This window comes from Ranitomeya imitator, chromosome 1, assembly GCF_032444005.1.
Source record: "Ranitomeya imitator isolate aRanImi1 chromosome 1, aRanImi1.pri, whole genome shotgun sequence".
Classification (NCBI taxonomy): domain Eukaryota; kingdom Metazoa; phylum Chordata; class Amphibia; order Anura; family Dendrobatidae; genus Ranitomeya; species Ranitomeya imitator.
The window spans coordinates 429,667,347-429,811,525 of record NC_091282.1 but is presented as its reverse complement, the minus strand read 5'-3'; the positions used below and the strand labels follow the sequence as shown (position 1 = coordinate 429,811,525).

The window sequence follows — 144,179 nt, the reverse complement described above, 5'->3', positions numbered from 1 at the left end:
ACTTCTGATTTCTGCCCCTCTAACACCTCTGGTCTGCTGGCCCCTGGAGCTCGTGTGAGAACGATCACGGGCGCTGTGTGCAGGGAATGCCAGAAGCAAACGGTCAACAAGAGTTGATTGTTTTGTTGCTAATATTAGTTCCAAGTTCTCATGTGGCATAATATTTTGCAATTTGCCTTTATAGCGAGGATCAAGGAGGCAGGCCAACCAGTAATCGTCATCGTTCATCATTTTTGTAATGCGTGTGTCCCTTTTGAGGATACGCAAGGCATAATCCGCCATGTGGGCCAAAGTTCCCGTTGTCAAATCTGCGGTTGTGCTTGGTTGAGGGGCAGTTGCAGGCAAATCTACGTCACTTGTGTCCCTCAAAAAACCAGAACCCGGCCTTGCCACGCCACCAATTTCCCGTGCCCCCGGGAAAGCTTCCTCATTAAAAATATACTCATCCCCATCATCCTCCTCATCCTCCACCTCCTCTTCGCCCGGTACCTCGTCATGTACACTGCCCTGACCAGACAATCGCTGACTGTCATCAAGGCTTTCCTCTTCCTCTGGTGCAGACGCCTGATCCTTTATGTGCGTCAAACTTTGCATCAGCAGACGCATTAGGGGGATGCTCATGCTTATTATGGCGTTGTCTGCACTAACCAGCCGTGTGCATTCCTCAAAACACTGAAGGACTTGACACATGTCTTGAATCTTCGACCACTGCACACCTGACAACTCCATGTCTGCCATCCTACTGCCTGCCCGTGTATGTGTATCCTCCCACAAAAACATAACAGCCCGCCTCTGTTCGCACAGTCTCTGAAGCATGTGCAGTGTTGAGTTCCACCTTGTTGCAACGTCTATGATTAGGCGATGCTGGGGAAGGTTCAAAGAACGCTGATAGGTCTGCATACGGCTGGAGTGTACAGGCGAACGGCGGATATGTGCGCAAAGTCCACGCACTTTGAGGAGCAGGTCGGATAACCCCGGATAACTTTTCAGGAAGCACTGCACCACCAGGTTTAAGGTGTGAGCCAGGCAAGGAATGTGTTTCAGTTGGGAAAGGGAGATGGCAGCCATGAAATTCCTTCCGTTATCACTCACTACCTTGCCTGCCTCAAGATCTACAGTGCCCAGCCACGACTGCGTTTCTTGCTGCAAGAACTCGGACAGAACTTCCGCGGTGTGTCTATTGTCGCCCAAACACTTCATAGCCAATACAGCCTGCTGACGTATGCCAGTAGCTGCCCCATAATGGGAGACCTGGTGTGCAACAGTGGCAGGTGCGGATGGAGTGTTTGTGCGACTGCGGTCTGTGGACGAGCTCTTGCTTCTGCAGGAGGACGAGGAGGAGGAGGAGGAGGGGGTGCGAACGGCTACAGACAACTGTTTACTAGACCGTGGGCTAGGCAGAACTGTCCCAAACTTGCTGTCCCCTGTGGACCCTGAATCCACCACATTTACCCAGTGTGCCGTGATGGACACGTAACGTCCCTGGCCATGCCTACTGGTCCATGCATCTGTTGTCAGGTGCACCTTTGTGCTCACAGATTGCCTGAGTGCATGGACGATGCGCTCTTTAACATGCTGGTGGAGGGCTGGGATGGCTTTTCTGGAAAAAAAGTGTCGACTGGGTAGCTCGTAGCGTGGTACAGCGTAGTCCATCAGGTCTTTGAAAGCTTCGCTTTCAACTAACCGGTAGGGCATCATCTCTAACGAGATTAGTCTAGCTATGTGGGCGTTCAAACCCTGTGTACGCGGATGCGAGGCTAAGTATTTCCTTTTTCTAACCATAGTCTCATGTAGGGTGAGCTGGACTGGAGAGCTGGAGATCGTGGAACTAGCGGGGGTGCCGGTGGACATGGCAGACTGAGAGACGGTGGGAGATGGTATTGTTGCCGCCGGTGCCCTAGATGCAGTGTTTCCTACTACGAAACTGGTGATTCCCTGACCCTGACTGCTTTGGCCTGGCAAAGATACCTGCACAGATACAGCAGGTGGTGCGCTAAATGGTGGTCCTACACTGCCGGAAGGGATGTTGCGTTGATGACTAGCTTCATTGGCCGAGGGTGCAACAACCTTAAGGGACGTTTGGTAGTTAGTCCAAGCTTTCAAATGCATGGTGGTTAAATGTCTATGCATGCAACTAGTATTGAGACTTTTCAGATTCTGACCTCTGCTTAAGGAAGTAGAACATTTTTGACAGATGACTTTGCGCTGATCAATTGGATGTTGTTTAAAAAAATGCCAGACTGCACTCTTTCTAGCATCGGATACCTTTTCAGGCATTGCAGACTGAGCTTTAACCGGATGGCCACGCTGTCCTCCACCAGGTTTTGGCTTTGCCACGCGTTTTGGGCAAGATACGGGCCCGGCAGATGGAACCTGTGGCGATGTTGATGCCTGCTGCGGCCCCTCCTCCTCCTCTGCTTCAGAACTGCTGCCGCCTGCACCCTGTTCCCCCAATGGCTGCCAATCGGGGTCAAGAACTGGGTCATCTAATAACTCTTCTTGTACCTCCTGCGCAACTTCGTCTGTGTCACCGTGTCGTTCGGTGGTATAGCGTTCGTGATGGGGCAACATAGTCTCATCAGGGTCTGATTCTTGATCAGCACCCTGCGAGGGCAATGTTGTGGTCTGAGTCAAAGGACCAGCATAGTAGTCTGGCTGTGGCTGTGCGTCAGTGCACTCCATGTCAGATTCAATTTGTAATGGGCATGGACTGTTAACTGCTTCACTTTCTAAGCCAGGGACGGTATGTGTAAAGAGCTCCATGGAGTAACCCGTTGTGTCGCCTGCTGCATTCTTCTCTGTTGTTGTTTTTGCTGAAGAGGACAAGGAAGTGACTTGTCCCTGACCGTGAACATCCACTAACGACGCGCTGCTTTTACTTTTACCAGTTTCACGAGATGAGGCAAAAGAGCTAGAGGCTGAGTCAGCAAGATAAGCCAAAACTTGCTCTTGCTGCTCCGGCTTTAAAAGCGGTTTTCCTAATCCCAGAAAAGGGAGCGTTCGAGGCCTTGTGTAGCCGGACGACGAACCTGGCTCCACAGCTCCAGACTTAGGTGCAATATTTTTTCCCCCACGACCACCTGATGCTCCACCACTACCACTACCCTCATTACCAGCTGACAATGAACGCCCCCGGCCACGACCTCTTCCACTAGACTTCCTCATTGTTTTAAAAACGTAACCAAACTAACGTTATTTGTTGCAGTCACACAACTTACACGGTGAGCTATAACTTCTGTATGATTTAGCTACCCCTTTACAGGTTGGTGAGACCACAGCGAAAATCAGGCCCAATGTTACACACTCTTTTTTTGGTGGCTGCAAATTAGAGAGATGCCCCACACGCAGGACTGTCACTGAAGCACAAATGTTAATATTAATGTCACACTATTATTTTTTTTTTATTTTTATTTTTTTCAGGAACACTTTAGAAACCCCCCAAAAAAAAAAAAATAGATTTTTGCAGGGAGAATTTAGAAAACAAATGTAACAAACTATATGCTTTCTATGGGCCACTGAGTGAGAGATGACGCACACAGGAATCAGGAGTGGCACACAAGCCCAGAGGCCAATATTTTTCTACCAATGATTGATGGAGTTATTTTCTCTGGTAGATTTTGGAACCCAAATCAAGGAAAAAAAATGTAGGCTTTCTATGGACCACAATTGGAGAGAGAGAGAGAGAGAGATGGCACACCCAGGAGTCAAGACTGGCACACAAGCAGAAAGGCCAATATTAATCTCCCACTGTTTTTTTTGGTTGTTTTTTTTTTTTTTTTTTTCAGGGAGACTTTAGAAAAAAAAATAATAAAAAAAATATGATTTTATCAGGAAGAATTTAGAAACCAAATAAAATAAAATGATTTTTTCAGGGAGAATTTAGAAAACAAATAAAACCAAAAATAGGCGTTCTATGGCCCACTGACTGAGAGATGACGCACCCAGGAGTCAAGACTGGCACACAAGCAGAAAGGCCAATATTAATCTCCCACTGTTTTTTTTGGTTGTTTTTTTTTTTTTTTTTTTCAGGGAGACTTTAGAAAAAAAAATAATAAAAAAAATATGATTTTATCAGGAAGAATTTAGAAACCAAATAAAATAAAATGATTTTTTCAGGGAGAATTTAGAAAACAAATAAAACCAAAAATAGGCGTTCTATGGCCCACTGACTGAGAGATGACGCACCCAGGAGTCAAGACTGGCACACAAGCAGAAAGGCCAATATTAATCTCCCACTGTTTTTTTTGGTTGTTTTTTTTTTTTTTTTTTCAGGGAGACTTTAGAAAAAAAAATAATAAAAAAAATATGATTTTATCAGGAAGAATTTAGAAACCAAATAAAATAAAATGATTTTTTCAGGGAGAATTTATAAAACAAATAAAACCAAAAATAGGCGTTCTATGGCCCACTGACTGAGAGATGACGCACCCAGGAGTCAAGACTGGCACACAAGCAGAAAGGCCAATATTAATCTCCCACTGTTTTTTTTTTTTTTTTTCAGGGAGACTTTAGAAAAAAAAATAATAAAAAAAATATGATTTTATCAGGAAGAATTTAGAAACCAAATAAAATAAAATAATTTTTTCAGGGAGAATTTAGAAAACAAATAAAACCAAAAATAGGCGTTCTATGGCCCACTGACTGAGAGATGACGCACACAGGAGTCAGGAGTGGCACACAAACCCAGAGGCCAATATTTTTCTACCAATGATTGATGTAGTTATTTTCTCTGGTAGATTTTAGAACCCAAATCAAGGAAAAAAAATATAGGCTTTCTATGGACCACAATTGGAGAGAGAGAGAGAGAGAGAGAGAGAGAGAGAGAGAGAGAGAGAGATGGCACACCCAGGAGTCAAGACTGGCACACAAGCAGAAAGGCCAATATTAATCTCCCACTGTTTTTTTGGTTGTTTTTTTTTTTTTTTTTTTTCAGGGAGACTTTAGAAATAAAAATAATAAAAAAAATATGATTTTATCAGGAAGAATTTAGAAACCAAATAAAATAAAATGATTTTTTCAGGGAGAATTTAGAAAACAAATAAAACCAAAAATATGCGTTCTATGGCCCACTGACTGAGAGAGAGAGAGAGATGGAACGCTTAGTACTGGCACACAAGCCCAAAGGGCAATATTAATCTCCCTTTTTTTTTCCAGGGAGAATTTCTGAAACCCAAAAAAAAAATAAAATAGGCTTTCTATGGCCCACTATTTGTGAGAGAGATGGGACGCTCAGGACTGGCACAGATGGCACGCTCAGGACTGGCACAGAAGCCCAGAGGCCAATATTAATCTCCCTTTTTTTCTGGGAGAATTTATAAAACCAAAAAAATATTTAAATAGGCTTTCTATGGCCCACTATTTGTGAGAGAGATGGCACGCTCAGGACTGGCACAGATGGCACGCTCACAACTGGCACAGAAGCCCAGAGGCCAATATTAATCTCCCTTTTTTTCTGGGAGAATTTATAAAACCAAAAAAATATTTAAATAGGCTTTCTATGGCCCACTATTTGTGAGAGAGATGGCACGCTCAGGACTGGCACAGATGGCACGCTCACAACTGGCACACAAGCCCAGAGGCCAATATTAATCTCCCTTTTTTCAGGGAAAATTTATAAAACCAAAAAAAAAATTAAATAGGCTTTCTATGGCCCACTATTTGTGAGAGAGATGGCACGCTCAGGACTGGCACAGATGGCACGCTCACAACTGGCACACAAGCCCAGAGGCCAATATTAATCTCCCTTTTTTCAGGGAAAATTTATAAAACCAAAAAAAAAATTAAATAGGCTTTCTATGGCCCACTATTTGTGAGAGAGATGGGACGCTCAGGACTGGCACAGATGGCACGCTCAGGACTGGCACAGAAGCCCAGAGGCCAATATTAATCTCCCTTTTTTTCAGGGAGAATTTATAAAACCCAAAAAAAAATAAAATAGGCTTTCTATGGCCCACTATTTGTGAGAGAGATGGCACACTCAGGACTGGCACACAAGCCCAAAGGCCAATATTAATCTCCCACTGTATTTTTATCAGGGAGAATTTATACACCCCACAAAAAAAAATACAGAAAAATGAAAAGGCTTTCTATGGCCCACTATGTGAGAGAGATGGCACACACAGGGATGGCACTCTAGCAGAAATGCCAAATTGCCAATCTTAATCTCCCACCAAAAAAAAAAAAAAAAAAAAAACAGGGAATGTCCTACAATTACTATCTCCCTGCCTGCAGTAATCTCAGCCAGGTATGGCAGGCAGCTACTATCTCCCTGCCTGCAGTAATCTCAGCCAGGTATGGCAGGCAGCAATAAGGAGTGGACTGATGCACAAATGAAATAAAAAGTGTGGACAAACAAAAAAGATAGCTGTGCAGAAAGGAAGGAACAAGAGGATTTGTGCTTTGAAAAAAGCAGTTGGTTTGCACAGCGGCGTACACACAGCAATGCAGCTATCAGGGAGCCTTCTAGGGCAGCCCAATGAGCTACAGCGCTGAGGGGAAAAAAAAAAAAAAAAAAAATTCCACTGTCCCTGCACACCGAGGGTGGTGTTGGACAGTGCAAATCGCTGCAGCACAAGCGGTTTTGTGGTTAATGGACCCTGCCTAACGCTATCCCTGCTTCTGACAAAGCGGCAGCAACCTCTCCCTAAGCTCAGATCAGCAGCAGTAAGATGGCGGTCGGCGGGAACGCCTCTTTATAGCCCCTGTGACGTCGCAGACAGCAAGCCAATCACTGCAATGCCCTTCTCTAAGATGGTGGGGACCAGGACCTATGTCATCACGCTGCCCACACTCTGCGTTTACCTTCATTGGCTGAGAAATGGCGCTTTTCGCGTCATTGAAACGCGACTTTGGCGCGAAAGTCGCGTACCGCATGGCCGACCCCGCACAGGGGTCGGATCGGGTTTCATGAAACCCCGACTTAGCCAAAAGTCGGCGACTTTTGAAAATGTTCGACCCGTTTCGCTCAACCCTAGACAAGATGATATCCTCCACAGCGTATTGGAGATATCATGAGAACTAGATAATGACATATGAGGCTGGAGTAGAATAACATCAACAGCACCTAACGTCAGACTAGTTACATGAACAAACAATAAAAACCATCACAAGTAGCATATAGGCAGTGCCACTGATGGCTATAGATAACATAAAAAGGAACAATCTCACCGGTTCCAAGACGAGGGCCCAGGAGCGCCGGAAAATTTCTGGTCAGAAGGTAATCCGGAATAGTGACGGAGACGACAGTCCCTATGTCAGTCCCTATGGGGCTATCGATAGACTATCCCCATAGCTCCTGCCCTTACAAGGGCAGTCCACAGCTACCCCTGTCCAAACATGCCCTGCACTCTCCCTGTATAGTCTGTCCCGACGCGTTTCATCCAAGCCAAATCTTCAGGGGACTTGCTTGTGCATGGAGATAGAGTGCCTGTATGCTAAAAAGGAGGGACAAAAAGTCCTGCCACCCTCAATGCTGTCCTGCAGAGGCGGGAATTTCGGAAGAGACTTCAGGGCGAACCATCCCATATATGATATAGCTTGGAATCAGTTAGTTTCCTGAGTTTATAGAGGTGCTTGAGAAAAAATCAGAGCTGGAGCGGTACACGGACCAGGGTCCCCAAATATTCCGGAAGGAGGTGAGAGACTCCTGAGTATTAGCTACTAATTCAGCTGTGTAATACAGTAAATCTATTTTGTCTAGGGTTTGTTTTTTTGCGGGAATGAGAGTAGATTTCCAGAAGGTGGGGATTAGGTATTTTCCGGCCGCTATGATATTACTAGCTAGCTTGGACATTGATGAATCTTTGGGCCAAAGGGGAAAGTTGAGTAGTACAGACTGGGGGTCTAGGTTTGGAGCTCGACCTAGTACTAAAAATATAATGTCTGCTATCAATTGCCAGTAGCGCATAATTTTTGGACAAGTCCACCAGATATGTAGGTAAGAGCCCACATCAGTACAGCATCTCCAGCATGTCTCGGGAGTGGGTGAGTGCCATAGGTGTATCTGAGAGGGGGATCGATACCACCTCGATATCACTTTATAGGAGTTTTCTTGCAACTTCACACATTGGGAAGGTCCGTGTGAATTGTTGTAAATGGAGGTGATTTGGTCTTGAGTGAACGAGATGTTGAGATCCCGCTCCCAGAGTCCTATAAATGCTCTCTTGGCAACTGCTATCTTCTTCCTAAACCCGACATGATATGAGACATGGTTACATACAGTAAACCATCTCATATCCCCATTTTTTTGCATATTCCACACTACTAATGTTAGTAGTGTGTATGTGCAAAATTTGTGCGCTCTAGCTATTAAATTTAAGGGTTAAATGGCGGAAAAAATTGGCATGGGCACCCACGCAATTTTCTCCGCCAGAGTAGTAAAGCCAGTGACTGAGGGCAGATATTAATAGCCTGGAGAGGGTCCACGGTTATTGGCCCCCCTGGCTAAAAACATCTGCCCCCAGCCACCCTAGAAAAGGCACATCTGGAAGATGCGCCTATTCTGGCACTTGGCCACTCTCTTCCCATTCCCGTGTAGCGGTGGGATATGGGGTAATGAAGGGTTAATGTCACCTTGCTATTGTAAGGTGACATTAAGCCAGATCAATAATGGAGAGGCGTCAATTATGACACCTATCCATTATTAATCCAATAGTAGGAAATGGTTAAAAACACAAACACATTATTAAAAAGTATTGTAATGAAATAAACACACAGGTTGTTTTAATATTTTATTGCTCTCTCAATCCACCTGAAGACCCTCGCTCTGTAACAAAGGAAAAATAATAAACCAACAATATACATACCTTCCGATGATCTGTAACGTTCCACGATGTAAATCCATCTGAAGGGGTTAAAATATTTTACAGGCAGGAGCTCTGCTATAATGCAGCTGTGCTCGTGCCTGTAAAACCCCGGGGAATGAAGGTAATGTAGGTCAATGACACATAGTTACCTTCATTCGCAGTGATGCACCCTCTGCTGGTTGTCCTCATATAAACTCGAGCGTGGGAACTTTCCTGGAAAGTCCTCAGTGGTTGATACCTTCTAATGGCTAACTGAAAAGATGGTAACAAATTGCAAGCTTTCGAGGCTACTCAGGTCTCTTCATCAGGCAAAGACTAAAAGAAATTCTGAAGAATCACATATTTATACACAACACAGCACAGGAAAATGCCATAGATAAGACAGGTGGCGTGAAACAGAACTACCATTATGTGAGAGTGATAAACAGTTGTGTCCATAAATATTGGAACAGTTCATAGATAAGGAAGTCTTAATGTTTTATGGTCCTCTGAATGGGTCTTGTACTGTGTTATGATGCCCCCACACGATCTGAGGACATCTATGAGCTGTCAGTATGCAAAACGGGTAGTATACGGACAGTACAAGGACCAATGCAATTGGTAGGTCCCATGATTGTTGTTTTCTTTTTACCCGTGGACTGATGGTTTGGGTCTAAAAAAAAAATCGCATTTTGGATCAAACTCGCCCATTATAAGTCAATGGGTGCGCAAAAAGCTGATCACATATGAGTTACCGTCACTATGTACACAGACCCATTACAATTATCATGCTATGAAACTGTATTTGACCTTTATTATTCATGAAATTGCTCATGTAAAAACTAGATACCACATGCATGTAGAAAATGGACAGACCTAAAAAAACAGCAATTTTTAGTTGGCTCACCAGCCACTTTTTCGAGGTATCTGTATGTTGGCATATTTCTTGCATGCTTTTTTCAAAATGTTTTGTAATTGTTACTAATAAAATTTATGTGTTTTTATTGAACATGTGATTATCAATATTCTGCACATTTGTTTTGTTGGTTTATTATTTTTTCGCTCTGGGCCACATCCCTTTAGTTTTTGGACATAAAAAACAGACATACAGAGGTTTGCTAAAGTATTCATCCCCTTTGCATTTTTCATGTTTTACTAAGTCACAACCTGGAAGTTCACTGTTTTTTTTCTGAGGATTTGCATCAGTTCATGTAAAGAACATGCCTGTGAACATTCTTTTTTGTAAAGCAAACAACAAGTACGACACAATAACTATTCATCCCCTGAAGTCAGCCCTTTGTAGCACCTCCTTTTGTGTCAATTAGCTGCAAGTTACTTTAGATAAGTCTCTATGAGCTTTCCACATCTTGCCACTGGGATATTTGCCCATTCCTTAAACTGCTGCAGCTCTTTCAAGTTAGATGGCTTCATCTGGTGAAAAGCAATGTTCAAGTCTGACCATAGATTCTCAAATGAATTAAGGTCTGGGCTTTGACTAGGCCACTCCAAAACATTTTCATGTTTCCCCTTAAACCACTCGAGTGATGCTTTATCAGTATGGTTTGGGTCATTGTCTTGGAAGGTGAACCTCAGTCCCAATCTCAAATCACTGACAGACTGAAATAGGTTTTGCTCAAGAATATCCCTGTATTTTCCACCATCCATCTTCCCTTTGACTCGGACCATTTTCCCTGTCCCTGCTGCTGAAAAACACACAGCATTATTCTACCACCACCATGTTTCACTCTGAGGATGGTGTCCTTGGGGTGATGAGCTGTTTTGGTTTGGCGTCAGACATAACATTTACCTTGACTGCCAAAAAGTTTAATTTTGGTCTCATCTAACTACAGCATCTTCCTCCATACATTTTTGAGATTCCCACATATCTTTTTGCAAACTCAAAACAAAACTTACAATTTTTGTGTGTAACAAAAGGCTTTTTTCTGCCCACTCTTCCATAAAGGCCACCTCTATAATGTATAACTTATTGTGGTTGTATGGATAGATACTCCAGTCTCTGCTTGGGAACTCTGCAGCTCTTTCATGGTTACCATTGGTCTCTGTGCTGCCTCTCTGATCAATGCCCTCCTTTTTTGTCCTTAGTGTTTTGGTGGACGGCCTTCTCTTGGCAGGTTTGTTGTGGTACCATTTTCTTTCCATTTGATGATAATGGATTTTATGGTGGGGATCATGTGAGATTGGGATATTTTGTTTTATAATCCAACCTGACTTGTACTTCTGAACAACTTTGTTCCTGACTTGTTAGAAGGTCTCCTTGGTCTTCATGTTGGTGTTTGGTTAGTGGTGCCTCTTGCTTAATGGCATTGCAGCCTCGGTGGCCTTTCAGTAACGCTGTGTATATACTGACGGACAGGGCCGCCATCAGGGCATGACGGCCGTGACTGGCGTATGGGGCCCGGTGAGCAGAGGGGGCCCGCATCGGGCCCCGTCTTATCTGCTCACCGGGCCCCTACCGGCAGCCGCAGGCTGAACCGGGCCCTTAGCGCCGACGCTGCAGCTGTTTAAAGCTATTGACGTGCGGGCGCGGGCCCGCACGTCAATAGTTAACAGCCGCGGCGCCGCCAGCCAATCTGAGGCTGGCAGGTGCTGACGTCAGCCGCAGCATGCGTGCATGTCGCCGGCGTCTGACATCATTGTCAGTCGCCGGCGAGTGCATGCACACTGCAGCTGCGTGGAGACTTCGCCCGCCGCAGGAGCGCGGCAGGTAAGATAGAAGAACTTCTTTTTTTTTTTTTCTTGAGAGCGGCGATCCGGGGGCCCAGGGAAGAACGCTGGACACAGGGGCAAAACGCTGGAGAGAGATGGGGCAGAGTGCTGGACAGAGATGGGGCAGAGTGCTGGGAAGAGATGGGGCAGAGTGCTGGGAAGAGATGGGGCAGAGTGCTGGGAAGAGATGGGGCAGAGTGCTGGACAGAGATGGGGCAGAGTGCTGGGAAGAGATGGGGCAGAGTGCTGGGAAGAGATGGGGCAGAGTGCTGGGAAGAGATGGGGCAGAGTGCTGGGCAGAGTGCTGGACAGAGATGGGGCAGAGTGCTGGACAGAGATGGGGCAGAGTGCTGGACAGAGATGGGGCAGAGTGCTGGACAGAGATGGGGCAGAGTGCTGGACAGAGATGGGGCAGAGTGCTGGACAGAGATGGGGCAGAGTGCTGGGAAGAGATGGGGCAGAGTGCTGGACAGAGATGGGGCAGAGTGCTGGACAGAGATGGGGCAGAGTGCTGGACAGAGATGGGGCAGGATTGGACACAGATGGGGCAGAGTGCTGGACACAGATGGGGCAGGATTGGAAACAGATGGGGCAGACTCAGTGCTGGACACAGATGGGGCAGAGTGCTGGACACAGATGGGGCAGAGTGCTGGACACAGATGGGGCAGATATGCTGGACACAGATGGGGCAGATGTGCTGGACACAGATGGGGCAGAGTGCTGGACACAGATGGGGCAGAGTGCTGGACAGAGATGGGGCAGAGTGCTGGACACAGATGGGGCAGAGTGCTGGACACAGATGGGGCAGGATTGGACACAGATGGGGCAGAGTGCTGGACACAGATGGGGCAGGATTGGACACAGATGGGGCAGAGTGCTGGACACAGATGGGGCAGGATTGGACACAGATGGGGCAGAGTGCTGGACACAGATGGGGCAGGATTGGACACAGATGGGGCAGAGTGCTGGACACAGATGGGGCAGAGTGCTGGACACAGATGGGGCAGAGTGCTGGACACAGATGGGGCAGATATGCTGGACACAGATGGGGCAGAGTGCTGGACACAGATGGGGCAGAGTGCTGGACACAGATGGGGCAGGATTGGACACAGATGGGGCAGAGTGCTGGACACAGATGGGGCAGGATTGGACACAGATGGGGCAGAGTGCTGGACACAGATGGGGCAGGATTGGACACAGATGGGGCAGAGTGCTGGACACAGATGGGGCAGAGTGCTGGACACAGATGGGGCAGAGTGCTGGACACAGATGGGGCAGATATGCTGGACACAGATGGGGCAGAGTGCTGGACACAGATGGGGCAGAGTGCTGGACACAGATGCGGCAGGATTGGACACAGATGGGGCAGAGTGCTGGACACAGATGGGGCAGGATTGGACACAGATGGGGCAGAGTGCTGGACACAGATGGGGCAGGATTGGACACAGATGGGGCAGAGTGCTGGACACAGATGGGGCAGAGTGCTGGACACAGATGGGGCAGGATTGGACACAGATGGGGCAGAGTGCTAGACACAGATGGGGCAGGATTGGACACAGATGGGGCAGAGGGCTGGACACAGATGGGGCAGGATTGGACACAGATGGGGCAGAGTGCTGGACACAGATGGGGCAGAGTGCTGGACACAGATGGGGCAGGATTGGAAACAGATGGGGCAGAGTGCTGGACACAGATGGGGCAGAGTGCTGGACACAGATGGGGCAGGATTGGAAACAGATGGGGCAGAATGGAGACAGATGGGGCAGGATTGAAGACAGATGGGGCAGGATGGATACGATGGAGACAGATGGGGCAGGATGGGGAGATCATATGGGGCAGAATGGATACTCATGAGGGCAGGATGGGAGAACATATGGCTGGAGCCTGCAATGAGACACACAGGGGCTAGGATGGCGAATATTACCATAGGGGCTAATTAAGGGATATTATTATTGCAGTGATGTTTTTATTTTATTTTTTGAGTATACTGTTTTAAATGGGGGGAGGTCCTGTTACTGTGCAGAGTGATACTATGTCACCTTCTTTATGTGGTGTAATGTAGAGGCTGTGAAAATTAAGTAATGTGTTCTGCAAGTGGAACTCGAGATAACTGTGTTATTTCCTGCAGAGACGAGTCCTGGCTGGAAGAAATGATGGCGGTCTGTGCTGGATGAAAGATGAAGGACTTCACCTAGAGACGTCACTGGTGAGTCAGTGTTAACTATACACTGACACTATACACTGTATACTATATACAGAGCTCCTGTGTATAATGTCACCGGTGATCACTGTATTACCTGTACACAGACACTGCTTACTAATTACAGATCTCCTGTGTATAATGGCACTGATGGTGATAGTATTGTGGTTTTTTTTTTTTATTACTGATCAGTATTGTAGTATTCAGTCACTATGTGGTGGTAATATGCGGTCTGGTCATGGTGTTGTGGTATTTGTTCCTTGTGTTTGATATTATTCGGTCACTGTGGTGGTAATATGTCATCTGGTCATAGTGCTGTGGTATTTGTTCCTTGTATGTAGTATTATAGGTCATTTTAAAAATTGAAAAATAAATAAAAATATACCTAAATTGTATTGCATATTTTAACAAATATTTAATAGGTTACAGTAGAGTAGGGCCCAGCCAAAAGTGTCAACCGTGTTCTGGTGGCGGCTTAAAAAATCTTTTGGCCAAAACAAAAGCTGCCGGCTATATGTGTGATCTGGTGATGGGAACTGTTAATGTGTGATAGGTGAGAAGTGGAGATTTTCCAAGAGAGAGCGGTGGGACTGTGGACAGTTCGAGGGGTGGAGCCTGGAGGCGGGGCTGGGGTGGAGCCTGGGCGGAGTCTCAAGGGGGCCCCGAAAATTTTGCCAGTATGGGGCCCCGAAATTTCTAGTGGCAGCCCTGCTGACGGACTATGTGACACTTAGATTGTACACAGGTGGACTTGCTTTCTCTAAGCATGTGACTTATGAATGTAATTTCTTGCACCAGAAATTTTTAGGGCTTCATAGCAAAAGGGGTGAATGCATATGTACATGCCAATTTTTAGTTATTTGATCCCATAAATTTAATTTATGCCTATATTTTTCTTACTTCACTTGATTTACTTTCGACTATTTAGTGCTGATGCCTCACACAGAAATCGGATTACAAAAATATATAAATACAGGTTGTAATTGAACAAAATGGGTAAAAAGCCAAGGAGGGAGGGAGTGAATACTTTCGCAAGGCACTGTAGATGCAACACGGATATGAACAATAGTCATTCAAAACACAATATGGATGCAAAACTTCATTTTTTTCAGAACTAAAAAACCTTATAATTTTGCATACAATTGTCTGAACCCAGCCTTAGAGGTACAACTTTAACTGAGCTGAGGGAGGATGGATGAAGAGTATGAGGAAGAGGCGCATGGCAGAGTGACATTAGGAGAGTTTCTTATCATATTATTTTCTGTTCCACTGGTCACTAATTTAATGGATTTAGTTTTATCCACACTGATTGCCTAGCGCAAATAAAACTAGATCTAGCATTGATTACATTTCTTACCTAGGATTTTTCTAAGTATACAATGTGAACTTGGTTTTCTTATAAAACAAACAAAGTGTCAGTCTGGAGATTTAGTTAGTATTGACAAAGGGCAGAGTTAAGGCAACAGAGATGGGGATTGTTTTATGTGCAGCAAATAATGAATACTGTGAACTGTGTCTGGTTCACACCAAGTCTCTGATCTCTGCATACCACAGCTATCTGATGTGCGGCTAATGGACTTATAATGGTGAATGAAATCAGGACATTGATAATCCTCCACAACGTCTATAAAATCATTATTAAAGCTATGTACAGGGAGAGTAATGATGTTTGGAAAGCTGGAGAAATCAGGTGCTTACGCTATGATTCTACACGTAAGTAGGCTCAATGCTTTTACCAATAGTAATCTCTTACATGCAGGATCATGTGTCCTAAGAAGTGGATTCAAAATAAATTTAGTAATCTGGCAACTACCCCAAACACTTCAGACAGTTGGGAGTCTCTTGATGCTTTTAAAGTAGGAGTTCTACATACCTAATTCCTATGTAGAAAAATATTTTGAATTGAGAGTCCTCCGTGGTTGATACCTTTTAATGGCTAACTGAGAAGATGGTAGTCCAGCTGGGGGTCTGTATGTAGACGAGACAGGACAGAAACTGAGACCAAGGATGAACTCTCATCACCACACAATAAGAGAAAAAAGAATGCATCTACCTGTGGCCAAACATTTTGTCTCCCTGATCACAGCACCATGGACAAATTACTTGTATTAAAAGGTAACCTAAAATCTCAGTTAGACAGAAGGTTCTGGGAATGTAAGCTGGTGATGACCTTTGACACACTCAGTGCAGGAATGAATGTGTCACATGGATTTATGTCATTTTACATCAATTAAGGAATTTGCTCCTCAGACCTTATGGGGGCATCAAAGCACAGAACCAGACCCCAATCAGAGGACAATAAAACTTTCACACTCCTTATCTATGAACTGTTCCATTATTTATGGACACAACTGTTTATCCCCCTCTTCCATAATGATAGATCTGCTTCATGTCACTTGTCTTATCCATTGCATTATCTTTCTGCTGTTTTGTGTATAAATATGTAATTCTTCAGATTTTGTATTAGTCTATGCCTGATGAAGAGACCTGAGTAGTCTCAAAACCTTGCAATTTGTTACCATCTTCTCAGTTAGCCATTAAAAGGTATCAACCACTGAGGACTCTCAATCTACTATATAATTGTCTGAGGGTCACTTCTGTTGTGAATTCAGCTTTTGGGCTCCCTCCGGTGCTTGTAGAGGGTAATGCAGTTGTGCCTGGACTGCAGGAGTGGACAGGTGTATCTACTAATTGCAAAACTGACTGGGGTATATAGCTTTGCTGGATCCTTTAGTCAGTGCCAGTTGTCCATTGTTCTTGAAGGATTCACTTCCCTGCTGGTCTCTCCAGGTTGCTGTGTTGTTCTACAAAGATAAGTCCTGGCTTTGTTTTTGCTGTCCACCTGCAGTGGACCTTATAGTTCTGTGCATTTTCATGTTTTTGTCTTGTCCAGCTTGGTCTGTGAAGGATTTTTTGTAGCCTAGCTATTTCTCTGGAGATGCAGATATACCCTCCATGTCTTTAGTCAGATGTGGTGATCCGTATTTTCTGCAGTGGATATTTTCTAGTGTTTTTATACTGACCGCATAGTACTCTGTTCTATTCTTTCTTTTTAGCTAGTATGGCCTCCTATGCTAAAATCTGATTTCATATCTGCGTATGTTATTTCCCTCTCCTCTCACAGTCAATATTTGTGGGGGGCTATCCTTTGGGGATTTTCTCTGAGGCAAGATAGGTTTCCTGTTTCTGTCTTTAGGGGTAGTTAGATCTTAGGCTGTGCCGAGGGGTCTAGGGAGTGTTAGGTACCCCCCACGGCTGCTTCTAGTTGCGCTGCTAGGTTCAGGGTTGCGGTCAGTACAGGGACCACCTGCTCCAAGGCCACCAGATCATAACACACTTCCATCTGTCTGTCTTTCTGTCACAGATATTCATTGGTCGCGGCCTCTGTCTGTCATGGAATCCAAGGCGCTGATTGGTACTGGCAAAACGCCCATGGACGATTGTCATGACCAATCAGCAACGGGCACAGTCCAGAAGAAAATGGCAGCTCCTTTCTCCCCGCAGTCAGTGCCCGCACCGTACTCCCCTCCCGGTCACCGCTCACACAGCGTTAATGCTGGCGGTAATGGACCGCGTTATGCTGCGGGTAACTCACTCCGTTACCGCCGCTATTAACCCTGTTTGTCCCCAACTTTTTACTATTGATGCTGCTTATGCGGCATCAATAGTATAAAGTGTAATGTTAAAAATAATAATAATAAAAAAAAAAACTTGCTATACTCACCCTCCGTTGTCCGCCGAGCCGCTCGCACCGGCCGCCATCTTCCATTCCCAGCGATGCATTGCGAAATTACCCAGAAGACTTAGCGGTCTCGCGAGACCGCTAAGTCATCTGGGTAATTTCGCAATGCATCCTGGGAACGGAAGATGGCGGCAGCCACGCGCATATCACCGGAGCTTCGGTGGATCCCAGGAGGTGAGTATACAACTATTTTTTATTTTAATTATTTTTTTAACAGGGATATGGTGCCCACACTGCTGTATACTACGTGGGCTGTGTTAGATATCGCGTGGCTGCTATATACTACATAGGCAGTGTTATATACTCCGTGGGCTGTGTGATATACTCTGTGGGCTGTGCTATATATTACGTGGCCACTGTATATACTGTGTGGGCAGTGTTATATACTACGTGACTGGGTAATATACTACGTGGCTCTGAGCTGTATACTACGTGACTGGGCAATATACTACGTGGTTGTGCAATATACTACGTGACTGGGCAAAATACTACGTGGCTGGACAATATATTACGTGGCTGGGCAATATACTACGTGGCGGGGCAATATACTATGTGGCTGGGCAATATACTACGTGGCTGGGCAATATACTACGTGGCTGGGCAATATACTACGTGGCTGGGCAATATACTACGTGGCTGGGCAATATACTACGTGACTGGGCAATATACTACGTGGACATGCATATTCTAGAATACCCAATGCGTTAGAATCGGGCCACCATCTAGTTCTAAATATTTTTCTATCTACTGGCTAACACAGTACAAAGATATTTATAGTTCCTATGTATTAATCATTTGGATTTTCTCCTTGTGGACCTTAGTGGCCATTCCCAGACAACATTGTAAAGAGAGATACATGAAGGCTGCCACGGTTTGCGTCTTGCTCTCTATTCCTTATTAGCTAACAAAATGCAAAGAAAGAAAAAAATAACTTTGTTTCTCACTGAAGTTTCACTAGATTGTGGCTGCTAGCAGCATGAAAAAGGAGGATAGTCACATTATGATATTTAGCAGTAGGAAAGACCTATGCCTAAAGGCCTCTTATGCAGCCTAATCCAATTTCTTGCTTAGCACTGATGAGGGGCAAACACACCGAAACGTGTCTACAATTTTAGTGTATGGCTTGGCTTTTATAAGTCGTGACAAGGCTCATTAAAGGGTCAATATTGACTTTTTGGATTGCTACATCCAATAGGTAACACTAGAGCTCAAGTAATTTTCCCATGTGAAGAGACAATTTGCATACACGATAATACAGCCTCTTTATGCCTGTGCACTAAAGAAAAAGGCTGCAGTGCCCCCCTTGTTTAACGCCTTTAGAATGTTGATTCCCCCTCTACCTGAGAGAGTCCTCAGGCCATTCCAGGGCCAGGTTTTTCGAGCGGTCATAAGAGATGGGTGGGAATGAACGCTCACATATCCCAACCCCAGGGGCGTTGTTTGGCTAATAAAATGGAAGCCAAATGTCTCATTCGATGTCTGTGGCTGGAGGTGTGGAGACCTCGATGTGTGTGTGCTAAAGACACTGACCTGAGCGGGCGGACTCGCAGTACTTTATGGACTGTTTATTTTTCTGTTTGCTTTTCGCTTTGTGCTGTTAAAGGCTGTTCGTTTGTTCTGGCTATCCAGAGCGGATTATGCAAGTTTTAATAAACTTGCTTGACCATTTCAACAATACCGCTTCCTGTGCCTACCTCAAGCGTAGCCGAGCGAGTACAGACTCCTACACCATAAAATTAAAACCACTGACGCCAAAGGTCGCATTTATACAACAGTGACTTTTCTCGAGAGTAAAAACACAGTATGTTGTTCATCAGTATTTTGGATACGAGTTTTACTTTCAGTGTTTTATCAGTGATTTTCTCTTATGAAAAAAATTAAAACATTGCAAAGCTTCTCCTATGCATTGCAATGCTATAAATGGACAGCGCATGGATGGCAATATATATTGTTTGCAATTTTTATGGGTGATTTTGATCTATGACTCCGAACCAAAACAGATGTCTTTGTGAATGTTTTGCAGACACATGGTTGGCAGAAACACATAGACATGTCTATGTGTATAGGTACGTGTTCTATCCAAGTAGAATACACGTGGAACACATACGGTATGTGAGAAACTGATGTCTGATTGAAGCCTAAGGGAAAACGAGTTAGATTTGCCTTCCCGAAGGAGGCTTCTTAAATGAATATCATGGTCTTCTGAAAGTATCTAAAGATACCGTCACACTGAACGATATCGCAAGCGATCCGTGACGTTGCAGCGTCCTGGCTAGCGATATCGTTGAGTTTGACACGCAGCAGCGATCAGGATCCTGCTGTGCCATCGCTGGTCAGAGCAGAAAGTCCAGAACTTTATTTCGTCGCTGGACTCCCGCAGACATCGCTGAATCGGCGTGTGTGACACCGATTCAGCGATGTCTTCACTGGTAACCAGGGTAAACATCGAGTTACCAGCGTAAACGTAAAAAAAACAAAAAACACTACATACTTACATTCCGGTGTCTGTCCCCCGGCGCTGTGCTTCTCTGCACTGTGAGCGCCGGCCGGCCGGAAAGCAGAGCACAGCTTTCCGGCTGGCGCTCACAGTCAGTGCAGAGAAGCACAGCGCCGGGGGACAGACACCGGAATGTAAGTATGTAGTGTTTTTTTTTTTTACGTTTACGCTGGTAACCAGGGTAAACATCGGGTTACTAAGCGCGGCCCTGCGCTTAGTAACCCGATGTTTACCCTGGTTACCAGGGGACTTCGCATAGTTGGTCGCTGGAGAGCTGTCTGTGTGACAGCTCTCCAGCGACCACACAGCGACGCTGCAGCGATCGGGATCGTTGTCTAGATCGCCGCAGCGTCGCTAAATGTGACGGTACCTTAAGTGTCTTTACATGTGTATTTATGTCTATGTGTGTTTGGACACTTATGTATATGACTGTATACATACAGTGTATCATAGTTACTAACAGTATTTGTTAAAAATGCCAACTTGTTTAAAAAAAACCCTCTGCCACTTTTTGGTCCGGGAAACTGCGAAATTGTAGTTTCAGAAAAATCGAAATATTCCCAGAAAATCCAGTACATTGGGCATGAATTTTTAATACGTGCATGTCAGCATATGGTTATATATGATTTTAATCAGCGTATGATGACATTTATAATGATATATTTGTGTTATTTCATATATGTAGATGTCAGTATTAATTACATTTTATGGCAGCATTTAAAAGTAAGCTATAGAGTGATATTTTTATGTGTATCTTTTTGTCCGATAGTACTTAAATATACAGTATATGGTTGAATTATATGTACAGTGTATAATGGCTTCATAGCATTATTTGTATACAGTATATAGAGATATTAGAAATGTGTAATGTATATTGTCAGAGTATTTTTATCTGCAGTAAGGATTTTGCTCTTTAGCAGCCAGTAGCTTACACACAGGGATCCAGTTCTGGTGTCAAACAGTGTGCGTTTTTTTACAAAGTCCACAAATGTTCAAAGCGTAAAACTAAAAAAAAAAAAAAACAGCACATACTTACATTCTGGTGTCCGTCAGGTCCCTTGCCGTCTGCTTCCCGCACTCACTGACTGCCGGCCGTAAAGTGAAAGTGAAAGCACAGCCGCTGTGCTCTGCTTTCACTTTACGGCCGGCAGTCACAGTGCGGGAAGCAGACGGCAAGGGACCTGACGGACACCAGAATGTAAGTATGTGCTGTTTGTTTTTTTTTAGTTTTACGCTTGTAACCAGGGTAAACATCGGGTTACTAAGCGCGGCCCTGCGCTTAGTAACCCGATGTTTACCCTGGTTACAAGCGAACGCATCGCTGGATCGCATCGCTAGATCGGTGTCACACACACCGATCTAGCGATGACAGCGGGAGATCCAGCGATGAAACAAAGTTCCAAACGATCTGCTACAACGTACGATTCTCAGCAGGATCCCTGATCGCTGCTGCGTGTCAGACACAGCGATATCGTAACGATATCGCTGGAACGTCACGAATCGTACCGTCGTAGCGATCGAAATGGCAGTGTGTGACGGTACCCTTAAGGTACCTTCACACTGAGCAACTTTACAACAAGAATGACAACGATCCGTGACGTTGCAGCGTCCTGGATAGCGATCTTTTTGTGTTTGACACGCAGCAGCGATCTGGATCCTGCTGTGATATCGCTGGTCGGAGCTAGAAGTCCGGAACTTTATTTGGTCCTCAGGTCGGCGTGATTCGTCATGTTTGACAGCAAAAGCAACGATGCCAGCAATGTTTTTACATGGAGCTAACAACCAGCGAGAACGATAAGTACGTCACTGGATCGCTCTTGCATCGTTCTGCTGTTGCCGTGTTTGATGTCTCCTAGCTACCTAAACAGCGACGCTGCAGCGATCGGCTCGTTGTCTATATCACTGCAGCGTCACTTAATGTGACGGTACCTTTAGTCAGACTCTGGCAGAGACTGACCAGCAGGTCTTTCCACCTCTGCTCACAGACAATGAATAAAGCAGCTGACCTGCCTTAAATAAGCCATTCAAAAACATGAAGCTGGAGTTATGGGAACAGCTAGTCCCACCCAGCTCTAATAGCCTTCCCTATAACCTCAACCCAAAATCCGGGCCCATTAGAAAACCCTCTCAACACTATCTGTGCTGGAACCTGCTTTTCCAGGTTTACATCACTGAGACTAACCACCTCAGTGACACATATCTCCCATCTAGTACCTATCTAGCTGCTTCCTTACAATCACAATGTCACATATATATGTACAGTCATGGTTGAAAGTGTTGGCACACTAGAAATTGTTCCAATTACACATGTTTTGTTATACACATGTTTGTTTCCTTTGTGTGTATTGGATCAACACAAAAAACAGAGAAAAAAAGGCAAATTGGACATAATTTCACACAAAACCTCAAAAATGGTAGGAACAAAATTGCTGTCACCCTCAACTTAATATTTGGTTGCACAACCGTTGGAATAAATAACTGCAATCAATCACTTCCTATAACCATCAACAAGCTTCTTACTGCTCTCGACTGGAATTTTGGGCCACTCTTCTTTTACAATAATTTTCTAGGAGAAATACCTAATTTTCTGGAATAATTTCAAGGTTTCCAACACTTTCAGCCATGACTGTACATGCCTATGTGTTGTTGCCCATGTAATAAGATTTGTGTGAAGCAAGAAACAGAGTTAAAGAGTAACTGATGGGCGAACCAGAGCATTTAAATTTGGGGTCGGTACCGAAAACCTACTGTTTGGGCATGGACCCCAAACACGTACTTCTCCCGGAAGCCCATGTTACTGTTCGGGTTCAGCACCTCAAACATCGGGTGTTTCCCACGCTGTCATCTGCATGACAGCGCAAAAAACACAGGTGGCTCTGATCAGCAGTAAGATTACCACCGGTCAGAGTGCTGCGGTTCCCACGCCATCAGAAGACATCATGAACCAGCAGCTGTGACCGGCGGTAAAAAGTTTACTACCGGTTACAGAGGCATAAGTTGTTGTGAGTACTACTTCCATCAGCCTACAACTGCAGACTGCAACCCTCAGCTGTCAGCTTTATCATGGCTAGTTATCAGGAACAGAGGTGTCCCCATGTGGTTTTTTTAAATTATAAATAAATCATTTAAAAAAACGTTGTGGGGTCCCCTACATTTTTTACAACCATCCAAGCTAAAGCAGACAGCTGGGGGTTGTTATTCTTAGGCTGGTAAGGGGGCCAACTCATTTGTCCATGGATTTCATTACAGATTTGCCTGTCTGATGGGAAGACTGCTATCTGGGTGGTAGTTGATCGATTCAGCAAACAAGCTCATTTTGTTCCTTTGTCAGGATTACAGTAACTAATGCTGAGACACTCTCCAGGTTGTTTATTGCTCATATTGTAAGGGTACCGTCACACAGTGCAATTTTCATCGCTACGACGGCACGATCCGTGACGCTCCAGCATCGTAACAATATCGCTCCAGCGTCGTAGACTGCTGTCACACTTTGCAATCTACGACGCTGGAGCGATAATTTCATGACGTATGTGCGATGTAGAAGCCGTTGGTTACTATGCGCACATCGTATACGATATATGTTACACCATGCGATCATGCCGCCACAGCGGGACACTAGACGACGAAAGAAAGTTTCAAACGATCTGCTACGACGTACGATTCTCAGCGGGGTCCGTGATCGCAGGAGCGTGTCAGACACTGCGATATCGTAACTATATCGCTCGAACGTCACGAATCGTGCCGTTGTAGCGATCAAAATTGCACTGTGTGACGGTACCCTAAGGTTATATAAGATTCATCTGAATGCTACATCTGATAGGGGCTGTTTGCAGTGAACTAGGGATTGACTTGTAATTTTCATCTGTTTATCACCCTGAAACCAATGGTCAAACTGAGAGAACAAATCAGTCTTTGGAACAAATTTTAAGGTGCTTTGTGGCAGCTCGACAGAAGGACTGGTCCTTATTTTTACCTCTTTTGAGTCTGGTTTTAACAGTTGGGTAAATCAATCTTCCGGAACCTCACCATTCTTCTGTAATTATGGTTTTCATCCCCATTTTTGTGAATTTTCAAGGATTAGTTTTGAATGCCCTGGGGTGGAGGTCGCTGTACAGGGACTTGGGGATGTCTGGAAGGAGGTTCAGAATATTGGAACTGTTCAGATTTGCCAAATAGATAGAAGACGTTCAGTGGGTCCTGTTTTTAAAATTAGGGATAAGGTTTGGTTGTCGTCTAGGAACATTAAACTTATAGTGCCGTCGGCGAAGTTGGGTCCAAAGTTTATTGGTCCATATAAGATCTTAAAGGTGGTCAATTTTCTGGCATTTAGATTAAAGCTTCCTCCATCCCTTCGCATCTCTAACATATTCCATAAATTAAAGGAGTATGTCCCTTCTGCATTGTCTCCCTCTGCTTTCAGTAGACGGTGGCCTGGAGTATAAAGTTCAGAGGGTTGTGGATTCTTGGAGGGTCTGTAAAACCCTCCAGTACCACTGGAGGGGATACAGACCAGAGGAGAGATCCTGGGTCCGTGCTCGAGATGTGAAGGCCAATTGGTTAGTCAGGGCCTTCAATCTAAAATTTCCTGGGAGTCTAGTGGCACCCCTAGAAGAGGGGGTACTGTGATGGTTCCACCCCTCAGTGTGTCTGGGATGCAGTTACTGACAGCTCGGCTGTCCAATCTGGTACAGGGTGGTGCTGAAGCTATCAGTACTTTGAATGAGAGCTCGGCCATCCTATCTGATACAGGGGCGTACAGACCTGTCAGTGAGTTGATTGCCATGCTACTTAACTGAGCTGCTTCTCCCAGACCACTGACAGACGTACATTCAGCTTGTGAGGTTTGTTCTCCTGTGCCTTGAGTTCTATATGTTTGATCTTTTTGATGCCTGATGTTTGACTTCGTTCTGACCATCTGACTGTTTAACCCCTTCTGCTCAGATCCGTTATCCTTCTGGTAGTCTGACCTCAGAACGTTACCTAACCACTCTTTTGTCTCTTCCTTCTGCTTATGAAGTGCCCTCCTGACTTTTGACCTAGGACTCCTTCACCATTCTGACTCACGGCTTGGCCCTGAGAAGTAACTAGTGTCACAAGATGGCAGTTTTCAATCACAAATGGTGCATGCCACTGGGAAATCTCATCGTTCGTTGTTCACTCTCCTACACATGGTCTGTAAGACGCAAGCCGAAATGCGTAGGTCCTGCTAATAGTACCTTATTTGCACTATTGGTAATTTATGTCATGAACAAGTTAAATGTTAAGTTTTATATATATATGGAGCACAGCCTTTTTTCACTGAATCACATGTCTCCTACTACTTTGACGTTTTTCCTATGAACCGAATATCTGCTTGAAAAAGAGTCCCAGCATGCACTAGTTTATTCCATACTTTGGATGAGACTCTTCTATTCAAAATTATGAGTAATCAAACAAAATCACATCCCATAAAGATGTATGTATGAATGCCATCAGGATGGCAATACAGATGGCAAACCAAATGAAAATTGGAAGTTTTTTATGGATGAAAATCGGACAATTTTTTTCATATTCTTGTGTGAACTTGTGTCTAATGTTGAAATTTGCTGGGAGTGTGTTAAGAATATCACGTGTTTCAAAGTCCGTGCAGGAGAACTAAAAGGATACCCTAGTGCTATAGCTGATTGGTAAGGTACCAGAAACAGGAGTTCCACAATCGGAGACCAATAATCTGAAAAGAGGCTTTCCTTAAATGATTTTGTAAGTATTTGTGCTCACTGTTTTTTGTTTTTTTCAACAATAAATTTTTATTGAAAATATGCAATTTACATATGAAGTAGTAATAAAGGTGTCATTACAAAGCTGTAAATACAATATGTGTACAAATGCATGTAAACAAGTAGCATGCAATCCTATCAACTAACAACAGTGGGGGATAGGGGGAAGAAGGAGTAAAAAAATGGGGGGAAAAAGAGGGGGAGGGGGGAAAGGGGGCCCGAGGGTGAAATCGCATTGTGTGCGACAACTATGGAAAGTCATTCTGAGTCGGATGGTTCAGGGTTAGTTAGGTAAAGCGTAGGTACGGCAAAGGGAGTGTGATTAGTATATTCCGCCCAGGGGAGCCATATTTTCTCAAATTTACCAACTTTGTCCATAAGAATAGCCAACAGTTTTTCGTTAATCATATACCAGGAGAGGCGTGATTTAACTGCGGAGAAGTCTATGGTTGTTTTTTTCCAAGTCAAAGCTATAGTTTGCTTGGTTGCTAAAAATATGAATAAAATAAGAGCCTGGGTGTGTTTGGGAATGTTGGAGATGCATTTGTTGAGTAAGGCCTCCCAAGGGTTTTTTCTGAGGTTTATATTTGTGACAGAGAAAACTAAATGGTAGATTCTAATCCATAGTATTCTAACAGTTGGGCATAGCCACCAGATATCGAACATATCTCCAATAGAGTTACATCCTCTGAAATAATTTGCGGAGTAGTTGGCCACTGCCTTAGCCACTCTAGCTGGGGTCAGGTACCAACGGGTCAACACTTTATAGTTGGTTTCCAGCATGAGGGTATTTAGTATTCCTCCGGTTGAGGAGGACCAGATTTGGGACCACTCTGAGTCAGTCAGGGTAGACCCAATATCGGACTCCCAACGAAAAGTGTATTTTAAGCAGTTCCTATGTGAGGAGGAGTTGATTTGTGAGTAGAGGAGAGATATAGTACCTGAGGCATGGGGCTTTGATGACATCTTTGTTCAAATGGAGTAAAGGAGTATGGAGGGGTAGAATTTTTCAGTAAAGAGCTGACAAAGTTCTTTAGTTGCAAATATCGAAATATCTCTCTGGGGGGGGGGAACCGTATTTTTCTCTAAGGGCTGGGAATGGGATAATCCCATCCACATTGAAGAGATGGTGAACTCTAGTTATTCCCACTTTAACCCACTTATGGAAGTATCTAAGGGATCCTATACCTGGGGGGAATAGAGTGTTGCCCCAAACTGGAGCGAGGGGCAAAAAGGGTGAAATTAGCTGTGAAGAGTATTTAAGCGAGTCCCAGATTGCAAGAGAGTGTTTTATAATGGGGTTCGAAATATGTTCATGTTGGGTTGGGAGAATCCATAATATTGTATCTAGGGTGTCGGGTTGCAGCTCGGAGGCCTCTAAAGATAGCCATAACGGGGGTTCAGTGTAGGCATGGTATAGGGTCAGTTGGCCCAATTGGGCTGCGCGGTAGTATTTAGAAAGGTTGGGAACTCCCAAACCTCCTGTTAGGCGGTGACGGTAGAGAGTGGCCTTGTTTACTCTGGGGAGACCTCCCCTGCAAACAAAAGCATCTATTGATCTTTGAGCCATTTTAAGGAAGTGTGAAGGGATAGGGATTGGCAGGACACGGAATAAATAAAGTAGCTTGGGAAGAAAAGACATCTTTAGGGCATGCACTTGGCCTAGCCATGAGAGGTGCAATTTCTCCCACGATTGAAGCAAAAGGCGAAGTTTTCGGAGCATGGGCGGATAATTAGCCGTGTAGAGGGAGTCTAGAGTAGCCGTCAGTTTCACTCCTAAATAATCCAAATGTTTAGTAACCCACTGGAACGGAAAATCTTTTTGGAGATGGGCTATAGTTGGTTGCGGGAGGGATACATTCATAGCATAAGATTTGGCAGTATTTATTTGCAGACCGGATATGGATTCAAAATCTTGTAAGGTTTGGAGTAGGACTGGCAGACAGGATTCTAGCTAATATTTTAAGGTCTATGTTAACTAGAGATATTGGTCTATAGTTGTACCAAAATAAGTGGTCTGAGTTGGGTTTAGGTATCATGGATATTGCAGCCATTAATGAGGCTGTGCCTGGTTTGTTACCATCTCTCAAGGAGTTGTAATAATTGGTGAGGTGGGGGGTCAGTGCCGGGGCATATTTCTTATAATAAAGGGCCGTGAATCCGTTGGGGCCTGGTTTTTTATTAGTTTTCAAATTTTTAATGGCTAGCTCAATTTCACTGGGAGTTACAGCTTGGTCAAGGAGTTCGATCATATCAGAGCTAAGGGTCGGAAGGGGAACAGAGTCTAAAAAGTTCTCCAGGGAATCTGTGTTTGTGGCGGTTGAGGCGTTGTACAGCTGTCTTAGTTTTTGCTGAAATACGTGGATAATTTGATGTGGGTTGGTTGTGACACCTGTGGGTGTGCGTAAGCGTATGGGGGGTCTAGGTAGAGGTTGGCATTTTAGGCGGCGAGCGAGGTTAGAATTATTTTTATTGTTAAGGGCATAGAAGCGTTGCTGTGACCAACGTATAGCTCGGTCGGCGTTCTCAGAGAGGTGAAGGTCTAGTTCTGTCCGAGCATGGAGGAGAACTTGGCGGGTAGAGGTGCAGTTTTCATCTGGGACTCCAAAGCTAACACCCTGCTCTCCAATTCAGCTATTTTCGCGTTTCTATCTTTTTTCTTACGAGAGGCCTCTTGGATGCAGAAACCTCTAAGTACTGCTTTGTGTGCTTCCCATAGGGAAATTGGCGAAGAAGCTGATTGTTTGTTCAAAGAGAAATATTCATCGATGTGGTTTTTCAGTTTGTGGGCGATATCAGGATAGGAGAGCAGTGAATTGTTAAGGGTCCAGTTGAATGAGAGGGGCCGTGGGTGGAGTGTTGAGCATGTGATTAGGTTTGGGGAGTGGTCCAACCAAGGAGTAGATTGGATTGAGATGTTTGATACATTTGGAATAAAGGAAGGATGAACTAGGATATGATCAATTCTAGTGTATACTAGGTGGCGTGCGGAGAAAAAAGTGTAGTCTCTTTCGGTGGAGTGAACTTCCCTCCATAGGTCTACCCAGTGGTATTGGGATAGAAGTTTGTTAAGGGCGGTTGAGTCTGTAGAAGGGTATGGTTGCGGAGGAGTAGAAGAATGGGGATTTAAGGACTTGTCTAGGCTAGCTTTAAGTATACAATTGGAGTCTCCGCATAGAATTGTGGTGCCCTGGGCATGTTCTGAAATCAATTCTAATAATTGGGAAAAGAAGGCGGTTTGATGGGTATTAGGGGCATAATAGGAAACAAAGGTCACCAATTCGTCGGTTATTGTGCCCGTCACCATGATATAGCGACCTTCCTTGTCAACTACTGAAGACTTAAAAACAAACGGGACAGATTTCTTAAAACAGATAGCTACGCCTTTGGTTTTATTTGGGGCGTTTGCTGAGTAGAAAAGCGGGTAAGAAGCGGACAAAAATCTAGGACAGGATTTAGTTGAAAAGTGTGTCTCTTGGAGGCATACCACATCTGCTTGTTGGGATCTATAATAACGGAAGGCCTTGGTGCGTTTGTGTGGGGAGTTGAGTCCCCTCACGTTGTGCGATAAGATTGTGAGTGGCATTTTAGGAGGTTGTGAGATTTGCTTGTGGTAATTATTAGTTGTGGTTTACCAGTAGGAGTGGAGGAAGTATTGCAGAATGAACTAAGAAGGTAGTATAAGCCCCGGGCAGGTAGTTGGGTTGGGGGATGTGGTAGATTGGAAGGTATCTGTAGTTTAGCTGGGGTGAGAAAACTTGTTAGGGGGGAAGGGGTAACTGTAATGTTGGCTAAGCACTATGTGCTAAGCAGCAGTGTGCGAGGACACTGTGGGGTCGTAAAGGTCTGCTAGGGGTAGCGCAAAAAAAAAAATGTATGCGATCGTAACGGAATACGGGAATATAATCAAGTGGGTGGTAAAGTCGAACTGGGGATCTGATTCAGCAATCTTGGGGGTATTCAAAGATGGTCTATCCTATCAACCTATTGTAGCGGCTAATATATGGAGGGCATGGATCGTGTTACAAGAAATAACAACTATGCCTAATAATATAACTAACTGAAGCCGTTATGCGACTTTATATTACATTTAGAACATTGTGGCAAGGTAGAATATGTATAACCTGTCGCTAGAACATGACAGTCAATAGATAAAGAAAAAGGAAAAAACACTGTATTAACTTGTGGGTTGAACATATTCACTTGTCTGTAGCGAAGATCAAGTCGATAGGTAAGTTCAATCCAGTCCAGAGTTTCAGTAGAAATGAAAAGCGCAGTAGCTTCCAATGAGGAAATGTTAGAGTTGCGCAGTTCAGGAACATCTGTGAAAATAAACTGAGAAAACATACATACCGTATATACTCGAGTATAAGCCGAGATTTTCAGCCCAAATTTTTGGGCTGAAAGTGCCCCTCTCGGCTTATACTCGAGTCAAGGTGGGTGGCAGGGTCGGCGGGTGAGGGGGAGAGTGCAGAGCACTATATGGGGCACAGCTATAGGGAACAATGAACGGTGCAGAGCACTATATGGGGCACAGCTATAGGGAACAATGAACGGTGCAGAGCACTGTATGGGGCACGGCTATAGGGAAATAATGAATGGTGCAGAGCACTGTATGGGGCACAGCTATAGGGACAATCATGAATGGTGCAGAGCACTATGTGGGGCACAGCTATGGGGCAATAATGAACATGCAGAGCACTATATGGCACAGCTATGGGGCAAGAATGATCTATTTTTATTTTTTGAAATTCACCGGTAAATGCTGCATTTCCACCCTAGGCTTATACTCGAGTCAATAAGTTTTCACAGTTTTTTGTGGCAAAATTAGGGGGGTCGGCTTATACTCGGGTCGGCTTATACTCGAGTATATACGGTAACCATATTGACTAAAAAATGTAGGAGTATCTGATAGGGTAGACTGTAGGGTATCAGAGGCCCAGAGTAAAGCCAGTGGCTGTACCACTCATCATGGAGGATCAGGCGGAGCTTGCGGACTAGATCGGCGGTTCTCAGGCCGAGGCTGAGAGGAAGCAAGTGGGGGCGATGAAGAGGGATCCATGAGCTGTAGTTTAGTTAAGCAACGGCTCGCTCCTTCGGGGTAGAGAACTGTGTGGATCATATCAAGGTGGGAGAATATCAGTTTAAAGGGGAATCCCCAACGATATTTGATGTTGTTGGATCGTAGAATCTCCAGATATGGCTTCATAGCTCGTCATTTGGCGATAGTAGTGGGGGCCAGGTCTGAGAACAGCTCATATGGGTGGCCTTGGAATGTTAGTGGTGCGGATTTTCTTGCCGCCTGCAGGAGCTCTTCCTCAGTTTTGTAAAAGTGCAATTTAAGGATGATGTCTCTCGGTGGACCAACTGACTTGCGTCTGCTCAAGGCTCTATGGATGCGGTCCATTTCCAGGCGCTCAATGGAGATCCCCGGTAGAAGTTCTTGAAACAGGGCTGTCGCGGTGGATTGGAGGTCGGTGACCATTTCGGGTATACCTCTGATCCTAATATTGCTCCTACGGGCTCGGTTTTCAAAATCTTCTAACTTGCTTTGAGGGTGTGGATCTCGTTCTGTAGCATCTCAATATCCTTTTCATGAGTTGCAAGGTTTGCAAGGGTCGAGTCCATTTTATCTTCAAGGTCGGAGGTACGAAAACCAAGTTCTCTGATCTCTTTGGTTAAGTCGTTAGTCAACTTGTCCGACATCTTGAGCAATTCAGAATGTAGGATGGATTGGAACTGCGAAAGTAGAGCCGTTTGTTCCGGGGTAGGGGTGTTTGGGGTTTTGGTTGTAGAAGCCGGAATCATCTCAGAGTCTGCTCCATCAGGTATGGAAGAGTTGGAGGACTCCGACTGAGAAAATGGTCCGGGAGACATGTCGGCATCCAGGTCTGTTAATGCGGCAAACCTGTTGCTAGATTGTTTTGAATTAGCTCTATGCGCTTTAGGCATGAGGGCAATTAGAATATGAATAGAAGTAGATCTCCGTGATATTTATTCTGTATTAAAAAAATGAGGTCTAGGATGGGGCATATTGCGCAATATCCCGTAGCAGGTGTATGAGGAGTAGGTTAGGACATTGCAACAGTTTTAGGGTGTTTTGTAGACTGAGCCTAATTAGGCTGGTGCTACATTAGTGAATAGTCTGAGGTATAATTATGCCAGTGGATAGGAAGATTGACAAGCCAGGAGGCTGGCAGAGTGAAGTGTTTTCTGCGGGAGCCGGGACACCGCAAAGGCGCTAGTCTCTCACAGGCTGTGTGCGTTCAACTGAGGGGGATGACGACTCACCAGCATCCAAAGCATATTCCCTTTGCAGGTAGCTCAAATAGGAGGGATATAGCACAAAACAGTCTCTCACTTGTTGCTAGTTATCGGGAGGCCAGCTGTCTACCGGGGGGGCACTGAGTCTCCTGTAGAAGAGCGGTGGTATTCGGGCCAGCAGCCCCAGGAGTCCGGCGTGCAGCGTCTGTAGGACCACAGTTAGTGGCAGCGCGCCCTCTGCGCACCTCCCAGGCAAACCGGCCGCCAACGCAGGCCACACGCCTCCCAGCGGCAGCAGCAATCACCGCGGGGCCCAGGCGTCGGAAGGGGGCCCGGGGGCGCGCGGGCGGCACAGCTCAGTAGTGGCTCTGGGACAGCCAGCGTGCAGGTAAGCACCGCCAGTGTATCTCTCCAGCAGTGCGAGCCGGGATCCGCGCTGTCACTTCTATGGAGCGGGGGGAGGCCGAGCGAGACGTGGACTCACGGTGCCCGCTGCAACTCACCGCGCGGCGGTCTCTGTTTTCCCCCGGCGGTGTCTGGACCTCGGCGACAAGGGCTCCTCTGCTCCAGGATGGCAGGGACGGGCTCTCCAGTAAGGCGCAGTCCGGGCTGTCTCACGTGAGCGGGGAGGTGCCGAGAGTTTTCCGGCTGGAGATGGGCTGCACCAGTGCCGACAGTAGGCCTACTCCCGGCCCACTCCCCCCACCTGCGTGGCCTGATATTGCTTCTGTGGCCTAGGGGCTATATGCTGCTGCCTTTTGCTGCGTGGATGGGTCTCCAGGGCACCGAAAATCGAGCGGATTATCCCTGCAGCCTAGGGAGCTCAGGGAAGCACGTCTTGCACCTTCGGCCGGTGGCCACGCCCCCCTGTGCTCACTGTTTTGAAGCCAATGGTAAGTTGTCTGTGGTCACTCTCTCCATTCTGAAATAGTTAATACTGTATATCTTGTAGACACATTGATGAGCAATTAGTCATGCATGAATCGATAATGTTCTGGGAATCCTGAGAGCTAAAATGTTATTTGGAGCAGACGTCTAGCTTGAAAACAGACAGTTCGGATAAAGCTGATGATGTCATTGCTGCATTTCCATGGATGACTCACTCAAACCCACAGGCAGAAGAGTGCAAAATATTAGAGGGTCTGCGTACAATGCAAATCTTCTCACAACCAACAATATGACAATAAACAATTCCAAAATCTTTACTTTCCTCACCAGCAAGCCTCATTCAGATTTCAGCAATTTTTCACGTACATAAAACAACGGTCTGAAAGCCATAAGTGCTTTTTACCCGATCGTCAACATTGTTAGTTTTTGCCATCAGTATTTCATTAGTGATTTTCTCACGTGACCAAAATTGTTGTTCCCCTTCTGTTAAAGTAAGAAAAACCCACAATGGTCACTGAAATAGCTTGTAATTTACAAAAGTAATTCTCAATTAAAATTTACTGAATATCAACTAATGAAAACCAGACACGGCTGTTTCATTGTTGTTCAACAGAAAAAAAACAAACAAAAAAAAAACACTAAAAAAAAAACCTAATGAAAATGGCCTCTACAAAAATGATGGTAACATTATACATTAACTTAAGATTTTGTTATAGAACCTTTTGAGGCAATCACTGCACACAAATGATTTCTGTAACTGTCAATGAGACTTCTGCACCTCTCGACAGGTATTTTGGGCCACTCCTCAGGAGCAAACTGCTCCAGCTGTCACAGAAGAGTAGCTTCTCCAGACTGCAAGTTCCAGTTCCATCCACAGATATTCAGTAGGATTTAGGTCAGGGCTCATAAAAGGCTACTTCACAAGAGTCCAATGGTTTGCTCTTAGCCATTCTTGTTTTTTTAGCAGTGTGGGTCATTATCCTGTTGAAGAAGAGGTGGACTTAAGGTACCTTCACACATAACGATATTGTTAACGATATCGTTGCTATTTGTGACGTAGCAACGATATCGTTAATGAAATCGTTATGTGTGACAGCGACTAACGATCAGGCCCCTGCTGGGAGATCGTTGGTCGCTGAAGAAAGTCCAGAACTTTATTTCGTCGCTGGACTCCCTGGAGACATCGCTGGATCGGCGTGTGTGACACCGATCCAGCGATGTCTTCACTGGTAACCAGGGTAAACATCGGGTAACTAAGCGCAGGGCCGCGCTTAGTAACCCGATGTTTACCCTGGTTACCATGCTAAAAGTAAAAAAAAACAAACACTAGATACTTACCTACAGCCGTCCGTCCTCCAGCGCTGTGCTCTGCACTCCTCCTGTAGTGGCTGTGAGCCGGAAAGCAGAGCGGTGACGTCACCGCTCTGCTTTCCGGCTCCCAGACAGTACAGGAGGAGAGCAGAGAAGCAGAGCGCAGCGCTGGAGGACAGACGGCTGTAGGTAAGTATCTAGTGTTTGTTTTTTTTTACTTTTAGGATGGTAACCAGGGTAAACATCGGGTTACTAAGCGCGGCCCTGCGCTTAGTTACCCGATGTTTACCCTGGTTACCGGCATCGTTGGTCGCTGGAGAGCGGTCTGTGTGACAGCTCTCCAGCGACCAAACAGCGACGCTGCAGCGATTCGGATCGTTGTCGGTATCGCTGCAGCGTCGCTAAATGTGAAGGGGCCTTTACCGCCGATGCAGCCGGTCGAAATGCAACAGGGCGTGGAGTTGGAGGGGAGCCCTTGCAGGCAGGGGCATACTGCCCATAGCAGCAGACCACACAGCTGTTATGGGGCTACTCAGTCAAGATTACGGTTAGGAGTAAGAGGGGCTGGTGCTGCTTGACACTCACTCCCGTCTGTAATAATGTGGATACCCAAGGCTAAGGGGGTCATGTCATGCAGACGCTGGCCAATAAATGCTTCCCCACCAGACTAAAGAGAGCGCTCACTGGCTGCTGGCTCTGTCCTTTTGCATGGTGCATCCCAATGGTGAGTGTTCATCTGTAGTCAGGAGGCCCAGGCCACAGGGTACAATAGTGGAGGAAGAGTAGGACTTACAGTGGGTCTTGTGCTCCCTGCACTGTTTCTTCCCAGCAGCATCTCCTCACAGAGGAGAGGTTGGGGGAGAAAAGCTAACGGCAGGGGATAGCACAGGACAGCACGGCAGAAGCAGGGAGCTGATATCAGTCCTCTCTGCTGTGGTCCCATGCCCCACAGTTGTTTCTGTAGCCCTGTCCAGCTGGTTTCTGAACCATGTGGCCAACCTCCTCCACAGCTCATCTGATATCATAGATTAGTACGTGTGTGTTTGTATATATGTGTGTTTCTGTGTGTGTGAATATATATGTACATGTGTGTGTGTGTATCTATGTATGTGTGTGTGTATGTATGTATGTATATGTGAGTATGTGCAGCTCTGGCAAAAATTAAAAGACCACTGCAAAATCTTCAGTTTGTCTGATTTTTCTCTTTATATGTATATTTTTGTGTAAAATGTAAATTGTTCTTTTATTCTATAAACTACTGACATGTCTCCGAATTTCCAAGCAATACATTTTGTATTTTTTTTCTGACAAAGAAAAATGGTCAAAATTTAAAAAAATTCAGTGCTTGCAGACCTCAAATAATGCAATGAAAACAAGTTCATAATCATTTAGAAACAACAATACTAATGTTTTAACTCAGGAAGAGTTCAGAAATCGATATTTTGTGGAATAACCATGATTTTTAATCACAGCTTTCATGCGTCTTGGCATGTTTTCCACCAGTCTTTCACACTGCTTCTGTTGCAAAAATGTAAGCAGTTCTTCTTTGTTTGATGGCTTGTGACTATCCATCATCTTCTTGATTACATTCCAGAGGTTTTCAAAGGGGTTCAGGTCTGGAGATTGGGCTGCACATGACAGGGTTTTGATGTGGTTGTCTCTTAATTTTTGCCAGAGCTGTATATGTGTGCGTGTGTATGTATATATGTATTTATATGTATTTACTATATATGTGTGTGTATGTATGGTATATGTGTGTATGTTATATGTACAGTGGGGCAAAAAAGTATTTAGTCAGTCAGCAATAGTGCAAGTTCCACCACTTAAAAAGATGAGAGGCGTCTGTAATTTACAGAGGTAGGTAGACCTCAACTATGGGAGACAAACTGAGAAAAAAAAATCCAGAAAATCACATTGTCTGTTTTTTTAACATTTTATTTGCATATTATGGTGGAAAATAAGTATTTGGTCAGAAACAAACAATCAAGATTTCTGGCTCTCACAGACCTGTAACTTCTTCTTTAAGAGTCTCCTCTTTCCTCCACTCATTACCTGTAGTAATGGCACCTGTTTAAACTTGTTATCAGTATAAAAAGACACCTGTGCACACCCTCAAACAGTCTGACTCCAAACTCCACTATGGTGAAGACCAAAGAGCTGTCAAAGGACACCAGAAACAAAATTGTAGCCCTGCACCAGGCTGGGAAGACTGAATCTGCAATAGCCAACCAGCTTGGAGTGAAGAAATCAACAGTGGGAGCAATAATTAGAAAATGGAAGACATACAAGACCACTGATAATCTCCCTCGATCTGGGGCTCCACGCAAAATCCCACCCCGTGGGGTCAGAATGATCACAAGAACGGTGAGCAAAAATCCCAGAACCACGCGGGGGGACCTAGTGAATGAACTGCAGAGAGCTGGGACCAATGTAACAAGGCCTACCATAAGTAACACACTACGCCACCATGGACTCAGATCCTGCAGTGCCAGACGTGTCCCACTGCTTAAGCCAGTACATGTCCGGGCCCGTCTGAAGTTTGCTAGAGAGCATTTGGATGATCCAGAGGAGTTTTGGGAGAATGTCCTATGGTCTGATGAAACCAAACAGGAACTGTTTGGTAGAAACACAACTTGTCATGTTTGGAGGAAAAAGAATACTCAGTTGCATCCATCAAACACCATACCTACTGCAAAGCATGGTGGTGGAAACATCATGCTTTGGGGCTGTTTCTCTGCAAAGGGGCCAGGACGACTGATCCGGGTACATGAAAGAATGAATGGGGCCATGTATCGTGAGATTTTGAGTGCAAACCTCCTTCCATCAGCAAGGGCATTGAAGATGAAACGTGGCTGGGTCTTTCAACATGACAATGATCCAAAGCACACCGCCAGGGCAACGAAGGAGTGGCTTCGTAAGAAGCATTTCAAGGTCCTGGAGATGCCTAGCCAGTCTCCAGATCCCAACCCTATAGAAAACCTTTGGAGGGAGTTGAAAGTCCGTGTTGCCAAGCGAAAAGCCAAAAACATTACTGCTCTAGAGGAGATCTGCATGGAGGAATGGGCCAACATACCAACAACAGTGTGTGGCAACCTTGTGAAGACTTACAGAAAGCGTTTGACCTCTGTCATTGCCAACAAAGGATATATTACAAAGTATTGAGATGAAATTTTGTTTCTGACCAAATACTTATTTTCCACCATAATATGCAAATAAAATGATAAAAAAAACAGACAATGTGATTTTCTGGATTTTTTTTTCTCAGTTTGTCTCCCATAGTTGAGGTCTACCTATGATGTAAATTACAGACGCCTCTCATCTTTTTAAGTGGTGGAACTTGCACTATTGCTGACTGACTAAATACTTTTTTGCCCCACTGTATGTACCGTATGTATATGTTTGTGTGTGTATATGTGTGTGTATGAACAGCATACGTGTGTATATGTACAGTATGTTATATATATATATACATATATATATGTATATATATATATATATATATATGTGTGTACTGTATGTATGTACGGTATGTGTGTATATAACTTAATATAATATTTACATGGTCGGGCCCTGCCTGATTCAGTGGTTATCATATAACCACGAGGATGCGTTTCGGACACTTGCTGGCATGTGCCAACTAGAGTGTCAGCCACGTCTTAAAGTGTTCTATTCATTGAAATAGCTGACACTCCATCTCTGTGAAAAAATATGAATATATATATATATATATATATATATATATATATATATATATATATATATATATATATATATTATTTAGAGGTGTGGGGGGCCCAAACAGAACTTTTGCTATTGGGTCCTGTGATTTCTATGTACGCCCTTGCTTGCAGGGCGTTAATAATGAGAGCACCCTGGCCTGTTGCCCGTAGCTAGAGGCTTCAGGGGTCCCATTGCCAGATTGCTTTCATCATAAGCGGTGTGACAGACAGGAGGAGGGCCCAGACATATTTGTTGAACAGGGACCCAAAGCTGTCAGCGTGTGCCCTGTGTTGGAGGACTCATGACCTGCTTTCTGACACCTCTCTCCTTAGCTCTCTTTGGCCAATGTTCTGTCATCACTCGGTTGTCAGATGACCTGGGACCCGTGGCTAGCTCGCCCTATTCCCCAGGTTATTTCTGAAGGTGAAGATGCCAGCAGGGCCAGTTTTAGACAAAGTGGAGCCCTGGGCAAAAATTTAAAGTGGGGCCCCAAATGCTAACATATCGCACCATCAGACAGAAACATTTCTGTTGTATTTACAAGCGCTAAGTTCAGGCCGTTAAACGAGCGTGATCGATAATATTGAATATAATATTCCCAGCCTCTTTAGGGTCTGTGCACACGTTCAGTAATTGGCAGCACTTTAGACGCAGCACATGTCCGCTACGTCCAAAGCGCTGTCGGCTATTGAACGCAGGTGAATCCGCATGTATTGATTGAACCGTGCGGATTTACTGCGTCCAACACATTGAATGTTTCAAATTTATCTTGTGGAAACAAATAAAGATAAATTGACATGCTGAGGTCTGGAAAAACAAGCTGCATGTTCGTCTCCACGGGTGAGCTCCGGGTGTCGGTGCATGCATAGAGAGCATGGGATTTTTTGAAATCCCATCCATCCACTACCCTGTAACATCTGGCTGCTGCACAAGGATGCAATGTCCAACCTGCATCGTTTACTAACCGTGTGTACCTACCCTTACTCTAAGGAAGAATGGTACAGATAGTCCTCGATACAGTACAATGCAGGTCCCATATAGCAAATATATTATAATGCACTCCCCATGGTCCTTCGTAGAGTATACTGCAGCCCCCTCATAGAGTATACTGCAGTCCCGTTCATAGAGTATACTGCAGCCCCCTCAGAGTATACTGCAGCCCCCTCAGAGAATACTGCAGCCCCACACACACAGTATAATGCAGGCCCCACTCCCATAAACATACACAGTATAGTGCAGCACCCTTCACACACAGTGTAGTACAGCCCCCTGCACACACAGTATAATGCAGCCCCCAGAGTATAATGCTGCCCCACACACAGTATAATACAGGCCCCACCACCACACAGTATAATTCAGCCCCCCCAAACACACACAATATAGTGCAGCCCCTACACACAGTATAATGCAGCCCCCCACACATACAGTATAATGCAGCCCCCCAGAGTATAAAGCATCCCACTCAGAGTATAATGCAGCCCTACACATAGTATAATGCAGCTCCCCCAAAAACACACACAGTATAGTGCAGCCCCCACACAGTATAATGCAAGCCCCCACACACAATATAGTGCAGTCACCCACACACAGTTTAGTGCAACCCTTGCACAGTATAATGCAGCTCCCCAAGAGTATAATACAGCCCCCCCACACACAGTATAATGCAGCCCTCCTCCAGAGTATAAATCAGCCCCCTCAGAGTATAATGCAGCCCTACACACAGTATAATGCAGTCCCCCCACAAACCTACCCACAGTATAGTGCAGCCCCCCTCTCACAGTATAGTGCAGTCCTCCCACACACACCATCGTGCAGCAGACACACACATACGCTATAATACAGACACACACACACATACACACTCAATACTTACCTCTTCCTCTTTGTCCCCCTGATGCTCAGGCTTCTGCAGAGTGTCTCACCATCTCACCAGCTCCACTCCTGAAACACGCTGAGTCACAGGCAGAGAAGGAGTGATAGGAGAGGGAGTGTCACATGACTCTCCATCACTGCTTTCAACTTTATCGGCATATAGGATGTCGATAAGTTGAATGAGTGATGCGGGGAGGGGGCAGCGCTGGGCCCCTTTTACTCAGGGGCTCTATAGCGGCCACTGGCTGGGGGCCCCTGGAGGAGCGGGGGGCCCTAGGCAGCTTTCTGGTCTGCCTGCCCCTAACACCAGCCCTGGATGCCAAGGCAACCACCTTTGCCTTATCTCCTGTATCCACCCTCCATCTGTTCCCTTCCACCTCTCAGGGAAGAGGGGAGCAAACGTGCACTGCAGTACACCTACCAGACGAACAAGGCAACACATACAAGGGCAGCTGAAAATACCAGGCATACAAATATTCACTCACATATAACAGAGGAATACATTGGGGAGTGGAGGATGGGGAACAACCAAAGTAGGAGAAGGAAAGGGAATTATCATACTTACAAACCCAAGCAACAGTCACAGATAAATCCACCAAATGCCTTCTCGTATAACCACCAAACAACTTTACTCCAAACTATGCAGCATAAGCTAGCTCTGATTATTATTATTATTTATTATTATGTGATGATGTGTATTAGTAAGGACGCAGAATATATAGGGGATAGGAGTGGCTAACCGTGCTCAGCTGCAAGCTCCCAACATGGCCGATTAACCCCTGCACTGCCAAAAGAAATAAACACCATTTAAAAAAAAGGTGAAGTGCTTCTTTTCAGTGTAGGAGTAGGAGCCATCAGATGGTGATTGTGGGAGGGGGTACAGTAGGGTTATCCTACTGTGCGTTTAGAAGGTAATGTGGAAGAATTCACTGTTGGGGTATCATACTGTGTTTGGGGGCATTTTTTTGCATCATACTTCATTATCTATATTATTCGTAGTTTTTCATGCTTTTATTGTAAGATCTATTAATTAAAATGTACTTTTTTTGTGGGAAAACCCCTTTAAGTTTGTTTCAATATGAAAATCTTCATCATTATATTTGTTGAAAAGGAAAAACTTCCACAAATGTAGAATTTTAGTAAATATCAAGGTTGGCCTGTGACTTTGACCAAGCTTTTAATTTTGGCCCTCTATGTTTGAGTTTGGCATCCCTGGTCTAGATGAAGAAGCTGCCCCCTTGTTATTCGTGCACACCTAAGTGTAAAAAGATCATTATAAAGATCTCTGTACTATTTCCTCATATATTTGCACATCATAATCAGTTCACCTCTAAACCTTCATTTTTCCAAGCAGAATAATTTTAATAACATTTTTTTCACCGAAGATAGATACTGTACTATAAACCAAGGGTCCTCAAAGTATGGCCCGCGGGCCACATGCGGCCCGCCGAGGACATTTATCGGCCCCTGGGCCCAGCTGACATTGAACTTCACTACAGTGGGCAGAACGACGAGGCGGCGAGGAAAGGCGATGCACGGCCCTCCATATGCAGCACACACCACGTGATTGTCATCACGCCACCTGCGCGGCCTGATGATGTCACGCTGCCTGTGCCAGAAGACGGAGTCAAGCGGGTGCCTCTTCAGAGCAGCGGGGGACATAGGTGAGTACTGGTATTTTTTTTATTTTTTTAAAGCCGGGTCCGGTTAATCATGCCAATTGGGGACCTATGCTGCCTATTGGGGACATTTACCTGCCTGCTGGCGGCATTTACCTGCCTATTGGGGACTATGTTGCCAATTGGGGACATTTACCTGCCTATTGGGAACCATGCTGCCTATTGGGGACTATGCTGCCTATTGGGGAATATGCTGCCTATTGGAGACCTATACTGCCTATTGGGGACGTTTACCTGCTTATTGGGGACTGTCTCTTGCACCAGACCAGTCTGAGCCTGAGGTAAAAACAGAGTTCCACCAATATGGGCACTGGTGAGGCTGAAAGGATATTGACTGTCAAGGCTGCATTGATGGGCACTGATCAGGCTGCATTGATGGGCAGTGCAGTCTGTATGTCTCTGTGTGGGAAATTTTATTGCTGGTATATTGCTTTTGTAGCGATGTATATATATATATATATATATATATATTGTGATTTTACTAATAGCAATTTGGAGTCCCTAGGAAACCATGATATCAAGAAAGAGAACAATTGCTTCACTTGTTACGACTGGCAGTGCCAAATATGGAACCGGACATTGACCATCTCATTAGCCAAAAGCAGGCCCATAGTTACCATTGAAATACCAGTAAGTTTGTTGATTTAACTTTACTTGTTCTCCATTTTAAATATTGAATTTGTTCCTGTTTTTTTTTTTTTTTTTACTTCAAAACAAGATGTGCATAGGAATTTGTTTGTAGTTTTTTTTAAACTATATTCCATCGCTCCAATGGTCTGAGGGACCATGAACTGGCCCCGTTTAAGTTTGAGGACCCCTGCTATAAACATTTGCAAATACAGGTCCTTCTCAAAAAATTAGCATATAGTGTTAAATTTCATTATTTACCATAATGTAATGATTACAATTAAACTTTCATATATTATAGATTCATTATCCACCAACTGAAATTTGTCAGGTCTTTTATTGTTTTAATACTGATGATTTTGGCATACAACTCCTGATAACCCAAAAAACCTGTCTCAATAAATTAGCATATCAAGAAAAGGTTCTCTAAACGACCTATTACCCTAATCTTCTGAATCAACTAATTAACTCTAAACACATGCAAAAGATACCTGAGGCTTTTATAAACTCCCTGCCTGGTTCATTACTCAAAACCCCCATCATGGGTAAGACTAGCGACCTGACAGATGTCAAGAAGGCCATCATTGACACCCTCAAGCAAGAGGGTAAGACCCAGAAAGAAATTTCTCAACAAATAGGCTGTTCCCAGAGTGCTGTATCAAGGCACCTCAATGGTAAGTCTGTTGGAAGGAAACAATGTGGCAGAAAACGCTGTACAACGAGAAGAGGAGACCGGACCCTGAGGAAGATTGTGGAGAAGGACCGATTCCAGACCTTGGGGAACCTGAGGAAGCAGTGGACTGAGTCTGGTGTGGAAACATCCAGAGCCACCGTGCACAGGCGTGTGCAGGAAATGGGCTACAGGTCCCGCATTCCCCAGGTAAAGCCACTTTTGAACCATAAACAGCGGCAGAGGCGCCTGACCTGGGCTACAGAGAAGCAGCACTGGACTGTTGCTAAGTGGTCCCAAGTACTTTTTTCTGATGAAAGCAAATTTTGCATGTCATTCGGAAATCAAGGTGCCAGAGTCTGGAGGAAGACTGGGGAGAAGGAAATGCCAAAATGCCTGAAGTCCAGTGTCAAGTACCCACAGTCAGTGATGGTGTGGGGTGCCATGTCAGCTGCTGGTGTTGGTCCACTGTGTTTCATCAAGGGCAGGGTCAATGCAGCTAGCTATCAGGAGATTTTGGAGCACTTCATGCTTCCATCGGCTGAAATGCTTTATGGAGATGAAGATTTCATTTTTCAGCATGACCTGGCACCTGCTCACAGTGCCAAAACCACTGGTAAATGGTTTACTGACCATGGTATTACTGTGCTCAATTGGCCTGCCAACTCTCCTGACCTGAACCCCATAGAGAATCTGTGGGATATTGTGAAGAGAAAGTTGAGAGACGCAAGACCCAACACTCTGGATGAGCTTAAGGCCGCTATTGAAGCATCCTGAGCCTCCATAACATCTCAGCAGTGTCACAGGCTGATTGCCTCCATGCCACGCCGCATTGAAGCAGTCATTTCTGCCAAAGGATTCCCGACCAAGTATTGAGTGCATAACTGAACAATATTATTTGTTGGTTTTTTTGTTTGTTATTAAAAAACACTTTTATTTGATTGGATGGGTGAAATATGCTAATTTATTGAGACAGGTTTTTTGGGTTATCAGGAGTTGTATGCCAAAATCATCAGTATTAAAACAATAAAAGACCTGACAAATTTCAGTTGGTGGATAATGAATCTATAATATATGAAAGTTTAATAGTAATCATTACATTATGGTAAATAATGAAATTTAACACTATATGCTAATTTTTTGAGAAGGACCTGTATAAAGCCATGTGTTTAGATCCCATTTCCAGATATATATTGCCAGCTTTAGAAATAAAGTCTTATGTGCTTTTTTCTCTGCTAAAAGAGACAACAATATGTATTCCCTACCTCCGAAAAGCGCTCCATTTTTGGCACAGATCTCCGGATTAGGAAAGTCTGCAGTGATACAGCGCTCTTATGAATGCGTGCTATTTATTGCCTGTGTAACAAGCCTCTTGCCTTGCAGTGATGAATGCCCTGGTAAAACCTCCATGAAATCGAGCTGCCAACGTACAGGACAGGATGTATGGCATTCGTGTATAATCAGCAGGCCTAGGCTTTTCTATGTCCCAATAAACATGAACCGCTCAATTTTGCTTTTGGCTTCTACAGGTTTGATGCATTATGTCATGCAAGTAAATTGGCTATGAACATACATCATCCCAGAAATGTGAGCAGCATTGCTCATTCATCCATCCTAAGTCCCCTTCTAGGCCAGAGGCAATCCGCGCCTTAACATAATCCAAGTAAACAAATGCTTAGCGCTGTTCTGTTTCAATGACCTAGTATAATATACCTATGTCTAAGCATGTGTAATTAGCATAGACCTTTACATAGGTGTCTCGTTTGGTGTAATTAGTATGCGGATAACGTGAGCTTGGTTAGAACCAGTGTAATGTCAGTGCTATTTCTCTAGAGTAGTTAGGAGGCTACCCTACACATTTTTAAAGATATAAGGTCAGGGATTGATATGTGATCGTCAGATCCAGAGCATACAGATGGCCATATTTTATGGGGCCTCCCCTGAATATATTTGTAAGTTACGCTATATTGATCTTTTCATTTGCGCCTTTTTTAAATTCACTTTTTAATTTTCTTGTCTGTGTTTTTTTATGTTCACCATTCTGTGTGTGTGGGGGGGAAGGGGCTGTGTAAAGGAAAAAAAAATCCAATAATTCGATTTATCCAAGCATAAAATCATTATGAGTTGCATAGGGCACAAAAAACCCTAATTAAACCGACGCGTTTCGAACTTGGCTGGGGTGAAGAATGATCAGGTTCAAAATGCATAAGTTTCATTAGGGATTTCTGAGTCCGAGACAATTTGCAATGATTTTATGCTTGGATAAAATAAAATTGTTGGATTTTTACCTTTCCGAGATGTGAAGCCAGGTCTGTGCAATTTTGAAGAAAAAACGCAAAACAGCAGTTAGTACCACAAAAAAAGGGTCTTAAAAAAGGCTGCAAATAATGAATTAGTTCTTATATGCACAGAGGGCATCTCAGGTACATTAGTCCATGGCGGCCCCATGGTTCAAGCAAAGCAAAGGTAAGCTGCTTGCACTGTCCTAAAGCTCTGTACCCTGCCCCTAAATTGAAAATTAATCTAAAACAAGTTAACCTGAAAAAACATTGGGAAAGAGTTGGGATTAGTGATGAACGAATATACTCGTTACTCGAGATTTTGTTGGTTTTTCTTGTAGTTTTTTTTTTTTTTTAAGGGTGCTACGTGTGTGGGATTATACAGCCTATTGGACTCGATGTCGTGTAGTAATGTGCCCTCCGGACTAGGTACAGTTATCTTAGCGTGTATATTCAACCTAAACACTTTAAATTCCGGAAATTCAATTGAAAAGGCAGTATAACCGGTTTGGAATCTGGGGAGGGATGTGTCTATCTGTCCCATATCTATCTATCTAATCCATATCTATCTATCCCATATCTATCTATCTAATCCATATCTATCTATCCCATATCTATCTATCCCATATCTATCTATCCCATATCTATCTATCCCATATCTATCTATCCCATATCTATCTATCTAATCCATATCTATCTACCCCAGATCTATCTATCTATCTATATACAGTTAGGGCCAGAAATATTTGGACAGTGACACAAGTTTTGTTATTTTAGCTGTTTACAAAAACATGTTCAGAAATACAATTATATATATAATATGGGCTGAAAGTGCACACTCCCAGCTGCAATATGATAGTTTCCACATCCAAGTCGGAGAAAGGGTTTAGGAATCATAGCTCTGTAATGCATAGCGTCCTCTTTTTCAAGGGACCAAAAGTAATTGGACAATGGACTCTAAGGGCTGCAATTAACTCTGAAGGCGTCTCCCTCGTAAACCTGTAATCAATGAAGTAGTTAAAAGGTCAGGGGTGGATTCCAGGTGTGTGGTTTTGCATTTGGAAGCTGTTGCTGTGAGCAGACAACATGCGGTCAAAGGAACTCTCAATTGAGGTGAAGCAGAACATCCTGAGGCTGAAAAAAAAGAAAAAATCCATCAGAGAGATAGCAGACATGCTTGGAGTAGCAAAATCAACAGTTGGGTACATTCTGAGAAAAAAGGAATTGACTGGTGAGCTTGGGAACTCAAAAAGGCCTGGGCGTCCACGGATGACAACAGTGGTGGATGATCGCCGCATACTTAATTTGGTGAAGAAGAACCCGTTCACAACATCAACTGAAGTCCAGAACACTCTCAGTGAAGTAGGTGTATCTGTCTCTAAGTCAACAGTAAAGAGAAGACTCCATGACAGTAAATACAAAGGGTTCACATCTAGATGCAAACCATTCATCAATACCAAAAATAGACAGGCCAGAGTTAAATTTGCAGAAAAACACCTCAAGAAGCCAGCTCAGTTCTGGAAAAGTATTCTATGGACAGATGAGACAAAGATCAACCTGTACCAGAATGATGGGAAGAAAAAAGTTTGGAGAAGAAAGGGAACGGCACATGATCCAAGGCACACCACATCCTCTGTAAAACATGGTGGAGGCAACGTGATGGCATGGGCATGCATGGCTTTCAATGGCACTGGGTCACTTGTGTTTATTGATGACATAAGAGCAGACAAGAGTAGCCGGATGAATTCTGAAGTGTACCGGGATATACTTTCAGCCCAGATTCAGCCAAATGCTGCAAAGTTGATTGGACGGCGCTTCATAGTACAGATGGACAATGACCCCAAGCATACAGCCAAAGCTACCCAGGAGTTCATGAGTGCCAAAAAGTGGAACATTCTGCAATGGCCAAGTCAATCTCCAGATCTAAACCCAATTGAGCATGCATTTCACTTGCTCAAATCCAGACTTAAGACGGAAAGACCCACAAACAAGCAAGACCTGAAGGCTGCGGCTGTAAAGGCCTGGCAAAGCATTAAGAAGAAGGAAACCCAGCGTTTGGTGATGTCCATGGGTTCCAGACTTAAGGCAGTGATTGCCTCCAAAGGATTTGCAACAAAATATTGAAAATAAAAATATTTTGTTTGGGTTATGTTTATTTGTCCAATTACTTTTGACCTCCTAAAATGTGGAGTGTTTGTAAAGAAATGTGTACAATTCCTACATTTTCTATCAGATATTTTTGTTCAACCCTTCAAATTAAATGTTACAATCTGCACTTGAATTCTGTAATTCTGTTGTAGAGGTTTCATTTCAAATCCAATGTGGTGGCATGCAAAGCCCAACACGCGAAAATTGTGTCACTGTCCAAATATTTCTGGCCCTAACTGTATCTACCTATCTATCTATCCCATATCTATATATCTATCTATCTATCCCATATCTATCTATCTATCTATCTATCCCATATCTATCTATCTATCTATCTATCTATCTATCTATCTATCTATCTATCTATCTATCTATCTATCCCATATCTATTTATCTATCTATCCCATATCTATCTATCTATCTATCTATCTATCTATCCCATATCTATCTATCCCATATCTATCTATCTATCTATCTATCTATCTATCTATCTATCTATCTATCTATCCCATATCTATCTATCTACTTATCTATCTATCCCATATCTATCTATCTACTTATCTATCTATCCCATATCTATCTATCTACTTATCTATCTATCCCATATCTATCTATCTACTTATCTATCTATCCCATATCTATCTATCTATCTATCTATCTATCTATCTATCTATCTATCTATCTATCTATCCCATATCTATCTATCTATCTATCTATCTATCTATCTATCCCATATCTATCTATCTATCCCATATCTATCTATCTATCTATCTATCTATCCCATATCTATCTATCTATCCCATATCTATCTATCTCATATCTATCTATCCCATATCTATCTATCTACTTATCTATCTATCTATCTATCTATCCCATATCTATCTATCTATCTATCTATCTATCTATCTATCTATCTATCCCATATCTATCTATCTATCTATCTATCTATCTATCTATCTATCTATCTATCCCATATCTATCTATCTATCCCATATCTATCTATCTATCTATCTATCTATCTATCTATCTATCTATCTATCTATCCCATATCTATCTATCTATCCCATATCTATCTATCTCATATCTATCTATCCCATATCTATCTATCTATCTATCTATCTATCTATCTATCTCATATCTATCTATCTATCTATCTATCCCATATCTATTTATCTATTTATCTATCTATCTATCTATCTATCTATCTATCTATCTATCTATCTATCTATCTATCCCATATCTATCTATCGCATATCTATCTATCTATCTATCTATCTATCTATCTATCTATCTATCTATCTATCCCATATCTATCTATCTATCCATCCCATATCTATCTATCTATCCCATATCTATCTATCTATCTATCTATCTATCTATCTATCCCATATCTATCTATCTATCTATCCCATATCTATTTATCTATCTATCCCATATCTATCTATCTCATATCTATCTATCCCATATCTATCTATCTACTTATCTATCTATCCCATATCTATCTATCTATCTATCTATCTATCTATCTATCTATCCCATATCTATCTATCTATCTATCTATCTATCTATCTATCTATCTATCTATCTATCCCATATCTATCTATCTATCTATCTATCTATCTATCCCATATCTATCTATCTATCTCATATCTATCTATCCCATATCTATCTATCTCATATCTATCTATCTATCTATCTATCTATCTATCCCATATCTATCTATCTATCTATCTATCTCATATCTATCTATCTATCCCATATCTATCTATCTCATATCTATCTATCCCATATCTATCTATCTATCTATCTATCTATCTATCTATCTATCTATCTATCTATCTATCTATCTATCTATCTATCTCTCTATCTATGATATTGGTATTGGGCAGCTCATGTCCTGTCTGGGTCTTGGCAACAGAACATTCATACAGAAGTCCAAAGACAACCCAGCCGGCCATAATTGTTTAGCACAGTGTTCAGCTTACTGTAGTGACAGTTGCTGACGCCCCATGCACAGGTGCTACCTGAATACTCCTCGAAGCCAAACATAACAATAAGAACCTGTCTGTCTCATATAATTGCAGCACCAACCTCTTTCCACACCACAGGCTAAATGGCCCTGATAGATTTTCCATTACTGATTTGGAAACGGCATACAAAGACCATGGCATTGTGTCCCCTACAATAGGCAATAATACAACACATATAGCCAACATAGTAAGTATAGTAACCTGGGGCTCTTCTGTTCCTAATCTTGCTGTACAGAATTTGCTTAGTCAAATATATGATTCTCGCTGCTTTTACTAGAATGAAATAGGACTTGTGACCGACGTTTTCTACTGTAACTGGCAGTGAGCGGATTATAAGAGCCTGGTTCACCAAAGAGGGCGGTGTACATTAGTTTCAGGCAGGTGACATCAATGTCTCCAGGTAGATGTGATATAGAGGGGCTTATAAACTTGCTTTAGAATCCTCAATTTACTGACAACCGCCTGATCCATAATTCCTGTGACATCTGAAGTCATTTCAGTCTCTTCAGACAGGACTTTGTACTCTGCATTATAGAGGTAAAGTATGAAACTTGATCTTTTGAGTGCACTTTTCTGAGTCACCATCTTCTCTTAGATCACTTGAAACCGGTCATGGCTTCAATGCAAAAAACTTGTCCTATCCCTTAAAAAGAACCTGTCGGTCGATTCATGCTGAACGAATCAGAGCCTGGATACATGACTGCAGCTAGGTATAGACATTGAGGATCCGTCTAGCCGCCATAGCCAGAGAAGAGAGTTGCCCAGTTCCGACCCGCCCAGCTTTTCCCAGCACCACTTCAGATAATTGACAGATTACTCACTATGGACTAGACCTGTCAATTACCTGGAAAAGCCGGCCAGGGGCAACGTTGGAATAATTTAATCTATTCTTATGGTCCCCATCCGAATCTTCTAATTATATTTTCTTTGAAATGCCGCAGGGTTTCAGAGAAAACCATAACATGGCTGCAGCCAGGCTCTGATTGTGATTTGAGCAACGTGAATCAAATAACAGGTTCCCTTTAATTATTAAGTTACATGGTTTTCCACCAGGACTTATATTGATGGCCTAGCCTTAGATTTAACTCCGAAAACCCCCTACGATCAGCTGACTGAGTGGGACAAAGTGTTAGGCCCCACCACTGTATGTTATGTCACTTGAACAGGTGCAGGCTTCACTGGCAGACAGTAGCTTCCAGATGTACAAAGGTTTTAAAGAATGAAGGGACCAACAAAGTAGCAGAAAACCCCTTTAACTACTCAAAATGTATCAGCTATCAGACATTTAACTCCTTAATGGTCATTGGTTAAGCGGTTGCATTATTTTTTACGTTGCCTGCCAAGTGGCTCATGCAAGTTATCTTGTCATCATGACCAGCACAGGTCTAAGGCTGCCGTTACACTAGCAGTATTTGGTCAGTATTTTACCTCAGTATTTGTAGCCAAAACCAGGAGTGGGTCAAAAATACAGACTTGGTGACGTGTTTCTATTATAGCTTTCCCCTCTGTTTGTTCCATTCCTGGTTTTGGCTTACAAATTCTGAGGTAAAATACTGACCAAATACTGCTAGTGTGACGGCAGCCTAAGCCACAGTCTACCAGAACACACTTCAGGATCTCAAAAATGTCATCATTCAAACAAGTAAAAGTTTTTGGGAAAAAACACAACAAAGATAAAGCATTCAGTTTTTCCATGAGCTGGTGAGAAGAAATGAAGGCTCCCCTGCTGTTGATTACTGTGACCAATACAGACCTTTTTCTACACAGTTCTGACATATAGGACTACAATCTTTACTACTCAAAGGCGACCTTTCACTGGAGTTTTTCACTTTTGAATCCACTTTAAAGCCCATTACCATCTTTGCATATATTTTTTTTGCTGCATTGGATGTTTTATGAAAAAATAACCCATTTTCTTTGCACGGTTTGTCTTCTGCAGCCTGCTTGTATTACACTACATTGATAGCTGCTGGATGCGATAAGAGAATCATCATCTATCTGAGAAGCGTTCTGTGTATTCGTTTCCAGCCACTCTCTATCCACTCTTGAATGCTCACCCATCCATAATATGTGCAATAAAAATATAATCAATGAGGACATTGCCTATAAGGTTCCATATTTGGTGCTGCACGGCATCTGTATGCTGCCACACCGGCTTTGTGGGAGGCTCTTTGGAAGTAGACATTTTCCCCTACCATCAATGCTTCTAAAGAGGCGTACAGTGCCTCCGTACACATGGCATCTGATGAGTGCATGCCACATATAAGCACATATCATGCACATCTGTGTCACTATAATATCTCCATAATAAACAGAGCTCTTACGTAGCTGTGTGCAGGAGCATTATGGCCAGAAAGTTGATTCTTCACTACAACAGCAGTAGTGTGAGCAAACACTTAATGAATGCCCAAAATGAATAATAATAATAAATGTACTTTAATTACCTTGCACAATCCACAGATGTGTCTTCTAAGAAGGGTGGAAAGCATATGGCAGCACAAGAAAACAGGCTTAATATATTGCTCTTGTCAGGAAGAGCTTTATCTCTGAGATTGTAGGCAGGAAGGCTTTCGGCCTTTATTTTCTATAGCAAAAACAGGAATTGAAGTGGTAATGTCAGCACATTGATATCTTACAAGGATGGGCCAATCATACAGGATGCTGTCTACACCACATTACTTAGGTCAAAAATGGAGGTACATACTCATGTATATCCTGTAACTGTAGGCTCTGGTATTGAACTGTTTCTTAACCATCATTTTAAGTTTTATTTCATAAATCAATAGTATACATAAAAATAATCTACTTTGTAATATATCTTATCAGAGAGATCTGCTTCTTTCTCATCCTGGAGTCTTTTTTCACTCTGAATTCATGAGTAAAATCTGTATTATATGAAGACTGATTTTCCCATTACTGAGATACAAGATGACAGTTGGTGCTTTTAAAACTCTATGGCGTGAGGAGAGGCGAGTATCTAGGGGGAGAAACAGACTCTGCTCCAAGTGCTCCTGAGCTCACAGTTCCACTTCTCCATAGAAGACGGATTTTAACTGAATTGCGAATATTGAGAATGAATGATCAGTCCTGGAGGACAAGGAAGCGGGTTTATCTGATAAGTTCCTCTTTAAGATTTACCTTCATACAAAATTTGATCCCAATATTTCTTTAGGCAGGAATATATTACATGCAATATGGGCAGCAAAACAGGTAATTGCTATATGTACGGTAATTCCCTTGTTTCTTCATTACTTCTAGAATGCCTAATTAGCATGCTCAGATAGTGTATGAAGTGGCCCGTATCTATTAGGGCCCTGTCACACTGTGTTCTTCCCCATGTTCAGTGGTCTCATTGGGGCTTATGTCCGAACCTTCCCGCAAAACGGGATTCTGGTGTAAGCGTTGACGGGGCCATAGACTATGTTGGTAGAGACAGAGTCACCATGTACACTGCTGTGCATCATTTTCGGGTGTATACACCTACTAGAGGCGGACACCGAGACACAGTCTACGGCCAGGGCCACACTTCAAAGTTCATTGCGAACTCGAACAAGTCTCTCTCACCATTACCCGGCACTGCCGCTGGCATTTGGACCGGAGTATGCAGCTGCATGTATTTCTATACAGCTCCACACTCTGGTCCCCAGTGCCGGGTATTGGTGAGAGAGACTTGTGCGAGTTTCTCAAATTGCGTGACCCCGGCCTACTGCTTATTTCTGTTCACCTCCAGTAGATGTATACATCAAAAAATGATGCACCACAGAGCACTCGGTCACACAGTTCTGCACCATTATACTCATCGACCCTGTTGGCCCATACGCCCAAATCCCGTTTTGACCCGATGGGACCACTGAACATGGGGAAGAACACAGTGTGCAAGGGTCCTTATGGTTAATTTAATTGTTCAGGTCTCCATTCAGCTGCTGTACCGTTACTATAACACGCTCCCCATTGGGTTCTGGTCACCAATAATGGTCGGCAATTTATATGATAATTAGGCAATAAAATGTCAACTGATCTGCTGTAATGTCCTCAGTATATAGTGCTGTTAATGTAAATTATTCTGTTATTGTCCAATTAATGCTGCACAGTATTAAGGCCACCATACATGTACACCAATACTGACTATATCCACCGATATCGGCTCGCTATGGTGACAGTCTAATGTGCCTGAGATCCGGGAAGATAAGGATCTGACCTGTCCCATATTGGACTGCTCATCCTTTAGTTGTCTAAAGGTACCATCACACATAACGATATCTTTAACGATATCGTTAACTAAATCGTTATGCGTGACAGAGACCAACGATCAAGCCCCTGCTGGGAGATCGTTGGTCGCTGGGGAAAGTCCAGAACTTTATTTCGTCGCTGGATCTCCCGCAGACATCGTTGAATCGGCGTGTGTGACGCCGATTCAGCGATGTCTTCACTGGTAACTAGGGTAAATATCGGGTTACTAAGCGCAGGGCCGCGCTTAGTAACCCGATGTTTACCCTGATTACCAGTGTAAATGTAAAAAAAAAAAAACACTACATACTTACCTACCGCTGTCTGTCCCCTCGCCGTCAGCTTCCCGCACTGACTATGAGCGCCAGCCGGCCGTAAAGCAGAGCACAGCGGTGACGTCACCGCTCTGCTTTACGGGCAGCCGGCGCTCACAGTCAGTGCAGGAAGCAGAGCAACGGGGGACAGACACCGGAATGTAAGTATGTAGTGTTTGTTTTTTTTACATTTACACTGGTAACCAGGGTAAACATCGGCTTACTAAGCGCGGCCCTGCGCTTAGTAACCCGATGTTTACTCTGGTTACCCAGGGACTTCGACATCGTTGGTCGCTGGAGAGCTGTCTGTGTGACAGCTCTCCAGCGACCACACAGCGACGCTGCAGCGATCGGCATCGTTGTCTAGATCGCTGCAGCATCGCTAAATGAGACGGTACCTTAAGAGAAATATCACAATCAGATGTTTGACGGCAGCTCTCTCATAGGATCCTAGGAGTGCTTGGCCAAGCAAGTAATACGTAATGGACAGTTGGACAAGATCGCTGCCGGACAAACAATCACTATCTAAACTATTGGGAGCTTCCGAGTAACATATTATATTTGAGATCTTTTGATTTTAATTTGTAGATTTTCATAAGTAGAAATCAAAGATTTGATGCTGAGAGATTGATGCTGTGAGAGGGGAAGAGGAGGTGGAGGAATAATGTCTGTACTGTAACCATGGGGAACAGGTAGAAGCAGCAAGGCGAGACATCTGATTGGCTTAGAGCACATAGCAGTTATGACGTCACATCGGGAAGAGGCCACCCACTCTCCACAGTTCTAGAAAGAAAATGAACGTTTACAAGATAATGTAGGTCTCGAGTTCTGGAGGTTACAGCTGTTGCATCTAACATGGAGTGATAAGGAGATTTTACTTGTAATGGTCGGTATTGTTCAGTCTTTATTTTAATTTCCTTTCGTCTGTATTTTTAAACAGCAGGAGAAATGGCATCATCCCCGTAGGATACATTTACTTCTCCATTCATGTGTTATCATCTGGATAGTTCGGGAATACATTTCCAGACAGTAATGACAGGAAATGTAATTGCTTTCATTAAATTTTCATAGGCAGTCCCGGTTAGTGTTGATCAATACATTATCCATGTTTGCGGTTTTGTGTGGTAAGTCAATGACTGCTGTTATTTTTCCAGTCTCTTGTATCTTTGTCTTAAATATTTTTAGTAGTATGGTCGTGGAGTAGAAAGATGGATTTTCCATGTCTAACATGCTACAACGGTAAAAGGGAGAACCTGCAAAAATGTACTTAGGACGATCTTAATTTATCGAATTTTGTGAAGGTAAAAAGAAAAAGCACAATTCCACTATTTTTTACATGTTTAACCCTGATCTGATATAATGCTCACTACAGGTCATTGACCTACATTACCTTCATTCCCCGGGGTTTTACAGGCAGGAGCACAGCTGCATTATAGCAGAGCTCCTGCCTGTAAAATATTTTAACCCCTTCAGATGGATTTACATCGTGGGACGTTACAGATCATCGGAAGGTATGTATATTGTTGGTTTATTATGTTTCCTTTGTTAAAGAGCGAGGGTCTTCAGGTGGATTGAGAGAACAATAAAATATTCAAACAAACTGTGTGTTCATTTCATTAAAATAATTTTTAATAATGTGTGTTTTTTTTAACCATTTCATGCTATTGGATTAATAATGGATAGGTGTCAGAATTGACGCTTCTCCATTATTAATCTGGCTTAATGTCACCTTACAATAGCAAGGTGACATTAACCCTTCATTACCCCATATCCCACTGCTACACGGGAATGGGAAGAGTGGCCAAGTGCCAGAATAGGCGCATCTTCCAGATGTGCCTTTTCTGGGGTGGCTGGGGGCAGATGTTTTTAGCCGGGGGGGGGGGGGGGGGGCAAAAACCATGGACCCTCTCTAGGCTATTAATATCTGCCCTCAGTCACTGGCTTTACTACTCTAGCAGAGAAAATTGCGCGGGAGCCCACACCAATTTTTTCCGCCATTTAACCCTTAAATTTAATAGCTAGAGCGCCCAAATTTTGCACATACACACTACTAACATTAGTAGTGTGGAATATGCAAAAAAATGGGGATATGAGATGGTTTACTATATGTAAACCATGTCTCATATCATGTCGGGTTTAGGAAGGAGATAGCAAAAGCCGGCAATTGAATTACCGGCTTTAAAGCTATCTAGCGCTGTATGAAATATTAATATATATACATATGTGTCTCAATGACATACATATATATATATATATATATATACCCCTATTCTATGTGTACACATTTATTCTACCTATTCTATTGTAAGCTGTCAGTGTGATTTTACTGTACACTGCGCTGAATTGCCGGCTTTTCTCTCTAACACCGCTGCGTATTTCTTGCAAATCACACTGCTGGTCCGTGTGTAATCCGTATTTTTCTGGCCCCCATAGACTTTCATTGGCAGATTTTTTGCGCAATACTTTGACAAAAGCAGCATGCTGCGATTTTCTATGGCCGTAGAAGACCGTATAATACGGATCAGTAAAATACGGCTGATAGGAGCAGGGCATAGAGAAGCATTGTACCGTATATACAATCCGTATTTTCAGCACCCCTCTTACGTCCATAAAAAACGGTAGTGTGACGCCGGCCTAAATCATATCCGTTAATCACCTCCTTCTGCCGGCACTTCGCAATTCCTACCATGTGAGCGCCCATTCTCCTTACCCACATGACTCAGTAGTCAGCACTAGAAGAGCCAAACAAATAACACCAGAGGAAGCTAGTAAAGGATCGGTAAAGAGAGTTGCTGTGGCAAGATAGGTGAAGATAATGCCATGGGTAGAGGAGTATAATCTTTTATTTCACCTTCCCAATTCATGTGTACAATGACTTGATCCACAGCAGAAACTCTAGTGATTACAAATTTTTCAGGAATTTGCAACAAATTTTATTCGTTATATATCAATTCAGTCAAATAAACTTAATTTTGTAAACAACAAAAAATCACAATATTGTTGGAAATTTGTAGTACAACTCATATCTATTGAAATGGTAGACAATGCTTTCAAGCACGCTAAAAAAAAAAAAAATTGTTGTGGCGAGGTCATAATACAATCAGGAAGTTGGTTGTTACACAACCGAGTTATGAGAAGAACCGAAACAAACTGCTGTCACTAGAACAATATCCAGTTGCTGGAGAAGGCCACGTGTAGAGCTGTGTAACAAGGCAGTTATTGTTTTATGACTGCTCTGCTATTAACATTTGTGGTTGTAGGAGCTCACTAGAACATTACAGCTACACAAAACGTATCTAGTGCAGGGCAACTTCTAGGCCATGAAAGATCGGAAAGCAGCGAGAGGCGATGTGGTGCAAGTCTAAAATTTGCCCTTGGTGGTGAAAACAATGTCTTATATATGCCCACGTTGCAGAAATGCTGCGGAAATGTCCGCAGCATTTCCGCAACTCCCTGCCGCAGGAAAAAACGCATGTGTTTTTAGAGATTTGAAGCATAGTGCTCGACAAGTGACCACCTTTTTACTATTGATGCTGCCTATGCAGCATCAATAGTAAAAGATAGAATGTAAAAAAAAAAAATCATATATATATATATATATATATATATACAGTGGGGCAAAAAAGTATTTAGTCAGTCAGCAATAGTGCAAGTTCCACCACTTAAAAAGATGAGAGGCGTCTGTAATTTACATCATAGGTAGACCTCAACTATGGGAGACAAACTGAGAAAAATAATCCAGAAAATCACATTGTCTGTTTTTTTAACATTTTTTTTGCATATTATGGTGGAAAATAAGTATTTGGTCAGAAACAAACAATCAAGATTTCTGGCTCTCACAGACCTGTAACTTCTTCTTTAAGAGTCTCCTCTTTCCTCCACTCATTACCTGTAGTAATGGCACCTGTTTAAACTTGTTATCGGTATAAAAAGACACCTGTGCACACCCTCAAACAGTCTGACTCCAAACTCCACTATGGTGAAGACCAAAGAGCTGTCAAAGGACACCAGAAACAAAATTGTAGCCCTGCACCAGGCTGGGAAGACTGAATCTGCAATAGCCAACCAGCTTGGAGTGAAGAAATCAGCAGTGGGAGCAATAATTAGAAAATGGAAGACATACAAGACCACTGATAATCTCCCTCGATCTGGGGCTCCACGCAAAATCCCACCCCGTGGGGTCAGAATGATCACAAGAACGGTGAGCAAAAATCCCAGAACCACGCGGGGGGACCTAGTGAATGAACTGCAGAGAGCTGGGACCAATGTAACAAGGCCTACCATAAGTAACACACTACGCCACCATGGACTCAGATCCTGCAGTGCCAGACGTGTCCCACTGCTTAAGCCAGTACATGTCCGGGCCTGTCTGAAGTTTGCTAGAGAGCATTTGGATGATCCAGAGGAGTTTTGGGAGAGTGTCCTATGGTCTGATGAAACCAAACTGGAACTGTTTGGTAGAAACACAACTTGTCGTGTTTGGAGGAAAAAGAATACTGAGTTGCATCCATCAAACACCATACCTACTGTAAAGCATGGTGGTGGATTCATCATGCTTTGGGGCTGTTTCTCTGCAAAGGAGCCAGGACGACTGATCCGGGTACATGAAAGAATGAATGGGGCCATGTATCGTGAGATTTTGAGTGCAAACCTCCTTCCATCAGCAAGGGCATTGAAGATGAAACGTGGCTGGGTCTTTCAACATGACAATGATCCAAAGCACACCGCCAGGGCAACGAAGGAGTGGCTTCGTAAGAAGCATTTCAAGGTCCTGGAGTGGCCTAGCCAGTCTCCAGATCTCAACCCTATAGAAAACCTTTGGAGGGAGTTGAAAGTCTGTGTTGCCAAGCGAAAAGCCAAAAACATCACTGCTCTAGAGGAGATCTGCATGGAGGAATGGGCCAACATACCAACAACAGTGTGTGGCAACCTTGTGAAGACTTACAGAAAACGTTTGACCTCTGTCATTGCCAACAAAGGATATATTACAAAGTATTGAGATGAAATTTTGTTTCTGACCAAATACTTATTTTCCACCATAATATGCAAATAAAATGTTAAAAAAACAGACAATGTGATTTTCTGGATTTTTTTTTCTCAGTTTGTCTCCCATAGTTGAGGTCTACCTATGATGTAAATTACAGACGCCTCTCATTTTTTTAAGTGGTGGAACTTGCACTATTGCTGACTGACTAAATACTTTTTTGCCCCACTGTATATATAGTTATTCTCACCTTCCGATGGCCCCCGATCTCCTCAGCAGCGCTCCCGGTACGTTCCGTTCCCAGGGATGCTTTGCGCAAAGGACCTTTGTGATGTCACGGCCGCGTGACCACGATGTCATCTCAGGTAATTCGTGCAATGCATCCTTGGGAACAGAAGCCGCCGCGTGCACCGCCGAGAGCCGGGGGGGCCATCAGAAGGTAAGTATATCTTTATTTTTTATTTTAGTTCCTTTTTTTTTTTTTTACATGAATATGGGTCCCAGGGCTTGAAGGAGAGTCTCCTCTCCTACAGACCTGGGTACCATCCGCACATGAAGCGGTCACTTTTCGCATGGTGGGCATAGCGTAAATGCGATTCCGCAGCGGGAATATCCGCAGCATGGGCACAGCAACTGAGGAATCACATAGAATTGCATGGGAATGCGTTTTTTAAGTGCTTCCACTGCGGCAAAAAAAGCAGCAGAAACGCATAAAAAAATGCAATGTGGGCACACAGCCTTAAGCTTACTGCCGAGCATACATCACTACCAACTTCCCCAATCATAAGTATCCCTGGCTCTCCTAAGCATTCACATGTGCTCAATAGAGAGGAAGTTGCAAGACACTTCTGAGGTCTCCAATGAGAACAAAGGGTAAGACAGGGTGATATCCAACATACTTGATTCTGCTCTATTGACATCTTCCATCAGGAAAAGATGATCATGGTTCATTACCATATTTATCTTCTTGATCTTTATATACACAGCATTGAACAAGCACTCACAGTGCCCCCGGAAGAAGGTACTATTGCCAAAACGCGAGTTGGGGTGGGTGTCTCCACCTTTTTATAATAATAATAATAATAATCTTTATTTTTATATAGCGCTAACATATTCCGCAGCGCTTTACATTTTTTGCACACATTTTACAGGTAACCCCCTTTTTGGCTGCTTATGTACTTTACAATAATGACTTCAGGTCTTGCACTTATTTCTTTAGATTGCTGCTAGCCTCTATGTACTTTGTGCACAATGAGTGTCTCACCACTTATGGTATTTACATTGTTATTGCACAATGATACACATTATAGCACAATGCATTTGCACTTTATGACCTGTTTTTCAAGATGATTTGGCCTGGGTTTCTTTGCAACTTGCTAGCCTGTTTTACTACCATGGTTTTATCTTTCAGCTTACCATTGTCGTTTTCCCTGTATAATTTTCAATACGTATGATTATAAATTGCTGTGTAATAATAAAATTTCATATTTTTAGTATTTTTGGTTCAGTTAGTGCTTTCTCGGTATGATTTTCATGGCTCTGCACTGAACCATTTCCTACACATCCTTGCACCCTTCGATATTTCTCCATCTTTTGCACTATGGTTTTTGGATACTGGCCTGGTATGTAGGTTATTATACCTCTGGTGAGCACATGGAGGGCTGTGCGGCCACTGCCAAACAGGTCATGCTGAAGGATGTTGCAGGCAGCAGATCGCTCTCCACACACTGTCACGTCTGTCACATGTGCTCAGTGTGAACCTGCTTTCATCTGTGAAGAACACAGGGCGCCAGTGGCGAATTTGCCAATCCTGGTGTGCTGTGGCAAATGCCAAACATCCTGCACGGTGTTGGGATGTGAGCACAACCTCCATCTGTGGACGTCGGGCACTCAGACTATCCTCATGGAATCAGTTTCTAACCGGTTGTTCAAACACATGCACCTTTGTGGCCTGCTGGAGGTAATTTTGCAGGGCTTTGGCAGTGCTTCTCCTTGCACAAAGGCTGAGGTAGCGGTCCTGCTGCTGGGTTGTTGCCCTCCTACGGCCCCTCCACGTCTCCTGGTGTACTGGCCTGTCTCCTGGTAGTGCCTCCAGCTTCTGGGCACAATGCTGACAGACACAACAAACCTTCTTGCCACAGCTCGCATTGATGTGCCATCCTGGATGAGCTGCACTGCCTGAGCCACTTGTGTGGGTTGTAGAGTCTGTCTCATGCTACCATGAGTGTGAAAGGACAACCAACATTCAAAACTGACCAAAACATCAGCCAGAAAGCATTGGTACTGAGATGTGGTCTGTGGTCCCCACCTGCAGAACCACTCCTTTATTGAGTGTGTCTTGATAATTGCCAATAATTTCCATCTGTTGTCTATTCCATTTGCACAACAGCATGTGAAATTGATTGTCAAACAGTGTTGCTTCCTACGTGAACAGTTTGATTTCACAAAAGTTTGATTTACTTGGAGTTATATTCTGTTGTTTAAGTGTTCCCTTTATTTTTTTTGAGCAGTGTATTACTATGAGGCAGTCATACTCGAGTTGGGAGACCCAGGGCCAATCTGTACATTGCGGTCTGTGATCGGACCGAGATGTAGGTGCATATTTATGCGCCCTTATCTGTCTTTTTCTGAGCTACTCGCAGCTGACTTATGACCAAAGACTAAATCAAATTTCAATGTGCAGGAATCATAGAGCCCATTAAAAAACAAAAGATATCTAATTTTTACTGCAGAAATAATTAGAAGATGCCCGGTATAGAACTTTTTCCAGCTGGTCTACTATTGGAAGAGAACTGAAAGATTACCACCACCAACCCAGCATTCAGGTCAGTAGGTTTTGCGTTTTTCTTATCTAGGGAGGTGGTTATGATTTTCTGGATATTGCATGACTTTCTTACCATGATCTCATGGGTTTTATTTGTATCAAAAACAGTTTTTATTTCAACTATCCATTTTATTCTTGAGAAGCCGCTTCCATTTCTAGATGGTTTAGTAATTCTTATTGCAGGAGAGCACTTCAAGGTTTTCAAGTCAAATATCCCCCTACTCAAATAAAATGCTATGGATATATACTGTACATTAGAGTAGTTTTACAGCTAATATAAATCATTGTAGAAAAACCGCAGACAGCTTTTAAAGAAATAAAAGCCGAAACAATAAGAGAACTGATACTGAGCCTTCCTGCTTCTAGGTCACATCATTTTCACACCAAAAATAGGTCAACGGTCATGTCAAGAAGAGGACGTATGCTATATGTGCATATCAATCTTATTTTTTTTTTGGAACATATAAATACATTTTTCAAATTGCAGGGTGCCTACAGTAAAACATGATGGTGGCAGTGTCATTATGTGGGGCAGCATGAGTGCTGCTGGTGTCAGGGAGCTACATTTTATTGATGGCATCGTGAATTCACAGATGTACTGCTTTATATTGAAAGAAAATGCTACCATCATTCCTTGCCCTTGGAAGACATGTACTTTTATAGTGATGAGCGAATAGACTCGTTAATCGAGATTTCTCGAGCACGCTCGTGGGTCCTCAGAGTATTTTTTAGTGCTTGGAAATTTAGTTTTCTTCACCACAGCTGAATGATTTGCATCTGTTAGCCAGCATAAGTACATGTGGGGATTCCCTAGCAACTAGGCAATCCCCACATGTACTTATGCTGGCTAACAGATGCAAATCATTCAGCTGCGGCAAAGAAAACAATCTCCAAGCAGCAAGCACTAAAAAAACTCAGAGGACACCCGAGCGTGCACGAGAAATCTCGAGTAACAAGTGTATTCGCTCATCACTAGTACTTTTCCAACAGGACAACAATCCAAAACACACATCTAAGGTCACAGTTGCATTTCTGAAGACCAAGGTAAAAGTGATTCAGTAGCCAAATATGTCTGCTGATCTGAACCCAACCAAACACCTGTGTGGAATTCTGGAGAACTCTTAACCATCACTCTTCATGTAGCTTCCAGGCTCTAAAAGGTTGTTCTTCAAGAATGGTAAAAGGTAGAGGTTGAAGTTTGCAACCACCTTGTTCCTTCTGTACCTAGAAGACTTGGTGCTGTCATTAAAAATCATAGCAGCCATACAAAATACTAGATTGAGTAGTGTTTGATATGGGGTGCATTCATTTTTTCTTTTTGCGTCATCTGATTTAAAGGGAATAGTGCACTAGAAATAATGCTATTAACCTGCAACTCTTGATCAGTGGATTCAATATGAGGGTTTGGGTAAAGCTTAACGTGCAACTATGCAGGAAGAGGGGAAAAAAAAAAAAAGGGGGGGGGAAGAAAAAAAAAACATTGGACACACTTGAAATTTACGCTGTTCGCTAAAAAATTAAATTCTTACCTTGTAATGTGTTGCAGCTGTTTGGTGAAAATTCACCCTTTGCCCAAGCTCACATGCTGTAGATTTGGTGAAGAATTTTTTTTTTAATGCTTATATAGTACTACACAAGTCCATACATTTTTTTTTTTGTTTTAACTGCCTTGCAATAATGCTTCCAAAATTCCAAGAACATTCCGAAAACCTTTTTCATACCTGTGGAGCAGATTTTTTGCAGTGGCCACATACCTTTTTCACTTTGAACAAAAGTGAAAATCTTCCAAATGCTTCATGGCATAAATTGAAGAAGGTGGTGGAGATATTCGTACATTTCTAGTCGATGTTGACACTGTTGTATGTGTATAGTGAAAATTTTCCCAGCCGATCCCCATAAGCGTTCTTAAAATCAGTTGATCACACAGCCAAAAAAATATTCTCTAGCCCCAGATCACACTGGGCTCTGCCTGTGGACCAGGAAATAGGCTTGTCCCATTAAAAAATAAAGTTATGTACATTTGTTTTATCAGGACCTGATCTATAGCAAGAGTGCTTTTTTTTCTGGTATACCTTTATTATTTCACATGAGAAATCATAATTAACCTTATGTAATGTTTTTTAATTTTTAGAGGCTATAGGTATTATGACCAATTCTATGAGACACAGGTGCTAAGGTTAGGATATACCTCCCCAAAGGAAAACTAGCTCTTCAATATTACAGCAGACCCCAAGAGCTAGTGTGGCAGACCAAAACACCATGCCCTAGTGATGAGCGAGCATGCGCGAGTGCTAATCATCCCCACCGATGTGTGTCGCTGGTGTGCAGCAGTCACAACACGTGCAGAGAGGCCTTGTTCGAAGCAATCCCTACCTGTGTACAGGTCCTTCTCAAAAAATTAGCATATAGTGTTAAATTTCATTATTTACCATAATGTAATGATTACAATTAAACTTTCATATATTATAGATTCATTATCCACCAACTGAAATTTGTCAGGTCTTTTATTGTTTTAATACTGATGATTTTGGCATACAACTCCTGATAACCCAAAAAACCTGTCTCAATAAATTAGCATATCAAGAAAAGGTTCTCTAAACGACCTATTACCCTAATCTTCTGAATCAACTAATTAACTCTAAACACATGCAAAAGATACCTGAGGCTTTTATAAACTCCCTGCCTGGTTCATTACTCAAAACCCCCATCATGGGTAAGACTAGCGACCTGACAGATGTCAAGAAGGCCATCATTGACACCCTCAAGCAAGAGGGTAAAGGTACCGTCACACTTTAGCGATGCTGCAGCGATACCGACAACGATCCGGATCGCTGCAGCGTCGCTGTTTGGTCGCTGGAGAGCTGTCACACAGACCGCTCTCCAGCGACCAACGATGCCGAGGTCCCCGGTAACCAGGGTAAACATCGGGTAACTAAGCGCAGGGCCGCGCTTAGTAACCCGATGTTTACCCTGGTTACCAGCGTAAAAAAACAAACAGTACATACTTACATTCAGCTGTCTGTCCCTTGCCGTCTGCTCCTGCACTGACTGCTGGCCGTAAAGTGAAAGCAGAGCACAGCCACAGCGGTGAGTCACCGCTGTGTGACTCACCGCTGTGCTGTGCTGTGCTTTCACTTTCACTTTACGGCCAGCAGTCAGTGCAGGAGCAGACGGCAAGGGACAGACAGCTGAATGTAAGTACGTACTGTTTGTTTTTTTACGCTGGTAACCAGGGTAAACATCGGGTTACTAAGCGCGGCACTGCGCTTAGTTACCCGATGTTTACCCTGGTTACCAGCGAAGACATCGCTGAATCGGCGTCACACACGCCGATTCAGCGATGTCAGCGGGACCTCAACGATCAAAAAATGGCCCAGGCCATTCCGACACGACCAGCGATCTCACAGCAGGGGCCTGATCGCTGGTACGTGTCACACATAGCGAGATCGCTACTGAGATCGCTGTTGCGTCACAAAACTTGTGACTCAGCAGCGATCTCGCTAGCGATCTCGCTATGTGAGACGGGGGCTTAAGACCCAGAAAGAATTTCTCAACAAATAGGCTGTTCCCAGAGTGCTGTATCAAGGCACCTCAATGGTAAGTCTGTTGGAAGGAAACAATGTGGCAGAAAACGCTGTACAACGAGAAGAGGAGACCGGACCCTGAGGAAGATTGTGGAGAAGGACCGATTCCAGACCTTGGGGAACCTGAGGAAGCAGTGGACTGAGTCTGGTGTGGAAACATCCAGAGCCACCGTGCACAGGCGTGTGCAGGAAATGGGCTACAGGTGCCGCATTCCCCAGGTAAAGCCACTTTTGAACCATAAACAGCGGCAGAGGCGCCTGACCTGGGCTACAGAGAAGCAGCACTGGACTGTTGCTAAGTGGTCCCAAGTACTTTTTTCTGATGAAAGCAAATTTTGCATGTCATTCGGAAATCAAGGTGCCAGAGTCTGGAGGAAGACTGGGGAGAAGGAAATGCCAAAATGCCTGAAGTCCAGTGTCAAGTACCCACAGTCAGTGATGGTGTGGGGTGCCATGTCAGCTGCTGGTGTTGGTCCACTGTGTTTCATCAAGGGCAGGGTCAATGCAGCTAGCTATCAGGAGATTTTGGAGCACTTCATGCTTCCATCGGCTGAAATGCTTTATGGAGATGAAGATTTCATTTTTCAGCACGACCTGGCACCTGCTCACAGTACCAAAACCACTGGTAAATGGTTTACTGACCATGGTATTACTGTGCTCAATTGGCCTGCCAACTCTCCTGACCTGAACCCCATAGAGAAGCTGTGGGATATTGTGAAGAGAAAGTTGAGAGACGCAAGACCCAACACTCTGGATGAGCTTAAGGCCGCTATTGAAGCATCCTGGGCCTCCATAACATCTCAGCAGTGTCACAGGCTGATTGCCTCCATGCCACGCTGCATTGAAGCAGTCATTTCTGCCAAAGGATTCCCGACCAAGTATTGAGTGCATAACTGAACATTATTATTTGTTGTTTTTTTTGTTTGTTATTAAAAAACACTTATTTGATTGGATGGGTGAAATATGCTAATTTATTGAGACAGGTTTTTTGGGTTTTCAGGAGTTGTATGCCAAAATCATCAGTATTAAAACAATAAAAGACCTGACAAATTTCAGTTGGTGGATAATGAATCTATAATATATGAAAGTTTAATTGTAATCATAACATTATGGTAAATAATGAAATTTAACACTATATGCTAATTTTTTGAGAAGGACCTGTAGTCGTCGTACAGCCACGAGAACTGTAGCCACAGGGACGTGACATTATCGTTGGTGCGCTCTAATACTCTCTATTAGCCCAAGCACTCTCAGACAGCACCTTATCCACGCACGCTCCCTCATCACTACATCTGGCTATTAATCAGAGTGTTGACAAACTCATCAATGAATCTATGGGCCTAAGGGGTGAGGTGGGAGAGAGGACGACAGATGTCCATTTTTCATGAACAGTTTGATTGAAGCTTGAGAAACATCTCATTCATGCAAAACTGATGATAAACTGTTGCCAACACAGATCAAACTGACTTTTTGCGTACGAGGAATCCCGAACATCTAAAATGAGCATGGACGATTAATATGGATCACTATGGACCTTTGACTCATGGTTTGTACTAATCTGGTATCTTTGTCTATGGCGCCAGTTTACAATCTTAAATGTGTTTTCCCCATGACTAAGATTTTAATTGATATTATTCCAAGAAATTCCACAATTAGATATGTTCCTGTGCTGAGAATCTTATAAATGTGCCCGTACTGTGTAATGACTGTCTGACCATTCAGGAACATGGTCTGATCACACCACAGCTCCTGGGCAGGGGCGGAAGCAAAAGGGTTTACATACATTACAGCAAGGGATCGCAAATAATTATTTCTTTGTTTTAAAAATTAAAAAAGAAATTGCCTCAGGCAGGGAAATGCTTTACGTAAAAAAAAAATATATATCAGCTGTGATCCCCTGCTTTAATGTCTGTATACTCTCTTCTTGCTTCCTGCCCAGGAGCTGTGATATGATCAGACCATGTTCCTGCATGGTCAGACACAGCCATTACACAGTACACAGCAGGGGCACATGTATAAGATTATCTCAGCACAGGAACATTTTATTTACCATCCAATTATGGAAGTTATTATTCCAGGATCTATTAATTAAAATATACTTTAAAATTAAACTTTGTTTATGGGAAATCCCCTTAAGGCTAGTTTCTGGACATTCTATCCATTTACCCATATGGATTGCTTACTAAAGTACTTTTTACAACTCTTTATCACCACCTAGGCTGCACCAAGGCAATTAGGACTGTGGCTTTCCGACTACTGGAGACCTCATACACAAGATAAGAGGCAGATGGTAAGGCAGCCCTGTTGGATTGGCTGAAATGTATGAGACCCATCCATAATAATGCCTGAGGGGAGAGTCGGGCCATTGGAATGGCAACGATCAAGCCTTTGTCAGGTGAGAAGCCCCTGCCAGAGTTGTCCAGCAGCAGCTTTCTCCCGTCTCCCTGTTGACAAACACTTGTGTTGGAGTTTTAAGCCATGTTCACATGAGTATATTAAAATAATCCAATTTTCAGCCAGAAAATCTAGAGTCCAATTTCCTGTAATAGTTTATCAGCAGTGATTTTATAGGCCAAATACAGTTAAGAATTACAATATGTTTGTTAAAAATCACGTGTTCTCCACCTGATCTGATGGGAATCCCACAAAAATATGGGAGAATACAGCATGCTGAAAAATTTTTTTTTTTTTTTTTTCCATACGTGCATGTGAAAACTCATCTGAACAGCCTGATTGTTGCACAATTGACCACAGACACCAATAGGGACTGAAGAGTCACGTGAACCTGACCTTACGTGTATGGCCCGGTGACCTGCTCTACTAACCAAGAGAATAGGGTTCTCCTGTGTGCATGGAGCAGTAGTGTGTATTCGGGAGCATTAACGATGGCCTTGCCAATTAAGATCTATGAGGAGCCCGTTTTTTGGTTTATAGCAAGCGGCCCATTTGCAGTCTGAACACCGCAATGCTTAGAAATACAACTGAAGCAGAGTCATTATAGATTTTACTGGGTAACATCTAAACCAATGCATTTCTGTATAATATATGATTAAACTGTATACAATCCCAGAGAGCCACAACAATTACTACACTAAATAAGGCCTTTATATGTATCCACAGTGTATTATCCATTCACAAACTGTACTACATATCATTACATTGTACTTTAGTTGCATTCATCATCAATACTTTAAGCAAACTCAAATTGAAGGACAGGCAACTTAATGGAAAAAAAAAAAATACAACAAAACATTTTTCTGTCAATAGAAAAAGTCAAAACATTGCTTTGTAAAGTGATATGAAAAAAAAAAAAAAGAGTTTATAAACATCGCTCATCATTTATTGAATAATGCAGTCACTTTGCAAAAATCTATTACAAAGTCTTGTTAGAATGGTCAGTGATGTCTACAAAAGGAGCTCTTGCGCTTCAAGAGTGATCTACCTGAACGGATCTCCAGCATTGCCTGGATAATGGTCAGTGGTATCAGAAATGGTGACATTTGCCACCCCAGCATTTGCTAGACATGCAGCAGCTTCCCATTGCGTTGGTTCGCAGTGCAAAAAGGTTTCAACCCAAGTCTGCAACGACTGCAGCAACACCAACCATGGCAGAGTTTTACAGTTGTGTTCGTTGAGGTCAACTTTTGTCAAAGTACAAGGGACAAAAACAATCTGCTTTACGAGTGTTCACAAGCAGGGAGAGGAGGAAAGAATATGTAATAATTGAAGAAAAAAGAAAAACAAAGGGCCATTTTAGCATTTGTGGATTCCAGCCCAAAAGGAAACACCAGAAACCCCTGACTGAATTTGGAGATCTTGGCCAAGCGAGTCTACAGAAGAGAGACTACTGTATATCACTTGATCCACGGAGTGTTCTGCCATTACAGGGACCAAATCTTAAAACAAGACCTTCTACTTCGTCTAAGGCCTGTAGAACAGAAAATAAGGGACTTTACCAGGGATATTATCAATGTAATGAAGAGTAGATAGGTTTGGGTTACTTCATCTGTACATCCTGCTTAAAAGTGCAATCAGGCCATTGTAAATGGATGCTCCCTCATCCAGCAGTCATACCCTCTCAAGTAAGTTTGGACATTAGTGGTAATTGACTCCATGCATGAAGTGTGTCATCTGTAACTAAGCAGGCTGTTGGGACAGTTCATCCTGGCACTCCGAGATATCACAGATCAGTGCAGAACAGACCAGCAGATACAAGTTTGCATTGCTTAATCACGCTGGAAAGGGCAAAAAAGAAAATTAAATGGCAGCAATATTCTACTCGTGCAATATGCCCAGAATTTCAACAGACCTTTAAAATAATAGGTTTAAATGCCCACCAAATATTTGTCAGGAGCGGACCCTGTGCACATGATGCAGGAAAATGCAATAACGATTAGTCCAACAGTACATAATGGCGTGCCTTTCGTTACCAGGAGCAGATTATTCGAGGAATTCTCGGTGACGCAGAAGAGCGCACATCTTGAAGTTGTAGATATAAAAATGGCCTATTAAAGTACAGAAGCCTGACTGCACATTTTAATACTGGTATAAAAATCTTCATTACTGGTATTAAAGGGGATGCCCAGTCAGGGTTATTCACCTCAATGATGAGAGTTTTGTCCACTGGTTAATTCTGTATCCTCAATAGCCAGAGAAAAAAAGGGGGCACAAAGGCTTCTATCAAATGGTAGTGTGGAATCTGAGACTGGGGCAGTTACAACATTGGAGAAAACGTCCCCAAGGGAACATCCCCTTCATCACATTACCTGTACATCTGTTAAGGCAACCAACATAATTTGCAAACAGACCTTCAGGTTAAAAAAACAAACAAAAAAAAAAAAAAAAAAAAACTTATGGCTCACAGTCCAGCAAAGAAAAATCGAAACATGGTCGGTGAAACCCTTTGGTGGCCCAGGAGAGCTGCAAAGCATTGTCGTGAAACTTGATGCAAACTTTCCATTGCCGTAGGGAGAATACGCTCTCTTACAAAGAAAGTAGTTACAAATTTACTAGCTCTTGTGTGACGAACTGTTTTAATCGCTCAAGGTATTGCCCATAGAGTTCCACATCGTTGTGTCCAGCTCCTTCCACCCATAGCGGTTCCACCGGCCTCTGGCAACGCTCAAACAGGGCCAGGCCATGTGAAAAGTCAATGACTTCATCTTCCGTGCCGTGGATTATCAGTACTGGGGAAGTGATTTTGGAAATTTTGTCAATGCTGCAAGAAAGAAAAAAAAAAAAAAAAGAAAAAAGAAAAAACACAATATAGTTTAAGGAATACAAAATTAATATGACTGACCTGATGCAATGTGACTAAATGCTTTTGTACAATATCCTACAAAAGCTCAAATGTGATTATCAGAAAAGGTGCAACTTCACATAGAAAGAATCCCTCGTCAAGAGCCAGACAAGGATCATCACAGACTACTTCTAAATGGGTGAACAATAGCAAACAGCCCCTCAGTAAACAAGACCCCAAAGTGAGGGTTGGCAGCACGCAAATAAAATCATGAGTTGGGACATGAAAGGAAACATATGGGGTATGGTCTGGCAGTCCTCATTACTAAGGTTTTATATAGTCAAAAGGGACTAATTGGGCAAATTTACTAAGGTTACTCCACCTGTCTTGAGGTTGTATCAGAATTTAGAAGCATTTGTGTTTAGGAATGTCAGGCTATGCGACCCATGGACCGACCGGTGGCACGATGCAACAGCTAATTGGTAAACTTACCTATGGGCTGTTTGGTCTGCCTGTGTAAGCAGGCATTTAAAGTAAAGGATGCACACTGAGCGAAGTATACTAGAATAGGCAGCCGCTGTTCTCAGCAGTGTGAGACCCAGAACAATGCATCGCCGAGAACAATGAGCTTTTATGCTGTACAGAAGATCATTTCACCCAAAGAACTAGCAATTTGCTTGTTGAGCGGTTGATCAGCAGCCCGTTTACATGGCAAGATAATGATCAAACGAGTGTCTTTAACGTTTGTTCACCATTTTGCAGCGTAACTGCAGTTTAGCTTGAAAACTGCAAAAAAAAAAAAAAAAAAAAAAAAAAAAAAAATACACAACCATTTACCACGGTTTGTTTTTGCCACCAGTTTTAGACACTGATGCACCAAGTTTAATAAGACCCCATATGCCATAATCAAGATGAGCAAATCCTAGAATACGAAAAGAGTAAAGGTACCGTCACATTTAGCGACGCTGCAGCGATCCAGACAACGATCCCGATTGCTGCAGCGTCGCTGTGTGGTCGCTGGAGAGCTGTCACACAGACAGCTCTCCAGCGACCAACGATGCTGGTCCCCTGGTAACCAGGGTAAACATCGGGTTACTAAGCGCAGGGCCGCGCTTTGTAACCCGATGTTTACCCTGGTTACCAGCGTAAACTTAAAAAAAAAAACAACCAAACACTACATACTTGCCTTCCGCTGTCTGTCCCTCGGCGCTGTGCTTCTCTGCACTGACTGAGCGCCGGCCGGAAAGCACAGCGGTGACGTCACCGCTGTGCTCTGCTTTCCGGCTGGCCGGCGCTCACAGTGCAGAGAAGCACAGCGCTGAGGGACAGACAGCGGAAGGCAAGTATGTAGTGTTTGTTTTTTTTTTTACGTTCACGCTGGTAACCAGGGTAAACATCGGGTTATTAAGCGCTGCCCTGCGCTTGGTAACCCGATGTTTACCCTGGTTACCAGTGAAGACATCGCTGAATCGGCGTCACACACGCTGATTCAGCGATGTCTGCAGGGAGTTCAGCGACGAAATAAAGTTCTGGACTTTCTGCACCGACCAACGATGGCACAGCAGGATCCTGATCGCTACTGCCTGTCAAACTGAACGATATCGATAGCCAGGACGCTGCAACGTCACGGATCGCAAGCGATATCGTTCAGTGTGAAGGTACCTTTAAGCAATCGTACATCTGGCCCATTGCTCTGCATAATAAAAGCATGCACACCAGCCTAGGTAGCATTTTGATACAACTGTCCCACCAGGTAACAAACCATTCAAGTCTCAAGATGGACCTATTCTATGTATTTCAGCTCTAGGGTGGATTCACACTGCAGATATCTCTGCAGCTGCCCCATTGATCGGGCTGGAACTTACAGAAAAGAACATACTTGCTGCCAAAGTCATAATTCAGATACCATATATACTCAAGTGTAAACCGAGATTTTTCAGACCACTTTTTTGGGCTGAAAGTGCCCCTCGGCTTATACTTGAGTTGTTGTGGGGGAGGGGGAGCGGCGGCTGTCACATACTTACCTGCTCCTGGCGCGGTCCCTACATGTCAGATGGCCTCCGGGCAGCTCTGTGTTCAGCGGTCACGTGGTACCGCTCATTAAAGTAATGAATATGGACACATTCATTACTTTAATGAGCAGTACGTGACCGCTGAACACAGGAAGATGCCGCCGGCTCCCTGAGACCATTTGACAGTAAGACTGCCAGGGACCGCGCTGGGAGCAGGTGAGTATATCGGGGGAGTGTAAGCACTGCGCGATATTCACCTCTCCCCGATCCACCACTGAGCGCCGCTCTGTCTTCTGTCCTCTGGCTGTGACTGTTCAGGTCAGAGGGCGTGATGACGTAGTTAGTGTGCGTGCCACCCTCTGCCTGAACAGTCACTGCAGAGGATGGAAAAAGCAGCGTGCAGCTCCACTGAATGGGGAAGGTGAATATCGCAAGTGCCGGGGAACCTGAGCGAAGAGAGGAGTATGTGATTTTTTTTTATTTTAAAATCGCAGAACAGAATATGGGGCATAATGTGTGGAGCATCTTATGGGACATAATCTGTGGAGCATCTTATGAGGCCATTATTAACCTTTGTGCAGCATTACAAGGGGCATATTTTAATATGGAGCATCTTATGGGGTGTATTTTGTATGGAGCATTATATGGGGCTCCTGATTCAATACGGATATTCAAAAACACTTAACCTACTGATGTCTCAATTAATTTTACTTTTATTGGTATCTTTATATTTGACATTTACCAGTAGCTGCTGCATTTTCCACCCTAGGCTTATACTAGAGTCATTAAGTATTCCCATTTTTTTGGGGCAAAATTAGGGGGGCTTATACTTGAGTATATACGGTAAATGGAAAACATTTTTCAGTTGCAGGAGCCACCTTGTGGGACATCTGCAGCAGAAGTCTCCTCAGTGGCTTGCACATGTTTCTTTGAGGAACTGCAGGAGATTTGCTGCAGCTTTCACCCTTTGCATTATGTAGGATTAAATGGAGTTTACATTTCTTCTATATTCTGGGAAAAGACTACCAAGATGCATGAGCTTCGCAACCTTGAGAGCCAATTTGTCTGACGTTACTGGGTGCTCACCAATGGTTGCCCACAAATTGCCGTAATTGTTCCGACCACTGTTGGTCACACAAACCAGAGAGCGCAAGTATAGGCAAAATAGTAAAAGCACAAGATTACTTACTTGGGGAATGCATCAAAACAATAGGTTTTCTTTGTGTCTGGGAAGGCAACCCTCATCCCAGAGGTCAACGGAGAGTGAAGAATCACAGCAGCACTTTCGTATCGAGCAGCAAGATCCACAGATGGGACAGTTCCTATACTCTGGCCGTATATGATGACATGTTCAGGACGTATGCCATACCTTAGGATTAAGAAAAAAAAAAAATAGAGACTTTATACAGAACAGATCTCCCAGTACCACTATGGAGAAGCAACTAGAGATCAACATTCATCCATTCTGCAAATTATCTGGGAGGAAGACATTCTGTATCTAGACGTTAAATAAAAGGGGGAAGCACACACATTTAGTGGAGTTTAAAGTCCAAACATAAGGGAACCTGGCAGCTGATACATGCAGTCTGTGGATTGGGCAGTATGCATCAGGCACTGGCTGTATGATGTCCACCACCTAGGATTCAAACACTGCAGAATTTCAGAAAAACTTTAAAATAGCTGTAGGAGACTATACTGTAGACTATTTGAGCAGGCAAATGTCCAGCAGCTCCTCATTGCCTGCCCCCCTGGAATGACAGGTCAATGCTTACGTGCGCCTATAGCAGGAGACCAGTCAGACCTGGCAGCAGGCGGGAGAAAAAGTTGGGGATCCACCTCCGACTTAAGCACAGCACACTACTGCTGTTGCTAAAGGAAAGCACAGTTCTCTGAAACAGCAATTCAGTGAAAGATACCTGCTGCCCGTGGATTAGTAAGCACCAGCTGTCAGGTACACATTAAAGCAAGATCCAGCTAGCCACTCATTCCCCTTGTACTAGAAACCCGTTAGAACCTCAATGACCAGTGTCTAGGACCACCAGGCAACCTGCCCTGGAAACAGCTTTTTGCATTTCCTGCCATGCAGGTTTTCAAGTGAACACAGTGAGTGGTCCTCAAGACAGTCTTCGCTTGTAATAGTGAACCAGTACAGGAAATGGGCTTACGTGTAAGGCTACTTTTAGGCTGTGTGCGCACATTGCAGATTTTGTGTTTTTTAGCTATAAAAACACAAAAAAAGCATACATTATGCATCCCATCATTTAGAATGCATTCCACATTTGTGCACATGATGCGATTTTTCTCAACAAAAAAAACGCATTGCGGTAAAAAACGCAGCATGTTCATTAATTTTGCGGATTTTTCAATATATTATTGCATTGTGAATCTCCGGAAAGATCTGCAAAAAAAAAAACCGCGGTAAAAACGCATGCGGATTTTTTGCAGAAAATGTCCGGTTTTGCTCAGGAAATTTCTGCTAGAAATCTTGAACGTGTGCACATAACCAAAAAAACCCCAGCAAGGGTAAGGCTATTGCCGCAATTTTCAGGGTTTGCCGCAATAACGAACCGCAAAAAGCTTGCGGATCAGTTTTCAGGTTCCCAATACTGTAGCAAAAGTATTGGAACAAAAAAACGGCAGTCCGCAAAACTGGAAGTCACGGTGCACTGCAAAAACAACCTTCAGTTGCTTTTGTGGCCCCACTGATTTACAATGGGGGCCGTGTCCGTAAGCTGTGAAAGATCGAGCAGGCTCGATCTTTTATCATGGCCGTAAATACAGCCCTCATGGCTATATGGCGCACAGTGAAATTATTGCAGCCCCATCGAAATCTTTAGGGACAGCAAAAACGGGACGTAAAAGAAGCCTAAGAGTTTCCAAATCTATAACCAAGTGTTTTTGGCTCGTACACATTTCACATTGTAGATTTCAAAAAGTAAAAATAAAGTTTGTGTTTTAGAACATTATAAGCAACGGCAGCAGACTACAGATGTTGAGTATATTTGGCATATGTGCTGGAAAAGCTGTGAACCTAACGAAGAAATTGGATGTGACCGGAGTCTTAGGCTGGGTTCACAAAGCATTTTCTCCTACAGTTAGTGGTTCAGTTAGGGCTTACATCCAAACACTCCCACAAAATGGGATTTCGTCGTTTGCACAGATTGGGCTATTGACTAGAATAATGTACGATAGATGGGGGCCACTGTGCTTCATTTTCAGCTGTATATGCCTCTTGGAGGTGACAGCAAGACTTGGTTTGGACGCAAGCCTCGACTGGGCCACTGTCTGTAGGAAAAACATTGTGTGAACCTAGCTTTACTCAATATCCCCATGTATGTGGACACATGGTCTTTAAGGCAGATGCTGTTCCAAAAACTGCCTGAAAAAGCCCTAAACAGAAGAGGATGAACATCTTGTAAATGTTTTAAGGTCTCTGAAGATGTCAAAAGGTTAAATAAAATGACCTAACCATTCTTTGGTTGGTTTCCTCATTGAAGAGGATTTATACTTTACACTACAAAAGTCAATGAAAACGATCCAACTATATCTGTAAGACACCAGTGAAACAAAGACACCCCAAATGCACAGGAAATGTTAGGAAAAAAAAAACCGCAAACACCCTGGTGTTTCCTGAAGAATCTTCCCCTTAAGTACCCCAACAGATTTCCCCCTGACTATTTTTAGCTTCTTGTTACTCCACCAATTTTATTGAAGAGGCTAGAAGAACACAGGAAAACAGAGGTCCATTATCTTATGCACAAGTCCCCTGTATGAACCTGATCTCATACTGTAGTTAATGATTTTCTCAAATTTAATAGCACAAGGCAATTATAAGGTTTCAGAAGGCTAACCAACGATGGAACGTTCATCTGAAGGTCCTGCATGAGTGTTCACAGGAGCAGCCATGTTTCAAAACCGACATACGCTCCGCAGTGAGGTACAGAACCCTTTGTGACCAGGGTTTGTGTAGGGCAGATATACATTTCTAGCTTGTCATTTACTTTATTTTACCTCAGTAGTACATCAGATCGTTTTATACTCTGCGTTTACTGCCCTGCCCAGGTCCACATACCAATGCTCTTGGCCCACAGTGAAATTTATCAGTCCGAGTATCCAATCATTGAGTGATGCGCACGACTGGTTTCTTTGTGAATCTTTTTTTTTTCCCTCTTTAAATTGTCTCATTGAAACTTTTATAGGGCAGTACATTTTAGTAACAGTCACAATTGTGTGATTTTATAAGTGTCTTCATTGACTATTAGACAAAACAGATCTCCTAATCACATTGCTTAAATGCTTGATCTGTGCTGATAATTCACATTCGCGTTTGATTTACATACTTCACATGTGCCAGCGTGGGATATTATGGTTGCGCATTAAATTGGGCCCTTCATAAAATTACCAGACCAGATGACCCCACTATAAAACACATTAGAAAGGATTCTGGAAGAATCTGATCACAGCCTCTTGGATATACATAGGAATAGGTTAGTGAGCAGGACATGGAGGCAGCCATGTATTTTACCTGTGACCAGGAGCCAAGCTCAACTCTGCAGAGGCTTGCGTCCAAAGTGGTCACATGTATACCAGCTCCTTTTCCACCTCCCAGCCAAGGATCACAAAATAGGGCATTTCCACGCTTGGCTAAATAATCTAGAGTCCTACTAAAAATGAAAAATATAAAACAATAGAAACTTGGCTCCACATTATTCCAGTGATGGTATGGACTTTATCGTGAGTGCAGCTTTATTGAAATAGTGGATGGCTGAAAATGTCAGGTGTAGACCATTTTGTGGCAGATGTTCACTGATCCCATAACTGGAAAAGTTGATCTGCAGCATTGGATTTGTCTATACGGTCGTCAAGACTGGGACAAGAACTTGCTCCCCAAAAACACTTAAAATTTAGCCTCAAATCAATGGCAGCTGATAGAAGGGATTGTCTAGCCAATTGAAAATGTTTACCAAAAGCTTAAGGTATAACGTATCCCCCCACTAATGTCTCTGCCCTAGCTCCAGTCATGTTTTGAGCTGGACAACAGCTAATCACTAACCTGAAGACCCTCATTCTGCTAAAGTGGTCCAAACCCACCGAGAGTCTTCGGGCCTCCCACCCAACATTGTCAGGGAAGGGATCAGACCTGTTGAGTTTCCAAAAGTCAGATCCTTTTGTTCTCTGGGAGGTAAGCCGCTGCAAGAGGAGCCAAGTGTTTGTCAGGAGCAGACATACAGCCAATGCAGCTGCATCGGGGCCCGGAGGTGGAGAGGTGCAGCGGAGAGGTTTGGGATGGGAGTAAGGGGGACTTATAATGGACTTATGAACAGGGGAGAAAGATGTTTGATATGAATGTAAAATGAATTGGGGAGCGTGTGGCAAGTCCCCGATTGTGTCAATGAATTGTGAGATGGGGATGACAGTCAGGGAATTAAAGTGTATTGGGAGTGGGAGAGGAGGCAGTAAGGTGGATAGGACACTTTATAATTCATTTTCAGGGATGCAACTATCATAGTGACAAGACAAGTCGTGGCTGGGAGATGTTGACATGAAGGTCTGACCAGATGGAGAAGAAACAGCAGAAAATGACTAATCCAAGGAGACATCAGCGGTCACTGGATGTAAATATTATTCAGTATCTGATGTGGAGTGATAATGGGATCTGTAAAATCCCTTAGGCCACATTCTCTCGCGTGTGAAATGTCCGTATACTGCCAGATTTTATTTATTTTTTAATTGGACAGCATACAGGCTCCGTTTTATAGATCCATTCACAGCCAACAGCCATCTAGAGGTGCACGGTCACTAATTTTGCCTAATGCCACTAATGTCTGTCTGCCACGGTGAAATGTGTCAAAACATCACTGCTGGTGGCCAGTGCCAGGAAGATTAAGTGGCTGAACCACCTCTGATTTTCAGATATTTTACAGCATGCATAGGGTCAAGTCAAACAAATACATGACAGAGGAACAACCAGAAAGATAATGGTCTACATCTCTGGTTACAAAAATCTGCATCTACACCTGCGGTACTAATTGTCCACTGATCAGCGGCTCTATTTAGAAGATTTATACAGAGTGCTCCTCCATATCCAGAGCTCCATTCCTCTATGTTAGGATCAACTATCAGGACCATCAAGTGAGCAATGCAACCAGTCTGCGCCAGCATTAAAAAAAAAAAAAAAGTGGGGGATGGAAGGATTTTGTTTTATCTTTTGAAGCCTATTAACGGGGTGTTCAGTAGTAGACAACCCCTTTAAAGGATGGTGACACAGCTAACAATTGAAGCATCAACCACTTCCTTGTCCCATGTCACTTATAGCAATGTAATTACCGTACTAGGAAATACACAAAGGACCTAGGTTTTGATTGCAAAAAACTTATCAGTGTTAACTTGCTCATGGGCAATGCATCCATTTTAATTTTGTTCACTTGAACACATTTAGAAAAAGGTAACGTCCACTTAAAGGGACTGCCAGCACAGAATGACTTGAAACTAAATACAGGTGCTCGATGCATCACAGCAGGGCCGATCATTTCTAAACACCTTCCCACCTATCTCCTCCCTTCTCAGGCTCTATAAAGCCAAAGCTGGCAATCAAATAAAGAGGGAGGGGTGGGGTGGAGATTGAGGGGAAAACAATCAGATGGGAAGACTTCTATAAATGATTGGCCCCGCCATAAAGCATCGGGTGACAGAACTCCCTTTTAAAAAAGGTGTGGTGCCAAATTTGGAAGAGTTTAGCTGTCCACAGCATAAACTCTGGGGTTCTGACCATTGGGATGCCCCTGATGCCAAGAAAGGGGCTTTGTCTACATGCACTCCTCTGCTCAATTTATGGTTCGTGAAATTGCACGAGTAAGCCAAGAGCTGCGCTTGGCTGATCTTTGGCGCAGAGCTGCCCTTGCTTGACCTCCATTGCACTCAGATCTTCAGCGCCCAGTTCTCAGAACAGCTGGGATCCCAGCAATCGGGATATTACCCTATGGATAGATGATTGCTTCAAAACATGACCGCCACTTTAAGTGAGCATTAACTTTCTAGGAAATCTGTTCTATTGAGCAAAATTATAATAAAAAAAAAAATAAAAAAAAAGTCTACCCTACACCTGTTCTGGCGTCCCGACCTAGTTTCTAAAAACAATTAGGACATTAGAACAATAGAACTTCTCCAACGCAGAAAACAATGGGCAGCTTGGCATTATGAAGCCTTTGTGTGATTGTCTTATGATTGTGGATGATGACGCTTCTAGTTTATGACTCATCTGGATGGACCGCCATCACTGCTGGAAGTGTCTCACCTACCTAATGTTACTTTAATGTCAAATAGCCAAGCTAGGGCATGTACTACTGACACATCAAGTACAGCAGGATGTGTAGGCAACTCCAGATCGTGAAGTCACATTATAGCCATCTCATATGCATAGCTGATGTGAGTAATATAGAATAATGACATTGCTGCAACCATGGGGTTACAACGGTGGATTGGAGATCACCAATTATGTCCAACCCGAGATTCCGATTCACCACATGTAGAGCTGCCCAATGCATGGGACTGGCTTAAAAACCACATAAGCAGCGTCTAGTAGGTACTCAGACACGTGTGTGTGTGTGTGTGTGTGTGTGTGTGTGTGTGTGTGTGTGTGTGTGTGTGTGTGTGTGTGTGTGTGTGTGTGTGTGTGTGTGTGTGTGTGTGTGTGTGTGTGTGTGTAGTTGACCATTTGCCCAGTTATTCCTGCTTTTTTTGCAAGCAGAAATCAGCCAAACTGAAAGTTACAAGGTCACATTATATGCAAAGGTTACAAGTGGTTTTGCGGCAGGGACCAAACACCGAAAGGCCACATTCAAATGTCCAATATTTCTAATCCAAAACCAGGAGTGGGTGATAGAAACATGTCACCACTTCTGTATTTATCATATTCCATCGTACAGTGCAATTGCAATGCAATGTCCCCAGTCTACAAGATCCCATCCTGGAACAGATCGTTCCACTGCCCCCATACCAGGCGATACCCACCATCTCCCAACTTTAGACTGGCCTGCAGCTTTTGTATCTCCCGTCAGTATAGTCTATAGCCAGAGTCCATGCTTAATACCAGAGGTCTCCTGCTCCAGCTGGCAACAGTCCTCAAGATTAGTGATGAGCGAGTGTACTCAATCAGGTTTTCCTGAGCACGCTCGGGGGTCCTCCGAGTATTTGTTAGTGCTCAGAGATTTAGTTTATCACCTCAGCTGAATGATTTAAAGCTACTAGACAGCTTGATTACATGTGGGGGTTGCCTGGTTGCTAGGGAATCCCCACATGTAACCAAGCTGTCTAGTAGCTGTAAATCATGCTGCTGAGGCGATGAAAACTTAATCTCTGAGCAGTCATAAATACTCAGAGGTCACCCGAGCGTGCTCAGGAAAACCCGAGCAACGAGTACACTTGCTCATCACTACTCAAGATCGTTCCTTACATCCAGACATTCGATATCATGACTGTAGCACGTGTATCAAGCTCCAGCTGGCAACCCATCTCTAAAGGTACCGTCACACTCAGACGCTGCAGCGATATAGACAACGTGCCGACCTAAACTAGATCGCTGGAGCGTCGCTGTAGAGACGTCAAACACAGCAACTCCAGAACGATGCAGGAGCGATCCAGTGACGTAATGGCGACTCACTTCTCGTTCGCTAGTTGTTCGCTCCATGTCAAACAGCCGGAGTGTACCGATCCGACACACATCTAGGGGCCCTATGCTCGTTGCTGGCATCGTTGCTTTTGATGTCAAACATGACGATACACGCTGACGAAATAAAGTTCTGGACTTCTAGCTCCGACCAGCGACGGCACAGCGGGATCCAGAGCGCTGCTGCGTGTCAAACACAACGAGATCGCTATCCAGGACGCTGCAGCGTCACGGATCGTTGTCGTTCTCTTTGCAAAGTTGCTGAGTGTGACGGTACCTTTAGCTCCATTTGCACCAGGACCTCAACAACAGATCCGGTCCCTCAGGGTCACTGCCTCAGGAAACCTGCATCTCATTGTTCTCACTCTCCTGGGACCAACCCCCTGGAGGGCAGAAGTCTTCACACCCTCACCCTTAAGACATTCTTTGAGCTAAAAGCAAATGTTCAAGAGCCCAGTCTCCAGCATTGTGTATTAGAGATGCCCCCTGCAGAAAGTAACAAAGACACATGCCCCCACAGGAGCAGGACAGAAACGCTAATGTAAACCTCATGTATATATGAAATCCGGCCTGCATGGTCTTCCTTTGCTTACTGTCACTGAATGGAAACTGATTCCTGAGGCTGAACACTTCAGGAAACATTTGTGTACCTTAAACTGACAAGCAAGAAAATCTTTAACACTAGAAGTCCCATAGAGGGGTCATTTAACTACCTTTGGAGCTCGAAATTTCTGGGACTTCTAGTGTTAATAAACACAATAAGATGATGTACCAGTGGTCCGTGCTTGAAAAAGTTTGTGGCCAGCTCCTCACACTTTGCATTATTGCCTTTATTTGAATTTTAACCACTTCTGCACTAAACTCATTGGTGTTGAAGGAACAAGAGAAACCTGCAAACCAGCTTTTGAGATCAAGATTAATATGGTCCTTCCTTCATTCATGGTTATATTATGGCTTAGAGGTGTCCAACCCTTACAGATTCTAAAAGGTGGTATTAAAGCCAATGTCATAGGAGCCACTAATGCCACTTGGTCCCGTTGACACTGACCAGTTTGACCATAAACACCACATGGACTTGTCCATGCCTAGATCACAGATTCAGAGATGTGGAGAAGTCAATCAGTAATGTAATGGTATCACGAGCAGCCTGCTCACAACCCATCTGTGCATGCCACTCACCTCGTTCTAAGAGCAATCCAAGCAGCATCAATGTCAGCATATAAATTTTTCTCTGTTGGTTTTCCAGAACTTGACCCATATCCAGAATAATCATAAGAAAATATGTTACAGTTGATCCGTGAACCTAGTCCTATGTAAAAGCTGCTCATCTGACCTAGATCTACAGCATTTCCATGAGAAAACAGCAGGGTGTACTTGGCATTCGGTGAGCAGCGTACAAACATGCAGGCAATGCGGTTCCCCCGACTGGTTCTAGTCATGAAGCACTCTATAGCATCCTTTTCCCTGGCAGAATATTGCCAGTCTGCACGCTCTGATAGATGTAGAGTCCAGCGACTTCCGCTCTCATCACATATGAGGGTGTACGTTGGATCGGGGGGTAAAAAGGCGAGCTTAGAGGCAATCTTCCCTGGACATGGAGGGCAGCAGAAGAGGCAGCACAGCTCACTAAATGACAGATTATTCATCTTGAGATCTGTGAAGAAAGAAAGTATGCAGTTTAATTTCAGACATGGATGAATTGGACCAGAATTTCTAAGCTAGGGGTATGTCACCCCAAAAATGCAAATCTACTTCATTTAAATAGGGAATCAAACCCTAAGTGGAAAAAAACACATGTAGAATACTTTCTAATGCTTTTATGGCAGAAAAAATTTGTGCAAATTTTACCCAATCTTGATCAACAGTGCTCACTTGCAGAGTGAAAACCATCTATGTTCCTGTGCATCAACACTGGAGGAGCCCAGGGGAGCATGGGTGAGGTGTGGGGACACTGATCTTTCCAATGAGGCTCGCTACACGACGCGGTGTAGTGTGATGTGGCCACAGACAGGAGCCAGGGATCAGATGGGCTCCTCCAATGTCACTTCGGATAGGTAGGAAGGCAGACTGAGGTCAGGCCGTGCTTGCTTTAGACAAGTAAGGACTGTGAAGATCAGAGAAAGTGCTTGAAATGCAACCTGGAGAGAGTGTAATGATGCACTGAGCTCTTGGCCACCAAAATGTACACTTCTGCTAAGATTATTCATTTTTACTTTATTTTTTGGGTGGTGGTCCAAATGTACCCAATATAAAATGCACAAGTTAAATAGTTTGCATTTTGGGTGTGACAGGCTCCCTTTAAGCACAACAGTGAGTACCCCCCCCAAAGAAAAGCCTTGTACAACCATGGCTACTTGTAGAACAGCTTGAAAACTGAAGATTTAAGAGTTTAAATGACATAATTTGCTCATTAGTGAAAAATAGCAAAGCTAAATCAAAAGCATACATTAGTTTTCTTTAGAATGTCCTTTATCATATACCTACATTAATGAATTTTGAAGGGGTCCTGTGCCAAGAAGCTCTGTTGGCCAGAGTGGAAACAAGTCTTAAACTATAGAGTAGTGTTTCTCAACTCCAGTCCTCAAGACCCACCAACAGGTCATGTTTTCAGGATTTCCTTAAGGCCCCTTCACATTAAGCGACGCTGCAGCGATACCGACAACGATCCGGATCGCTGCAGCGTCGCTGTTGGTCGCTGGAGACAGACACAGACAGCTCTCCAGCGACCAACGATCCCGAAGTCCCCGGGTAACCAGGGTAAACATCGGGTTACTAAGCGCAAGGCCGCGCTTAGTAACCCGATGTTTACCCTGGTTACAAGCGTAAAAGTAAAAAAAAAAAAAACAAAAAACATTACATACTTACCTACCGCTGTCTGTCCCCGGCGCTCAGCTTCTCTGCACTCCTCCTGCACTGGCTGTGAGCACAGCGGCTGACTGACGCTCACAGCCAGTATAGGAGGAGTGCAGAGAAGCTGAGCACTGGGGACAGACAGCAGTAAGTATGTAGTGTTTTTTTTTTTTTACTTTAACGATGGTAACCAGGGTAAACATCGGGTTACTAAGCGCGGCCCTGCGCTTAGTTACCCGATGTTTACCCTGGTTACCAGTGAAGACATCGCTGGATCGGTGTCACACGCAGATCCAGCGATGTCCACGGGAGATCCAGCGACGAAATAAAGTTCTGGACTTTGTTCAGCGACCAACGATCTCCCAGCAGGGGCCTGATCGTTGGTCGCTGTCACACAACGATTTCCTTAACGATATCGTTGCTACGTCACAAAAAGCAACGATATCGTTATGTGTGAAGGTACCTTTAGTATTGCATAGGCGATGGAATTAATGCTTGAGCAGGTGATAAAATTATCACTTATGCAATTCTAAGGAAATACTGACAACTTCACCTGTTGGTGGGTCTTGAGGACTGGAGTTGAGAAACACTGCTCAAGAGGAACCAGTCCTGAACTGCACTAACAAGCCACTGAGCTAAAAGCCACTGTGTAATGCTAGTTTTCACCTGTGGAGGCACTGCAGGTATATTGAACACAACTATCAGGGTTCTAAACCAGATTTCTGCTGCTCCCAAACACTTTCCCACGATGATCGAAGGTCAGTATCTAGCATTCAATGACACCAAAGCCTAGCTCCCATTTTCCAATGGATGACTAGGTTTAGCTTAAAAAAATAAGCTGAAAATGCCAATAAAAACATGACAGGAAATTTTCCCTAATGTTGATGCAAAACGTTATCAATATTAACTGTTCACCCAGAACAGAAGAGCATAACCAAACTAAAGAACATCCTACATTTTACCACCATAAGTGGTCACACACACGGCTAAACAGGGCTTATGGAAACAGGTCCTGTAAAAATCTTACACAGGAGCCCCTACTTACAACTAACATTAGCAATGCTTAAGATGTACCCGTGTAGGCAAAGGCAGAACCAGAAATAGGCACACTGGGACTAGTCTAGTGACTAATCTTCCCTTTATGACCCACAGTAAATATATCCTCAGGAAAACCATCCCTGGAGGAAGTTACCCAAGATGTAAAGAGGTTACTTCAGTCAAACAATTTATGTAATCTAGCTCACTAGGTTAGTAACTTATAGGGACAAATTAAGATACTTTGCCCTGCGCAAAATGTTAGAGACTTTGCATTTTCATGCCAGTATGAAACAGCTGTGCCAAAATAGGTGGTGCTGGGTACAAGGCTGTGCCCACCGAATTCAGCAGAAGTGCCAGTAGATTTTAGGCCAGAAATGCTACTGCAGAAGATGCACCAAATTCATGGTCCTCTTGGATGAAACAAAACAAAAAAACAAACAGTGAATTGTACTCTTTATTCAGGCAGATGTGCACAGTCAGACCTAATGAATTGGCCACACAGACTAAATTTTAACCTTAAAGAAAAAAAAATGATGTTCTCAATTTTGAAAGTATTTCAAAGTATAGATTACTTTCCAACCGCTGGGTAGACCAACTGCTGCAGACCACTACCGATCCTCAGGACTAGGGGTGGAATGGAGCAGAGGTGGATCATGCGCACTAGGGAGCGCTGGAAATTGTTGAGTGCAGCGCTCAGCTGATCTTCGCTCCTATGAAAATGAATAGAGGCAGGGAGCATGATCTACCCCATACCATTCGGACAGGGTTCTTCCAAGGACTGACCCTTGGGATTGAAGGTGGCAGTGGCAGTTGGACCGCCACTGAAAGGAAAGTTCTCTCATCCTGTAATTAGGGATAACTTAATCTTTAGAATCCCATTTTAACCCCTTCCTGACATTTGCAGTATACACACACACACTTCATGGATGGGAAAACCAATGCAGCATATATACGTCATGGCAATCGCCCACACACAGGAGGCTGTACACGCAAAAACTAGTCAAAAATCTTTGTCAAGTACTTGATCTCATCACATGCCAGGAAGGTCATGCAGAACCCCCCACTGTGAACTTTAGAGAACCGTTCTCTGCTGCCCCCTATCGTCTGGACAATTACACGATTGGCTGACGATCAATGCTTACACTAACAGGCCAGTTATCAGAAAACGACGGTGAGCGTATGACAAATATACCTCTGGATTCCAACACATGGTGTATGTATATACCCCCGTACGATCACCGCTAACTGCAGACTACTTGCCACCACCACTAGTCCGCACATTGCATCACTAACACTGGGGGCCGTTTGCATGCTACAGAGGACCAGAAAAGGTCTATAGCTATAAGTGGGGAGCGTCCTTACAAGCCCCAGGATGCCCCCAGCTCTTCCTAGGCCTACACAGCCTCCACACAGGGGAAAGCTGCTGATCTTTCCATGTGACCGATTCCATCACTATTCTGCAATTTCCTGCTCTTCATAGTGGATCAGCTGGGTAAGTAACTCCGACCTAGTTTCTAAAGTCTTCTGTTTCCGCACACAACATGATTCAACTTGCCTCAATTCTCATAGATCAGCAGTGCAATCCATCCCTTCTGCTACATTGGTGTTATCTATAGTGGGAAAGCTGGGCAACAGCTGATCACTAGGAGAAAGCCACTGTAACCCAACATATATGACCATGCACTGGGGGTCGGAAAGTCAGGAGCCCACACTGGTGGCACGCTCAGCCAGCACAGTCCATGCCTCCTGATTGTCAGAAATTAAAGGAGGGATTAGGGGTAGGGTTAGGGGTAGGGTTAGGGGTAGGGTTAGGGGTAGGTATTTTCAGCCATTTTAGCCCTAAAAAGCTTCCTAGGAAACACACAGTAAAAAAACGCATCAAAAAACGCATCAAAAAACGCATCAAAAAACGCATCAAAAAACGCATCAAAAAACGCATCAAAAAACGCATCAAAAAACGCATCAAAAAACGCATCAAAAAACGCATCAAAAAACGCATCAAAAAACGCATCAAAAAACGCATCAAAAAACGCATCAAAAAACGGACAAAAAAAGGACCTGCGTTTTCTGCCAAGAGCTGCAGTTTTTAAAAAAAACTGTCCTGAAAAAAAAAAGGATGGAAATCCTGAACGTGTGAACATACCCTTACACAAATGTCCCCTAAAATCGGTTTGGCCCGCATTTTAGTAATACGTAAAATAAGACCAGCTTCATTTCCATGATCACTGAAAAAAAAAAAACCCCACCCACAGGAGAATATATGTTTCTCCGAGTTGGTGACTATTCCATTGAGAATGTGTGCACCGTGCAGCCCCCGAGCAATGGGGAAGTAAAGTAGAAATCAATGTACCCAGCTCTGCTCTCAGCAATAGTTAATATGCGGGGTGGGCCTGACTAGGCAGACAACTGGTTACCATGACCACCAGGGTTGTACTGTTTGTATGTTATACACTGCACAGAACAAGTACCACAGGACACAGGCGTAAAAATAGAAAATACCTTAAAACACGTCTTAAAGCTGCATTCTTCTCTGCACGCTGGGGGAACCTTGGTAAAAGCTGCAGCTCGGAAATCTAATGAAGTTCGCAGCAAAGCTCACTCGACACTTTCAATATGGCATACATGGAAAGAATGCAGAAAGAGGACCCAAGCGCCACACGCGCGACAAGGAGGACCCAAGCGCCACACGCGCGACAAGGAGGACCCAAGCGCCACACGCGCGACAAGGAGGACCCAAGCGCCACACGCGCGACGAGGACCCAAGCGCCACACGCGCGACAAGGAGGACATATAGCTTCTAAACAGAGCAAAATAAGACCCAATTGGAATATGCTTTACGGGCCAACTCTTAACGCCAATGACAGAGGGGTCTTTGGAAGTGTCCAGAGAGTTTAGCATTGAGACATACAGAACATGAAAAGATTGCAGACAGTGCCCATAATACCTAAAGTCTCTAAAAGGGGAAACCACAGCACCATATGCTTTACTTTTCAAGTCTCTAACTCTTTGGAAGATTGTGCCTTATAGCCACTTTTCTCTTATTCTACCATCAAGAACATTCTGCCGTGTATGACTTCATAGAGCTCAGAGATCTTAGGTTTAGCGCAATCTTGAATGCCAAGTGATACTACAGAACCGATTTCAGGTGCATAGTAAGCCCATGCTACTTTTTGCTTTTTACCAAGCTGGTTTCACAGTGAATGTAACTGGAGCAACAGACACTCGGAATTGTAGAATGAAAACCTTCAGGGCCTTAGCTACTAATAAATGACAAGCCCTGCACAATAACATTTTTCAGGAGTGTCATGTTTTCAGTAAATAGTGATTGGTTTTTACTATAAAACAAGGTAGAATTACCGGCAGCAGGAACGTGCCACTGACGGGAATTATATTAGACTCCCTTCATCCAGCAGACCAAGGGCCTCTGTATTATGTATACCTTGGCAAGGCCTTCAGATTGTCTAAGGTCCTGTTTACATCACATCTGAGCCATCTGTTGGCACACGAGGATTATTTCTCACGTTCTACCTTCCTGTACAGGGGTATAGGTTCACTTCTATGAACGGATTAGAGCTCCGTAATACCACAGAAGTCTTGGGCCCCCAATCCATGCCACATGTCGAGTTTCTCAGCAAGTTGTGCTGTACGACGTTCATATAGGCCCTGAATATATATGGCTCTGCCTTGGGTACAACAAGCTGGGGCAACTTACATAACTAGTGTCTTGTTGAAAGGACTACTCAAAGTTCACTTTATAACACTGCAGAAACCACCACCCAGCGTAATAAAACAAAATCATACACAGTTGTCAGCCTGCCAGGAGGTGTTAATATAATCATTGACAACGCGTCGGACCTCTCGGCCATTGGTCACACCTGTCACTGGTCTGTATCAGGAGTTCTGCAGCTTTCTGATCCAAGACTTCCCATGATTGTGTTGAAGAAAACTGAATAACCCACTTTGAAAAACGGGAACTTGTCACAAGTTTTTGGCTCACTATCTTCCCCAAACGTCATTGCACCAACTGCACACAGGAGAGCAATTTTGCTTTTTGAGTCAGGGACCAATGCCACAGTTCTGGTACTTGTATGCTTCTGCAGTGATATCTCGTCTAGTGTACCTCATCCAAGCACTGCCCATCAGCTTGTACTGTCTACATCAGCAGACCCCGAGCTCAGTGACTGCTTGCAGTGCTGTCAACATGACGTCACTGCCTACAGCCAGTCAACAAAAACAGGCTAGCTCCGGAGACTGCACTGGCACCAGGGAGTCTATAAAGGCATGGATGATTGACCTCATGGAGACCAAAACATCCAACACCGCGGAGACACCATCACGTGTTGCTCAACGCAGTGATCCAGAACACTGCCCCCAAATATGCAAATGCATGCAGAGGAGCTGCGGAGACACCATCACGTGTTTCTCAAGGGCAGCATCCAATAAAGGAAAACCACCCAAGTGCCTAAGAAACACGTGATGGTGTCTCCGCGGTGTTGGATGTTTTGGTCTCCACAAGGTCAATCATCCGTGCCTTTATAGACTTTCTACTAGGCACTGCTCCTGAAAGCCAGTTTCCTACTCCACACTGATGAGGGGCAAAACCCCCAAAACAGCTGTCTGTGGATGGATACCATGCTTGGCATAGGTGGTTTTCCTTTATTGGATGTTTTCTTTTATAGGATGCTGTCCTTCCCTTGGTTGTTCCTTCCCGGGGAAAGGCCTGGCTATTCACTGCCTGCGTTGAGAAACAAGTGATGGTGTCTCCGCAGCTACTCTACATGCTGGCACCAGGGAGGGCAAGTAAAGCTATTTCCCCCCCCCCCCCCCCCATACATCACTAAGGTTATGGGCAAAGGTTAGTTGAATTTGGACAACCCCTTTAAACCAAAGCAGCATAAGGACATGATGGCCCAAAAACTACAGATTATTTACCTTTACAGCTTATTGATGCCTGCCATGTATATGGCAGAGCACCTGATCAGCCGTTTAACCTTTATATCCCTACTTTTGCTTGTAAGGGCAAGAAACTAGCTAACAAACTTCAAAAGGTGTTTATTGAAAGCCAAGATCAAAGTACTAATAAACCACTGCTGGCTGGTAGCTGTGTGCGTGCTGGTACTGCACTACAGGCCAACGCCGGCTGTCTCTGGAGCAGCGGGTGTACATTACCATTCAGATCAATGAATGCCAAGTCTGCATTGTGCAGAACTGCTTAGAGTGGCTCAGTGACCCTCCTGCAGACATAGTGCCTCACTAGGAAGGGGCAAGGGAGCCTTAGACGATACCACACCGTATGCAGGGCCGGAATGCCATGATGCAGCATTACCAGCGTGTTACTATTCTAAGCCTATGCAGTGCAGCAAGAGGAGATACATCAACTGCCTAAAAAATAATTATGGATCATATGGGACGTGATGAAGAGCAAATACACAAAAGCCCTGATCCAATTATAGGTCAGCCGTGCTTCGGGACTGCACACCAGATTAGCCCCACCAAAATAACCCCTCACACAAGATCAAGGGGTCACGCTGGCCAAACTTCATTCAGATGACCAAGTATTTGAAATGGTACAAGCGATGGATATTATATATACACAGGCAATTACCCAAAATTGCCTGCAATTCCTCCCTTATCCCACCTACGAGAATCATTAGAAATATAATACATAGTCTTGTGAGCGTCTCAGGAGCTCAGCCATGTGCCCTCACTATCCAGTGTCTGGCCATGAGGTAACCACCAGCAGCAGAAGCCTCCCCTGCTATGCCCTATCGGCACACTGAGAAAATACAGCTAGGCCCCACCTCCTTGGCCAAGTCAGCTAGCAGCCAATGAGCTGATCAGAATTAACCCCGTGTTCTCTGAAGGTCTTACAGGCACACCCATTTTCAGGATCATACAGAAGACGTGTCATCCAGTATTCCTTAAACCTTCGTTCCTAGGGTTAGAGTTCCTGTAATCCGACAATGGCAACGTCCAATTTATAGTGGTTGTCAATTGGAATGACCGTTTTAGTGATAATTAGGAGGTGTATTTCTCACAGGCGAGATGGGAGAACCAACAGCATTTACCAGAAAATCCTTGTGAATCTAAACCTGTAGTGCAGCAATGGTGTGACCAGGTAACCCTACAACGGGAAAGAGCACCACTGGTAGGACAACCTAGTAGTGGTCTGTTCAACTTACAGTGCCATGTCGAGTACACAACACCTCAGTAGGTGTAAGCTAATGGTCCTGCTGCCCTGTCCTGTACATGCAAAATGGAGGCCTCGTCTTCGTAGATCAGGAATAGATAGAAATCTGGTGTCGGTGAAATAAAAACACAGCCCAAGAATGCAGAAACAGTTGGCTTTATTCAGGATGTTTGACACCTATGTGTTTCAGCTTCGGACATACCCTTCATGTCCTAGCAGCCCATCTGCAGCACACCATAGGCACCAAGTTGGGAATCGTGGCCTACAGGAGTCCAGGATAGGTGGGGCAGAAGCCAGCACAACACTGCGACGTTCCTGATCATGTCCTACAGAGCAATGAGCGCTATCCTTCAGTGGTAACACAAGACCCTGAAACACAAAGGTGTCAAACATCCCACATAAAGCTATTCGTGTTTCTACAAACTTATTACCGTATATGCCTGCCGCCCAGCCATATATCTAGTACCTACCTATGAAGGCTTCTATTAACTTATTGTAGAACCCAAGAATGCGGAAACGACAGTGACAAGTTATGGCTACAGGGAGATGGACAGAATCGTATACACTTGAGGAGCCAGTTAGACCACAAATTGGATTTTCCAAGAAACTGTATAAGAAGTTTCAAGAAATCAATAGAAGTCAAAAGGGCCAGGGGCAAATGTCTCGCAGCAATGGCTACTTGGACTTCCCCAGCCATTCTGGGGGCTCAAACTGTTCGGAAATAAAAACATGCTAGGAGCTGTAGTGTAACCCCTGGAGAGCCACAGGGTTAAAGCCACTGTGTAGTCGTTCTTAAAGGGGCTTCCTCAATTTCATAAAACGGTGCCTATGGCCTCACGCATCCAAGTCAGTGTTTAAACACCCGTGTTCCATGTGTCTTTTTACCACCAGTGTGTCAGTGCTTTTCACAGATGGAGACGATAAAGCTTCTCCCATTCTGTGCCATGTTACATATAGACAGCACACTGATGTCATCCGTATGCTATACAAGTTTTTCATGGACCTATAGACTTGTATTGGCACTTCTCATCCGTGACACTGGAGGGAAAAAAAGAGAAAGAAAACTGACATTTCCGATTTTTGCATTGACAAATGGTTCATGAAAGAACATTGAGCTCTGAAGAGCATAGATTATAATGGATCCTACACGGATGTGTGAATGATTTCTTTACCCACCCTCCCTCGGTCCAGTGCAGTCTCCCTTTGTCTCCTGTTTTGCAATACTGATGTAACGCAGACAACGCTGCAGCTAAATCAATGAACTCAGTGGCTTTCATCGGCCTGTACTGTCAGCTCGGGCACAGTAAATTAGCTTAGTGCTGCAGCCAGTAACTAGCAACACAGGGAGCAGTGGCAGAAACTAAGTGCTGGACCTGGGAAGGGTGAGTAAGAGTTGTTTTTTTTTTTAAACAAACTACAAGTGTACAAGTGTGGAAAGGACTCTGGAAAAGTTTCTGAAAGCTGACAACCCCTTAAGAATGGTATGCTGCTGCACTGGTTTACATCACATTTCTACATTTTCCTATGTAAAGGCCCACAGATACACGTTAGCACTGCAGTTTAAAATACCTCTTCTCCAGTGATGTATGAGGAGGGAGGACGCTCATACACACCAGCTGATGAATGTGTATGGGCATCCTAATACTACATGTCAGGAGGAAAGCAGGAGCAGGCATGTGGCTCTGCAGTATGCCTGATCAGGTCATCCCAGTATACTGCTGGAAGGAGCAAGGAGAAATACTGGTTAGCGAAACAAGCGGACAGCCATCTGGTGTACAGCCATCAGAAAACAGAGGGATTGGTGCGGTCCAGTGGTCCACAAGGAAAGCTGCCGCAAATAAACACTGCCAGAGAAAGGACAAGTGGAAGAAAGTAACTGAATCATTCCCCAGTCCTCACATTGCAGCGCACACGTGACTCAGGTGCAGTCTCCGCTGCTCGTAGTAATGGCTGCACCTGTTTTCCTGAGGGGAAATCTGAGCATCAGACAGTCTGCCATTACTCAGGGTCATTTACGTCACGGACATGACTAATAAGTAGGTAACGGTAAGATTTCTGGCCTGATCGCTTTGAAGGAATAATACAAGGCTGCACTACACATCCGCCATGTCATTGTCCTTTTTTGATTAAGGAAGTTCTCCGGGAATAGAAAACTAATACAAATGTCAAATAAATCCCCCCCAAAATGGGTGCGGTCTTGTTAAACTCATCTATCCCAAAATAACAGGACAGGTGCCAGTGAGCACGTGCAGTAGAGAGCTCAGCTACTGTGACCAAGAGGGAGCACGATATTACATGGTATAGGCATCTCCAGGTCATCACAGCGGAGCTCCCTACTGCACATGCTCACTGACCTGTCATGTGACCTGTAGGGAGCACAATATTACATGGTATAGGCATCTCCAGGTCATCACAGCGGAGCTCCCTACTGCACATGCTCACTGACCTGTCATGTGACCTGTAGGGAGCACAATATTACATGGTATAGGCATCTCCAGGTCATCACAGCGGAGCTCCCTACTGCACATGCTCACTGGCCTGTCATGTGACCTGTAGGGAGCACAATATTACATGGTATAGGCATCTCCATGTCATCACAGCGGTGCTCCCTACTGCACATGCTCACTGGCCTGTCATGTGACCTGTAGGGAGCACAATATTACATGGTATAGGCATCTCCAGGTCATCACAGCAGAGCTCCCTACTGCACATGCTCACTGGCCTGTCGTGTAACCTGGAGGTAGTGTGATGTTACTTGATACCGGCATCTCTGGATCATCACAGCAGAACTCCGCACTGCACATGCTCACTAGCCCCTGTCCTGTGACCTGGAGGGAGCGCAATATTACATGGTATAGGCATCTCCAGGTCATCACAGCAGAGCTCCCTACTGCACATGCTCACTGGCCCCTGTCCTGTGACCTTGAGTTAGTGTGCTATTACTTGCTATGGGCAGCACAAGCAGCCTTGCAGCGCTGGAGTCCTGGGTTCAAATCCCACCAAGGACAACATCTGCAAGGAGTTTGTATGTTCTCTCCGTGTTTGGGTGGGTTTCCTCCAGGCACTCCAGTTTCCTCCCACATTCCAAAGACATACTGATAGGGAATTTAGATTGTGAGCCCCAACGGGGACAGTGATGATAATGTGTGCAAACTGTAAAGAGCTGCAGAATATGTTAGCGCTGCAGAAAAATAAAGATTACCATTATTAAAGATTATATCAGCATCTCAGGGTCATCACAGCAGAACTCCGCACTGCACATGCTCACTGGCACTTGTCCTAACATTCCAAGTTCCTTTCAGAGGACTGGGGCCATTCTAATTCTATAGTGGATACTTCCCTGGAGTAGACCATTGTGATTTACCAACTAGGAGACTTTGGTATCCATGTATTGCTCTATTCGTGGAGAGCTCCTTTAACAGCAGATAAAGGGATACCGGGGAGTAAACAGCACACAAGTTAATTGCAGGACAATGACGTGAGCTCTGGCCCTGCTACATGGCGGAGGCACCCGGTGACGTGCCAATGCAGGGTCTCCTGGCACCATCTCTTCACTACAGGGCTGTGTCAGCCACAACTAAGGGCTTCGCATTCTCCATGGTGCGTGGAATGCAGCCATACAGTAGTTATTACACATTCGTGCAGCAGACATTCTAGGCGGCCATTAGTGATATTTACAGGCATGCCACGATCCTCGGCTTGTCCTGTGTCAGCAGCGTCACATGGCAGCTGCCTACAGTCATGTGACCTCAGGAATTCCAGACCTTTAATTGTAGAGCATGTCCTACAAGATGTGCTCCAGACAGGAGAGGGTGGATCAGCCTCCCAGCCCACCCCCTCATCCCAATCCATGGATACTAATGCCAGGCGCTCCATGGGGGGAGGGGACAGATACTTCAGAGCTCAGGGAGATGCTGGAAGAAAACAAGGGACTTTAATCCCAGCTAATCCATGCATTGTTCTATGTAATCTGTGCTGGAATGGGGAAAGCCCTGTGTGGTGCAAAGGGTTAAGAACGCTGCACAATTAGAGGCTGGCAGTGATTTGTAATCACCCTGAAGAATAGAAGTTGGGTGACCTGAAGCAACCTCAGAAATGCAGAGCTTCACTGGGAAGGGCCACTGGTCACATGGGGGGGGGGGGGGGGGGGCACAGATCCTACAGGAACCAAGCTGTATGCCCACACTTTACATGACAAAGAGCCCTCTGGTGAGACCCCTCTCTGCTGACCATTCCCAGGACTAGGAGTGGGGGAGGGGAGAATACAAAGGAGCCAAGCGGGGATACTGGGATCAAGGCACAGGCTGCTCCAGGGGAACAAACACAGCGTCTCTGCTGCCCACGGTCACAATGCCATCCATTGTGTCTGGCACTGCCGAAAAGCCTGCCGCACACCAGAAGATATAGGCTACAGGGCTGCCTGCAGATCCCCGGGCCGCTGTATACATGGCAGTTACATGGGGCTGCCTGCAGATCCCGGGCTGCTGTATACATGGCAGTTACATGGGGCTGCCTGCAGATCAAGGGCCGCTGTATACATGGCAGTTACACGGGGCTGCCTGCAGATCCCAGGCCACGGTATACATGGCAGTTACATGGGGCTGCCTGCAGATCAAGGGCCGCTGTATACATGGCAGTTACACGGGGCTGCCTGCAGATCCCAGGCCACTGTATACATGGCAGTTACACGGGGCTGCCTGCAGATCCCAGGCCACTGTATACATGGCAGTTACACGGGGCTGCCTGCAGATCCCAGGCCACTGTATACATGGCAGTTACATGGGGCTGCCTGCAGATCCCCAGGCCGCTGTATACATGGCAGTTACATGGGGCTGCCTGCAGATCAAGGGCCGCTGTATACATGGCAGTTACATGGGGCTGCCTGCAGATCAAGGGCCACTGTATACATGGCAGTTACATGGGGCTGCCTGCAGATCCCAGGCCACGGTATACATGGCAGTTACACGGGGCTGCCTGCAGATCCCAGGCCGCTGTATACATGGCAGTTACACGGGGCTGCCTGCAGATCAAGGGCCACTGTATACATGGCAGTTACATGGGGCTGCCTGCAGATCCCAGGCCACGGTATACATGGCAGTTACACGGGGCTGCCTGCAGATCCCAGGCCGCTGTATACATGGCAGTTACATGGGGCTGCCTGCAGATCCCAGGCCACTGTATACATGGCAGTTACACGGGGCTGCCTGCAGATCCCAGGCCATTGTATACATGGCAGTATACATGGCAGTTACACGGGGCTGCCTGCAGATCCCAGGCCACGGTATACATGGCAGTTACACGGGGCTGCCTGCAGATCCCAGGCCGCTGTATACATGGCAGTTACATGGGGCTGCCTGCAGATCCCAGGCCGCTGTATACATGGCAGTTACATGGGGCTGCCTGCAGTTCCCAGGCCACCGTATACATGGCAGTTACATGGGGCTGCCTGCAGATCCCAGGCCGCTGTATACATGGCAGTTACACGGGGCTGCCTGCAGATCCCAGGCCGCTGTATACATGGCAGTTACACGGGGCTGCCTGCAGATCCCAGGCCACTGTATACATGGCAGTTACACGGGGCTGCCTGCAGATCCCAGGCCACGGTATACATGGCAGTTACACGGGGCTGCCTGCAGATCCCAGGCCGCTGTATACATGGCAGTTACATGGGGCTGCCTGCAGATCCCAGGCCGCTGTATACATGGCAGTTACATGGGGCTGCCTGCAGTTCCCAGGCCACCGTATACATGGCAGTTACATGGGGCTGCCTGCAGATCCCAGGCCGCTGTATACATGGCAGTTACACGGGGCTGCCTGCAGATCCCAGGCCGCTGTATACATGGCAGTTACACGGGGCTGCCTGCAGATCCCAGGCCATTGTATACATGGCAGTATACATGGCAGTTACACGGGGCTGCCTGCAGATCCCAGGCCACTGTATACATGGCAGTATACATGGCAGTTACATGGGGCTGCCTGCAGATCCCGGGCCGCTGTATACATGGCAGTTACATGGGGCTGCCTGCAGATCCCGGGCCGCTGTACACATGGCAGTTACACGGGCTTACACGGGGCTGCCTGCATATCCCGGGCCGCTGTATACATGGCAGTTACACGGGGCTGCCTGCAGATCCCAGGCCATTGTATACATGGCAGTATACATGGCAGTTACACGGGGCTGCCTGCAGATCCCAGGCCACTGTATACATGGCAGTATACATGGCAGTTACATGGGGCTGCCTGCAGATCCCGGGCCGCTGTATACATGGCAGTTACATGGGGCTGCCTGCAGATCCCGGGCCGCTGTACACATGGCAGTTACACGGGCTTACACGGGGCTGCCTGCATATCCCGGGCCGCTGTATACATGGCAGCTACCCGTTTTATTACCGGCCCTGCTCCAGAGGGAACCGCTGTGATCATTAGCTCCGGTAGAGCCAGAGCTGGCAGACGCTGCGGCATCCTGCTGCTAATATTCACCTGATCGAGACCATGATCTACAGACTAGGCAGATAACAGGGAGCAGTAGAGCCACCTATAGCCGTGAATAAAGTTTGCTGCCAGTTTCCAGGTGCCAGTCCCGCGCCACCCCCAGACCAGGGGGTCCCCGCAGCGCATTGAGGGGCTCCCAGCAGGCACCACGCCGATACCCAGCATGTCTGGTCCCACCACTAGGGGCAGCACAGTACTGACCTGCTGAGTGCGGGGACGGCGGCGGGTGCGATCACGGCTCAGGCCTGTACTCCGCTCACGGGGTCTCTGCGTGACGTCACGCCACTCGCTCAATGACGTCACTGCTGTCTTCCTTCTAGCTCGCCGCTATGCGTCATACCCCGGCTGCTGGCGCTGTGCCGCTGACATAGGCGCTTCTGTCCGTCCCGCCGGCGCCGCAGGTCAACAAGGCGCTCGCTGTACTGTGCCGCCCGTAAGGTGCCAGCTGCAGTGCGACGTGCTCACCTCCCGGTGCGAGGACAGAGGGCAGCCCCGCTATTTCCCGCACAGGCGCTGCCGCAGTGAAGCACACGGGACACCGCACTGGTAGCAACAAGACACAGCACCGACTGACCGGGGGGAGTGCGGGGAGGAGTCTCCAGGCGCTGCTGCTGCCTCTGCTATTATTGGTGGGCGGGGCACTAGCGCCTGTCATAGCCAATTAGACCGTGAGAAACGAGGCTACGTCACAGTATGAGTCCAACCAATGAGATTATTAGTGTTCTGTCTTGTTACCCAATCATAAAGCGCCCTGACTGTGATGGTTTGCAAAACCAAGCTCCATGCTGAGGAGGTGGGCTCTGTCGTCAGCGTGAGTGACAGGCGTCTAGTCCAATAGCATAGCGCTCACAAGTGAGTGAGTAGCCAGTAGCGGAGTGTTCCATGGGAACTGTGGCTACGGCACCCTGAGCGGGACATTCCTTCAGCATGAGTTCTCAGAGGGGAAATGTGCAGCGCTCCCGGGCGCAGAAACACCGGAACGTGACGGTGTTCAAGAACGACAAGTATGACAGCAGCTCCAAGACCAAGGTGGGAAGCGCTCCGCTGTTGGTAGCCATAGCTGCCCGCTATACCCACCCACGCCTCCCTCCGGGGCTCTGCTCCGCGCCCCACGCCTCCCTCCGGGGCTCTGCTCCGCGCCCCACGCCTCCCTCCCTACGGTTTAAGCATGGAAAGAGGAATTCAGCCAGAATATCAGGCACATTACTTATAGCAGAGGTCCCCAACCTTTCTGACATTGAGAGCCACATCCAGCTACTGCCCCCCTTACACTAGTGGCAACAGACATGGTGGAGGAGTGGGCCTTCTCCTTTCTTCTAACTGCACCTTTAACCCAATCCCACCTCTTCCCTCCCTTATCCTCCCCTCTTCTGAAGTCCGGGCCCGGCCATTGCCTTTATTGACCAATTCTCCACCTGGCTTCACTTTCTCTCTGCTGACATTCCCACCATCATCATGGGTGACTTCAACATCCCCACTGATACCCTTCAGTCAACAGCCTCCAAACTCCGGTCCCTTACTTCATCTTTTGGACTTGCTCAGTGGTCCTCCTCAGCCACCCACACAGACAGACATACACTAGACCTTGTCTTCACCCATCTTTGCTCTCTAACTAACTTCACCACCTCCCCTCTCCCTCTATCCGACCACCATCTGCTCACCTTCTCATCCCTGTCCTCACCGGTCACCCATGTCCAGCAACATGCGCACCCCCACAGAAACTTGCACACCTAGACTGCCACACGCTGTCCATGACACAGACAGTGCCACTCTCGCATCAGCTATTGACACAGTTGCCCCTCTCGTTCATGGCAGAGTGCGACGTATGAATAGACAACCCTGGCACAATAACACCACTAAAAAGCTCCGGCAAGTGTCCAGGGTTGCGGAGCGGCATTGGAAGAAAACACATTCGCAAGAAGACTTCACTGCATTCAAACAGGCAACACTTGCTTTCAAATCTGCTCTCACCTCTGCTAAACAGGCCTACTTCACAACCCTCATATCTTCCCTATCCTACAACCCCAAACAGTTATTCAAAACCTTTAACTCCCTCCTCCGCCCCCCACTGCCCCCTCCAACCTCCCTCACCTCTGCTGAGGACTTTGCCATACACTTTAAAAATAAGATCGACCAAACAAGGCAAGTCTTCATTGTTCAACCACCACAACCCCTTTGTATACTAGACCAATGCCCAAACCCCATAACCTCCCTCTCCAAGATCACTTAATTGTCTCCTCTCCAAATCACACCTCACCACCTGTGCGCTTGACCCCATCCCACCTCCTCACCACCACACCACGCATTCTGTAATGCTGTATATAAGCCCCCGATGTAACCTGAAAAAAAAGAAAAACAAGTTAGATTATACTCACCCAGGGGCGGTCCGGGTCCGGCGCCTCCCATCTTCATGCAATGACGTCCTCTTCTTTTCTTCATGTCACGGTTCCTGCGCAGGCGTACTTTATCTGTCCTGTTGAGGGCAGAGCAAAGTACTGCAGTGCGCAGGCGCCGGGAAAGGTCAGAGAGGCCCAGCGCCTGCGCATTGCAGTACTTTACGCTGCCCTCAGCAGGGCAATTCAGTACGCCTGCGCAGGAGCCACGGCAGGAAGCAAAGAATAGGACGACATCGTATGAAGATGGGAGGCGCTGGACCGCAACGCCCATCGGACCTGACCGCCCCTGGGTGAGTTTAATATAACTTCTTTTTCTTATCCATTAGGCTACATCGGGGGGCTTATCTACAGCATTACAGAATGCCGTAGATGAGCCCCTGATAGCTGTGGCCTTAGCTTATAGGCCAATTTTGGGGTGGCAGATTCCCTTTAAGCTGACTTTGTAGCAGCTTATATAAATACACATAGCACTTTTTCTGCTCTCATTTAACTCGTGCAAGTCCAATTCAGTAATAATATCACTAAGGTTATACTCCTATGTTTATAATATTTCTTTGCACTTTAGTCATGGCCTAGTATCTGTGATGACTGTGTAGCAGTATATACTAACTAGCTATTGAACCCGTTCTATGCCCTGTGGCAAGCATTTATATTGGTATATGGATATTGTCTCCAACCTGGTATGTGCAGCCCCCATCCTGCGCCCTAATCTTGTCATGTGCTGCTACCATCTTGCGCCCCCATCCTGTCACGTGCAGCCCCCATCATGCACCCTCATCCTGTTTTGTGCGCCTCCATCTTGTCATGTGCTACTCTCTTCCTGAGCCCGCATCCTGTCATGTGCTTCCATCCTGCACCCCAATCCTGTCATGTGGTGCTCCCATCCTGCGCCCCCGTTCTGTCATGTGCTGCTCCCATCCTGCGCCCCCATTCTGTCATGTGCTGCTCCCGTGCTGCTCCCATCCTGCTCCCTTGTGCTGTCATGTGCTGCTCCCATCCTGCTCCCCCGTTCTGTCATGTGCTGCTCCCATCCTGCTCCCCCGTTCTGTCATGTGCTGCTCCCATCCTGCTCCCCCGTTCTGTCATGTGCTGCTCCCATCCTGCTCCCCCGTTCTGTCATGTGCTGCTCCCATCCTGCTCCCCCGTTCTGTCATGTGCTGCTCCCATCCTGCTCCCCCGTTCTGTCATGTGCTGCTCCCATCCTGCTCCCCCGTGCTGTCATGTGCTGCTCCCATCCTGCTCCCCCGTGCTGTCATGTGCTGCTCCCATCCTGCTCCCCCGTGCTGTCATGTGCTGCTCCCCGTGCTGTCATGTGCTGCTCCCATCCTGCTCCCCCCGTGCTGTCATGTGCTGCTCCCATCCTGCTCCCCCCGTGCTGTCATGTGCTGCTCCCATCCTGCTCCCCCCGTGCTGTCATGTGCTGCTCCCATCCATATACAGTTAGGGCCAGAAATATTTGGACAGTGACACAAGTTTTGTTATTTTAGCTGTTTACAAAAACATGTTCAGAAATACAATTATATATATATAATATGGGCTGAAAGTGCACACTCCCAGCTGCAATATGATAGTTTCCACATCCAAATCGGAGAAAGGGTTTAGGAATCATAGCTCTGTAATGCATAGCGTCCTCTTTTTCAAGGGACCAAAAGTAATTGGACAATGGACTCTAAGGGCTGCAATTAACTCTGAAGGCGTCTCCCTCGTTAACCTGTAATCAATGAAGTAGTTAAAAGGTCAGGGGTGGATTCCAGGTGTGTGGTTTTGCATTTGGAAGCTGTTGCTGTGAGCAGACAACATGCGGTCAAAGGAACTCTCAATTGAGGTGAAGCAGAACATCCTGAGGCTGAAAAAAAAGAAAAAATCCATCAGAGAGATAGCAGACATGCTTGGAGTAGCAAAATCAACAGTTGGGTACATTCTGAGAAAAAAGGAATTGACTGGTGAGCTTGGGAACTCAAAAAGGCCTGGGCGTCCACGGATGACAACAGTGGTGGATGATCGCCGCATACTTAATTTGGTGAAGAAGAACCCGTTCACAACATCAACTGAAGTCCAGAACACTCTCAGTGAAGTAGGTGTATCTGTCTCTAAGTCAACAGTAAAGAGAAGACTCCATGACAGTAAATACAAAGGGTTCACATCTAGATGCAAACCATTCATCAATACCAAAAATAGACAGGCCAGAGTTAAATTTGCAGAAAAACACCTCAAGAAGCCAGCTCAGTTCTGGAAAAGTATTCTATGGACAGATGAGACAAAGATCAACCTGTACCAGAATGATGGGAAGAAAAAAGTTTGGAGAAGAAAGGGAACGGCACATGATCCAAGGCACACCACATCCTCTGTAAAACATGGTGGAGGCAACGTGATGGCATGGGCATGCATGGCTTTCAATGGCACTGGGTCACTTGTGTTTATTGATGACATAAGAGCAGACAAGAGTAGCCGGATGAATTCTGAAGTGTACCGGGATATACTTTCAGCCCAGATTCAGCCAAATGCTGCAAAGTTGATTGGACGGCGCTTCATAGTACAGATGGACAATGACCCCAAGCATACAGCCAAAGCTACCCAGGAGTTCATGAGTGCCAAAAAGTGGAACATTCTGCAATGGCCAAGTCAATCTCCAGATCTAAACCCAATTGAGCATGCATTTCACTTGCTCAAATCCAGACTTAAGACGGAAAGACCCACAAACAAGCAAGACCTGAAGGCTGCGGCTGTAAAGGCCTGGCAAAGCATTAAGAAGGAGGAAACCCAGCGTTTGGTGATGTCCATGGGTTCCAGACTTAAGGCAGTGATTGCCTCCAAAGGATTTGCAACAAAATATTGAAAATAAAAATATTTTGTTTGGGTTATGTTTATTTGTCCAATTACTTTTGACCTCCTAAAATGTGGAGTGTTTGTAAAGAAATGTGTACAATTCCTACATTTTCTATCAGATATTTTTGTTCAACCCTTCAAATTAAACGTTACAATCTGCACTTGAATTCTGTTGTAGAGGTTTCATTTCAAATCCAATGTGGTGGCATGCAGAGCCCAACTCGCGAAAATTGTGTCACTGTCCAAATATTTCTGGCCCTAACTGTACCTCGTACGCTGCTCCATAAAGGTTGATGGCCCTCATAAGATGCTCCATAGCATATGCCCCGTATGAAGCTGCGATTAAAAAAAACAAAAAATGGCATACTCACCTATGGTCATTGGGTGCCGGGGGCCTGAGCAGGCGGGGACACCGGTGCGCAATGGGTCAGGTGCCGGAGTCGCCGCTGGTTCAGGCCCCCGGCACTTGCTATATTCACCTGTCCCCGTTCCACCGCTGTGCGCTGCTCCATCTTTCCGGTCCTCTAGCTGTGACTGTTCAGTCAGAGGGCGCGCACTATCTACGTCATCGCGCTCTCTGACCTGAACGTCACAGGCAGAGGAGGCAGAAGAATGAGCGGCGTGCAGCGGTGGAACGAAAACAGGTAAATATTGCATACTCTCCCTCCTGGCACGTCCCCATTTCTCCATCGGAGATCGCGATATGCGTTCACTGCTTACGCATACCGCGATCTCCTGGGCTGCGTCACTCTGTGGGGTCCAGACTGCGCAGGCGTTTGCGCTTGCGCAGTCTATAAAGTGGAGGGACAGAGTGGCGCTCCCAGCGTTATATTATAGATGTTAATTTATAGCTATTATTATATGGCATACTGATTTATACTAAGTGTGTTATAATTTTCACCTTGTTGGCATTATGGATCATCTATATTTTTTTAATCTCTTCACTTTATTTTACTTTTAACCGTGTGTGCATTTATGTGTAAGGTGCTACCACTTACCAATATATACAACAATAAAGGTATTTGATTTATATAATTGTTCCTATCTCTTTCTGACCATATGTTTGGCTTTTTCCTTTTGGTCTTCACGCCGGCACTATGTGCCTGGAGAGCAGTGAGTATTCCTTGCTCGTTCTTAAGTAGCGTACACAGTGTCAGCAGCCGGCTTCCTGCAGCTGTCGGGCGGTCACGTGTCCACACTACTAAAAGAAATGAATATCGCATTCCACGCCCATGGCAGTGAATATTCATTTCTCTTTAGCAGCGGGCACGGGAGTAAGTCGCAGCCGTCAGCTCCTGACACTCCCCCACCAGAGCCAGAGCCGATACCCCATTTTCCTCCACACTTTTGGAGGAAATAAGTGAGTTTTATATTCCAATAAATATTGTACTTTTTTTGTGGATTTTGCAGTCCTGTGAATCACTAACCTAATAATTAGTTGTATACCCACAGCTTTTTAGAACTGCTTCACATCTATGTTGCACTGTCATCCAACATCTGGCACCTGTCAACTGTTATTCCAGCCCAGGATGCTTACACTACATCCCACAATTTTTGGCATTTGTTGGCTTTGCCTCAGAATTGGCATTTTTAGTGCAAACATGCAAGTGTGCCATCGGCTTAAGGTCCGGGGATTGGGACTGAGATCTCATCTCCCGAGATCTTAGTGCCGAGATCTCCATCTACGCATGCGCCACCCCCGACGGCCATTTTCCCGGAGTTCACCACACAGGAAACCATGGAACTGCGGGGGGCTCTGACCTTTCACTAAATGTTGGCAGAGCCCCCCCGCAGCAGCATCGAAGACACCCGTAGCAGCAGCGCACCACTCATCGAACACCTCCTCATCCCAGTCTGCAGCATCACCCCACTTCTGCCTTCTCCGGCAGTGACCCTGGGACCCCGCTTCACCGCCGCCTCCACCACCCCGGTAAGCAATAAAGACGTATGGATTATAAGAAGCACCACGATTTTATTTAAAAAAAAAAAAAAAAAAATCCTATTTTTCTCCTCAAAATTTGGGGAGCGTCTTATAATACAAAAAATACGGTACATCCCGGCCATGGAGACTGAAAACAGATATTTTTCAGATGATTACAAGAAGATTAGGATATCCAGAGGTAGATCTGTTTGCAAAACGTAAAAGTAAAACCATACTTTTCACTGGATCCCAAAGACGCTTCAGCGAACAGTAGATGCATTCAACCATCCTTGGAAGGTCGAGCTATCTTATACATTTCCTCTGATCCCTTTGCTGCCAAGAACACTACAAAAATCAGAATAGAAGTGGTCAAGACTATCCTCATAGCACCAATACGGACAAAAACGGGATGATTTTAGATGCTAAACAGTCTGAAGCTAGAGGGTCCACTGGTCCTTCCTCCGGTCCACAACCTGCTGCATCAGGGTCCGATCTATCATCTGACCTCCCCAGAAACTGGCTGCTTTGCTTCTGAAGCCTCAATCTTAAAGGCTACAGGCCTCTCAGAAGCAGTAATTCATGCCTTCCAGAAGAGCTGGAAGCAGATTACAAATACCACCTGTGCAAAAACATGGAAAACCTTCAGGTTATGGTATGGGTTTCTTCCTCGGGATCCTTTTCACCCGGACATTGCAGGAGGGCTTATCAAAGGGTTTTAAACCTAATAGGTCCAAGTGTTAACCTTACGCTCCTGTTTCGATTAGAAATCTGACGGATCATCGCTCCATAAGGAGATTTATGACTGCAGACTCTCAATGCACTCAGAAAGATCCAATGGAATCTTATCTTGGGATTTCACTATTGTCCTCAAGGGTCTAACTATTCTTCCTTCTGAACCGATGACCTTCGTACATATAGATAAGCTGTCATGGAAAGCAGCATTCCTAGTTATCATAACAGCTAGGAGAGTAAAGGTACCGTCACACTCAGCAACGCTGCAGCGATATAGACAACGAGCCGATCGCTGGAGCGTCGCTGTTTAGGTCGCTAGGAGACGTCAAACACAGCAGCTCCAGAACGATGCAGGAGCGATCCAGTGACGTAACGGCGACTCACTTATCGTTCTCGCTGGTTGTTCGCTCCATGTAAAACATTGCAGGCATCGTTGCTTTTGCTGTCAAACAGGACGAATCACGCCGACCTGACAACGAAATAAAGTTCTGGACTTCTAGCTCTGACCAGCGATATCACAGCGGGATCCAGATCGCTGCTGCGTGTCAAACACAACAAGATCGCTATCCAGGATGCTGCAACGTCACGGATCGCTGTCGTTCTCATTGCAAAGTTGCTGAGTGTGACAGTACCTTTAGTGAAATCCAGGCCCTCAGGGAGCCCCTACCTTAAGATCCTAGACGCTCAACCTAGACCAATCTGTGAAGAATATTGGAGATAAAAATTCATGCAAATCATTTGTATCCTATTTGGCCTGGGATTATAAACCCCCCTGTGCTTTGACCAGCAGGGACGCAGCAGGAAGTCCAATATTCCCAAAGCCTCAAGGAGAAAGCTGGCACTTAGCTCAGCAGAGAGGTCAAGCCTCCAAATGCTGTGAGTGACAGATCTCACACCTTGGGCCAGTAGCTCAGAGCAGGACTACAGGCTTGTTTGCAATATAGAGTCATGCTGAAACTGCCAAAGAACATTCTAGAAACGTAATTCCATAAGGAGTTATGGAGATACTTTTATGTACTAGCCGTACATCGTGTACATTGTCAAGATCTTTGGAACGGACCGAACACATCCCAGGGTCTCAATCTGTTCTAACATCCCCAGGGAGGGGAGATACGTAGAATGGCCAGTAGGAACGCGATAGCCAAAACCGCCTCCCTAGAACAGTCCATTAAAGCGTTATGACTCGGCTTAAAGGGAACCTGTCACCCCTTCAGGCATTTGTAACTAAGAGAGCCATCTTGTGCAGCACTAAGGCTGCATTCTGACAAGGTGGCTTTTTAGTTACAAATGCCTGCACATGCCGAAATAAACACTTATAAAATCTGCCCCCTCATACCCTGAAATTGTCCCTGGGGCGGGACTTTCCTTCCTAATTAGACGCAGCACAGCCGTCACTCCGGGCGCTGCCTCCTCTTGCTGCATTAAGGTCCCCGTCACCTGCGCTGTAAGTACGAAGGGCAGCGCAACTGCGCATGCCCGGAAAAAAAACTTACAGCGCAGGTGCCGGGGATGATAATGCAGCAAGAGGAGGCAGCACCCGGAGTGACGGCTGTGCTGCGTCTAATTAGGAAGGAAAGTCCCGCCCCCGGGGCGATTTCAGGGTATGTGGGGGCACATTTTTTAAGTGATTATTTCAGCGTGTACAGGCGTTTGTAACTAAAAGAGCCACCTTGTCAGAATGCAGCATTAGTGCTGCACAAGGTGGCTCTTTTAGTTTCAAATGCCTGAGGGGGGTGACCGGTTCCCTTTAAGTTTTGGAGTTTTTAGCTACTAGAGGCAAAGGGAGGGGATTTGGGTTCAGCACAGAAGGCAGGAGGGGAGTGACCCAAAGGTGATAAAGGCTTCTGAAAAGCCATGTGGCCTCTGTTATGCATTTGGTCAACTTAGACAGGGGGTCACATCGAGTAACGTGCTGTGAAGGACCTAGGAGCCGGCTCGCAGCCCATGCCCCATGTGGCCTAGCGCACACATGGTCAAGCATCAACCTGGTAATTGATATGATCCTTCTACTTATATTTTTTGTCCTACCACTATTGTATTTGCATATTTGACCATTGTATATAACTGTCTGACAAACATGACAGATAGTCCGACAAATAGCAAAATGAAGAATTATTAAGAGGAGAACTATTCTCTGCTAACTACAACAGAGGCCTGGAGAAAAGATAATTTTTTTTGTACAACACTGTGGACCCAATAAAGGGAAGAAGATCTCGAAAAATGCTTGAACAATCTGTGAATCGTCTAAGCGCCAGAATCTATCCTCTCTGGAGTTGCTGAAAGCTCAATCCACCAGAGCCATCTTTGTCTCCTGGGCCTATGTATGTATGTACAGGCATTCATTATGCAAACTACTAGGGGGCAGGTCAGTGACGGATCAGTGACCTGTCTGCAGTTATTATGAAGGCCGCCCTGGAGCACGGGCATATCATTAACTAAACACTGAAAATAAAGATTAAACAACAACCACAAGGCGGATTTCATCAACCGAGGTATCATTGTAATCAGTAAAACAGCGCCAACCTGACACTATCTGTAGGTTACTGTGCACAATCCTGCTGACAGGTTCCCTTTAAGTGCATTCTCAGCATCCACCCCATTCGTTGTTTGTTGGTAAGTTATTAGGCGTCGGTAACTTACCAATTCATATCCCATGAAGGTGTTTCTGACCCTAACTATAGATACGTGAGGCATATGGCTGGCATTTCACTTGTATTATGCAGTGGTGTGGCCAGTATCTGCTTATCCGGATCAGTAAACAGTACCTGTGCCAGCACTAGACCTGAGTGTGTTTGATTTGCAGTTGAAAGTCCTATATTTTTTAGATAAATATATTATTTTTCCTTATGTGTATTGACTTCTATATTTTTTGTGTTTTAGAAGATAAACTGCAAACAACATGATGGAGTATGCCAGCGCTGCAGAGAAGTGTTGGAATGGCGTGTGAAATTCAGCAAGTACAAGCCGTTGTCTCAGCCTAGGAAGTGGTGAGTGACAGTCGTGTGCTGCCTCGCGGCTGCAGTGCCAGGGAGTGTACACGCTCTCCACCAGCTTCCTGCTAATGCCTTTGGGAAAACTAGAATGAGTTTAGAGAACAATAAAGCTTTTATCTGAAATCTGACACTTCTTCCATAAAGCGCGTGCCTGCCACATTAGTACTATATATAAAACCATTCTTGAAAGAGATCCGTCATTTCAAAGAGGCTATGATGTCACTTAAAGATGCACTCCCCCCACACACTTTTTTTTTTTTTTTTGCATTTAGTTTTTTGGCCTAAACTTGTTTTAAATATATAATTTATGTAGTGTAGATGCATTAACACCGTACTCTCCAATCGCTGGATTCGTTCTCCGGTCCTCTTCTGGGTCATAGCGGCTATTCCAACTCGATGGATCACATTGGGGTCCATGTATGAGCCACAATTCGCTTTTATGATAGAAGTCTATGGAACATCAGCTCAATAGGTTTACATTGTAAAAGTGACATCTGGCTCACACAATGGACCCCAACGTGATATGGCAAGTTGGAATAGACATCATGTGATAAGAGGACCGGAGCGGCGCTGCAAACTGGGGAAGACCGCAATCGGTGACTATATTACTGCACTTGCGCTACACCAGATATAGATTTACACAGGTTTAGGTAATAAGAAGTTTGGTGAGAGGCCTTCAATGTCTGATTCACAGTGGCTTTATGATCTCAGCCTGGTATGTTAGACTCTGAAATGCCTCGGCGTTTCAAAGAAAAACATATTTCAAATAGCTGCCAGGGTCTGAGCCACACGTGTGACTAGTCAGAAAGGCGGGTCACCACACATGCTGGAAGAGAACCGTTACTACAGGGGAGTGGATGGGAGAAGTTTCCAGAGACCCGCCTGGCCAACTAGACTCCTGTGCGGCTTTTATTAAAGGGAACCTGTCACCCCCAAAATCGAAGGTGAGCTAAGCCCACCAGCATCAGGGGCTTATCTACAGCATTCTGGAATGCTGTAGATAAGCCCCCAATGTATCCTGAAAGATGAGAAAAAGAGGTTAGATTATACTCACCTGGGCGGTCCGATCCGATGGGCGTCGTGGTCCGGTCCAGGGCCTCCCATCTTCATAGGATGACGTCCTCTTCTTGTCTTCACGGCTACTTTGTCTGCCCTGTTGAGGGCAAAGTACTGCAGTGCGCAGGGAAAGGTCAGAGAGGCCCGGCACCTGCGCACTGCAGTACTTTGCTCTGCCTTCAACAGGGCAGACAAAGTACGCCTGCGCCGGAGCCGCAGCGTGAAGACAAGAAGAGGATGTCATCTGATGAAGATGGGAGGCCCCGGACCACGACGCCCAACTTACCCAATTTATTATACGTTTTAGGAGTCTGAGTCAGTCCATTTTATTCTGACTCAACCAAAATGGACACAGACTCCGACTCCACAGCCATGGTTGCAGCTTTTCAGAGACAAACATACCTGGCTGAAATCATACAGCCCGTGTCTGGTACATGCTGCCCTAAGATTATGCAGCTTGTATCAGCTGTCAAGTTCCCTTTAATAGGAAAATACATCCGTGTGACCAAGTTGCTTTTCCTCTAAAGAGACCCTTTCACTGGATTTTTAATTTTAACTGAGCACCTCCTCCAACATATGCTGCTTCAATTCAGTGTTTTGCAGCATTCCTTCAGATATAGAAAGCAAGTGCTTGTAGTGCTTATAGTGAATACAACTAATTTTAATAAAGGGGATCTATCATGTCAAAATACGCTATTAACCTGTTGATATATGGGGGTCAGTCTGCAGGTTAAAAGCATTCTGATGCTGTGTGGCCACTGCACTGAAAGCCTGGCTGCCTGGAGGAAGTGAACTTTATTCCTCCCGGCTACCTCGGGCTTTCAGTCGTTGAGTCACCACTCAGTACTCGGACAGACAGCTGGCTCAGTGCTAATACATTGCTGAGCCGGCTGTCAGTCAATGCCATGGCATGGGTACAGCTGCCGCTCACTATGTACTGAGCGGTGACTGACGCTGCGCTTCCAGTGTGGCGGCCTCACTGCTTTAGAACGCTTTTAACCTGCAGATTAACCCCATATCCTCAAGTTAATATAATGACAGGATTTGCACCAAAAAAAAAAAACGCTGCAAAAAAAAGTGCCACAAATGCGAAAAGCAGGCATTTTGAGCTCAGTGTTTTTCCGACCAAAAGAGCAGGTTTTGGCTTCAGAAAAAAATGCAGCAAAATGTTGCATGTGAACAGAGCCTTATAGTAGGATATGTTTGTTATTCAACAATTCTTAGTTGGATCACTGCCACTATATAATGGTCCATACTCTACAAGCACTTACTACATTTTGTTCCTCCCATATTTCCTCATAGAGGGCCCTCACTCCTCTTGGTATTCTGTAATGGAAGATGTGGGAACACGTCTCACAAGCTGGCTAGTAATTCATATAGATCCCCTCATGGTTATTTTACTACTGGGCTTGTGTCGTATGAGCAGCTTCTGAGAACAAACAACCCAGGGGGAGTTTGGTCATATTAGGGTACCGTCACACAGTGCCATTTCGATCGCTACGACGGTACGATTCGTGACGTTCCAGCGATATCCATACGATATCGCTGTGTCTGACACGCAGCAGCGATCAGGGATCCTGCTGAGAATCGTACGTCGTAGCAGATCGTTTGGAACATTCTTTCTTCGCTAGCTCTCCCGCTGTCATCGCTAGATCGGTGTGTGTGACACCGATCTAGCGATGCGTTCGCTTGTAACCAGGGTAAACATCGGGTTACTAAGCGCAGGACCGCGCTTAGTAACCCGATGTTTACCCTGGTTACCAGCGTAAATGTAAAAAAAACCAAACAGTACATACTTACATTCCGGTGTCCGTCAGGTCCCTTGCCGTCTGCTTCCGCACTCACTGACTGCCGGCCCCGCTGTGCTGTGCTTTCACTTTACGGCCGGCAGTCAGTCAGTGCGGGAAGCAGACGGCAAGGGACAGACACCGGAATGTAAGTATGTACTGTTTGTTTTTTTTTACGCTGGTAACCAGGGTAAACATCGGGTTACTAAGCGCGGTCCTGCGCTTAGTAACCCGATGTTTACCCTGGTTACCCGGGGACCTCGGCATCGTTGGTCGCTGGAGAGCTGTCTGTGTGACAGCTCTCCAGCGACCACACTCCGACTTACCAACGATCACGGCCAGGTCGTATCGCTGGTCGTGATCGTTGGTAAATCGTATAGTGTGACGGTACCCTTAGGCTACTTTCACACATCAGGTTTTTTGTTTCAGGCACAATCCGGCAAGTTTTAAAAAAACGGATACGTTTTTTGTTTTTTACGCCGGATCCATTTTTTTCCCATAGTTGTATTAGCGCCGGATTGCGCCTGATGGCCAGACGTTTCATCCGTTTTTTTCCCGGATCTGTCCAAATAGTCTTTTCCGGCGGACGGAGAAAACGTTTTTTTTGTGCGGCGAAAAAAGCACACTGTGACGGAACCGGCCAAAAACGTGTGAAACGGACATGTGAAAAGTTGAATCCGGATCCAGTTTTCAAAGCACTTTCCATTGAAATCATGCAGGTTTTCCGTTCTGACGGGTTCACTTTATAGGGGTCCATCTTGTATATTAATGGCAACGCCAAGTCTGCTGTCAGTAGAGAGGTGGTTGGAATTGCAATTCATTTGTTTGGGATTTCCAACCACCTCTCCACTGACAGCAGCATGTGATGGAGGCGCTCACAAGATGGACGTTTGTTCTATTGTTGGGATCCACTTATACTGTAGAAATCCCATGGATACGCCATTAATGTACGTGATGGGAATATTCCTTTGCGTAGTAATCTCTAGCAGTTATTCAACAAAATCCACTGAATTCCATGTGTAGGTACCATGTAAATAGAGCTGAGCTCATGGGGGAAAAAGCACTTATATAGCAAAGTCTGCAGTCACCGGTGCACACGTTGTCAGGATTTACCAGTATTGCAGATGAGGTTATACTTCCGGTCACATTCTGACTAGACGTGCCTGGTTTCTCTCAATACAAGTTACCGTAATTGAGAGAGGCTGAGAATGTCTAGTTTGCATACATGCAGTCATATGCCAATTCTACCTGCAATACCAGTGATTCCTGACAGTGGGACAACCCTTTTTGCCTCTTACCGACTGGTACGTCACATGTTGGCTCCCTGACTTTGACTGAAGATGATGGCTGTAATATTCAGGCATCATTTGCCTCTGGTGAAATGAGCAAGTAGAAGGATAGAAATCCAGCACCGTAAAAATTAGGTAAAAATATTAGTCTTTATTCAAACAACATGATGCAAAAAAAAAAAATGTGTACATAGTAGTTCTAAACGCGTGAGAGACTAACAGTCCTTAGTAATAGAGATTTCTAGTAGTTCGAAACACATAAGAGCCTAAGTACGTTTTTTTTTGTCTTGCAGTTGCTTTTAAATTTTTGCCTCATGTGTGAGTAAAGACTTCAATATTTTGCTCTATATTGAGAAATAACTGTATATGGCACAAGCGATCAGGCGACGACAGGTTGGGACTACAAAATATAGTAAAAGATGAAATAAAAATGTTATAAAACCAAAAAACATTGTTAAAGTTCAAATCATTCCTTTTCCCTCATTAAGAAATAATAATGAAAAATAAACATGTAGTATTTTTATATTAATAAAAGTAAGATCTACCAAAAGATAAAATTAAATAACCCTTTCAGTAAGCTCCGTATCGATAAAAAAAAAAAATCAGAATTGCAGTTTTGGCAGCAATGTAGAAGAAATGCAACGAGAGGTGATTAAAACATCGGATCTACCCCAAACGGATCACTATAAATATCATCTGACTGGCAGAATCATATTTCCCAGTCATTGTTACTGTATAATGAATGCAATAAATGATAAAATATTGCTGAATTGCGCTTTTCTCATTATTTTGACACACTTGGAATCTTTTTTCCTGCTTTTCAGAACATTATATAATAAAATAGATGGTGTCATTCAAAAGTACAACTCGTTCCACAAAAAAATCAAAGAACTTGTTTGCCTACGTCGATGGAAAAATAAAACTGTTATTGTTCTTGTAAGAAGGGGAGGGAAAAATGAAAGCGCAAAAAACAGAAAATCGCCGTTTGTCAGCAAGGGTTAAATCTTGGTAAAAAACCATAAAAATTAGACCTTAATAAAAAGGCCCAGATCTCTAAAACCTTAATAAAAAAAAAAAAAAAAAAAGGAAAAGAAACAGTCTAAAAATTGTATACACCAGGGGTGCACAACCTTTTTTTTTTTTTTTTTTAATCGTTGGGCCACATTATCATTTTGATCCAATCTGGGGACCACTCTAAAAATAAAAGGGTATCGCTCATATTACCATAAATGTCTGATAGGTACAAATTCCAATTACAGGGCTCCACCGATCAGCACTCTAATGATACATTCACAGGTCTCTGACGAGGATTAGAAGTACGGTAGCTTCTGCTCCTAAATCCACATAGAAACGCATCAAATACTCTGAATAAGTTTCCGACTGATTGTAATGGGAAAAGCTCCTTTAGTGCACACAGTGCTGTGTCTTCTTTCATGTTGTTTTGAAGATTTCACAGTAATACTAATTGGAAGTTTATTCACGGAGTATTTGAATCATTTAATGTGGATTTGCCATAAAAGCCCCTACCAAATCCTTGTAAATAAAACTGTGTGAATAGGCCCTAGAGAGGAAGAGGTGGTGCCTGCACGTGGCTCTCTACAATAGATGATGGGTTTCTTTCTTACTGCCTAATGATTCAGTGCTTCCATAAACTACAGCGGAAGCATAGACCTGTCTATTTCACAGGTGGTCTGGAGACCCCATGCTCCTGATGTATGAGGCATCCTGAGAGAGCTACACAAGGCACCATTAGTACGGTACTTGCCAGTCCCTGCTCCTCGGCAGCTTGCCACTACTCTTAGTTAACCTGTCAGTCATTCATTTTTCTGCCCATGTGATTGGGGCCTGCACAGAAAGGGGTCACCGCTGGTATGCACAGTGCAACAGCATCAATATAATAAGAGGACCTGTGGGAAAGTCCTCTTTATGCAAACTTTTCCCTTGCTATTCCTCTTTAATCGGCATCGATACGTGTACCCATTCGCATTAGATTAACTGATATGGATTATCCGCCTCCATACCTGATCAGACACAGTGGGTTGTCAGCTTGCCATGGGCTCTCTAAGGCTATGTGCACACATTCAGGTTTTTTTCGCGTTTTTTTTTGCGCTAAAAACGCTATAAAAACTCAGAATGCATAATGTATGCATTTTTAATATAATTTAGAATGCATTCTGCATGTTTTGTGCACATGGATGAGCATGTTCATTATTTTTGCGGATTTTCTGCGTTTTTCCCGCAATTTTATGCATTTGGGAAAAAATGCACCAAAAAAAGCGTCAAAAACGCGGAAAAAAACGCATGCGGATTTCTGGCAGAAATGTCCGGTTTTTGTCAGGAAAATTTCTGCAAGAAATCCTGACGTGTGCACATACCGTCATGCTTCCAGCAAATTCCAGACCAGCTCCTACACTATGATCTCCTGGGTGTATGGGCATTCTAGCCCTTAAGGTACCGTCACACATAACGATATCGTTGCTTTTTGTAACGTAGCAACGATATCGTTAACGAAATCGTTATGTGTAACAGCGACCAATGATCAGGCCCCTGCTGGGAGATCGTTGGTCGCTGGGGAAAGTCCAGTACTTTATTTTGTCGCTGGATCTCCAGCTGACATCGCTGAATCGGCGTGTGTGACGCCGATTCAGCGATGTCTTCGCTGGTAACCAGGGTAAACATCGGGTTACTAAGCGCAGGGCCGCGCTTAGTAACCCGATGTTTACCCTGGTTACCATCGTTAAAGTAAAAAAACAACCACTACATACTTACCTACCGCTGTCTGTCCCCGGCGCTGTGCTTCTCTGCTCTGGCTGTGAGCACAGCGGCCGGAAAGCACAGCGGTGACGTCACCGCTCTGCTTTCCGGCTGCCTGGCGCTCACAGCCAGAGCAGAGAAGCACAGCACCGGGGACAGACAGCGGTAGGTAAGTATGTAGTGGTTGTTTTTTTACTTTAACGATGGTAACCAGGGTAAACATCGGGTTACTAAGGCTGGGTTCCCATTGCGTTATGGGACCGCGTTTAACGGACAGCGTTGCACGGCGAAATTAACGCCGTGCAACGCGTCCGTTAACGCGCCCATTGAAGGCAATGGGAACGCGCTTCACTAGCGCGTGCCATGTTCGGCACGCGCTAGCGACGCGCCAGTGATTCCTGGCGCGCCGCGGACGCTGCTTGCAGCGTCCGAGGCGCGCCCGCGGTCCGTTCCCCGCTCTCGCAGATCGGGGATCTGCGAGAGCGGGGACGTTACCGCGACCCCGACCGCAGCCCCATAGAAAACATTGCGTTAGCGCAATCCGCTAGCGCTAAACGGATTGCATTAACGCAATGTGACCCTAGCCTTAGCGCGGCCCTGTGCTTAGTAACCTGATGTTTACCCTGGTTACCGGGGACCTCGGGATCGTTGGTTGCTGGAGAGCTGTCTGTGTGACAGCTCTCCAGCGACCAAACAGCGACGCTGCAGCGATCCGGATCGTTGTCGGTATCGCTGCAGCGTCGCTTAGTGTGACGGTACCTTAAGTGTGACGGTACCTTTAGTTGAATACTTGATGCTTATTTAGTACAAGGCCAACTTCTGCATAGATAAGGCCTTATAATGTAAATGTTGAGTACTGTTTGCTTTGTGGTAAGTGCAGCACTGTTTAAAAAGTCCCACAATGTAAGTCACACCTTAGAGAACAATATCCCTGAAGGCTAGAAAGGCTTTTACTAGTCCGGTATCTAGAGAAACTCTAGTTGAGAGTAGACCGCCCCGTACATCTGGGTGTTGTCTCCATTTCAGTTCAGATGTTTGTGATGTCACAGTGAGTCACTGTGCTAATATGTCTTCATACGTCTCAGGTGAGTAAGCCTGCCACTACTACATTGGCTGCACGCTTTTTTACTTCGTTCCTCAAAGCTAGTTTTTTCCTGTCTTATCTTAGTTTTGCAAATACTGTTGAGTTGGACATATTTTACATGTTTCATTGATTATGACATAGGAAACCGGTCACCATGACAGGTCCCCTCTATCTGTAAGCTCTATATATCGGGTGGTGGAGGTGGTTGGCATTGTGTAAGATTAAATTCCTTCTGTGGTTTCTACCATACAGGGCTTACAGTAAGGAGGGGGATATGTGGCAAGTGATTTACCAGCCCCATGACTGTCATATCTGTAGATATTTAGGAGATGCAAAAGCACCCACTAGTTCTTCAACTCTGAGGAACAGTCCGGGTTTATATTTTATAAAATAAAATAAAGTGGTGCCTATATCTCCACTAGTGGTGCCTGTATCTCCCCCCAAAAAAAACAACTCCTTGCTTTCACACCCTTGTGACATAAAGGGGTTCACCATGCATTCCTGGGGCCATCACATTTTGGGGATGGTCATAAAGTGAGACATTTGTTGCCTACTTAGCCCTTGTGTCTCTCAGCTAATATACAGGTGCGTCTAACAAAATTAGAATATCATCCAAAAGTTAATTTATTTCAGTTCTTCAATACAAAAAGTGAAACTCATATTTTAGATAGTCATTACAAACCGTGATCTATTTCATGTGTTTATTTCTGGTAATGTTGATGATTACGGCTTGCAGCCAATGAAAACCCAAAAGTCATTATCTCAGTAAATTAGAATACTTTATAACACCAGCTTGAAAGAATTATTTTAAAATCCAAAATGTTGGCCTACTGAAATGTATGTTCAGTAAATTCAGTCAATACTTGGTCGGGGCTCCTTTTGCATCAATTACGCATTAATGTGGTGTGGTATGGAGGCGATCAGCCTGTGGCACTGCTGAGGGGTTAATGGAAGCCCAGGTTGCTTTGATAGCAGCCTTCAGCTCTTCTGCATTGTTGGGTCTGGTGTTTCGTCTTCCTCTTGACAATACCCTATACAGGTCCTTCTCAAAAAATTAGCATATAGTGTTAAATTTCATTATTTACCATAATGTAATGATTACAATTAAACTTTCATATATTATAGATTCATTATCCACCAACTGAAATTTGTCAGGTCTTTTATTGTTTTAATACTGATGATTTTGGCATACAACTCCTGATAACCCAAAAAACCTGTCTCAATAAATTAGCATATTTCACCCATCCAATCAAATAAAAGTGTTTTTTAATAACAAACAAAAAAACCATCAAATAATAATGTTCAGTTATGCACTCAATACTTGGTCGGGAATCCTTTGGCAGAAATGACTGCTTCAATGCGGCGTGGCATGGAGGCAATCAGCCTGTGACACTGCTGAGATGTTATGGAGGCCCAGGATGCTTCAATAGCGGCCTTAAGCTCATCCAGAGTGTTGGGTCTTGCGTCTCTCAACTTTCTCTTCACAATATCCCACAGATTCTCTATGGGGTTCAGGTCAGGAGAGTTGGCAGGCCAATTGAGCACAGTAATACCATGGTCAGTAAACCATTTACCAGTGGTTTTGGCACTGTGAGCAGGTGCCAGGTCGTGCTGAAAAATGAAATCTTCATCTCCATAAAGCATTTCAGCCGATGGAAGCATGAAGTGCTCCAAAATCTCCTGATAGCTAGCTGCATTGACCCTGCCCTTGATGAAACACAGTGGACCAACACCAGCAGCTGACATGGCACCCCACACCATCACTGACTGTGGGTACTTGACACTGGACTTCAGGCATTTTGGCATTTCCTTCTCCCCAGTCTTCCTCCAGACTCTGGCACCTTGATTTCCGAATGACATGCAAAATTTGCTTTCATCAGAAAAAAGTACTTGGGACCACTTAGCAACAGTCCAGTGCTGCTTCTCTGTAGCTCAAAAGTGGCTTTACCTGGGGAATGCGGCACCTGTAGCCCATTTCCTGCACACGCCTGTGCACGGTGGCTCTGGATGTTTCCACACCAGACTCAGTCCACTGCTTCCTCAGGTTCCCCAAGGTCTGGAATCGGTCCTTCTCCACAATCTTCCTCAGGGTCCGGTCTCCTCTTCTCGTTGTACAGCGTTTTCTGCCACATTGTTTCCTTCCAACAGACTTACCATTGAGGTGCCTTGATACAGCACTCTGGGAACAGCCTATTTGTTGAGAAATTTCTTTCTGGGTCTTACCCTCTTGCTTGAGGGTGTCAATGATGGCCTTCTTGACATCTGTCAGGTCGCTAGTCTTACCCATGATGGGGGTTTTGAGTAATGAACCAGGCAGGGAGTTTATAAAAGCCTCAGGTATCTTTTGCATGTGTTTAGAGTTAATTAGTTGATTCAGAAGATTAGGGTAATAGGTCGTTTAGAGAACCTTTTCTTGATATGCTAATTTATTGAGACAGGTTTTTTGGGTTATCAGGAGTTGTATGCCAAAATCATCAGTATTAAAACAATAAAAGACCTGACAAATTTCAGTTGGTGGATAATGAATCTATAATATATGAAAGTTTAATTATAATCATTACATTATGGTAAATAATGAAATTTAACACTATATGCTAATTTTTTGAGAAGGACCTGTAGATTCTCTATGGGATTGGGGTCAGGCGAGTTTGCTGAACAATTAAGCATAGTGATACTGTTGTCTTTAAACCAGGTATTGGTACTTTTGGCAGTGTGGACAGGTGCCAAGTCCTTCTGGAGAATGAAATTTCCATCTCCAAAAAGCTTGTCAGCAGAGGGAAGCATGAAGTGCTCTAAAATTTCCTGGTAGATGTCTGCGCTGACTTTGGTCTTGATAAAACACAGTGGACCTACACCAGCAGATGACATGGCTCCTGAAACCATCATTGATTGTGGATACTTCATACTAGACCTTAGAAATCAAGGTCCCAGAGTCTGGAGGAAGAGTGGAGATGCACACAGTCCAAGCTGCTTGAGGTCTAGTGTGAAGTTGGCTGTAAGCTATAATCATCAATATTAACAGAAATAAACACTTGAAGTAGATCACTCTGTTTGTAATGACTCTATCTAATATATGATTTTCATTTTTTGTATTGAAGAACTTAAATTAACTTTTTGATGATATTCTAATTTTGTGAGAAGCACCTGTATGTTTATGGCCTCCATCATGTATACATTTATTTAGATCAGCGTATTTAAATGAACCCAGCACAGGCTCCATGTTAAAATGAGTGAGCACCTCAATGCTGTATATAAAGTGAGAAGAGAAGTGCACCTAGGAACCATGGGAATTGTGGTAAGTAAGTAGTGCCAAGTAGTAGTGCATATGATTTAGTTTTCTTGGGATATGTGTACGCTGTGTGATTCATTGAGTCTCATGCGAAGTGGTGTGTGCCTCGCTGCAATTGTTATTCCAGTTAGGGACTTGTGTGGTAAGGAATGGACCACTTGTCATAAATTTGATGAACAGAGGTTACCACGCCCCAGCTCTGCCCTTATTGTTATTGCTGGGCAAAAAAGCCATGAAAACCCCCAAAGTTGCAAAATTTTTGTACAGCCATGTCACATACAAATTGAGTGATTTTTCAAAACTTTTTACTCCAGAATTGTAAACTGGAGTGGTGGTGGAACCACTGTGCCATGGTCCAAGGACAGCCAGGGGGGGGTGTGTAACTGGGTGAACACCTGACTCTTCTTTAGAGCCCCTGATGGTGGTGTTAGACTTGTATCTAACGCCACCAGACGCACAGTAGCTGACCCCAAAGGGGCAGGAAGCCGGAATGGCCTAGAAGGGAAAGTTTAGCTTGTGCTTGCAGGAACAGTTGGAATATAGGCAGGCGCAGGCAGGTGCAGAAAGTAATGTCTGGTATACAGATGAGCACTGGCAGATGCAGGCAGGTACAGCTGATGCACAAGCAGGCACTGGCAAGTGCGGCTGGTATATAGGCAGGTACTGGCAAGTGCAGGCAGGTACGGCTGATATACAGGCAGGTGCAGGTGGGTACTGGCAAGTACGACTATTATACAGGTTAGCACTGGCAGGTGCATTCAGGTATGGCTAATATACAGGCAGGTGGGTACTGGCAAGTACGACTGTTACAGATGAGCACTGGCAGGTGCAGGCAGGTACGGCTGGTGAACAGGTGAGCACTGCAAGTACGGCTGTATATAGGCAGATACTGGAAGATAAACTAGAACAGGAGACCTGAGAACTAGCAAGCATGCAAACAAGCAGAGTATACACGTTGCTCAGACACTTCCCATAACGTGGAAGTGCCTTAAGTAATAAGTGTCTCCCAGCCATTGGTGGGGACACATTAGGATGGATCATGCTGTCTTTTTTAAGAAGGAGGGAATGTGCTCTCCATAAGTAAACTGAACGCCTAGTCTGAGACTATATGAAGAGAAAACCCATGGAGGCTGAAAATATCTTGAATGAACTTCTCGGCAAGCACAGGAACAGATGGGAGACTGGACATCGGAGTAAAATTGGCCATCTTAGGTTATGTTCCCACGATCAGTAAACGCTGAGTGTTGAACGCTACGTTCATCCACATTGTCCAACCCACGGCATCCAGATGTTACAGCATAGTGGATGGGATTTCAAGAAATCCCATGCCCACTATGTGTACACCGGCGCCCGTGGCTCACCTGCAGAGATGCACATGCAGTGCGTCTTTCCAGACCGCAGCATGTCTATTTATCTTGCAGGTCTTTCTGAATGGGACCCGAGACAAGTCCAGTGGAACAACAATAAGCGTGGAGGGCTCAATGATGTGACGAGGCTCCTCCTTTTGGTCAGGAGACAGAAAGGACCTGGAAAGTGGATCTGCTTTGACTTTCTTGTCTGCCGGATGGAAATGGACCACCTGGCTTGATGCGGACTGCAGATAGTGCGAGTTCTTGTGGTCCATATAGATAATTAAAGAATGAACTGCTCCTTCGACTAGAATGTTCCACTCCTCCAAAGCCAATTTAATTGCCAACAGTTCTCAATAGCTTATCAAGTAGTTGTGTTCTGAGGCCGAGAAGGCTTTGGAAAAGTAACCGCAGGTAACCATACGCCTCATAGGGGTTTTCTGAGTAAGGACAGCATCGGCCCCGGAGAAGGAAGCATCCACCTCCAGGTAGAATTGTTTATTACTATCAGGTCAATGCAGCACTGGAGGTGAAGAAAAGGCCTGTTTGAAAGTGAACCTGTCTGCAGGATTGTGTCAGGTTGGCGCTGTTACACTGATTAAAATGATACCTTGGTTGATGAAATCTGTCTTGTGGTTGTTGTGTAATCTTTATTTGAACTTTTAATGAGATTCTCGTGCTCCAGGGTGGGCCTGTGTGTGGGGTCTTTATGTGGTTGGGAAAAAAAAAATTCATTTTGTTTAGTAATATAAATTTCTTGAAAAAAAAATTCTTCCTCAAAATGACGCTGGCCACACCTGCCCAGAAGCATAATTCGCCAGCGTCATTTTGCTAGAGGAAAAAAATCATCTCCACCAAGATGGCCCCTGCGCAGTAGCAAATATGTATGCTATATATGTATGTATAGGTTTGCCTCCTTCCTGATTTCCTATTCTCTTGCATGTTTGTCATACTTAAATTTGTTTCAGATCACCAAACAAATGTAAATAATAGACAAAGATAATACAAAATGCAGTTTTAAAATGAAGATCTTTATTATTGAGGGAAAAAGAAATCCAAACTCTCAGGGCCCTGTGTGAAAAAGTGAGTGTCCCCTCCACCTTATTTAAAGAAAAAAAAATATGGTGTTTAACAAGCTGAGGTCAAATTCCCTAGCTACACCTGCTCATAGTTCATAGTAATTCTGTCTGGTAACAGGTTTTCTTTAAATGAAGATGTCAGAAAAAATAACAAAAATGTATATGTCTCCTTTGGTTATCAGCGTTCACATTCACTGTGCTTTTTACCATTTTCTTCTCTGTGTGGTCTGTAATGAGATGTCATCTGGCACTGTGAGATTATGAATCAAAGTGCTGGCCTTTACAGCTTTATTAGAGCAATTATTCCTACATCTCGTCTTCTATGAATTTAACAGTGGGAGACAATGACAATTCTTTCTATAAATTACCCATAAGCCTGATTAGTATATTACTTGCACCACTGCTTCATTTGAGGACACCATAACATGGGGGAGACCAGTAACTTTATTGGTTGCTCTTGCTGACCAGTCCACTTTTCCTTTCTGCCAATTTAATAAATGTTCCACATTAGGGCAAGTAATATAGAATTTTGAATATTTGTAAATAAGTATTCTTGAAAACAGTTATATCGGCTAAAAAAAGACAAGTTCAACTTTTCTCCACCAGTTATGCATTCTCTAACTCTAGACTATAACCATGCCATTTGTCATGAGAAAAGCATGCAGCCCAAAGCTGTTCATGTCTGCCATTAAAGTACTGGTACTCTACTTAGATAATTTATCCTCATAAACTATAAAGTGCACTTTTATGTTCTTTATAACACTTGTAATTCATTGTGACAGGAGCTGCTCCTCACTGCTCCCCCCTCCGGTCTAGGATGTTATATCATATAGCAGAGTGCAGCCCCCTGATAATGTCTCCATGTTTGGATTCGGAAGCGAGCAGGCATGGCGGGGACGTGGCCTGCTCCCTGATGGTAGTCCTGCAATGAAGGAGACTTTATCAGGGGATGACTGCTGCTACTAAAAGCCAGTATAAGGCCATGCTCCCTTTTCTGGGACAGGTTGTTACAGCGGGGAGCTTCACACTGCTGTGTGATATAACATCCCAGGCGGTAGGGGGAGCAGTGAGGAGCAGCTCCTGCCACACTGGGTTACAAGTGTTCTAAAGATAATAGAAGTGCACTGGGCATCTCATCTTTAGAAACAAGAGCACTACAAACATTTTTTGTATCTCCCCGGAGTACCCCTTTAATACCTTTTGCGGGTAGGACATTCCACAGTCTGACTGCTCTAACTGTAAAGAACCTTTTCCTATTTAGCTGCCAGAATTGCCTTTCTTCTCCCGTAATGAGTGCCCCCTGGTCCTTGGTATGGTCTTTGGAAGAAATAAGTCATGTTCCAGGCCCTTGTACTGACCACACATATATAGTTAACATTTAAATGAGATCTCCTCTGAGGCATTTCCTTTTCTTTTTAAGCTAAGCAAACCCAACTTTTCCAGCATCATACGGGAGGCCTTCGATCTGCCTTTGATCTGACTCTTAACTTCTGAATATTCTCTCTAAAATGTGGACACCAAAACTGGATCCCATATTCTAGATGTGGCCTCACCAGTGATTTATAGAGGGGTAATACATTTGGCTCACCGGATTTTATTCCTCTTTCTATAACCCCTAAAATCTTGTTTGCTTTTTCAGCTGCTGCTTGACACTGAGTGCTGCTGCTCAGCTTACTTGTAATCCGAATACCCAAGTCCTTCTACTGTTCTGTAGTTCCGAGTATACTCCCATTTAATGTACATTACTCCATTCTAGGTGCATTAGTTTACATTTATCAACATTAAACCGCATCTGTTGTGCGTTTGCTCTTATGTATTGTAATATTATACTATAGAACCCATTTGTTCTCTGAGCATGTGAGTCAGTCTTAACTGCTTGTGTTACTAAGGGGCAGGGGCGGACATTGATATAATATAACCTATGCAGCTGCACTGGGCCCAAGAATTAAAGGGGCACCTCCAAAGCAGGTTGAATTTTGCATCATAACAAACTTTTGGACTGCAAAGGGCCCATATATTGTTGTAGCACAGGGGCCCTCTTCTGCCTGTGTCCACTTCTGCTAAAGAGTATTTTCTAAAACTAGTCCAGATTAAATAATATATCTACAAAACTCCAGAAACTGATTAACTGTAAGGAGCAAACACCTGAGTGCTTTGTGTTCTTGAGTTTCTGTTGTGATTTTTAAATTAGTGTGTTTTTTTTGTATTTTCAGTGTGAAATGCCTGCAGAAGACAGTGAAGGAAGCTTATCATATTATATGCCAGCCATGTGCCCTTCAGTTGGAACTTTGTGCCAAGTGTGGAAAGAAAGAGGACCTTGTTGTGTTGTAAGTAGTAGATACCGACAGATTGCAATGCCTGACTCTTAGTGCTGATGGCATTCTTGGATCTGGACATCCTAGAGATGGAAGTATGGCCTCACCGTCTGTCCCATACTTTGACTCCGATCATTCTTCCTGTAAACAGTGACGTTAACTTGTTGCCTTAAGGTGCTTTCACATTACATTTAGTCTGAACCCTCTGCAAAACTGGATTCGGACGTATGCGCTGGCGGGGCCATAGACTATAATGGTGCTGTTTTGTCAGGGGCAGGGGTTCGGATGTAAGCTCCAACTGGGCCACCGAGCAGGTGCCTGAACGCAAAGTGAAAGCACCTTAATTCTTGTAAGTTTACTAAAAGTAATTCTTCAATACGCTATTGAAAAACTGAAAAGATTAACTTTCCCAACATTCATTGTATCTTTGACAACAGAGCTGTCAGTCCCTATACCAATGTAAAATGTACATTATCAAAAGTCCTAGTTAGTTTTGTGGTTCAATACGTCACTCCACAAGGTATATAGAAACACTCATAATCCTCTATGAAGTATATTAAGAGGATAAGAAGTGAAATGAACAATATTTTAGGATTTAAATAACTGTTTATTAATACAATTGTTAAAAACAGGGGTGGGTGGGGAAAGTAACAAAATATAGTGGGACAGAATTGGGACCTCCAAATGGTAACTGGAGAGAGGAGCCAGCAACATCTAATAGTAATAATCAGTATAATAAAGTAATATATTCGTTGCATGAGGGGAGTCCCCTCCAATACAGAATGTACAAAACCTAAAAAGCACAGGTGTGACTGCCAATATTGTGGCTATTAGAAAAGGCAGGTAAATATTTTTTCCTAAAGCCTAATCTCTATTACCAAGGGTATTTAATCACGAATAGGAGAGAAGAGTTCTTATAAAGACAGTGAGTGCGTACACTGAGAGGGGTATCCTTTTATCTCAACCAGCTGGTGCTATATAGTTACAGCTACTCAGAAGCTGGTAGTGGAGATCCCCATGTACAGGCTGTTAAAGTAATTATAGAGACAAGCACAAAGGAAGTGTAATGGAAGTTATATTACCTGGACAGATCTGTAGAGGAGATGGAGGCCAGTGCCCTGAGGTCATGCAAACGTGAGGGGACGTTGGGCGTCGGGAGAGCGCAGCCACACGTCCCCTCACGTTTGCATGACCTCAGGGCACTGGCCTCCATCTCCTCTACAGATCTGTCCAGGTAATATAACTTCCTTTGTGCTTGTCTCTATAATTACTTTAACAGCCTGTACATGGGGATCTCCACTACCAGCTTCTGAGTAGCTGTAACTATGTAGCACCAGCTGGTTGAGATAAAAGGATACCCCTCTCAGTGTACGCACTCACTGTCTTTATAAGAACTCTTCTCTCCTATTCGTGATTAAATACCCTTGGTAATAGAGATTAGGCTTTAGGAAAAAATATTTACCTGCCTTTTCTAATAGCCACAATATTGGCAGTCACACCTGTGCTTTTTAGGTTTTGTACATTCTGTATTGGAGGGGACTCCCCTCATGCAACGAATATATTACTTTATTATACTGATTATTACTATTAGATGTTGCTGGCTCCTCTCTCCCGTTACCATTTGGAGGTCCCAATTCTGTCCCACTATATTTTGTTACTCTCCCCCCCCCCCCCCCCCTGTTTTTAACAATTGTATTAATAAACAGTTATTTTAATCCTAAAATATTGTTCATTTCACTTCTTATCCTCTTAATATACTTCATAGAGGATTATGTGTGTTTCAATGTAAAATGTAGTATGATGTTGAAATTCAACATGGCAATGAATTCAGAATGCATTTAGCCTGGAACATCTTCCCACTACGGATCTTGACTTTTTTATGAGTGTCAATTTTTTTTATCACCTTTTTATCCTGATTTAAGAGTAGACGAACCTTACTGTCACTGTGGCCCTGTATGATTGTCTCTTCTGCAGCAGCTCTCCGCTCCTACTTGTATAAACTATTGTGCCAGATTAGAGTGACTACCTGTAAATTTCATGTAACCATGTGAATATCTGTAGCCACTACTGAGCATATTTACTCCCATTTGGTATTACGCTGACCTCAGCAGGGAGCGGATTCGTGCAGCGACCCATAGTACTGTACGGGAGGTACCTTTTTCTGCAGCTTCTCTCCACTCCTATTACACAGATGAAGGGTGGCATAGTTGTCTGTGTGCATTGGAACATCACCCTACTATAAAAATGAGTAATGCAAGCTATGAAGAGGATGCTGGCTATATTCAGCAGCTGACTTTCTTGGACTTGCCACTTAAACAACAGAACATAACTCCAAGTGAATCAGACTTCTGTGAAATCAAACTGTCCACTTAGGAAGCAACACTGCTTGACAATCAATTTCACATGCTGTTGTGCAAATGGATTAGACAACAGATGGAAGTTATTGGCAATTATCAAGACACTCAATAAAGGAGTGGTTCTGTAGGTGGGGACCACAAACCACATCTCAGTACCAATGCTTTCTGGCTGATGTTTTGGTCACTTTTGAATGTTGGCAATGCTTTCACACTCGTGGTAGCATGAGACGGACTCTACAACCCACACAAGTGGCTCAGGTAGTGCAGCTCATCCAGGATGGCACATCAATGTGAGCTGTGGCAAGAAGGTTTGCTGTATTTGTCAGCGTATTGTCCAGAGGCTGGAGGCACTACGAAGAGACAGGGCAGTATACCAGGAGACTTGGAGGGGGCCCTAGGAGAGCAACAACCCAGCAGTAGGACCACTACCTCAGCCATTGTGGAAGGAGGAACAGGAGGCGCACTATCAGAGCCCTGCAAAATGACCTCCAGCAGACCACAAATGTGCATGTATCTGCACAACGGTTAGAAACCGACGCCATGAGGATGGTCTGAGTGCCCGACGTCCACAGATGGGGGTTGTGCTCACAGCGCAACACCATGCATGACGCTTGGCATTTGTCACAGAACACCAGGATTGGAAAATTGTGCAAATTTCACAGATGAAAGAAGGTTCACACTGAGCGCACGTGACAGAGACTGGAGACGCCGTGGAGAGCGATCTGCTGCCTTCAACACCCTTCAGCATGACCGGTTTGGCAGTTGGTCAGTAATGGTGTGGGGTGGCATTTCTTTGGAGGACCGCACAGCTCTACATTTGCTCGCCAGAGGTAGCCTGAGTGCCATTGGGTACAAAGATGAGATCCTCAGACCCCTTGTGAGACCATATGCTGGTGCGGTTGGCCCTGGGTTCCTCCTATTGCAGGACGATGCCAGACCTCATGTGGCTGGAGTGTGTCAGCAGTTCCTGCAAGATGAAGGCATTGAAGCTATGGACTGGCCCGCCCGTTCCCCAGACCTGAATCCGATTGAACACATCTGAGACGTTGCACCACAGACTGTCCAGGAGTTGGCAGATGCTTTAGTCCAGGTCTGGGAGGAGATCCCTCAGGAGACCATCTGCCGCCTCATCAGGAGCATGCCCAGGCATTGTAGGGAGATCATACAGGCATGTGGAGGCCACACACTACTGAGCATCATTTCCTTGTCTTGAGGCATTTCCACTGAAGTTGGATCAGCCTGTAACGTAATTTTCCACTTTGATTTTGAGCATCATTCCAACTCCAGACCTCCGTTGGATATTAGTTGTGATTTACGTTGATCATTTTTAGCTGTTATTGTTCACAACACATTTCCACTGTGTAAAGATTTACAAGTGGAATATTTCATTCAGTGATATTTAGGATGTGGGATTTTAGTGTTCCATTTATTTTTTTTGAGCAGTATATATAACTGTGTGAAATGCTGCCGGTGATTGTGGAAGAAGAGGGAGGTACGGCGAGTAGCATTTCTAGACAGTACTCACTGTCACTGCATGTTCACTGCTTTTTAAGTATGGCCAAGTTTTTGGGAGTATTCGGGAAATAGTGGTACCTTATAGTAGATACTCTGCCTACTGCATGGCATCGCTGCCCACGCAGAGTGGCTTATTTTCTCATGTTTTATCAAGCAATTAAAAAAAATCAAGCAAAAATCAGAACTGAGTAGCTACAGAAAAGGGACACAGTGAAGGCCAAATTGTACTATAGTTACATAATTTTCATTTCTAAGTAACCTATCCTGCATTGTGTGCGCTGTTGCCTTACTTGGCCCGGCTCCTGTATCCACGGTTGTACATAGATGTATGGCACAATGTACCGCAGTAATTTCTCTGGCAATCAAGCATATTGCACTGTGCAAACATTATAGTCAGGAGGACAATGACAGTTTGAAACAGAGGCTTTTACAGGTATTTTATTCCATTATTGAACCTAGAATAAAGCCTCCTTCTTGTTTGTTCCTGCTCAGGCTTTAGAATAAGGTTCATTTCAAGAGCTTTGTTATTTTTAACATTTTGATAGTTTCCTGAGGTGCGTGAGTGTTCTTGAATGTTTTATCTGCTTTACTACTTAGTCCATGGGGTTGGAGTTGTCTCATGAAGGCCAGAACTGTCCTGCAAGCTTGACTCCCACTGTGTACGACCCAGCCCAAAAATGCATAACATGGATGGCCATTTATTTCCAGGTTAGGTTTTTTCAGCAGGTGAAATATGAGCAGCTGCAGCATAGAATGTCGAGGCATGTTCAGGACAAAGGCTCCCAGAGGAATGCTCGCTCCTGGGGAAGTGCTCCCTTTATGTATTTAGTTTACGTTTCCTATAGAGTGGGCAATCCAGTTCACAAATCTTACACAAGTTCCTGTCTCCAGTAACTTTCTTGTCTCGGACACATGCTGGAGCCAATTTCACGGAAAGCCACTTGAAGATGTATTTCCATCAATTGATAATCTCTGGACTCACACTGTTTTGGAAACACCTTCATTGTTTTTCCCTTGCACTTCGGTGCTCCAGCCATCGGCTGTGCAGAGCGCGTTATTCTTCGTGTTTAGGAACCTTGCCTTGGAGGAAAAAGTTAAGAGGACCCTTCATTCTCAAGATTAGTGCATGTCCCAAAGTTCAACCCCGTAATCACAATATGACAAATTTTAGGTAAAATAGTAAAACCCCTTTACATTGAATTTATTGCTTAGATATTTTTACTTATAAAGCATATAGTAAAAGATATTTTTCGGTCTGATCGAATGGACCTTGGATAATAACTGGTACCTAGACATCACTCGTTCTAATAGTGTAGTGAGTATGCTCTGTAACTGTGCAGCGGCCCTTGTGTAGGGAGGGGGGAGGATGTGAATGGTGTCCACCACCTACTGTAAATAGAGAGCGTACAGTATATATAGGTGATGATAATGCAACTGCTGAAAAGTCATCTCAACAGCCTGTTGGCCTACTCCCAGGCTCCGTGACCAGAATGAAACCTGCAAGATTTCAATGTTATTTTAAAATATAGACCGGTAGAATTAGAAAAACATTACGGTCAAGTTGTGTTCCAACTCGGCAGCCAGAGCGCCACCCTCATCTTTATGTTGCCTGAGGCTTTGGCCTAAATAGAAATAAAAGCTTGTTCTCTACTAGACAAATGGTGCCCCTTGTAACCTGATTCCCTGCACAATTACTAATGAGCTACATAATACAGTAGCAGAATGTCATCATGGACCCAATGAAACGTTTTTATAGGTCATTAAGTATTACTGGAAAAATAAGGAATACTATTTCCACTTCCAATTAGTGCTAACCAGGGCGGTGGAGTCGGTAAGCCAAACCTCCGACTCCACAATTTCCATGACACAGACTCCACCAAAGTGGACTAAACAGCCCTGGTGCTAATGTCATGAACAACCACTGTCTATCTACCAAATTGGTTACTATTGAGTGGGTGCCATGTCAAGATTTATAGGTGTTTAGTTGAACTGGATTATTTTATGGAATAGCATTATGGTTGTATAAGTATAGACGAAGTAAACCATTTTATTTTTATTCCAGAGGAAAAGATCAGCAGACAGGCATAGCGACACCTAATGAAAATGAAGATTGCATGACAGAAGACGCCTTAGATTTCCATGTAGAGTTGGAGTCTGAAGATGATGGTGAACTTGCCAAGGACATGAACAGCACACAATGTGAAGACCGAGCAGTGACCAACAGATAACCTCTACAGATCCTTCTAATGAGGACTACACAGTGACCTATCTACAGGAACCATTTATCCTTATCCCAGGGCCCCATACCAGTTCAGCCTCTTTTCACCCGTACCTTATAGCCAACTAGAACTGTGGGGTGTACCTGTGCCAAATGGCTGTTCCAGCAAAAGTCACATTTAAAATCTAAGATTTTGTTGCATTTTTAAGACTTTGTAAACCTTGGTACACGGCATAAAATGAGGTGTAAATTTTTGCTATTTGTGATATTTCTACAAAATAAAATGACACCTGCCTTTTTATGATGAGGATTTAAAAAGTAAGACTTCCCAATGATCTACTGCAGTTATTTGATAGACCAGAAAGCCTGATATTCAAAACTGTAGGACTTCACACAACAAATCCGGAAAATGCTTCGAAAAATTGCAAAATTTTGTTGCAACTTGGAATTGCGTAAAACTATTGTGTCTTTTTGCATTTTCATGCCAGTTTCTTCCAGCTTTGCCAGAATGAGCAGCGCTTGGGCGAGGCAGAGGAGTGATGCCACAGCTCCTCTAATTCATGACGTGGTATGGTGTTCCTTATGCCAGAAATCTTACTCCTGTCAAGTACTGGTGTAATATTTCTGGCGTGGCGCACTCGTCACACTCCTGATTCATGAAGAAGAGTGCAATTTTTCATGAATCTGTAGCATCTGATTCTGACATGCTTCTTCATCAAGACCAGCAAGAGAAACGTCAGTTTTATGAATCTAGGCCTTTCTGATTTATTTTTTCATCTTATATAATTTTTAATATTATTTGTTTTCAAATTTGATATACATGTTTTCTGTTGCCCTTGACCTCATAGATATATGAAATTACTATTACATTAACTCTTACACACAAATCGCAGACATATTCATTCTATGTGCCATAGTTTGATGCCACAAGTAAACCTTAGTCACAGAAGGTTTTGTGTGCAGGTGTTTTTTTTTTTTTTTTCTTATTTATTTATTTTTTATTTTAAATAGATGCTTGTTTTGCAGGGTAGCTTGTAATGTTTGTACTTTTACAAAAATGGTCTTTATTGTGTTATATTATGTTCATAGAGGGATGTAAAAATCTCCATATCCAAACCCATTGAAAAGAAAACCCTCCTGGGTCATGTAAAGGCATACTATGGGGCTTATTTATTATTTTTGTTTAACCCATTAGTGACCGAGCCAATTTTGATTTTTGGCCAAATTTTTTAACTCTGACCAGTGTCACTTTATGTGGTTATAACTCTTCAACTCATCCCACTGATTGTAAGATCGTTTTTTGTGACATATTTTACTTAATGATAGTGGTAACATTTCTTCCATATGACTTGAATTTATTTGTGAAAATATTGTAAATTTGGCGAAAAATTTTACAGTTTCCAGACTTTTAATTTTTATGCCCTTAAATCAGAAAGTTGTGCTCCACAAAATAATTAAATAACATTTACCATGTGTCTACTTTATATCTGTATATTTTTTTAAACAATATATATATATATATATAATTTTAATGAAATTATAAGGATTAAAAGTTGATCATCAATTTATAATTTTTCCAATAAAATTTACAAAACCATTTTTTTAGGGACCACATCACATTTGAAGTGACTTTAGGGCGGCCTGTATGACAGAAAATACCCAAAACTCATACCTCTCTAAAAACTGCACCCTTAAAGGGAAGGTGCCACCAGTTTTCTTGTATTTTGTTTTTTTGTGAAATTAAGCTTAAAATAGTAATTAAAATGTATTAATGCAATGTTTGCACTGTTTGCAAACATTTCTATATGAAAAATATTATATATTTTTCTACAAATATACATATTTACCACTAGGGGGAGCATTTTCCGTTTTAGACCTCAAGCAGCTATAGTAAGATTTAGCAGCTCTGCCCCAGGGATATTAGACTACCCAAAAGGGGAGGGAAATGGTGATGTCAGCAGTTACTGCCCCAATTTTGTGGCTAACAGTAAGAATGAAGAGCAGCATCGCAGGGCAGCACCATTTTGTGTGTGACTGCCCTGTGACCTGCTATCACCAGCAGTTACTGCATCAGAGGCACAGCTTGTTTACAGAGGAGCAGAACACAGTGGGCTCAGCAGCATTTTTTGTGAATAACATTCTTGCCATCCCCCTTCCCTCACCTTAATCCCTGTCCTGTCAGCTGCCCTGCTCTCTCTCCAGGTGTCACCTCCCTCTCTGCAGGCTGTGATCACAGGGACTGTGTGTGAGGGGGAGGGGGAGACACAGCAGGAGAAGCAGACAGGGCAGCAGGTGAGGAGAAGAGGATGTGTGCCAGCTTGGAGTACAGAGGAGCAGTGAGGGCTTCTTCTGTCCTGCGATAGAGAGCACAGAGCTCTAATAAATAATAAATAAATAAAATGGCAGCTAGTCACACCTATAGCAGTGAGTTGTGCAGCCCACAGAGGCGTGCCCAGCTCACTGCTAATGCTGCTGCAATGTTACAGATAGGGTTCTCGGGGGGGTCTATTATCTCCTATGTCCATGGGGTGCCGTAATCTGACACTGATAGTGACGTGCTACTGCTGCAAAACCAAGATGTCAGCCCCCAGTGCATTCTTTAAACTCATATAACACATGAAATCTGTTTCACATGCATTTCAAACTTGCTTATAGCAGCATGTTATGCTACATTACAGTGATTTATTAATGACCTACAAACGCGGTACCTTCCCTTTAAAGTCCTCAAAACCACATTCAAGAAGTGTATTACCCCCTTCCAGTGCTAAAGCAATGTGGAAGGAAAAATTGAATATTTTACTTTTTTCACAATAAATTATTTTCGCTCCAAATGTATTTTTTTTTTTTTACAAGGGTAACAGGAGAAAATGGACCCTAAAATTTGTTGTACATTTTCTACTGAGTACGGCGATGCCCCATATGTGGGGAAATACTATTTGGGTGCTCGGAAGGGAAGGAAACTGAAATCGAAAGCGGACACCATGTCGCATTTGGAGAGCCCCTTATGTGCCTAAATAGTGGCAACCCCCCACAAGGGACCCAATTTGTAAACTAGACCCCTCAAGGAACTTATCCAGATGTGTCATGAGCACCTAGAAGAGCTGTGAAAATACAAAATCACATTTTACCCACAAAAATGTACTTTTAGAACCAATTTTTTCTATTCGCCACGACAGCACCCACTAGAGAGAGGGGATCCGCCCCTAGGAACAGGAAACCTACAGAGAGATAAAAGGGGCGGCCCCCCCTCGCTCCTCAGTTGGTTTCCTGTTCCTAGAAGGGAACCCACAGAGAAGAACTCTATGGCTAAGAAGAGGAAGACCTGCCTGGGCTACCGCCTGTATCGACTCTGCTGAGCGACAGGGGTCCCAGAGCAGGTAGACAGTGTCGGGGGAATGTTCCTGCGGGCTCCCCCCTCATCTGGTGCGGCTGACAGGGAAGCCTGAAGGTACCAACGGTCTCCCTGCTGGGATACCGTTGGGTAAGTGCTAATGAAAGGCACGGCGCAGTGTGGATACCTGTGGTAATGCCCTCCTGAGTGGAGCTGAGCAGCGGTGTGGTATCCCTGGGCGGAATCTTCCCTCCGTTCCCTCCAGAGGTAAGAGGCGACATGGTGGGAAGCAGCGCTGAGAGCGCTTCCGGTTTGCAGAGACGCGGGCGCATGCGCAGTAGCGTCGGCGTCCCATGGAAGGAAGCTTGAACTTCCGGGGTCGCGGTGTCAGAGTACCATTTCCGGGGGAACCGCCATATTGGATTCCCCCATGCGATCCCAGCGTCTGGATGCCGGACTTGTGAGTAAAAAAAAAAAAAAAAACAGGATGGGGATGTATGCAGGAGTGGCTACACTATAAAAGTCAGGATGAGAAGTGCAGTCAGTGTGCATTATGTCATCCCAAGAGGAGGTCCGTGTGCACTCCATGGAAGAGCCACTAGTACCTAGTAGCGAAACCAGGAAAAACAGCAGTGGACACTTTAAGTTAAGTGACTCCACTGATAAATCGGGAAGAAAATCATCCCGTTCCACATCCCAAACTAAGACAACCCCGCAGCCGGTAAAATTAATACGCTGGGTGAGTGTACGCATACTTCACTGAAGTATATATTGATTCCTTTGCTTGTATTATTTTAGGCAAAAAGGACGGGAAAGAGTAAGCACAAACAATGTGCTATATGTACCGAACCCCTGCCTGACTCCTATACTAAGAGTCTATGTCAGGCATGTATAGATAACACCTTACGGCAGGAGGAATCGGTGAAAATGAACGAGATACGGCTCATAATTAGGGAAGAACTTCAGTCGTTAGGAGGCGGTTCTTCCTCGATTAATACCGAGAAAAAGAAAAGAAGAGTATCCTCACCTAGAGCCGACACGTCAGCAGAGAGTGGGGAGGTCGACTCTGAGGTCTCTCAACTGTCTGATTCTTCAGGGGAAGAAGACTTTGTTTGCTTTCCAACTGAAGGCATAAACAACTTGGTTAAATCGGTGAGAAATACGATGGGGGTATCGGAGTCAAAAGAGCCCCAAACACCACAGGAAATCATGTTTGCTGGTCTTTCCCAACGGAAAGGCCACGTGTTTCCAATAAACCAGGCCATAAAGGACCTCGTTAAGAAGGAATGGGGTAAAGGTCAAAAAGGTTTTGTACCAATACCCTGTAAAAGGCGCTATCCATTTGATGACGAAGATTTAAGTACATGGACCAAAATACCAAAGGTCGATGCTGCAGTTGCATCTACATCTCGCCGGTTCTCCTTGCCCGTGGAAGATGCAGGTTCCTTAACAGATCCCATGGACCGAAAATCAGATGCGCTCCTTAAAAAATCGTGGGAGGCCTGTGTCACGGCATTCAAACCGGCAATTGCAGCCACATGTACTGGCAGATCAATGTTAGTCTGGCTGGATCAGCTGGAGCAAAATATTAAAAATGGTGTATCCAGGGAGAAGTTACGAGCGTCTATCCCTTTGATCAAGGGTGCGGCTGCCTTTATATCGGATGCCTCTATTGACTCCCTACGTCTGGCGGCCAGAACAGCTAATATCTCCAACACGGCTAGGCGGGCTTTATGGCTAAAAAACTGGAAAGGAGATGCCCAATCTAGATCAAAATTATGTGCCATACCCTGTCAGGGTGAGTACCTGTTTGGAACAGTCCTTGACGATATACTCAAGAAGGCAGGTGAAAGGAAAAAAGGATTCCCTAATCCCTTTGTTCCATCTTACAGAAGGGCCTTCAGGAAGCCACCATTCGGAAAGAAGGGAGGCTTCAGAGACAGATGGAACAATAAGGATTTTAAACAAAAAGGAAACCTGTTTAATAAACGTCCATTCAAGCCAGCCGACAAATTCCAGTAATTATATTCCTCCAGTGGGTGGAAGATTAAAACAGTTTAGGCAACAATGGGAAGAGATAACAATAAATACTTGGGCCATTAAATTAATATCTTCAGGCCTCACATTAGACTTTATTAGAACTCCACCGGACTCCTTCCTCCTTACCACCTTAAGATCCAGGCCTCAGCAAGAGGCACTTGAAACAGAGGTTAAAACCCTCCTACGCAAACAAGTCCTAGTGGAAGTCCCATCTTCCCAGAGGGGGAGGGGATTTTATTCTCCCTTGTTTCTGATTAATAAGCCGGATGGCTCTTTCAGAACCATAATTAATTTAAGAAAGCTGAACTCCTTTATAAGGCCTAAAACATTCAAAATGGAATCCATTCGTTCAGCCATAAAGAATTTATTTCCAAACTGTTACATGGTAGTATTGGATCTTAAGGATGCTTACTATCATATTCCTATACATCATTTATTCCAGCAGTTCCTTCGGGTAGCAGTCTGTATAGAGGGACAAATTCGTCATCTACAATATAAGGCGATGCCCTTCGGATTATCCTTGGCCCAAGGGTTTTCACAAAATTGCTATTGGAAGTTATGTCTTTCCTAAGAGTAAAAGATACTTTAGTCATTCCATATCTAGATGACCTATTGATTGTGGGTAAAGACCCCCTACAGTGTGAGCAGAGGCTACGGGAAGTAGTGGTTTCCTTACAATCCCTGGGGTGGCTGGTTAATTGGGAAAAATCTAGACTTCAGCCGGTTAAGTGTCAGAAATTCCTAGGGCTCCTTCTAGATTCAGCTGACCAGATTTGTAAGCTGCCTGAGGATAAGAAAATCTCCATAGTTGATAAGGTATCTTTAGCAATAGAAAATCGTAGTATGTCACTCAGACAGAGCATGTCATTACTAGGTTCTCTGACATCGTGTATCCCTGCGGTCCAGTGGGCACAGGCTCATACTAGGCCTCTACAAAAATTTATATTAGAGGAGGACATTAAGAATAGAGGCTGTCTGGATAGAACAGTTTATCTAACAACGGAAGTATTACACTCCCTTAGGTGGTGGTTAAATCAGAAAAACCTTTCAAAAGGGGTTCTCTGGATAATTTCCCCCTCTAGTATAGTGACCACAGATGCTGGTCCTAAAGGCTGGGGGGCACATTTTAAGGATCAGTGGGTTCAGGATCTTTGGTCTAGTTCGGAACTAGATAGTTCTTCAAATGTCAAAGAGTTGAGGGCAATATATTATTCCCTACTTCACTTTCTTCCTCAGCTCAGCGGCTCTCACACAAGAGTGTTCTCCGACAACACCACGGCAGTAGCTTACTTAAACCATCAAGGAGGTACGCGGTCGGACAGACTCAGGCAGCTGGCATCAGACATCATGGAATTAGCCGAAGGTCATCTGCTATCACTATCAGCAGTTCACATCAGGGGCACAGACAACTTTCGTGCCGATTTTCTGAGCCGTCACACCCTTCATCAAGGGGAATGGATGCTAAACAGAAAAATTTTCAAAATGATAACAGCGCAATGGGGTGTTCCTCAAATAGACTTGTTTGCCACAAGAGCCAACCGACAGGTCAGGATGTTTGCCTCTCTAAACAGAGAGGACAAGCCGGACATACTCGATGCCCTCCAAGTGCCCTGGACTTTCGACCTGGCATATGCTTTTCCTCCATTGAATCTACTACCTTTGGTAATAAGAAAAATAAGAGAAGAAGGAGCAAGAATTCTATTAATAGCCCCATTCTGGCCCAAAAGGCCATGGTTCTCATGGCTGAGGGCAATGTCAGTGTCGGACCCGTGGATTCTGCCTCAATCCAAGGACCTGCTCTCTCAGGGTCCGTTCCTTCATCCTCAGGCAAAGGGCATGAATTTAACTGCATGGAGTTTGAAAGGCAGTTACTAAATCTCAGGGGGTTTTCTAGTGGGTTAATAGATACTCTGATGAAAAGTAGAAAACCCTCAACTACCAGGATTTATGTCAGAATTTGGAGGAAATTCCTTCAATTCCATACTACACAACTTTCCGCTGATATTCCTATATTTCCAATATTGGAATTTCTACAAAAAGGTCTGGAATTAGGACTCTCTGTAAGCACTCTGAAAGTGCAGGTGTCAGCCTTAGGAGCTCTTTTTAATTTTGATGTAGCAGGTAATAAATGGATATCTCGGTTTATATCTGCCTGTGAGAGATCGAGACCAATTAGCATACCTCGGGTCCCTCAGTGGGATCTATCAATAGTCCTAAATGCATTGACTCAATCACCTTTTGAGCCTCTCCATGCAGCCTCACTAAAAAATATTTCTTTAAAAACGGTATTATTAGTGGCATTAGTTTCTGCCAGAAGAGTAAGTGATCTTCATGCTTTATCTATAGATCCTCCCTTTTTTGTGGTAACATCAGATAGGATACTTTTAAAAACAGATCCTTGTTATCTCCCTAAGGTGGCTTCTACCTTTCATAGATCCCAGGAGATCCAGTTACCTACCTTTTATGAGAACCACTCAACTCCAGAAGAAGAAAGACTTCACACCCTAGACGTAAAAAGGACTGTCTTAGCCTATTTAGAGAGAACTAGGGACTGGAGGAAGAGTAGGGCTCTCTTTGTGTCTTTTCAGGGTAAAACCAAGGGTGCCGGAGTCACAAAGAACACATTATCTCGCTGGATCAGAGAGGCAATAATCTTGGCGTATAAGGCTGGAGGGAAAGATCCTCCAATACATGTGGGAGCACACTCTACAAGAGCCTTGTCGACTTCCTGGGCAGAAAGGGCGAATGTGCCAATAGACCTTATATGTAAGGCTGCAACTTGGTCTTCACCGAATACCTTCTATAAGCATTATAGATTAGATCTATCCTCTACTTCTGATCTCACCTTTGGTGTATCGGTCCTTGACTCAGTAAACCCACCCAGTCTATAGTCTCTGCAATTCTCTCTAGTGGGTGCTGTCGTGGCGAATAGAAAATACCGGATTACGTACCGGTAATGCTCTTTTATAGAGCCCACGACAGCACCCGTTCACATCCCTCCCTTTTCTGTATATAGTTGCACATGGTGCTTGTTTGGTGAGGTGTAAATATTAGAAAATATAGTATGAGGTTGTAAATATGTATATATATGGATATACCCGAACCTGTTAACTAAAACCTGGCGGCGGTTCCTCCTATTCTCTGTAAAACAACTGAGGAGCGAGGGGGGGCCGCCCCTTTTATCTCTCTGTAGGTTTCCTGTTCCTAGGGGCGGATCCCCTCTCTCTAGTGGGTGCTGTCGTGGGCTCTATAAAAGAGCATTACCGGTACGTAATCCGGTATTTTTTATTTTTACAAGAGTAACAGGAGAAAATGGACCCACAATTTTGTTGTACAATTTCTCCTGAGTATGCCAATACCCCATATGTGAAGGAAAACCACTGTTTGGGCGCACGGTAGGGCTCTGAAAGGAAGGAGTGACGTTTTGGAACACAGACTTTGACGGAATGGTCTGCGGGCATCATGTCACGTTTGGACAGTCCCTGATGTGCCTAAACAGTGAAAAAACCCACAAGTGACACCATTTTGGAAGCTACACCACTCAAGGATTTTATTCCGGGGGCATTTTGAACCCACAGGTACTACACAGAACTTGATAACATCAGGTCGTCATATTGAAAATATTCATTTTTTTCACGTAAATGTTTTGGCCCCAAATTTTGTAAATTTCACAATGGATAATAGCAGAAAATGGACCCAATAATTTGGTGCACAATTTTTTAAGAAGGAACATAAACCAGCTCACCCGTGATTCAGCAACCAAACCTCGGGAGCACGGACCCGCTGTGTCCAGGCGTGCAAGATCCAGAAAAAGAAAGAAATGTCCAGCTTCACCGAGTCCGTAAAAAAGCTTTTTCTTTATTAACAAACTTTGAACATGGAGGATACAGACTTCAGCACAACCATATGGGTAAGAATCTCAACGCGTTCTGGAGACTAGGCTCCCTTAATCATGACATGACACAACCATATGGTTGTGCTGAAGTGTGTATCCTCCATGTTCAAAGTTTGTTAATAAAGAAAAAGCTTTTTTACGGACTCGGTGAAGCTGGACATTTCTTTCTTTTTCTGGCACAATTTTTTACCCAAATGCATCTATACCCTATATGTCATCAAAAACTTCTGCTTTTCCGCACATGGCAGGGCTAGGAAAGGAGAAAGCATTATGTACCTGGGATAGTTTGTGAATGCCATGTCTCATTTGAAGAGTCCCTGACGTGTGACAACAGCAGAAATCCCCCAATTTTGGAAAATAAGACCCCTCAAGGAATTTATCTAGGGGTATAGTGAGTATTTTGAACCCATAGGTGCCTCACAGAATTTTATAACATTGAGACATGGAAATATGACTTCATAGTGGTAAAAATGTAATTTTTTTTTATTTTTCTGCAAATTTGTCAGGTACACAAGGATTAATAGGTGAAACTAGACCCCACAATTTATTGCGCAATTTCTCCCGAACTCCGTGCAGCCCCGTATGTTGTCAGAAATTACTGTTAGGCCACACGTCAGGGCTGAGAAGGAAGGAGCAATATTTGACTTTTGGAGCACAGATTTTGCTAGCATAGCCTGTGGGCGACATTTGCCAGAACAGCAGAAAACCCCCCAAAAGTGACCCCATTGTACAAACTGCACCTCTGAATGAATTCATCTATTATTATTTTGTAACATCCAAGCCAGGCTTTTTTTTCTGGAGAATTACAAAGCTGTCATTCTAGGACCCATACGTTGTGTCCCCATCCAGTATAGAGCCCTATATATTGTAGCGCCCCCATACATTGTGCCCAGCTTGTGCATCTGGCGATATGCACTCATAAATGAAGTGCCTTCTCTCCATTACAATAATGCCAAACGTGGCCACTTACTGTGGTTTAGGCACTGTGGGGCTAAGGAGGGGGGCATTTGGATTTGGAAGCGCAGAATTCACTGGGTTTTATTTGAGAAGGCGTGAGCCATGTTTCTTTTCCAGAGTCTTTGTTCTAGCAGTAATGTGGGAACTCCCTGTAGTTCCAGTGACAGATGACGGACCTGAGTGGAGGCTGGTCTTGTGAGGGATATATTAGGGCTTTTATTGGTAACATTTTGGGGTACATAATATTCGATCGCTTTCAAAATAAGGCTAGATCACATTTTTTGTGTTCTACGCTGAGCACTTAGGTCGGGGGTTTCCATGTAAATCCCACAAAAATGCGACTCGGATGAAACCCCCAACCAAACCACCCACCATGAGGCAGATGGATACACGTCGAACTCCGTTTGGAGTCTGTACCGGTGGTATCTGTCTTTTTAGGCGTGCACAGATCTGTGGTTGCCCACACTTGTGTGCTAAAAACACGCCTTAAATGGTGGGACATGGCTGGAACACAGACCAGTCCAAAGAGACTCCATCTGCCTCATAAGTGAGTGGTTCCCTCGGGGTTTTGTCTGAATCTCGGTTTTGGGGAATTTACAAGGAAACTCTAATGTAAGCGCTCAGCAGAGAGTGCCGGATAAATGTGAGCCGAGCCTTATTCTGATTTTTGGGAGGTAGAATGAACAAATAGACAACATTACAAGAATAGTTCTTATTTTTGCGCGGTTCAACGTGTAGTATAAATGATTAGGCAGATTTATTCTTTGGATCTGTTTATTATTTGATTACAGCAATACCAGATTTCTATAATTTTTTTTTTTTTTTTTTTTTTTTAGGCTTTGCTAATATGACAGTAAAAATTCTTACTTTTTTCTTAAAAACAAGAAACTTTTGTCGCCATATTCTGAGAGCTGTAACTTTTTTTATGTTTTGGCAAACCAGCTAAGGATTATTTTTTGCGGGATGAGTTGCAGATTTTTTTATACCACTTTGGAGCACGTAATATTTTTTCAATCGCTTTTTATTCAGATTTTTCAGACACAGAATGAACAACTGAACAATTGTTATTGTTTTTATTTTTTTGCTCCATTCAACGTGCGGTAAAAGTGATAAGACAGATTTGTTTGTCGGGTTGGTACGATTACAGCAATACCAGATAAATATTGAGGTTTTTTTATGTGGTGCTATTTTTACATACTAAAAACAATATTTTAGCAAAATGAATTTTTTTTGCCTCGTCATATCCTGAGAGCTCTTAACTTTTTTTATTTTTTTACCGAATCTACTATATAATTGTCTGTATACTTCCGTCTGTCTGTCCTTCTGTCTGTCCTTCTTTCTGTCACGGATATTCATTGGTTGAGGCCTCTGTCTGTCATGGAATCCAAGTCCCTGATTGGTCGCGCCAGCTGCCTGTCATGGCTGCCGCGACCAATCAGCGACGGCCACATTCCGGAAGAAAATGGCCGCTCCTTCCTCCCCGCAGTCAGTGCCCAGCGCCCGCATACTCCCCTCTGGTCAGCGCCCACACAGAGTTAATGGCAGCGTTGACCGCGGTGTAACACACTCGGTTAATGCTACTATTAACCCTGTGTGACCAACTTTTTACTATTCATGCTGCATTTGCAGCATGAATAGTAAAAAGATCTAATGTTAAAAATAATTAAAAAAAAAAAAATAGTTATATACTCACCCTCCGGTGACCCACCGGATGGAAGCGGTTACTGACGCTCCTCGCGACGCCCCGGTGACCACTCCATGCATTGCGGTCTCGCGAGATGATGACTTGCGGTCTCGCGAGACCGCAATGCACTCTTCAGACCGGAGCGCACGAGGAGCGTTGGTAACCGCTTCGACCCGGGGGGCCAACGGAGGGTGAGTATATAATTTTTTTTAAATTTTTATTCTTTTTATTTAACAGGGATATGGTGCCCACATTTCTATAGACTGCATGGGCTGTGCAATATACTACGTGGACTGCGCAATGTACAATGTGGGCTGCGCAATGTACAATGTGGGCTGCGCAATGTACAACGTGGGCTGCGCAATGTACAACGTGGGCTGCGCAATGTACAACGTGGGCTGCGCGATGTACAATGTGGGCTGCGCGATATACAACGTGGGCTGCGCGATATACAACGTGGGCTGCGCGATATACAACGTGGGCTGCGCAATATACAATGTGCGCTGCGCAATGTACTACGTGGGCTGGGCAATATACTACGTGGGCTGCGCAATGTACAACGTGTACTGCGTGGGCTGCGCAATGTACTGCGTGGACTGCGCAATGTACTGCGTGGGCTTTGCTATACACTACGCATACATATTCTAGAATACCTGATGCGTTAGAATCAGGCCACCATCTAGTTAGCTATATTAGGGCTTGTTTTTTGCGAGACATTTTGGTGTTTTCATTTCGACCATATTATATTTTTTGCATATGACTTTTTGGTCGCTTTTTATTCACTTTCTTGTGAGTCACTATGATGAAAAAGTGAAATTTTTGGCATGTTTTTTATGTTTTTTACAACGTTTACCAAATGGAATAAACATGCCAGTTTTATTGAGGGGGCTGTGCCGGACGCAGCTATACCAATTATGTGTACCTTTTGTGTTTTATCACAAACAATGCGTTTTGAGTGGCAAAATTTTTTTTTAATTTTTTTTTTTTACTTATTTGACAGTGGTATTTAAGGGGTTATTCGGCCCCGATCGGTCACAAAACCAGGCGGTGCTGATACCGCAGGTTGTAAGCTGTCAGAATGGGAATTGGCAGTGCTATACTCTTATTCCACAGCACCGGTAAAAAGCGGCGCTGAGTAAGGCTGCCGTCACACTAGCAGTATTTGGTCAGTATTTTACATCAGTATTTGTAAGCCAAAACCAGGAGAGGGTGATAAATGCAGACGTGGTGCATATGTTTTTATTATACTTTTCCTCTAATTGTTCCACTCCTGGTTTTGGCTTATAAATACTGATGTAAAATACTGACCAAATACTGCTAGTGTGACGGCAGCCTAATAAGTACCCTTAACAACCGCTGCTAAGGCCTCTTTCACACTTCCGTCTTTTTCCTCCCGTCAAAATCCGTCGAGTTTTGAAAAAACAGGATCCTGCAAATTTTTCTGCAGGATCCTGTTTTTTCCCATAGACTCATTTAGCGACGGGTTGTGACGGATGGCCTTCCGTTTCATCCATCGTGCACTGGATCCGTCGGAAAATAGCGGTCCGTCGTCTGGAAAAAAGTTCAATGAAACTTTTTTTGTCAGCGTTGGAAAAACGTGCAACGACTCATCCTGCTGCATACGTCGTTGCCTATAATGGCGGCACCTCTCTATTCAGGCAAAAACACAAACAACGCATCCAACACGTTTTTCACTATTT

General features: G+C 44.3%; 2 protein-coding genes across 3 annotated transcripts; one reads left to right on the top strand and one right to left on the bottom strand.

Annotated features, from left to right (window-relative positions):
• Positions 1–68,113: 68,113 nt before the first annotated feature.
• Positions 68,114–98,255, bottom strand: ABHD17B (abhydrolase domain containing 17B, depalmitoylase). Of its 2 annotated transcripts, none has more exons than XM_069763475.1 (4): positions 97,814–98,255; positions 82,222–82,696; positions 73,567–73,746; positions 68,114–70,344 (listed from the first exon to the last, which is right to left on the bottom strand). In XM_069763475.1, exons 2-4 carry the CDS (start codon positions 82,686–82,688, stop codon positions 70,125–70,127), a joined length of 867 nt encoding a protein of 288 aa, XP_069619576.1. In that variant the 5' UTR covers positions 82,689–82,696; positions 97,814–98,255; the 3' UTR covers positions 68,114–70,124. The 2 variants fall into 2 exon arrangements, with proteins under 2 accessions (XP_069619576.1, XP_069619583.1); XM_069763482.1 differs by having other exon boundaries at positions 98,078–98,233.
• A 236-nt stretch (positions 98,256–98,491) lies between these two features.
• Positions 98,492–132,051, top strand: C1H9orf85 (chromosome 1 C9orf85 homolog). Its single transcript, XM_069763462.1, has 4 exons — positions 98,492–98,641; positions 108,368–108,474; positions 124,381–124,494; positions 130,417–132,051. The coding sequence occupies exons 1-4, from the start codon at positions 98,540–98,542 to the stop codon at positions 130,580–130,582; spliced, it is 489 nt and encodes a 162-aa protein (XP_069619563.1). The 5' UTR covers positions 98,492–98,539; the 3' UTR covers positions 130,583–132,051.
• The last annotated feature ends 12,128 nt before the right edge of the window (positions 132,052–144,179 follow it).

Excerpts from the sequence above, each read along its gene's own strand:
- ABHD17B (XM_069763475.1), bottom strand. The coding sequence starts at position 82,688 with ATGAATAATCTGTCATTTAGTGAGCTGTGCTGCCTCTTCTGCTGCCCT. Across the intron at positions 73,747-82,221 it reads TGGATTGCTCTTAGAACGAG|GTATGGCATACGTCCTGAAC; the intron begins GTGAGTGGCATG and ends CTTAATCCTAAG. Across the intron at positions 70,345-73,566 it reads TGTTTTGATGCATTCCCCAA|CATTGACAAAATTTCCAAAA; the intron begins GTAAGTAATCTT and ends TCTTTCTTGCAG.
- C1H9orf85 (XM_069763462.1), top strand. The coding sequence starts at position 98,540 with ATGAGTTCTCAGAGGGGAAATGTGCAGCGCTCCCGGGCGCAGAAACAC. Across the intron at positions 98,642-108,367 it reads ACAGCAGCTCCAAGACCAAG|AAGATAAACTGCAAACAACA; the intron begins GTGGGAAGCGCT and ends TTTGTGTTTTAG. Across the intron at positions 108,475-124,380 it reads TTGTCTCAGCCTAGGAAGTG|TGTGAAATGCCTGCAGAAGA; the intron begins GTGAGTGACAGT and ends TTGTATTTTCAG.